Below are 143,106 nucleotides of genomic sequence, written 5' to 3'. Positions count from 1 at the left end.
CTGCTGCTCGGACATGATACATTTAAAGGCATGTTGTACTCTGTATGTGACCAATAAAGCTAGTTTCTTCTTATTCTCTGGGAATCACGCTTTCATTCCTCACTTCTTCTCACTTATCAGTTTTTCAGGTAGATTTTCTCTGACAACAGACTTCACTTCATGCCTGTCACTGTGTGTGTGAAGGGCAGAATGGGGTGGATGTACAGTAGGCTAAACAGATTGTCTCCATCAGATTTCAGGTACAGCATCAGAGATCTCTGTACAGAAGAGCACAGTCATAGGAACGGCAATAGAAGATATTGCAGAGAACCCTCAAGTCAGAAAGAAGACTGTATGATGATTTTAAAGACCTGATTACTGCTGCTGCTCTCATCAGAGATTAGAAAATACCAAAAATATTAATAAATGTTAAAAAAATCAACAGGCGTCTAACATGAAAGGCTGAGAACTGACTTGTGTGAGTGTGTCTGCAGACAAACTGCATCCAGCTTTAACACCAGCACTTCCTCATTTCTATTTTCCTTAAAAGAAGAGCCCTCTAGTGTAGAATCATTGTACTGCATGAGCCAGTTCACTTAATACAGAACCATTGAATGAATTACTTCATATTTATCATCACAATTATGGGCTTTATTGTTTTAGTTTATCACAGTATCCCAGTTAAACGTGTGATACGACCACATTTTGTTATATTGTCATTAAAAAGCTGTTAGTGCTCACAGTGAGAGGAGAGAGACATGAAGCTGTCAGGGATTATTTTGAGGTTTAAAAAAAACAAAACTTAATATATGTTAAACTTGCCGACATGATGACTTTAAAGCTTTAACTTCTCGGTTAAACAGTCCTAATGTTTTACATTCAAAGCTGCAAATCACACAGAAAGTAACTCAACCCAAAGCATGTCATTTATTTTACACAACACTAACACCACATACAAACACTGGCAGACAGCTGTGGTGTCTCTGCTATGATACTGAAGTTATTTTAGACACAAAACATTTACAGGAGAAGGTCCCTTTAAATAAACATGAAGCTATTTAGTGATGATCATCCTGCTCTGCTCACTGAGCTGAGATCATTTCATGCATGAGATCAGGGTTAATCTGAGGAGATGAGACAGTTGATGCATTTATTTTGAACTTCTTCAAACATTTGGTTCATTAAAATAATGTAAATAACGGTAAATGGACTGATTTTTTATAGCCCTTTTCTACTCACCCTGAGTACTCAAAGCGCTGTATACAACATTCCTCATTCTCCCCTACTCATACAAGCACTTCTAAACTCAAGTGCAAACTAATAAACATTCACACACATTCACACTCCGATGACTGGGGAAGCCAAGGATCGAACCCAGCCCATCGTTCCTTCAGTGGGCTGGTTTCAGTCATTATGCAAATGTACTGTTTATAAGATTTGGGGAAACCTGGAGTCAGCTGAGACTGAAGAAGTCACTTGGATGAGTGACGAAACGTTTCTCACACAAAACGTTACGTCCAGATGAACAGAATCAACTTTTGGAGATACCTAACCATGTAGAAATGTTGCCCAATCAGAAGTCTAGAAGCCTGGGTGGGAAAGAGTAAACAAAGATGGCTCATAGAAGTAGAACTGAGTCCTATGTGTGGAGGGACAGTAACTGTGTGTGTATATGTAAGTATTTAAACACTGCAGAGAGTACAATTAACAGTAACAGTATTTTTTCTAAGTCCGCCATTGTAGAAATTCATTTCACCGAAACAATAACGTGGCGCACAGTGTGATGTCAAAAAAGGCGCACACCTTTGACGCTGCATTTTCTCTGTTTTCCTCATCCACACGTAAATGCAAAAACGGAGTTTTTAAAAATCTCTGTTTTACGTGTGGACGAACGGTGCAAACGCATAGAGAAATCTGCGTTTTCAAAAATACCCGTGTATGTGTGGACGTAGCCTTAGAAACTAGGATCTGTTCTGGTTTTCATAAACTGTTCCAAATCTGAGGCCTTTAAATGAAAGTGAGGATTGACCAAGGAATGTTTTGTATTTTGCTAGTTTGCAGTCTTCATGAGCTGCTCCTCTTCTTAAACTCTGCTGCTGCTGACTTTTGAAATCATTCTCCTCCAAACATTCTCATGTCACACCTCTACTGATCTCACTGCACTGGTTCTATATTACATTTAGGCTTTGTATGGTAAAGCATCTGTGTCAATAGACTTTGCAGCCATATGTCACCAGTAGGACTCTCAGGTCATCTGATCAGGGTTTATTGTCCATTCCTACAAACTAAAGGTGACAGACCCTTTACAGATGTGGCCCCCTCTCTTTGGAATTCACTGTCCCATCAGCCTAAGACCTGTGAGTTGAGTGGATTCACTCAAAAAGCACCTAAAGACTCATCGTTTTAAAGTGCCATTTGGGTAGTTTTTATTTTGTTCTGTTTATTTCTGTTGTGGTCCTTTTTGCAGGCCAAATCAGTCAATGTGAGTGTGTAGTGTGTTTGTTGCAGATGCAGAGTATTGTGGGGGTCTGCTAATCCTGGAAGACGTTCCACACCTGCACACTGTTGAGCTGATTAGGGTCCAACTGTAAGAGGCTGGTGTTTCCATTTATTCAACACCAGATTTTATTCTGCATGTGCTAAACAAGCTTGGCTCCTGCGATGCTGATGTGTATGCTGTCGTTTCTGCTTTACTCACATTTGGCTTCTTTGCTCTTGCACCTCAGAAAACCAACTTATTTGGGAGTCTAGGTCACTTTCTTTCCAAGCTCCTTAAATAAATGTGTACTTCCCATTTGGTTGTGACTCTTTGTGTGTGGTCTGAACCTGCATTTTACATCTTGCTACTATATGCTGGATAGTCTCTGGGGCACCTTTGCACAGTTTAAAGAGCATATGTTCTTGTGCCGCCAGTTCAGAGCCTCTGTGCTGTCCTTTAAGCCGGCCTTTTCTAGCCACTGGTGGGATTTCTTGATGTGAACCAGTTCCTTTATCTATCCATATATCTCATGCAGGGGCTTGGTCATCTATGACTGTTTGTCATCACTATCTGTCTTCAGCTGCCTGAGGCATTCTTTTAGCAGCTTATCTAAGAGGCCGTCTTCCTGAAGTATTCATGGACGCCTCTCAATATAGCCGATATTTACAAAACTAAAAATGGTTGGCATAGTAATGTCCTACAATTCTCAAATTAATTTGTGGGACACAACAGAACATTTTAAACATTTAAAAGTCAGAGAAAACCAACATAAAAACTTAGAGAGAAGTTAGAGAGATCATCTTGAATGACTGTTTATATTAACCTGCATTCTGCTGTGGTGAGCAGAGATGTTTTCATATATGGGATCTGGGTTCATCTGAAGAGAGAAGGCAAATAATATAAGCAATGGGTTATTTAAAATTATAGAATAGACGGTGCTTTACAACAATGTTTTGTTAGTGTGCGTTAAGTGGGAGTGCAGGGTTGACATAAACTATTGAGGTAAGAGATCATCATAATTCTCAGACACATGAGTTGCAAGCAAAGAGTCATTGTGTTGTGCATGAAAGGTTTCCTCTATCAGTCTTTGTGGCAGGAGCAATGTGACAGGTAGATGGAGCATGAAGATTCACACTTTAAATCTCAATTCTGTTCTGTCATTCTCCCTTGCAGACTCTCTTTCATGCAACCATCTTCTTCTTCATCTCCACCTCATCCAAGTCACCTCGAGTTCCATCTAAGCCTCATCTTCATCATCACCAGCATCTAGACTCTGGGTCCTATCTTAAATCCTGTCACCACTGGCTTTTTGTTCTACCGTGATGGGTCATTGGAGACTAATCGCAGAATAGCTTAATTAATTCTCAATAAATTATCTTCAGTTCTTCCAAATGATCGCTCCTTATAGAGGATGAATTTGTGGAGTCTGCTATATCTGCAAGACTGAGCTGAATTCTGCTTTGGTGGCAGTTTTCTCATTTGCAGCTTCATTAAAACAGTAAAACTCTCATTACTCTGTTAGATTATTGATTGTTAATGTGGAATTACACTTGTTAGTTTAAAATGTGCATCTTGGTTTATTACCACCAAATTCTTCAAAAGAACATTTCATTACCAAACACAAACACTATACTATTTCAATATTCTTTTCTAACAGGATGATCATAGTTTTTTTTTTACTTTAATGAAGTTTAAAACTCTTATCACAACAAAAGAATTGAAAATATACTTTACTAACAGTGCATCTCCTATTAGCAACTTATACAGCAATAACACTGAAGTCGTTGCTTATGAGACAACTATTAGGATAATAAGCATACAATGAAAAGCATTTTCAACAACAAATATTCAATATGGCTTAAAATCACATAAGTTAGTGACAGATATATTTATTGTGGGGTTTTTGTATGTTGTTAAAAAAGGACACAGAAGGTGTGTCCTGCGGTAGAAAAAGAAATTAGGAAATTAAACTCAGACTTCAGAGGAAGGATCAAATTTGTGTAGTTCTACTTGGTGGATTCACGCTTATCAAGATCCTTTAAATGTGTTTTTGTAGTTACTTTTATCTCTCTTCTGGCAGTGAGTATAATAAATGTACTTCTACTCTCCTAATAAATGTAGACCAGAGAAATAGCACGATGCACACATCATTCACAGTAACAGCTTTCAACAAGTAAATATTTTTCCTCTGATTAGGTTGGCTGAGTTTCTGGTGACCTCTTCAGGTTGTACTCTGCCATGACATAAGCAGTTATTGACCATGACATCTCTCTCAAACGTTCACAGTAGAGTAAGTCTGTAAGTCTGTGTCTGCTGGAGTGACACCAGATGCTCCATCAGAGCTGAATCTGACAGCAGCATAATGAGAACACTCCGGTTGTCTGGGCTGATGTGACTGTACGGTGGAACAAAGAGGAACCACATGTTTGTTTCTGAAGTGGACTCTGCTGTAGTGGACTTCATCCTCCTGTTTTGGTTGTGTTGAGACGTTTTCATACACAGGACCAGGACTGAGCTGATAAAGACAAACAGCATTACATTATAATGCACTTTAAACTTGACTCCTTTTATTGTATGTTGGCAAAAATGAGTTTTTTTAAACTCTAATCTTTACCTGTTCAATTTGATCAGACCTTTCAGTTGTTGGAGACTGACCAGAAGTTCTCTTTTTCCTGGTTGAAGTTAATAAACTGAAAAATTAGTGACTTCAGAGCAGAGATTGAATCTACTGCTGTGAACCAACACTTACCTAACACACCAGCAGACAGTGAGAAGTATTAAAACCAACAGAGCTGCAGAAACTCCTGCAGCTGCTGGTGTCCATGTTCCTGTGATACTTTGGACAGTGAGAGTCTTTGGAGCAGAGCTGATCTCTTTGTTGGTTTTCACAGCACAGGAGTAGCTTCCTGCATCCTCCCTGCTGACTGGGTCTAGGATCAGATGTTTGTTCTGGTTCTCTCTCGGGGTCAGAGGTCGACTGTTCAAGTTCCAAATGTAGTTTGTGTTGTCAGTTAGAGGACAGCTGGTGCTGCAGGTCAGTGTGACTCTCTGACCCTCTGTCACCACTGCAGAAGGACTCATCTTCACTCTCAGCTCTGAAAGAAGAACATTGGCAGTGTTGTAAAGTATTGTTGGGCAACAATGGTAAAATCCACGGTTTTTACCAAATCAAGGGCCTGTGCAACATCAGCCCAATCCTGACCTTAGAACCAATGATGGGCCGTCTCAACCACAGCCTAAACCTCACTTAATACCAAACGATGGCAGTCGTCCATATAATGACACTGATGAACTGGGTGCGCTGAGATGCCACCTGCAGGAGGCTCAGTGCATGTGCAAAACCAATCTTTACAAAATGACAGCTGCAAACCACAAAGCTGCTGCGGCTAAAACACAGAATAATTGGTGGTGTGTGAATAAGGCACGGCGAGTCCACAGGTCACAGTATTAAGCCATTATTGACTTGCATCACACCACAACACACCCCAACTCATGAGTCCCCGTGGTTTTAACTCGGCGAGCGTGATTAAGGATGCTGTGCAGGTGCGTCTGCCCTCCATGCACGGCACCGCCACCACACCTCACCACAATTGGCTTCGCCTGCAGCTACAGTCCTGCAGAGAAAATGCTGAAAAAAACCATCCTTGAAGAACTGGAACAGGCTTGCAGAAACACAGATCCGAGGACACAACAACACCTGAGCTCCTGTTGAAGACAGCAACACAGCTGCAGAGCTGAGTGTGGACGCTTCAACACGAACTGCTGAAGCTCCACACACAGACTCTACAGACGTGAAAACCGATCGAGAAGCTTAGTTGGAGGTCCAGTGTAAAAAACAGTAAGAAGAGATCGAACAACTCCATGAGCAGCTCCTCAAAACTCAAAAGAATCTTGAAGAGGAAGTTGCAAAGCGCAAAGATCAGGAACAAAGAGCCCGATGTGAGCTCGCTAAGATGAAAGACAAACTCAGCACCAGTGAGGCTCTTCGTGAAAAAAATGATTTGAAGGCGCAAAACTTAAAAGAAGAGCTGAAACCAAAGCTTCCCACCAGAAAATCATGGAGAAGCAAAACCAGGAGAACACAACAATCCGAAACCAACTCAGGCAAACAGAGTAAGAAAAGATCTCATTTCAGGAGTCTTTGCTGTCTCTGCAAGAGACAAGAAAAAAAAAAAGCAAGAAGACCAGTCCAACGTTGCCAATCCTGAAAATTCTCCAGCCCAAGACAAGACACTACATCAGTCAAGATCAGGAAAAGAGGCCAGTTTATCAAACCAGAAAAAGACGCAACACTTCAGGAGAATCAGCCAGAAAAAGAGGAGGCCAGCGCTACTAAACCAGAAAATCCAGAGGCCCGAGATGACCAAGTGCCAAAAGAAAAACCAAAAAAGAAAAAGAAGCGCAACTGGTTTTGGAGACTATTCACTCCATCTAATAAAATATCAGCAATTTACAACTAAATAGTAACAGTTACTTCCAGTGCCTAAACATCCATTTTTAGGCATATTTACTTTAATATTTATCCATCCGCTTCTCTTTTTCAGGGTTGCGGGGAGCGCTGGAGCCTATCCCAGCTGTCATAGGGCAAGAGGCGGGGTACACCCTGGACAAGTCACCAATCGGTTGCAGGGTCAACACACAGAAACAGACAACCATTCGCGTTCACACCTATGGGCAATCTGAATTACTCAATTAACCTATCCCCACAAACTGCATGTCTTTGGACGCTGGGAGGAAGCTGGAGTACCCGGAAGAATCCACGCAAACATGGGGGGAACATGCAAACTCCGCACAGAAAGATGGAATTGAACTCAGGACTTTCTTGCTGTGCGGCAACAGTGATCACCACTGTGCCACCGTGCACATAATATTTGCTTTAATATTGAGTTGTGTATAACTTTGTCATCGGCTCCACCCCCCAACCGGTCGCGGCAGATGGCCGCCCCTCCCTGAGCCTGGTTCTGCCGGAGGTTTCTACCTTTTGAAAGGTAGTTTTTCCTCCCCACTGTCACCAAGTGCTTGCTCGTAGGGGATTATTGGGTTTTTTCTTTAGTTCAGTTCATTTGTATGTAAATACTGTTGGATTGAATTGAACTGAATTAAAGAAGATTTTTATGAGACAGAGTAGTCACTGAGTGAACCAGGGTATTATAACATCTTACGCATAAATAATTACGATCAACCCATTAAATAAATAATTGGATTTACCAAAACATCTGAAGTGTGAACATTTAATTTTGTTTCATTTAAAACATATGAAAATGTCAAATTACATCAATATAACAGCAGAAATAAAAATGTTTACATCCTGGTTGAAAACTTTGTTCTGTGAATGATATCCACTGTGTCTGTGCTGTTGATGCCTTTTAAAAGCATTCCTAATAGCATCTATCAAGTAATATGCCTTGCTCAATGGTTCTTGGAAGTATTAACAGTTTTTGTAATTTGCTTTATAAATTCAAATTCTACAGCCTTATACTAGTAATCGCTTGTGCTACATGCGGGAGGCAGGTAGAGTCAGCTCAGTGTCCAGCCATTATTATGAAAGTTCTCTCTTTGGCATCCACAGACGCAACAGCTCATAACAAAATGGTGCAAACAGAGGTGAATCCACATAAATATACTTTTTATATCTGAAAGTCCTGAAGAGCACAGTGTTATGTAAAAAAGTAGGAAATTAGTTTTTGATTTATAATTTCTTTGTTGTAACAATTCTTTGTGGCAATAAATCTTATATAAAAAAAAAAAAAGCCTGTATTTTTTTTCCCTTTTTTTACCATCAAATAGTGATATGTTTGCAAATAAAATGTTTTATTGATTTAAACAGCAGAGTTGAGTATGTGGGTTAAATGCATAAAAAAAAAAAACTTGCCCACTCTGGAATGCCCTACAGCATGGGTGTCCAAGTCCAGGCCTCAAGGGCCGGTGTCCCTGCAGGTTTTAGATGCATCCCTACTCCAACACAGCTGAGTCAAATGGTTGGATTACCTCTTCGGCATGCCATCAAGTTTGATTCAGGTGTGTCGGAACAAGGATCCATCTAAAAGCTGCAGGACAGTAGCTCTCCAGGACTGGAGTTGGACACCCACGCCCTACAGCTTATTCTGATGTTGTCTCTTGTTTTGGGCTCCTGGTATCCCAGCAGCTGACAATCGTGTGCCTGATTGGGGCCTGATTAGCTGCACCTGTTAGCATGGACGCTGCTACAGCTAACAGTCAGTGTCTGCTCTAAGCATAGCATGTTTGACTGATTCGGAAAGGGCCAGTGCCATAGGGCAACTTCAAGCTGGTGTTAGGGCTAACCCAGCCCAAGAATACGACAACGCAAGAACACAGTTTCCTCGCCTCCTCAGCACATAAGACCGCTATGCTGTCTTTCACAGATTTGCAATAAAGGTTTGCACAATATGAGTCTAGATTCTGCCAATGATAGTTGAATCATAGGTTTAAAGTGTGGCAAAGCTGGCTGACTGGCTGTGGATATCATCCCACAGCAGTGTGTGATCAGTATGAGGAGGAAGTGAAAGGCTGGTTTGATTGTGTCTGGTTCTTCCATATGCTTGTCTTGTTTGTTCTTACTTCATCCAATCCAACAAAAAACATTAAAGGAGAGTCAACAGGAGAATAAACTGTTTGACAACTGCTGTTCATGGGTGTAGCCCACATACGCAACTGTTCTGCTCAACCAACAAATCCATTTTCATTACCAGTGTGGCTAGATTTCAGGAGAAATGAACAAGCTTTCCAACAGTATAAAATGTATTGTTACAGCAAAGAAACAATCAACCAAACACAAATTTCTTTACTTTGTATGTTAAGTTTACATATACATTTTCATGTGCAGAAAAAACTTGGAAGATAATCCCTTTGTCTTTTTGTATATTAGCACTTTAAATTTTGATAGTTGAAGTATGTAGATCTGTAAGGCATAAAAAAACCCTTCTGGATTATGTGGAAAATTGCTACAATCTGAAAACAGGCAGTTTTTCTGAGTTCATTTAAAGTCTAATATTCAGAGATACATGGTTGTGAGAGGATGTCAGCATTTGAAGTGATGATCTTAAAGAATGTGATTTATGTAGATTCAACTAAAACAGTCCACAAGTAGATTTAAAATAAACAACCTGAAACACTGACAGCTGAGAATCGAACACATGACTGTATCACCTGTAAATATAAAACACTGACACAATGAGTACTTCAGATTCTGATAAATAAATTTCTTAAAAGGTCTGAATATTTTGACGTTTTTAAATGCAGGACTCTTACTTGTTATGGCGTTATGGCTGATATTTTCTCGCTATTAAATGATCTGAACAGTTCTTAAACCTCTAAGTAAAGTCTGCTGAGTAAGAAATCAAGATTTACCTGTGACAATCAAAAAGACTCCAGGCAGATCAGACTGTGTCCATCCTTCATGATCTTTGTTGAATCTGAATGTGTATCCTCCTGAGTCATTCTTCTTCAGGTTGTTGATGGTCAGGATGTGTTGGTTCTTCATGTTGTCCTGATACTTCACACGACCTGCAGCCTCAATCAGCTCTTCAACTTCCACTTTATCTTTTCTCCATTTTTTACTCCAATACTTAAACTCTGCCTTCATGTTGTCAGGATGTGAGTATTCACATGTGATGTTGACTGAAGATCCTTCCAGAGCACAGATTCTCCTGCTGACATAATTCCTGATCCGGCATTTTTTATCCTGAACACCTGAAATATAGATGGAAGATTTAGAGTTGTTTGAATGGTCTGTATGCTGAAACTTTTGTCTATAATTAACTGACAGAAAAAAACGAGTTGTGTATTACTCACAGACTTCTGCAGACTCAAGGTACTTGTGGTTTTTTACAGCACAAGAGAACTTGTATGTTGAATTGTTGTGAGTTAAACATTGTTGATTCTTGTAGTTTCTGCTTGTGTTTCTGCAGCTCATGTAGGCAGTTTGAGGGTCAAACAGCTTACAGGTGGTGTTACAGGTCAGTGTGACACTATCTGATGTGTAGGAGGTTTTTTGAACACGAACCTCTGAAAGATGATTAAAAAGTTTTCATAAGACACAATAATGTACAAAATTTTATTTCTGTTTTTAGAATGCCTGCTACTAGATTTATTAACAAAGGTAATATTTAGCCTTATCTTATATAAGGAAAATGACATTAAACTAATATAGAGGTTTGATGGAAGATATTTGCTTATTTGTTGAAGCTTCACCTCTGGGATATGTGATGGAGCACAGCTCATCTACTGATGTCTTCCTGTAAGAACACATTCTCCCTTTAGCATAGGTCACACTGAAGCAGGTCTCTGTGAGGGAATCTGTACAACAAAGAAATAATATTGATTCAAATGATTCACTGTGTGACTCATTGTGTTTGTTTTGTTGCACAATAAACATCATGACTCACCCACAGAGACTTCAGGGGCTCTGAGATGCTCGTAGCCTTTGACAGCACAGGAGTATGTGACTGCTTCCTCACTGCTGAGCAGCTCTTGGTACCAGGGAGACCAGTCCTCATAGAGAAACTCTCTGTTCTTGTACCAGATGTAGGCTGCAGGCTTTTCAGTCAGAGGACAGCTGCTGCTGCACATCAGTGTTACTGTCTGTCCCTCTGTGGCAGGAATCACCTTTACCTGCAGCTCTGAGAGGATGATGGAGAACAACTTATACAATGATGTCATTTGGAAAGTTATTAATGAGTAAAAGTCACTGTACCTGTAACTACTTGAAGAGTAATATTACTGAGTGAACAGTTTCCTGGTCTGTCTGTAGTCTTCATACAGCAGTAAGTGTTTGCATCACTCTCTCTTAGATCATTGATGGTTAAAGTTGACTTTTTCTCTTCAGACATGTTGTACGTTACACGTTGTCCATCCACAGAGAGCTCACTCATTGATCCATTTAAGTGTACAGTGAACCATTTGCTGCTTGAGGTCAGATGTTGATGTGAGCAGTGCAGATCCACTGATGAACCTTTGAGAGCACAGATCCTGGTTTCTCCTCCATTAACACCTTTAACACAAACTTGCATTAGTGAGCAGATCAGCTGTGATTGTTGCTGTTCGCTGACATTTAAAGTTAAGAGTAAATGTAAAAAAACTCAGACATTAGAAAGACAAACTAACCACCTCACCTTGCTGGGTTAACTTCTCTTTATTAAAGCAAAGGATTAAAATGACGACAGAGTGACAGTTTCATATTCAGTTTAACACATTGCACAGTGAAACTTAACTTCCTGTACATGCATCTTCCTCTTCATGTACGTGTATGCTGTGTCTTTAGGCATGAGAAATTACATGCAACCATTTCCCACATTATTTACAACACAAAGTGTATTTTAGTACTTTGTGTTGTCTCTACAGCATGCTGTTGTCTTTAGTCACATGTTCAAGTTCAAGTTTATTTTTTCCTTTTGTGAGAGCAGAAAGCTGCAGAGGTGTTAAAACGGTTTTCTGTTTCTGGTTTATGATGGAAACACGTCTGTGGTGTCAAAGAATCTCCAGACTGATGCTTCGTGAGCATGAACAGCTGTAATGATGTAAACCTTACTCTGGTGTCAAGCTGCAGCTGCTCTTTGTATCAGTGTAAAGGATCATGATATTTCAAAGACAGCAGTACCAAGCACTGTTTCATGGGAATTTGTAGTTCTTGTGTTGTGTTTCAGGGGCTTTAAACTGATTTTAACAGCTGTTTTCTGTTGGTTTCACTCTTTTTAAACCTCCATCTGGGCTGAGAGTGGATTGTTCCATTAATGATGTTCTAATGACAAAATATTCATTCTGTGAGCTGAAAATTTTTTTTTTCTGATTTCTTTATATGTTCATGGCTTTTAAGAGTTCAAGTGTGAAGAGTCCTGCATGGTTGCTGTTCAGTTTCCCTTCAGTGGATTAACACAACATTCATTACAAACATCTGTTTAGATATGTTTCTACTCTGTTCCAGTCATTCAGTGATGATATTATTGTCCTTTTGTGCACTTCAGGAGCTCTTCAAAGCAGAACTTCTGCTGCCTAACAGTGAATCTCATGTTTTCTAACATTCTTTAATAACCTTTGTAAGTTTTTCTAAACATTTTTATAGTCTTCAGTTATCATAAGGAGGAGAAAGAGGCATTCCTACCTGAGAGACACAGAATGAAACCCACCCCAAAAAATCCAGCTTCTGCCAAGATCATGATTGCTGTAGATTTCAGCTTCTAGTCTGAAAGTTGGTTGTTTGAATCTTGAAAAGATCTTTACAGCTGAGTGTGCTCGCAGGAAAGGCTGAAAACAGAACGGACAATTGTGAACATCACTGCACCTAAAGATAAACTCTTTGCAGCTTTAACAGCATTACATCACTTCCTCCTTTTTAGAAAGAGCACACCTCTAGTAAGAAAGTATGGATTACAACAATTTATGCAGGGACAGAGACCACAAATACACACATAGAAGGATAATTAGGGAGACAGGGAAGATATCTGGGGAGAACGAGACACAAGTGAGTGAAATCACTGCAGATTAGCCAAACAAGTAGAACTAAATACAAAGCACAAAAGACAAGAGACTATAAAAAACAGGAAATGACTAACACCGAGACAGAGACTCAAACATACAGACAAGACACAGACACAAGATTGAACGAGAAAACCATAACCAGCTAAATGCTATTAAACAGGCCACAGACTGATAGTCTCTTGTCCTGTATCCATTGTGTCCCCTTTCACTTGCTCTGTTTCATTATTTTTGATTTGTTCCAGCAGTGTGCCCTCCTGTTTCCAATCGCCTTGTTATCATGCAAGTATTTAACTCTTCACCGTTCCCCTGTCTCTCATCGTGTCCTCCAGATTAGCACAGTGTTTAGTGAGGTGTGTATGGTCTCTTGTTTACATCTAGTCATGAGTTCTATAGACAACAGAGTCTTTATTTGTAGTTTATCTTTTTTATGCTTTGTTTGGTGTTTCTTTGTACTTTTCCTAGTTTTTAGTTTGCTTTCTCAACCAATAAAGCTGCCACTTTCAGTTAACTATTCCATCTCTGAGTCCTGGGTTTGGGTCCTACCCCTGCTCACCACACAGCTCACCTTGGCAAAGATTCCTGTTTGGTTGCTGTTTAGTTTTCCCTGAAATGCTTTAACAGAACATTCATTAGGAAATGTGTGCAAATGTATCTTGTTTACACACCTTTCTACTCTGTGCCATCCATTCACTGATGGTAAAATTGCACCAGACTTTGATACATTTCAAGAGTTTAACATCCTCTTACTTAACAGTGAATCACATGTTTTCTTACACCCTTTAATAACTTTCCAGAAATTTTCTACTATTGAAACATTTTTTTTCAGTCTTCAGTCATCATAAGAAGAAGAAATAGTAATTCCTACCTGAGAGGTAAAGAATGAAACCCAAAAAGAAAAATCCAACTTCTGCCAACACCATGACTGACATACAATCAATCACTAATCAAAAAGTTGATTGTATGAGTCTTTACAGCTGAATATTCTCACAGGAAACGCTGAAAACAGAACTAATGTCAGTGGGCCTAAAGATAAACCACATGCAGCTTTAACACAATTAACACTTCCTCATTCATGATGGTTTTTAGAAGGAAACCCCCTAATTAGGACTTTTATAACACAGCAGCGTAAATTCACTTCTGGATAGTTTTAACAACATTCTTATCCATTTTATAATTATTAATAACATGAAGAAACAAAAATATATTTTACATTACTTAAATATAAAGTATATTGTTGATTTTAAGAAACTGAGTGTACTGTACATTACAAACCTATATAGTAGATTACAAATGACACTAAGTATCGATATATGTAAAAGTGGCTCAGCACCTCATACAATATTTAAATCAAAACACTGCAACTACAGCCTAAAAATTAACATAGTACTACAATGTGCTACTGTACTGTAGATGTGTCAGATTACACAAACTGTTACCCACTTCAATATATTTTTAATGGTTCATTTCAAGGTTTATGAGAATTAATCACTTTTTGAAAGAAATAATTACACACTAACATATTTATGATTGTATATTTATGAGAACAATTTTCTTCCTTTTTTCTGTAAAAACAAACAAACAAACGACTGACTGCACCTTTAGAAACGTTTGCACTCGCCTGACGTAGCGGTGATGCAATATCAAGTTCCGCCAGTAGATGGCAGTAACAGATTGGATAAATGAGTGAGTAGCACAGTAATCATAGCAGAAGCAAGAAACCACCGTTGCAGGGGAGAGACGGTCAGGTGTACATGTAAAGGTAAGCTTTTGAGTTTCTTTTTATTAAGTCTGGAAACATGGGGGATCCCAGGTTTCACACTTTGATTAAAAAAAAAAAATCCCTCATCATTTCCATTGGATCACAGCTGATCACAGACTTCAGCTTGGCCAAATTCCCCCTTAAAAAAAATGTAGATTACATACATAAAAACATACATAAAAATAATTAGTATTTCTTAAATATTTTTTTTAGGAACAGTGTTGTTTATTTACTTTGATTTGGCCATCTTTAAGGTGTGTTTCTCTTTAAAGGTGTTTCTATTACACTGTGTGCAGACTGAGTCCCCAGCTGTCTCAGGAGGACCAGTCCTGGTGGACATGTTGTGGGAGACTCAAATGGATGAGAAAAAAGGAGATCCTCTAATCTCTAGCAAAAATACACGGAAACAACTGTGTAGTTTTCTTTCTTTTCTCGTACCACACAAAGGTCAGAGGGTCCGTCAGAAAACACAGGGTCAGGGATCGATCTCTTTGGCAGGAATCCCCTTTACCTGCAGCTCAGTGAAATATAAATAAATAACATTCATATATTGATTATTAAAGTCATTATTTTGTTAGTTGGTAAAACCATTGTACCTGCAACACATAAAATCTGCTTTGCTGACAGTTTTGTGATTTGTCAGCAGTTTCTCTGCAGCAGGAAAAAACTTCACTGCTCTATGTTAGACTGTTAGAGTGACGTTCCTCTCTGCTCCCATGATGCTGTACATTATAGGATCACTTTATTTCTTGCAGTGGCTTGTTGATCTGAGCAGGACAGATTCACTGATGAACCTTTCAAGGCACATATTCTGTTTTGTTTTCCCAGAACACCTTTAACACAACATTTGAATAATAAACATTACTGTTAAGGATTAGAATCTGGTACTTTAATACAGTTGAGAGAACATAGCAGGAAGAGAAACAACAGGTGAAAACAACAGTAAACTTCCTGTTTTCTAAAATAATTTCATAACTTTTGCATTTACATTGAAGATACAGAATTCCAGCAACATCATCAGGAGGAGGAGAAACAAATTATTTTTACCTGAAAGACACAGAATGAAACACAAAAACAAGCCTCCAGCTTTGGTCACCATCATGGCTGCTATATGTTTTTAGTCTAAATGAGAAAGAAGGTTGTATGTTGATTAACATTATTATGATAAATGGCTGATTACTGGTAGTACATATTTCTTAAAACTCATCAGAGATTAGAAAATATCAGAACTATGAATAAATGTCAGAAATCAACTTCTGTCTAACAGGAATGACCAACTTGTGTGAGTGTGGCTGCAGACAAACTGCATTTAGCTTTAACATCATCACTTCCTCATTTATCTTTTTTTTCTCTCGAAGATGAGCCCTCTAGTGAAGAATTGATGTATTGCAGGTGGTTTTTCCACTTCATACTGATTTTACCTCTGAGGTTTTTGTTTTGTACTACTTATCAACATTCTCTGGATTTAAACATGTGATATGACCACATTTCATTACATTTTCATCCCCCCCCCCCAAAAAAAAAGTTCCTGCAGACATGATAGCGTGTTTTCATTTCTGCCAGAAACAGTTAGTTTTACATTTAAAAGTGCAAATCAGCCAAAAGATAGTTAAAAAAAAGCAAGAACACACTTCTTTTTTATAAAGTTGTCCTATTTTTTTGTCTTGAGTTATGTTTCACAGGAATTTTTAACACATGTATTTCATTATCAGACATGTTTGAATGGGAAAGCTCAGACATTTCTGTATTTCTGTTATTCCTTTCTGTATTTTATGTTCCAGTACAGAGAGTACAAACACTGACAGATGAAGCAGCTTTGGTGTCTCTGCTATGATACTGAACTCATTTTAGACACAAAAACCTTAAGGGGAAACGGTCCCTTTAAATCACCATGGTAACAACCTTTTCTTTAGTGAGCAGGCAGTGGCTCGATGGTGGAGTAGAGGTCAGCTGTGTGGTTGTCATTGAAGTGCAGTCTGCTGTAGTGATGATCATTCTGCTCTGCTGACTGAGTTGAGATGTTTCCATACATGAGGTCAGGGTTCATCTGAGGAGACGAGACAGTTATTATAAATTCATATTAAACTGCATTAAACATTTCATTGTTCTATCAGAATATTATAAAATATCTGTTTGTAGGTCTGAGCTGATAAAGGTTGGTTCATTGGCTTATTAAAAAACTATTTAAATCACAGGTTTTCATGCCATTGAATTCAGAGAGAGCTGATGTTTCCCATCAGTTATATCACTACTGTTTAATCCAGTCAGTTACAAAACCGACATATGAGACTGATATGAATCTACTGTGTTGTAAGAACTGTTAATGTAAAGTTTCTATTAAATGTGATACAATGATAAACAGGTTAGTGTAAATGTCTTGTCTTATAGTGATATATCAATGCTTAAAAAACAATCAAATAGTTGTACTTGACAGGAAAAAAAAAATCAAAGGATAAAGTTGCATTGAAGAATCTTTGTTACTGATGCTCATCAGTAATCATGATTCTTAAAGGCACTATGACCACAACCACCTCAGGAGCAGGTTTTGTTCTTGATTAGACATCAGCAGGTATGAAGTCATCACAGGCTAAACAATCATTTGTCAAGAAAATAGCATCACTATTTTAGGACATTTCCTTTGATAGAAGTACGGTCTAAAGTTTTTAAAGAGCCTCTAAAGTCTTTGCATTTCCCTGAGAAGGATCAGTAAGAATACAGATTTTTAGAGGACTCTTTATTTTTTGACTTTTGACTGTTGGCTGCAAAAAAATTTAAGACACTTGCCAGGAATATTGACGCCTGTAATTATTTATATGTGATAATAAAACAGAGCACCTGTTTCTACTTGTAGACCTTATTTCAAATTTGCACATAGACAAAGTATTATCATTGAATTATGTTTATAAGGTAATTATTTTCTTTATATGATAGTTTCTTGATCAATTCTTAACTTTAATTGATAAGCCTGATCAATTTTTACATCTGCTTTTTTTTTTTAACCAACATTTTGTTTTCCTGTCTTCAAATGCTATGCAGCAGTTCTGATCACACTGCTAAATACTGACACATTAATTGATTGGCTTTAATACTAAAATACTGTACAGTGTGATCAATACAGACACACACACACACACACACACACACACACACACACACACACACACACACACACACACACACACACGCAAACATTTTTTTCCTGATGGAGAATAAATGATCATTCAAATAAACAGTAATAGAACAGATGAGGAGTTGTTCTTGTTTGAATCCTGTTAGTACCTGCTGTTCGTTGTGTGAAGTTTCCCTTCTTGGAGGTTGACTGAAAGTCCTCTTTTTCCTGATTCATAAAAATTAATGAAAAAGTCAAGAAACATGACATTAAAAATAACAGGATCATTTTGAAAGAAAACATATGTTTACCTAACACACCAGCAGACAGTGAGAAGTATTAAACCCAGCAGAGCTGCAGAAACTCCTGCAGCTGCTGGTGTCCATGTTCTTGTGATACTTTGGACAGTGAGAGTCTTTGGAGCAGAGCTGATATCTTTGTTGGTTTTCACAGCACAGGAGTAGCTTCCTGCATCCTCCCTGCTGACTGGGTCTAGGATCAGATGTTTGTTCTGGTTCTCTCTCGGGGTCAGAGGTTGACTGTTCAAGTACCAAATGTAGTTTGTGTTGTAAGTCAGAGGACAGCTGGTACTGCAGGTCAGTGTGACTCTCTGACCCTCTGTCACCACTGCAGAAGGACTCATCTTCACTCTCAGCTCTGGAAGAGGAACATTGGTCAAAAACAAAAAATCTCCTGTGTGGCTTAGACATGAAAGATGGTTTCATGACTTTACTACAAAACCTCCTTGGTACAAGAACCAAAAAACCTCTCGGGTTTACACAATCCTTTTCTCCAGTGATGAAAAGTATTTATTTATTAAAGCAGTGTACTTAAGTACAAATTCAAGGTACTTTTGCTTTCAGTTTTGTGTAACTTTATATTCCACTATCTCAAATGATTATACTTTTTACTCTTCAATATTTATCCATCTTGCTATGTCTGGTATTAAAACTATTGTATTAAACCTGAAAAGAGTCAAATTTAATAATGTAAATATATTTAGAAATTAACGGGTGACAGCAAAACTACAAATGATTATTATGATTTAAGGAACTCCAGTTTGAAATACCAAACAATCTGTGCATAAAACTGTCAAAATTAGCTAAGCACAGATGGGGAAAACTTTTATTTATTTAAGTTGATTTCTTGAAAACATGTAAATACTTTCAAGGTGTTACAGTGTGCTGATACTATATTCACAACATTTGAATATTTCTTCCACCTCTGCTCCTGTTCAGACATTAATGAGTAAAGTCTGCTGAGGGAGAAGTTTAGATTTACCTGTGACAATCAAAAAGACTCCAGGCAGATCAGACTGTGTCCATCCTTTATGATCTTTGTTGAATCTGAATGTGTATCCTCCTGAGTCATTCTTCTTCAGGTTGTTGATGGTCAGGATGTGTTGGTTCTTCATGTTGTCCTGATACTTCACACGACCTGCAGCCTCAATCAGCTCTTCAACTTCCACTTTATCTTTTCTCCATTTTTTACTCCAATACTTAAACTCTGCCTTCATGTTATCAGGATGTGAGTATTCACTTGTGATGTTGACTGAAGATCCTTCCAGAGCACAGATTCTCCTGCTGACATAATTCCTGATCCGGCAGTTTTTATCCTGAACACCTGAAATATAGATGGATGATTTAGAGTTGTTTGAATGGTCTGTATGCTGAAACTTTTGTCTATAGTTAACTGACAGAAAAAAACGAGTTGTGTATTACTCACAGACTACTGCAGACTCAAGGTACTTGTGGTTTTTTACAGCACAAGAGAACTTGTATGTTGAATTGTTGTGAGTTAAACATTGTTGATTCTTGTAGTTTCCGCTTGTGTTTCTGCAGCTCATGTAGGCAGTTTGAGGGTCAAACAGCTTACAGGTGGTGTTACAGGTCAGTGTGACACTATCTGATGTGTAGGAGGTTTTTTGAACACGAACCTCTGAAAGATGATTAAAAAGTTTTCATAAGACACAATAATGTACAAAATTTTATTTCTGTTTTTAGAATGCCTGCTACTAGATTTATTAACAAAGGCAATATTTAGCCTTATCTTATATAAGGAAAATGACATTAAACTAATATAGAGGTTTGATGGAAGATATTTGCTTATTTGTTGAAGCTTCACCTCTGGGATATGTGATGGAGCACGGCTCATCTACTGTTGTCTTCCTGTAAGAACACATTCTCCCTTTAGCATAGGTCACACTGAAGCAGGTCTCTGTGAGGGAATCTGTACAACAAAGAAATAATATTGATTCAAATGATTCACTGTGTGACTCATTGTGTTTGTTTTGTTGCACAATAAACATCATGACTCACCCACAGAGACTTGAGGGGCTCTGAGATGCTCGTAGCCTTTGACAGCACAGGAGTATGTGACTGCTTCCTCACTGCTGAGCAGCTCTTGGTACCAGGGAGACCAGTCCTCATAGAGAAACTCTCTGTTCTTGTACCAGATGTAGGCTGCAGGCTTTTCAGTCAGAGGACAGCTGCTGCTGCACATCAGTGTTACTGTCTGTCCCTCTGTGGCAGGAATCACCTTTACCTGCAGCTCTGAGAGGATGATGGAGAACAACTTATACAATGATGTCATTTGGAAAGTTATTAATGAGTAAAAGTCATTGTACCTGCAACAACTTGAAGAGTAATATTACTGAGTGAACAGTTTCCTGGTCTGTCTGTAGTCTTCATACAGCAGTAAGTGTTTGCATCACTCTCTCTTAGATCATTGATGGTTAAAGTTGGGTTTTTCTCTTCAGGCATGTTGTACGTTACACGTTGTCCATCCACAGAGAGCTCACTCATTGATCCATTTAAGTGTACAGTGAACCATTTGCTGCTTGAGGTCAGATGTTGATGTGAGCAGTGCAGATCCACTGATGAACCTTTGAGAGCACAGATCCTGGTTTCTCCTCCATTAACACCTTTAATGAAAACTTTCATTAGTGAACAGATTTATTATTTTTGTTACTCTCTGTTTTTATATCATGAATTTTAAAATAATGTTATAACTGCAGTGTAAGAAATAACTTGAGTATTTTAAGTTATAGACAGCTTATATAATTTATAATATATTTATAATAATATAATCCTTTTTATTCATGTTTAGTGACTCCTAAATAATTACTCATATCTTAGAGGCAAAGCACAAATTGAACACGGTATCAGACACCCATCATTTGTTCTTGTTGTAACTTTTACATGTAACGTTGAGAGAATAAATACAACAGCTTGAATATTAAAAAGACAATCTAAGTGCACCAGCTAACAGGACAGTTTCGTATTTAGTTGTCTAACACATCGAACACACAAAACACGACTTCTTTCTTTCATTTGAGTCTGTTTTGTTCATCATATTATAAATGACGTGTTCTTTGAGGTTGTTTTTGCAAGAGCAGGAAGCTGCAGTGGTGAAAACTGTTGTCTGTCTGGTTTATAATGGTAACACCTCTGCGGTGAAACAGAATCTCCAGGCTGAAGATCAGCGATCAACATGAACAGCTGTGATGATGAACTCTGCTTACTCTGCTGTTTTTAACAGCAGAGTAAGCAGAGGTAATTGGAAGTAATTGGAATCACAAACAGCTTTAACATTCACACAGCATGTGTGTTCTAGAAAACCCCCACAAACAATGACTTGGGATAGGAATTTTATAAGGTGCCCTTCAGAGGTCAGATGCACTGCAACATGGAAAAAAGAAACAAAAAGCTGCAAAAACATGCAAAACACAATGGAAGTGTTGTTGGGGCGACAACAATATGATTTCCTGCATGTTTTTGTGTCTCACAACATCAACGAATACTCATCTTCTCATCAGCATGTCTCAGTGCAATCCTTTTTATCAGCAATCTTTAAGCAGCTGTTCTGTCACACTTTATTTTTATTATTTTATATTATTTATTTTTTATTACACAGGAAGATGTAATAAAAAAATCGCCTACAAATAGAAATGCACGTGTAAAGAAGAAACAGAACAGCTTCAACACAAAATAAAAAATGCACAGGTACATAAATCAACAATATTCTTATGGGGTGTGAATGTGTGTATCTTTGTCACAAAATGTACTTGAAAATGACATGGGATGCCACAATAACGCTCCCATGAGACAGAGGCAAACGGAGATGGATCCGGGAGAACCGGGCCATCTGCAGCCCTGTAGAGCAGCGGTCCCAAAAGTTTTTTGCGCCACCTGTTTAATGTCAGACAATATTTTTACAGACCAGCCTTTAAGGTGTTGCGGATAAATACAACAAAATAAAATGATACAACCAAGACAAAAACTGTGTAATTTTATAAATATAATAATAAATGTGAATTCACCTTGTAATTGTGTAACATTATCAGCAACATCCTCCTGAAATGCACCAAAAACATCCCCCTCTCTGCCCCTTAATGCTCTCTGGTTGCTATGGTAACTCGGAAATATTTCTCTCAAAATAAGACACACAACTACAACACGGGAAAAGACCCAGGTAAGCCAATTTAACAATAAAAATCCTGAAAACCATAAATTTCACACCTGAGCCTCAACTCTCGTGGCATGGTACCAAACGACACATGGACCGGTACTGGTCTTTTGCCCGGGTGTTGGGGACCACTGCCGTAAAGTACTGAAGACCTAAGGCCACACATCTTGGCAATATCTGCACATACATCCCAGCAGGAGAGGAAGGGAGGCCTTAATTGGGCCAAGGTTCATGGCCAAAAGGGTTTGAGTTCCAGCGGACCAGATGATCTGTCATAGGCCGCCCCTGGGCTCCAGGCGCCAAGAACTGCCCAGTTTGCCTGCACACGCATACCTGCTCAAGATCAGGTTATGTGTTCAACAAAGGTTACGCTGGAGATCTGACATTGTACTAAGACAGCCACCTCTGTGATACTGATTGCACTTTAATTTTAACACACCTCATAATAATTATCTCAGTCTGGGGATTGTTGTTCCAGTAATGATGTTATACTTCTTATACTATCAACATATTCATACTGTGAGCTGACAGGAGACCATTTTTGATCTTTTTATATGTTGAAACACAACAGAAGATTCATTATCAAATGTGTGCAGATTTAAGTTTACACGTCTTTCTACTCTGTGCCAGTCATTTAATGATGATATTATTGTAACATAAAAGATTATAATCTTGCACTTTCGGACTCTTCAAGAGCTCATCAAAGCTAAAATGCTAAGACCTGTAAGGAGGAAGGAGGAGAAAGAGTCATTCCTACCTGAGAGACACAGAATGAAACCCAAAAACAAAAATCCAGCTTCTGCCACGATCATGGCTGCTGTAGATTTCAGCTTTAGTCAGAAAGTTGATTGTATGAATCTTTAAAAGATCTTTAGAGCTGAACGTGCTCCCGGGAAAGGCTGAAAACAGAACTGACAGGTATGAACATCACTACGTCTAAAAATAAACTGTGTGAAGGTTTAACACCTTTTAATCACTTCCTCCATCATCATGAGTTTTAAAAGGAATTGCGTAATGCAGTATTTTTGTCTCTGTATGTTTTTCATCACCTTACAACAAAAAAACCCCCAAACATTTTTAATGTTTTTAGTGTGGAAAAAAATGTCATTCTACATTTCTACATTGATATGGACTGGGTAATGTGTTAGGAGTGAAAGGACACCACTACTCTGATCAACCAATGAGCAACCAACAGAGAGCAGAATTCAAACACACTCTGAAAATCAAAGTGGAAATATGATACAAAATTTTGTTTTTGTAAATAAAAATGATTCTTAGTAGTTTGTACTGCCCCCACATGCTTTTATGCATGCCTGACAACATCAGCACATCCTCCTGAAGTCACAACAGATGCTATCCTGGGGGTCAGGCGAGTGTTGGGGTCAGTCAATGCTATTAATTCTTTCATCCTCCAATAACTGCCTGCATACTCTCACCACATGAAGTTAGGCATCGTCGTGCACCAAGAGGAAACCAGGATCCTACACTGCACGAGGTCCGACAGTAGGTTCAAAGATTTCATCCTGGTACCATGTCAGTCAGGGTCCAACACAATCAGAGTGCTTGTGGGCAAGAGTTTGTGTGCAAGTGGGGTTGGGGCAGTCAGTGAAAAGGCGATGGTGGAGGTTCAGAGTTTTGCATGTCTCGGGGGTGGAGGGAGGAGGAAGGAGGAGGAGAATGTAGGTCTGGAGTTCATGTGTGAGAGAGTCGAGAGGTAATGTAATGCAAAGGGCTTTTCCCGTGAGATAGTAAATGTCCTGGAGAGAGGGAAGGGAAGTACCCATGATCTCTCTGCTGCTCTCACTACTCGTTGTAACTTTTTCCGGAAGGACCCAGTGCAGGAGCCATACTACCCAGTGATGGAGCTGGTGAGGATACTCAATGGTGCCTTTGTAAAAGGTGCTCATGATGGGGGTTGAGGCTCTTGCTCTCCTCATCTGCGGGGTGGGGGGTTCAGAAATGAGGGGGTGAAGTTACTGGGAGGTCTCAGCCTACACAACAAAATCTCCAGTGTTAAATTAACACTGGAGAGTGTCTATATGGGTCCACACCTCTGAGTGTTAAATACAACACTGTTGAGTGTTAAATTAACACTTTTGACAGTGTTATATGTTTAAAAGTAACCTAGTCAGTTTTGAAGATTAACAATGGCTAACACTGAGCAGTGCTGATTTTCTAACACTGGAAAATAACTCAAAATGTTAGAAATATTCCAGTATTGTGAGTACAAGAAAACAATTATTACAATATGATGTGTTAAATTTGCTTAGATGAGAGGGTCCAGCAGTAGATCAGAGGAATAGGTCTGTGTGTTTTAGTTTGGCTTAGCTGTAGGCCTGAGAGTGTGTGTAATTGTGTATAGGGAAAGGAATTTATTGACACTGGCGATCTGCCTGTCATAAAAGGAGACAGGAAGCTACAGTTGGGGGGATGCTGATGCTGATGTTTTTACCTGAATTTAATAAAAGCTCATAATTGTCACAAGTTAGAAGTAGGTTTGCAGGAGACTCTCCACTTGCTTATCTGTAAATGTAAGACAACAAGAAGCCAATGGCCCAGTGGATGCAGAGTGGGGGTCTCAGTGCTTGTAATCTGTTAACTCTGTTTTGTATGTTGTGTAGAGGAATTTGGTGTAGCTTGGGAGAGGGGAGATTACTTTTTTGACCGGCAGGAAGTCACACACACACACACACACACACACACACACACACACACACACACACACACACACACACACACACACACACACACACACACAGTGCTTTGATGGTTACGCTCACACACCCACATGCACAGTCACTAACGTGTACTCACATAAACACACGGGTACATGCACACACAGGCACTCACGTGTTTGCACATACATACACAAACACAGAGTTTGCAACACACCATGGGGGTTTTACAATGGGGTTGCTTCTATAAAACTGGTTGTAACAAACAAAGAAGTGAAGATCTGCAGAGGGACACCGGCCTTGCACATCTCCCCTTCTAGAAGATGCATGCGTAACTGGATGAATAAAGGTTTTGTAAAATGACTACTGAGTCCGGTGCCATCTCTGGATGCCCGAGGAATAAAAAAGAACAGGGGCGAAACTGCTTTACTTAACAGTAAACAGTTTGTATTTGCTAATGTTTGTTGAGTTGATAGAAATGTAGAATCGTTATGTTATGCTACTCCCTTTAAGCTGATTCCTGTTCTGTAGTGCTAGCTAGATGCTGGCTACAACTTACAGACACCAGAACTAATTCGGGCCCATTTTAACCCCCTGAGTAACCAGTATAAATGTTATAAATGAAAGATGTTCTTCTGTGTTTATTCTCCTTCCCTACATGTAGGATGGTGGGGGAGGCTATAGCTATAGTGTTTAACTGCAGGCACATTCCATGTAAAGATTCTGGTTTCCTTATTTAGTTAGGAATGATCACTTCCTGCCCTTTATGGGCTCACCTGTACTTAGAGATGGGTACTGGTAATGGCACCGGTTCTGACATAAACGGTAGTAACCAGACCGAAAAGCAGCGCACATTTTGGTGCTTTATTTTGGTGTTTTTTTTTTCCTGAGATGTCATACATTTTGGATTCTAGCCAATCATTTTACCTTTCCGAGGATAGTAGGTGGGCCCAGGTACGTACGTTCTTTTAGAGCAGAGCTACAGAATAAAAAGTCTGGCTGTACTTCACAGCAAAAGATGCAAACTCAGCAGCCTGCAACAAGTGCTTTAAGGTGATGCTGTGCAAAGGAGGTAACTCCTCCAATATGATGAAACACCTGGCGACGTATAGCATTTTGTTAAAAGCCGAGAAATGCACCGTATTTGATAGCTTGCTGCGGGACCTCACACCGTGCACATCTATTGCGGGTGGGTTGCCTGTTATCGGACCCGGAGTTAGCAACATCCCCCAAAAACCCCAAGAGGAGAGTCCTGGCCCCTAGCCCTGCCAGTGTAGCAGAAATGATGACGGATGATGATGGCAGCAGCAGCCGTTCTTCTCTGCGTGAGTAGCTTAATGTTGTTTGTGTGTAATTTACATTGAGTAGGCTAACCATGTTATTACATTAATGCATGTAAGGTGAACTAGCAAACATCATCATAGCTACATGCGGCTGTCTTCTTGTTTGATGACAGATACTCCCTTCACCCTGGCCAAAAAGGCTAAAATGACCAAAGAAAAAGAGGGAAACAGCTAAACATGAGAGGTTTTTGGACAAAGTTTGTTTTTTCCATTGTTTAAGCACTGCTTCCAGCCAAGAGTGATACCATAAATCCCCTATAGCTGCAGAAAAGGCTAACATTGTTATCTTTTTACAAAAAAACAGCTGAACATGAGAGGTTTTTGGACCAATTTTGTGTTCTCCATTCTTTAAGCACCGGTTCGAGCACCGTTTAAGCACCTTTAAGCACCAGCACCATCTCAAAAGTACCGGTTTGGTGCTGGTATCGGATAAAACCTAAACGATACCTATCCCTACCTGTACTTGTATATGGTGGACCATTAAAGGGGTTAAGCCCTATACGGGGTGTGAGGGGAGATGACCCTTCTATGAACAGAGATGTTGTTAAAACGATTGTAACCAGGAAGTCACGTATACAGGCACACACACACACACACACACACACACACACACACACACACACACACACACACACACACACACACACACACACATTCACTCACATACTCGCACGTGCATATACACACATAGCCTTAGCTTCTACGACACACCATATGGGGTTTACAGTGGGGGGTTGTGTTACTGTTTTCATTCAATAAACCTGCGAAGGGAAGCTGGGGCTTTGGAGCAGAACTTGCAACTCTGAGAATCTGACTGGGCTTCCCTTGCACAAGTAAAACCAATTGAGCTCTGATTGTCTTGCTTTGTTCATGGTGAGTCTCTGAGTTAGCGAGGCCTGCGAGTGCAGACCTAACAGAAGGGAGTAAAAGTAAAAAGTTGTCAGAAAAATACTCAAGAAATGCAGAGATACCTGAAAATTGGACTTAAGTACAGCAACTGTCCCAAACACAATCCAAGACAAGAGATTTAAGTTGTGGAGGAAGCTTTATTTGCTGAGATGCAGAACTTAAAATGAAGTATAAAAAACACTAAAAGAAACAATCGAAAGCTAAACTAGAAACTAAGACTCTTTCAACTAGGAACTTACAACTTGGCATAAACAAGGGAACGTGGACCACACACGAACGAGATTCAGGACTTAAATACACACACACAATAACGAGAGGATGGACAGCAGGTGGCAACACAGGGGGAACAAATCCGACATAACTATACAGGGGCAGCAAAACTGAACACAATGAACACAGGATGAAAGACTAATAAAATAAAACAGCAAGTACAAAAAATACAACTCATTAAATCACAAAGAACTGAAGACTGACTGAAACAAACTTAATAGAAGATGTAAAAATAACCATGAACCTAAGAAGCACAGAATATTCCAAAAATAAAAAGCATAATGTCCACAAACTAGAAAACACTGGGTTACAGGCACTGACAACAGCATCATGGAAATGCTCCTGTTTTCAGGGCTGAACCGACTGTAAGGTGGAATAAAGAGGTACCACGTGTTTGTTTGTGAAGTGCACTCTGCTGTAGTGGACTTCATCCTCCTGCTTCAGTTGTGTTGAGATGTTTTCATACACAGGACCAGGGCTGACCTGATGGAGAAAAACAGCATTACATTATATTGCACTTTAAACTTGACTCCTTCTACTATATGATGGCAAAAATGAAATGGCCACTGGAAAGATTAGACAATCTACAACCCTAATCTTTACCTGTTCAATGTGGTCAGAACTTGTTGTTGTTGGAGACTGAGCAGAAGTTCTCTTTTTCCTGGTTGAAGTGAATAAACTGAAAATAAGTGACTTCAGAGCAGAGATTGAATCTACTGCTGTGAACCAACACTTACCTAACACACCAGCAGACAGTGAGAAGTATTAAAACCAGCAGAGCAGCAGAAACTCCTGCAGCTGCTGGTGTCCATGTTCCTGTGATACTTTGGACAGTGAGAGTCTTTAGAGCAGCGCTGATATCTTTGTTGGTTTTCACAGCACAGGAGTAGCTTCCTGCATCCTCCCTGCTGACTGGGTCTAGGATCAGATGTTTGTTCTGGTTCTCTCTCGGGGTCAGAGGTCGACTGTTCAAGTACCAAATGTAGTTTGTGTTGTCAGTCAGAGGACAGCTGGTACTGCAGGTCAGTGTGACTCTCTGACCCTCTGTCACCACTGCAGAAGGACTCATCTTCACTCTCAGCTCTGGAAGAGGAACATTGGTCAAAAACAAAAAATTTCCTGTGCGGCTTAGACATGAAAGATGGTTTCATGACTTTACTACAAAATGATCCTTTAGTCCTGTTCAGCGGTGAAAGGTATTTGCCAAAGAAGTGTGCAAATTCAAGGTATTTGTAACTTCAGATTTGTGTAACTTCAATCTAAATCCTCTTACACAAAAGTATTGTAATTATTATTCCACAACATTTTTTCCATTTTGTAAATTAGTGTTTTCTCCATTTTTTTTTACTATGATTTGGAATCATTTTCCTAATAAAATAAAATACCTACATTTTCATATGATTCATACCTATGATTTATTTCACTGAAGGCACTGAAGGCTGATCTAGCCAACAGTGTACATGTAGAGTTGTTAAGAACTGTGTAAATCTTAAACAAGCACAACTATAAAAATACTTCATATACCTTCATGCATTTTTTACAGAAGGAAAAAAACTTGAAGGATGTGAAGCCTAAAACCCGTCTACATTACATGTAACAGTTATTTTTACAGTCAGAAACAGGCAGGTTGTCTGAGTCCTTTTAAAGTCGACTATTCAGAGATACATTGATCTGACAGAATGACAACATTTGAAATGGTGATCTTACAGATAGAGTTTTATTACTGTAGATTAATCTAATCAACAGTATACATGTAAGGTAGTTAAAATGAACGGATCCTTAAACAGCCACAGCTGCAAATCAAACACATGAATGTATCGATACACTTTTCTTTTTTCATCAGCAAGCCGAAATCAATTTCTTGTAAAGGGGTTTTGTGGGACTACAGATTAACAACCTGTGAATGGCACTGACAGATACAATGAATTTACCTAAGATTTACCTGTAACAATCAAAAAGACTCCAGGCAGATCAGACTGTGTCCATCCTTCATGATCTCTCTTGAATCTGAATGTGTATCCTCCTGAGTCATTCTTCTTCAGGTTGTTGATGGTCAGGATGTGTTGGTTCTTCATGTTGTCCTGATACTCCACACCACCTGCAGCCTGAAGCAGCTCTTCAACTTCCACTTTATCTTTTCTCCATTTTTTACTCCATTTGAACTCTGGCTTCTTATTATCAGGATGTGAGTATTCACATGTGATGTTCACTGAAGATCCTTCCAGAGCACAGATTCTCCTGGTGACATAATTCCTAATTCGGCAGTTTTTACCCTGAACACCTGAAATATAGATGGAAGATTTATAGTTATATGGATGGCCTGTATGCTGACATTTGTATTTATAGTTAACTAGAAGAAAAAAAAAAGACTTCTTTATTACTCACAGACTTCTGCAGAGTGAAGGTACTTGTGGTCTTTCACAGCACAAGAGAACCTGTATGTTGAATTGTTGTGAGTTAAACATTGTTGATTCTTGTAGTTTCCGCTTGTGTTTTTGCAGCTCATGTAGGCAGTTTGAGGGTCAAACAGCTTACAGGTGGTGTTACAGGTCAGTGTGACACTATCTGATGTGTAATTCGTTCTTTGAACATGAACCTCTGAAAGATAATAAATACAGTTTTCATCAGTAACCGTAGCATAATGTTTATAATTCTAATTTTGTTTTTAAGATGCTAACAAAAAAATTATCAGGTCAATTAAGCTAAATATGACCTTTGTTAAAAAAATTAACAAAGGTCATATTTAGCTTAATTTTTTATAAGGAAAATGACAATGAACAAATATATATTAGAGGTTTGATGGAAGATATTTGATAATTTGTTGAAACGTCACCTCTGGGATATGTGATTCTCCCTTTAGCATAGGTCACACTGAAGCAGGTTTCTGTGATGGAATCTGAAACAAAGACATAATACTGATTAAAATGATTCACTGTGTGACTCATTGTGTTTGTTTTGTAGAACAATAAACATCATGACTCACCCACAGAGACTTCAGGGGCTCTGAGATGCTCGTAGCCTTTGACAGCACAGGAGTATGTGACTGCTTCCTCACTGCTGAGCAGCTCTTGGTACCAGGGAGACCAGTCCTCATAGAGAAACTCTCTGTTCTTGTACCAGATGTAGGCTGCAGGCTTTTCAGTCAGAGGACAGCTGCTGCTGCACATCAGTGTTACTGTCTGTCCCTCTGTGGCAGGAATCACCTTTACCTGCAGCTCTGAGAGGATGATGGAGAACAACTTATACAAGGATGTCATTTGGAAAGTAAGTAATAAGTAAAAGTCATTGTACCTGTAACTACTTGAAGAGTAATATTACTGAGTGAACAGTTTCCTGGACTGTCTGTAGTCTTCATACAGCAGTAAGTGTTTGCATCACTCTCTCTTAGATCATTGATGGTTAAAGTTGGGTTTTTCTCTTCAGACATGTTGTACGTTACACGTTGTCCATCCACAGAGAGCTCACTCTGAACATACTTGTAACCATCCCAGTCTATAGTGAACCATTTGCTGCTTGAAGTCAGATGTTGATGTGAGCAGTGCAGATCCACTGATGAACCTTTGAGAGCACAGATCCTGGTTTCTCCTCCATTAACACCTTTAATAGAAACTTTTATTAGTGAACAGATACATTATTTTTGTTACTCTCTGTTTTTATATCATTAATTTTTAAATAATGTTATAACTGCACTGTAAGAAATAACTTGAGTATTTTAAGTTATAGACAGCTTATATAATTTATAATATATTTATAATAATATAATCCTTTTTATTCATGTTTAATGACTCCTAAATAATTACTCATATCTTAGAGGCAAAGCTCAAATTGAACACGGTATCAGACACCCATCATTTGTTCTTGTTGTAACTTTTACATGTAACGTTGAGAGAATAAATACAACAGCTTGAATATTAAAAAGACAATCTAAGTGCACCAGCTAACAGGACAGTTTCGTATTTAGTTGTCTAACACATCGAACACACAAAACACAACTTCTTTCTTTCATTTGAGTCTGTTTTGTTCATCATATTATAAATGACGTGTTCTTTGAGGTTGTTTTTGCAAGAGCAGGAAGCTGCAGTGGTGAAAACTGTTGTCTGTGTCTGGTTTATAATGGTAACACCTCTGCGGTGAAACAGAATCTCCAGGCTGAAGATCAGCGATCAACATGAACAGCTGTGATGATGAACTCTGCTTACTCTGCTGTTTTTAACAGCAGAGTAAGCAGAGGTAATTGGAAGTAATTGGAATCACAAACAGCTTTAACATTCACACAGCATGTGTGTTCTAGAAAACCCCCACAAACAATGACATGGGATAGGAATTTTATAAGGTGGCCCTGAGAGGTCAGATGCACTGCAACATGGAAAAAAGAAACAAAAAGCTGCAAAAACATGCAAAACACAATGGAAGTGTTGTTGGGGCGACAACAATATGATTTCCTGCATGTTTTTGTGTCTCACAACATCAACGAATACTCATCTTCTTATGAGCATGTCTCAGTGCAATCCTTTGTATCAGCAGCTGTTCTGTCACATTTTATTTTTATTATTTTATATTATTTATTTTTTATTACACAGGAAGATGTAATAAAAAAAATCGCCTACAAATAGAAATGCACGTGTAAAGAAGAAACAGAACAGCTTCAACACAAAATAATAAAAAATGCACAGGTACATAAATCAACAATATTCTTATGGGGTGTGAATGTGTGTATCTTTGTCACAAAATGTACTTGAAAATGACATGGGATGCCACAATAACGCTCCCATGAGACAGAGGCAAACGGAGATGGATCCGGGAGAACCGGGCCATCTGCAGCCCTGTAGAGCAGCGGTCCCAAAAGTTTTTTGCGCCACCTGTTTAATGTCAGACAATATTTTTACAGACCAGCCTTTAAGGTGTTGCGGATAAATACAACAAAATAAAATGATACAACCAAGACAAAAACTGTGTAATTTTATAAATATAATAATAAATGTGAATTCACTGTGTAATTGTGTAACATTATCAGCAACATCCTCCTGAAATGCACCAAAAACATCCCCCTCTCTGCCCCTTAATGCTCTCTGGTTGCTATGGTAACTTGGAAATATTTCTCTCAAAATAAGACACACAACTACAACACGGGAAAAGACCCAGGTAAGCCAATTTAACAATAAAAATCCTGAAAACCATAAATTTCACACCTGAGCCTCAACTCTCGTGGCATGGTACCAAACGACTCACGGACCGGACTGGTCTTTTGCCCGGGTGTTGGGGACCACTGCCGTAAAGTACTGAAGACCTGAAGACACATCTTGGCAATATCTGCACGTACATCCCAGCAGGAGAGGAAGGGAGGCCTTAATTGGGCCAAGGTTCATGGCCAAAAGGGTTTGAGTTCCAGCGGACCAGATGATCTGTCATAGGCCGCCCCTGGGCTCCAGGCACCAAGAACTGCCCAGTTTGCCTGCACACGCATACCTGCTCAAGATCAGGTTATGTGTTCAACAAAGGTTACGCTGGAGATCTGACATTGTACTAAGACAGCCACCTCTGTGATACTGACTGCACTTTAATCTTAACACACCTCATAATAATTATCTCAGTCTGGGGATTGTTGTTCCAGTAATGATGTTATACTTCTTATACTATCAACATATTCATACTGTGAGCTGACAGGAGACCATTTTTGATCTTTTTATATGTTGAAACACAACAGAAGATTCATTATCAAATGTGTGCAGATTTAAGTTTACACGTCTTTCTACTCTGTGCCAGTCATTTAATGATGATATCATTGTACCATAAAAGATTATAATCTTGCACTTTCAGACTCTTCAAGAGCTCATCAAAGCTAAAACGCTAAGACCTGTAAGGAGGAAGGAGGAGAAAGAGTCATTCCTACCTGAGAGACACAGAATGAAACCCAAAACCAAAAATCCAGCTTCTGCTACGATCATGGCTGCTGTAGATTTCAGCTTCTGGTCAGAAAGTTGATTGTATGAATCTTTAAAAGATCTTTAGAGCTGAACGTTCTCACAGGAAAGGCTGACAACAGAACTGACAGTTATGAACATCACTACATCTAAAAATAAACTGTATGAAGGTTTAACACCAGTTAATCACTTCCTCCATCATCATGGGTTTTAAAACGAATTGCATAATGCAGCAGTTTTTCTCTGTATGTTTTTCATCACCTTACTTAGTAATATTATAGTTTTTATTTTCTTTTAAACAAGTGCCTGACTTTATTTTTTTCAGCAAAAAAAACCCCAAACCCCAAATTTTTAGTGTGGAAAAGAAAATGTCATTTCTACACTGATGTGGACTGGGTACTGTGTAAGGAATTAAAGGACGCCACTACTCTGGGCCATGTGTGATGGAAATGAGAATGACCAAGCAACAGAGGGCAGAATTCAAACACACCCTAAAAATCAAAGTAGAAATATGATACAGCAGGTGTTTTTGCCAAAATTTTGTTTTTGTAACTCAAAATGATTCTTAGTAGTTTGTACTGCCCCCACATGCTTTTATGCCTGACAACATCAGCACATCCTCCTGAAGTCACGACAAATGCTATCCTGGGGGTCAGGCGAGTGTTCGGGTCAGTCAATGCTATTAATTCTTTCATCCTCTAATAACTGCCTGCATACTCTCACCACATGAGGTTAGGCATCGTTGTGCACCAGGAGGAAACCAGGACCCACTGCACCAGTGTAGGGTCTGACAGTGGGTCCAAAGATTTCATCCTGATACCTAATGGCAGTCAGGGTGCCGTTACCTAGCCTGTAAGGTCTGTGCATCCCTGCTTGGATATAACTCCCCGATGTTACAGACAGCATAACATCCTCCACAGCTTCTCCAGATTCTTTCACATCTGTCTCATGTCAAAGTCAAAGTCAGCTTTTATGACAAAAACCCAATCTACAGGTCATACACAGGAATTTGAAATTGCAATGCTCCCATGACCCTCGTGTACACTAAAACAGTATTAAGATTAAAAAATAAATAAAAGTCTTAAGTACACACAATACAATACAATACAATCTTACATAAATAACAGTGTCCAACACAATCAGAGTGCTTGTGGGCAAGAGTTCATGTGCAAGTGGGGTTGGGGCAGTCAGTGAAAAGGCGATGGTGGAGGTTCAGAGTTTTGCATGTCTCGGGGGGGGGGTTCAGCGGGAAGCGGCAGGAATGCAAGTCTGGAATTGGTGTGTGAGAGAGTCGAGAGGGACAGAGCAGGGAAAGAATTCAGCACAGCCTATCTCTCAGTTCTGGCCTGGAGGCTCTTCAGTCTCCTTCTGGATAGCAGCAAACTGAAGAAACTGTTGGATGGATGAGTGGGTTTACCTGTAAAGCAGAGGGCTTTTCGGGTGAGATAGTAGATGTCCTGGAGAGAGGGAAGGGAAGTACCCACGATCTCTCTGCTGCTCTCACTACTCGTTGTAACTTTTTCCGGGAGGACCCGGTGCAGCAGTCATACCACACAGTGATCCAGGTGGTGATGATGCTCTCAATAGTGCCTGTGTAGAAGGTGCTCATGATGGAGGTTAAAGTTCTTGCTCTCCTCAGTTTGCGGAGGAAGTAGAGTCGCTGTTGGGCTTTGCTATGTTTTTTAACCAGGCGAGATCTTCTGGGATGTGCACACCCAGGAACTTGGTGTTGCCAGCACCATTGATGGTTTGTGGGGGTGTCCAGAGTGTGAGTTCTCCACGATGGACCCTGACAAAGTCCATGGTACCAGGCAGTGAGCATGGAGCAGGGTACTAGAAGATGTCATCAAGCCACCCTCATGAATATCACAATTGTTGTCTATTTGTAAGAACAAATTCTCCCTTTAGCATAGGTCACACTGAAGCAGGCCACTGTGGTGCAAGCTGAAAACAAATGTGTGGCAGTGTGTGGTTTTTGGCTTGGCTGCAGGGAATGGGTGGGGCAGTGTTTGCAGGGTGTTGTGTCTGGGGAGGCCAGTTGTTCACAGCATTATCTAATCATGACTTTCCTGTTTTAGTAGCAGCCGGGGCCAGAGGAGGAAACACTGCAAAGTGTGACATAAGATAAAGAAAAAAGTGCACAAGCAGCCATATCTGAGTCGTGTTGGGTCCTTTCTACAAAATGATATTGATTGAAGCGATTCAATATATGACCCACTGTGTTTTTTCCTGTCATATCTTTAAGACTTCTTCCTCTAAAGCAGTGGTGGGGGAATTTCAGTCCTCAAGGGCCAGTGTCCCGCAGGTTTTCAACACAGCTGATTTAAATGGTTAAATTATCTCTTCAACATGTCTTGTAGTTCTCCAGAGGCCCAGTAATGAACTAATCATTTGGTTCAGGTGTATTGACCCAGGATGATATCTAAAACCTGCAGGACACAGGCCCTTGAGGCCTGGAGTTCCCCACCCCTGCTCTAAAGTGATATGGCAGTAATATTCAGTTTTGTCAGTAGATGGCAGTGTGGCTTAAATAACTGTTGCTAAAACCAGTTGAGATATTCATGCATAAATTTAACAGAAGCTTTTAGCCCCAAATGGGCAGCATGGACACAAAGTTTGTGAATGTGATAACTCAAGAATGAAGCAACATAGGATTTTGGCATTCATGTCGTAGGTGCATCTACCAAAAACATGAGTTTAAATCATTTACTGGCGACCTGTCCAGGGTGTACCCTGCCTCTCGCGCTATGACAGCTGGGATAGGCTCCAGCGCCCCCCGTGACCCTGAAAAGGATAAGCGGAAGCGAATGGATGGATGGATGGTCAAGGTGTGAGTTTTCACCTCAAAAAAAAAAAAAAAAACTAATAAAGATGTTATACAGCTTATTCTTCTGTGATTTGTGAGTACAGAGGAAATGTATACTGACTGTGACAGCGTCATTTGGCTGTTGCATTCCTTCTCTTTTCTTTTTGTCTCGTTCCTCATTCTCACTCCAGCAGTTTCAAAAGGCATCCAAGTCATTGAAATTTTCCCTTAAGCTGCGCAATAAAAAGAACATTTAATACAACCAGACCATCAAGAATATATTAGGTGCAGCTGAGATGATGGTGATGAACTAGTTTTGAGTCCTCTGAGTCTGGGATCAAGATTTTTACCTTTTGTTCCATCCACAATAATGTACAAAGTGATAATACCTAAAATAGAACATTTATTAGAACTGAACACATTTATTTGTGTCCAGTGAAAAGTTCCTGGATTTTAGTACGCCTGATTTCAGACAATTTACTGGTTTGCTTGCCTTTATATGAAGCTAAATCTGACAAAGTTTTGAGGCTTCCTCTTATTTGGTGTGAGAGAGCCTGACAGAGACAGAGTGTCTCAAGTTCAAGAGCTGCTAAGTCTTTAAATATCTTACTTTCAGTTCCTATAAGAAACTGCATCATTTCAGAAGAATTTTGGCCAACCCTTCTTTACAGCATTGCTTCATTTCATGGAGGTTTGCACATCCCTCTTAATGACTCAACACAGTATTTCCATCAGGCTAAGGTCTGGAAAGACTGGACTGGACCATTGCAACACTTTGATTCTTTTCTTTTTAAGCCATTCTGTTGAAGATTTGCTGCTGAGCTTTGGGTTACTGTCCTTTGTATGACTCATTTTAGTCTAGGCTTTAGCTGTCAGACAGATAGCCTTAACTTAATAATTAATAATAACTTACAGTAATAACTTGGCCATGGCCACCTCAGTGACTGGAAGGTTACTGAACCCCGTTACACATATTATGTATATACTTCATTTTGTTTGATCATTGTATTTGAAATAAGCTTGAATCAGGTTGGTACAGTTGTTGGGTTAGGACATCTTAGTTGCACTGCACAGCAGCATGTTATAGTCAGAAGCCAGTTTTGAATGTTTTTCACTTGTCGATAATCTTTCTCACTGTAGAATGATGGACTTCATGTGTGAAGAAAGCACGTTAGTGTTAAGGATACAAATCTGGTACTTTAATACAATTCAGAGGTCATACAGATCAAATCACATTATAAACTTAAATAAATTAATGAATTATGCATAATTTCTACATTCCAGAAACATCATTTTCATTACTCCTACCTGAAAGGCTGAAAAGAGATTTGATTTTTCTGAGTCTTTCTCCAGACAAACTACATTCAAAGCAGCTCAGTTAAACATGTGACATGGCTACATATTATTATATGTTCATCTAAAACCTGACAGTGCTGACAGTGAGAGCAGAGACATGTGACACTGTTAGTGGTTATTTTGTGGTACAGACAAAAACCTAACAGAAGAGAAACCCGCAGACACAATGGCTTTGATGTTTTCATTAATGGCATCAGAAGCACACAAAATAAAGTGCTTAAGATTAGAGCTTTTCAATCTCAATTGGATTTCAATTTCAACTTATTTTTCCTGTAATTTATATTCCAATAAAGTGAGCGTAATCCACTGATGGATCAAGAAGCTGCAGTGTCTTTGCTGTGATGGTAAACGTTTATCATTGGAGAAAAAAATCACCATATTAACAAACGTTTCTTTATTGAGCACACAGTGGCTCGATGGTGGAGTAGAGGTCAGCTGTGTGGTTTTCACTGAAGTGCAGTCTGCTGTAGTGATGATCATCCTGCCCTGCTGACTGAGCTGAGATGTTTTCATAAATGATATCAAGGTTCATCTGATGAGACGAGACAGTGATCATAAATTCATGTTAAAGAGAAGACCCTTGGGCCCCCACCCGAGCAGGCCCTGGACACAGCCAGGGGGACCAGGCCACACCAAGCAGCAGCTGGGGCACCAGCCACCAGCAGGGAGCATGGTAGGGTGAAATAGGCCCCCACACCTGGGGCAGCATGAGATGTTCTGAGAAAGGTGGAGTCTAAGACACAACCTGACATTCATATTGCTGCAATGTCTCTGAAATTCTGTAAAGTTTATGGATTGGAAGTCCTGTTGCACAAAAACAAATAAAGTTTAAACATGACTGGTCTTAGAGATAACACAATAATGTTCACCTAATACACAAGAAGACAGTGATAGGGAGAAGTATTAAACCCAGCAGAGCTGCAGAAACTCCTGCAGCTGCTCGTATCCGTGTTCCTGTAGTACTTTGGACAGTGAGAGTCTTTGGAGCAGAGCTGATATCTTTGTTGGTTTTCACAGCACAGGAGTAGCTTCCTGCATCCTCCCTGCTGACTGGGTCTAGGATCAGATGTTTGATCTGGTTCTCTCTCGGGGTCAGAGGTCGACTGTTCAAGTACCAAATGTAGTTTGTGTTGTCAGTCAGAGGACAGCTGGTACTGCAGGTCAGTGTGACTCTCTGACCCTCTGTCACCACTGCAGAAGGACTCATCTTCACTCTCAGCTCTGAAAAACACTCAGACTGGTCAGTAACTGTAACGGTTTCTCATTAAAGAGACAACAGGATTTGGTGCTTTGGATTTTCACTAACTTCTGAAGAGTGCAAGAAGCATTAAAAACTCTTTGTAGCTTTTTGACTAAATAAAACATCATCATCACCTGAGGAAAATTCCTGCATCTTTTTCTTGTCAATTCAGTTGAAAGCATTGCAGAGGATATTGTGTTGACAGTTGTTTTTACATATATAATGACAAACCATGATTACCTGTGACAATCAGAGTAACTCCAGGAAAATCAGACTCTATCACTTCTTCATTTTCTGTTGTGATGGTGAACCTGTATTCTGCTGAGTCGTCTTTCTTCAACTTCTTTAATCTGAGGATGTGTTGGTTCTTCATGATGTCATCATACTCCACATGATCTGCATCCTCAGTCAGCTGTTCAGCTTCCTCCTCAGCATTTCCCTTAAATTTATACCAACATTTAGACTGTATCTGCTGGTAGTCAGGATGTGAGTATTTACTGGAGATGTTGACTGAAGATCCTTCCAGAGCACAGATTCTGCTGTGGACATAAGTCAAACTCCAGCAGGAATCACTGAAACCTGAAATATGGATGAAACAGAAATATAACATACATACATAAACAGAAATAATTTACAAATCATTTCTGTTTATGTATGCTCTTGTATCACATATGTAAATGATTTCCCTTGATCATAAAATTTTAATCAATTGCTATGCAAATATTTTATCAGGACATATAAGATATACAGCAAATTATTGATTCAAAAAAACTGTTTTCAGAAAAAAAACCTCAGTGAATTATTACAAAATCATTACAAACAATATAAAAATATTGCAAAATAACCACTGACAATTGCCAATAGCTATAACAGAGACTCACGCCTCATACAATAATGAGTCAAAACCCTGCAACTGTAGCCTAAAAATGCAAAAGAACAACATCTGTGACTGTTCTAACAAAATAAAACGTTATCAGATCTTAAAAATTGTATTTAACAAATTATTATTGTAGCATTAAAATTTACAGTGTTTCTGTTTTTGTGGTCAGATATTCTAACAACAACACAGAACAATCAACTGTACCATACCATAACTGTTCTATTTTGTAAGTTTACAGACAATAAGTAATAAGTTTACTCACAGACGTCAGCAGAGCGCACATCCTCAAGACCTTTTACAGCACAGGACAAACTGTCTGGCTGAGAGATGTGAACTAGAATCTTTTTTCCCTCCTGCACTGTAGGCTTTCTGTTCTCATACCACACAAAGGAAATCAGAGGCTCAGTCAGAAAACAGCTGCTGTTACAGGTCAGTCTGATGTGACCTCTGTGTTCAGCAGGAGTCCTCTGGACATGAATTTCTGTTGGGAGATGATAAACACATTTTCCACCAGTTCATCTCTGTCGTGTTAAATAAATTAACAAATAAAAATGAAGTTTCAAAGTGCAGTTTGTCCAGAACTTCACCTCTGGGATATGTGATGGAGCAGGACTCGTCCACGGATGTCTGCTGAGAAGAACACATTCTCCCTTTAGCATAGGTCACACTGAAGCAGGTCTCTGTGATGGAACCTGAGAAAAACCAACAACTTTCAGTAAATTCATTAGAGTCTGAAGAGTAAAGTGTTTGTGTTTAACATCTCATAACATGATGAGGAGGTGTCCATCATGACTCACCCACAGAAACTTCAGGGGCTCTGAGATGCTCGTAGCCTTTGACAGCACAGGAGTATGTGACTGCTTCCTCACTGCTGAGCAGCTCTTGGTACCAGGGAGACCAGTCCTCATAGAGAAACTCTCTGTTCTTGTACCAGATGTAGGCTGCAGGCTTTTCAGTCAGAGGACAGCTGCTGCTGCACATCAGTGTTACTGTCTGTCCCTCTGTGGCAGGAATCACCTTTACCTGCAGCTCTGAGAGGTCACATGACCAACATGAATACACTGATCATTCATAAACTCATTCATTCATGATGCATTTGTAAAAAGAACTGTACCTGTAACTTGGAAATTAATTCCACTTTGTTGGCACGTTGATCTGTCAGCAGTTTTAATGCAGCAGTAAAAATCTGCATCTCTCTCTGTCAGATTATTGATTGTTAGAGTGAAATTACTCTCTGCTGACATGCTGTACTTTACATGTGTTTCATCTGTAGTGAACAATATCTTGGAGATACTCAAGTATCCAGTGTACCAGCTATTTCTTGCAGTGGGATGTTGATCTGAGCAGGGCAGATTCACTGATGAATCTTTCAAGGCACAGATGCTGTTTGGTTTTCCCTGAACACCTTTAACACAACATGTGATTAGAAAACATGGTGAACATTTATGCTAACTTTCTTTTCTGTGCTAATCTGTGATGACAGCATGTTACTGTGAAGGATCACAATCTGGTGCTTTGATATACTTGACAGTTCAGAACAGCAGAACAAGTAACTGAGACTTTCTCATTTCTTAAATAAACTTGTAACTCTCTGCGTCTTTTTTCTACATTCCTGACACATATTCCTTACAGTTATCATGAAGAGAAACAAATTATTCTTACCTGAGAGGCACAGAATGAAACCCAGAAACAAACATCCAGCTTCTGCCAATAACATGGCTGTTATTAATTTTAACTTCTAATGAGAAAAAGTTGGGTGTATGAATATTTTAAAGGCCTCGTTACTGCCGCTGTTCATATTAAACTTGAAAAAATATCAGAAACCAGAATCAATCAAAAGCCATCTAAGAGGATAGACTGAATGCAGAGCTGGTTTAAGTGTTTCTCCAAGCTGCATTCAGTTTTAATACCGTCGCTTCCTTGTTTATCAATCATTTCTTTTACTACAAAGAGACCTCTAGTGTAGAACTGATATACTGCAGCAGAAATTAAAAATCATATTGGATTCATGTTAATGTAATTCTCATCAACGTGACAGGTAAGACCTGAGTCTGGGAACCACCTCTGGTAGGCGGGGCTGTTTTTCCTCTTTATAATCACAGGAATCTGGGGCTGTGTGAATGCCTGGTCTAAGCAGTGCTATTTGGCCTTCTAAACCTTCTAAGACAGCTTGATTGACAGTGTTGGGGAGTAACAGAATACATGTACTGCTGTTACATATTTAAAATACAAAATATATGTGTGTTTTATTTTTAATTAACAATACTTTTATGATGTATAAGCAAAGTCCAACATCCTAAACTCTCACAGGAGCCATTTTATAGTGACTTCATTTCTGTTTAAATTGTTGAAATCATCACATCACACTGGCTTTAATACTAATCTTCATATCTACTTGTTATCCAGTTATTTAACAATGGATGCTCAACATCTTTAACAGCACAAGAGAAGCTTTCTGAAGAGTCTGAACAGTAAAGTATTAGTGTTTAGCATCTCATAATATGATGAGAACTTGAACTAAGCTTTTCAAAAGCTAAATGTGGCCTTGGAGAGGTACCTATTTCAATAGGAATTATCCTTAGTGGCAATGGACTCAGTAAACTTGGAGAACACATCAGTAAGAATCAATACATTTATATGACCATCAACAGAGGGTTCAAGGCATTAGAAATTAATTGCTAGAATCTGATTAGGCCTCCCAGCCATGAGGTGACCCATGGTTGTTTTAGGTCTGGAATAAACTGCCTTAGTCTGAACACAGTGTTGCTGACAATGATCTTCAACCTCTAAACACACCTGGACTATAACATCTCTTCTGTATCAAGTTTTCAATTCTGTCTATCCCCTGGTGACTATGCCCATTATGTAAGTCATGCAAAACCTCATTCCTGAAGCTCTGAATGAGCTAGGGAGGCAAAACTTGGGACAAAGCGGTGATAATAGCTAGCAAACCCTAAGAATGATCTTAACACAGCAACAGAGCAACATTCAAGGACTCCTCAATTCAAGGCAGGTGAAAAGCATCCTGCCTAGTCCTTGAATTCAACAGACGGTAATCCACACAAAGCCTCAGTTGCCATGGTAACACATTTTTACTGGTTGATCTGTGAGAAACAAAGTTTAAAATAGCACAGGGTGGGCCATTTATATGGATACAATGTAATAACATGGGAATGGTTGGTGATATTAAAGCCCTGTTTGTGGCACATTAGTATATGTGAGGGGGAAAACTCCTCAAGATGGGTGGTGACCATGGTGGCCATTTGGAAGTCGGCCATCTTGGATACAACTTTTGTTTTTTCAATAGGAAGAGGGTCATGTGACACATCAAACTTATTGGTAATGTCACAAGAAAAACAATGGTGTGCTTGGTTTCAATGTAACTTTATTCTTTCATGAGTTATTAAGTTTCTCTTTGTTCACAGCCGTTGACATGTCGAACAGGTTAACACGTGAGCAGCGGATCGAAATTGTGTTGATATCTGGTGAACGCAGTAACCGGGTCATTGCAGCAGATTTCAATGCAAGACACCCTACGAGACCACCCATCTCCCATGCTACAGTTAGCAAACTGCTTGCTAAGTTTCGTGAAACTGGTTCAGTGTTGGATTTTCCAAAATGTGGACGCAAGAAAACTGTCACTAATGAAGAAACATCAGTGGCTGTCCTAGCTTCATTCAGCAAGAGCCCACAGCGTAGCACTCGCCGCATGTCACTGGAGAGTGGCATCAGTCGAACATTCCTTGACTGAGTGACATCCTATTTTAGATCTTTAGCCAAAGCAACCCAACTTTATTTATAAAGCACTTTAAAAACAGCAACCACTGACCAAAGTGAATGATATGGAAATAAAAATAAAATTTTAATAAATTTAAATAAATAAAAACAAATAAAGGGCAGCACGGTGGCACGGTGGTTAGCACTGTTGCTGCACAGCAAGAAGGTCCTGAGTTCAATTCCAACATCAGGCCGGGATCTTTCTGTGTGGAGTTTGCATGTTCTCCCCGTGTTTGCGTGGGTTCCCTCCGGGTACTCCAGCTTCCTCCCACCGTCCAAAGACATGCAGCTTGTGGGGATAGGTTAATTGGATAATCCAAATTGTCACTAGGTATGAATGTGAGTGCGAATGGTTGTCTGTCCCTGTGTGTTGGCCCTGCGATAGACTGGCGACCTGTCCAGGGTGTACCCTGCCTCTCGCCCTATGACAGCTGGGATAGGCTCCAGCGCCCCCTGCGACCCTGAAAAGGATAAGCAGAAGCGGATGGATGGATGGATGGAAAACAAATAAATATAAAAGAAACAAAATTAAAATTAGAACACAAAATAAGAGCCTCAATACAATATACAATTAAACATGAGCATTTTTAAAAAAAAACTTTTAACAAATAAAGTTACTTTATAACCTTAGAAAGGTTTTATATATGTTGACAATACCCACTACACTTGTAAGGTTCATAGTTTGTTTAAGTTATACTTTTCTATGCTTTTTGTCAATTTTCAACAAATGACTCATTAAGTTAATTCAGGTTTTTGAGCTATCGTGTTTACAGGCAGAATGACACTCAATCAAAAACAAACCTGATGTGATATTCAGTTTCATGATGAGGTGAAACTGAATATCAAAAGATAACTACAGCAGCTTGAGTGGTGTGGAGGGAAGAACTCACCGCTGCAGGGTCAAGGAAAGATGTTTGTGTGAACATTTTTCAATTTTAAAATAAGCTTTTCAGCTTCTACAAACATCTGGGAACCCAAATGCTGCAGTCTCACATGCATGATGCAGAATTTCAAAACACACAAAATATTTTTACAGCATCACAGTTCTAGAGACTTCAGCTGGCTCAGTTTAACTGTCACACTCCTAATACAAGTACATGATACATGATTTGGAATTGTCTTTTAGCCAAAGTCTGAATGTCAACAAACGTTTGCTGCTGTCTTGTGACAAAAGGGTTAACTGCAGGTAGCTCTGCATGTTGGATTTGGCATTTTTAAACCAGATGCAAGCTCGATGGGGATTTGTGTCTCTAGCTGGAAGTGAACCAGCAAACTTTCACTTTTCTCTCTTTAAAGAACTGTCTGTTTCCATTATCTAGTAATCACTGTGTGCAGATTGAGTCCCCAGCTGTCTCAGGGGGTGCTGCTGGAAGAGGTGAGCGATGCAGTGTAGTGTATGAAAAGAGGGAGGTCCTCCAGTATGTGGAAAAATATTAGTGGAGAACTGAAAGCACAAGAAAATCACAACTGAATGAGTCAGTTTAACCAAAGTTCCTTTCACTATTACTCTGAAATTGAGTGCAAAGCAGTATATATGGAAAACTAACACAGGAAACACCTGACGTGTTAAAGCCTCTTTAAAGATGTTTTACAGCATCTGGTCACCTTATCCTGCTGCTCAAGTTTACTTTTAACACATTAACCAGTGAAAAGGTTGTACAGCTTATCCTTTTGTGGACTGAGTAAAGAGGAAATGTATACTGTCTAAGACAGTGTCAAGTGACCATCGAGAAAAGAGTTGCATTCCTTCTCTTTTCTTTTTCTCTTGTTCCTCATTCTCACTCCAGCACTTACAGGAACACTCCTATGACTGATTTGTTTTTTTGCAGAAGAAGTAGGCAAGGAATTACTTAGCATTCTTTTATTCATCTGTTTTACCTGACTTAATCCTGTAATACAATGGTATGTTAATAAAATGTATGAATAACATTTGAAATTGGTCTTGTTTTAAATAATCCCAGTCAGGCTACACTCCTATATTTTATTAAGAAGTGTGGCCATCAAAAAAACATTGGAGCACAGGTTTAATTTAACTCAACTTTTATAAAGACAGAAGTAGACACAAAAGTGAAAAACCATGGACATTAATTGTAATGATAATGTGCATGTCAAATTACCTATATTTTCAAAAGTAGTCATATTACAAACCAAAAAAATCACATAATGCACATGATTATGGCAAATACTGAAAACACATGAGAACCTTTGGATATTATAAAACATATTATGTGTAACTATAAAAGTAGACAAGAAATCATAGGGACCCCGGCTTATTAAAACATAAAATTCATAACTGTAGCCTAAATAAAAGCAAAAGTTGAAAAAAGAATTACTTACTAATACTATATTTTATTAAAATATCCAATTAACTGGGTATATGTCATCTGACGGCAGATGTTTCATGTTGGTTGAGAATTTATTTTCGTTATCTTGCTCCAGAATGCTTCCAGCAAGTCTTGAAACTTGACAGAATTACATCTGGGAACTGGGGAAGTCATTTATGAATCTCTAAATCCTGTGTGTCCAACTCCAGTCCTCGAGAGCTACTCTCCTGTAGCTTTTAGATGCATCCCTATTCCAATACAGTTGAATCAAATGATTGGATTACCTCTTCAGCATGCCATCAAGTTTGGTAAAGGCCTGGTAACAAGCCATTCATTTGATTCAGGTGTGTCAGAACAAGGACGCGTCTAAAAGCTGCAGGACAGTAGCTCTAGAGGACTGGAGTTGGACTTTCCCCCACCTGGAAGTTGTGTTTCTATGACCTCTTATCCTGTTGTCAACTCTGCAGTCTTGGAGTAACCAGTCTCTTTCTTCTGTAGTGTCTCTGCAATGCCTAAAAGTCTACAAGAGTAACTTGCTTGCATAACATAACCATAACCTGGCAAAACATCTCTGACTTGCAAACCTGCTAGTCAACAGTTTTGATTAAAACAGTAGATGATAGTTAAAAAGGTTAAATAAGACTCCCAGTTTGATACTAAAAAGTAATAACTCCTAAAATGGCACATTTTTGGGAAACAGTTCATTATATATTCAGTGGAAAATTCCAAGACTTAACTGAGATTTTGTAATGTGTGAAAGACTAGTGCTTTTAATTACACACTATACAAAAAGCACAGGTTTTGAGGCTTCCTCTTATTTGGTGTGAGGCAGAGCCTGAGAGCGAGCGTCTCAAGATCAAGAGCTGCTCAGCCTCCCTAGTCACTTAGTTTCAATTCCTATAAGTGTATCCATTAATGCTGTCAAGAGCACCCACAACACGTAAATACTCATCAAAAAAAAGGCCAACATCTCAACAAATTCACTCAAGTCCTGTACAGCCAGATGTGTTGTTATATTTTATCTTCTTTAGGTTGATGTGTTGTAAAGTTTCTAGGTGTCCAGAGCCTGTTCATTGAGCCTGAAAGTAAGAAAACTAGTGCATTAATTAAAATAATTCAATTAAAGTGTGATTTATATCCACAGAACATACTCACTCAGGAGCAGTCTTGTTTCTCAAGTCCACAACATCATAGGGGTGATGGTCCTGCTTTTGTGGTTGAAATGGCTGAATAGTGGAGTAGAGAGTCTCTGTTTTATTCTTGGACAAGCAGATTTCACTGTAGTCAGGTTCCTCCTCTGTCAGCGGAGGTGAGAAGCTTTCATACTTGAAATCAAAGTGTAAGTGATGCAAAACAGAACAAACATTTCAAATTAAGTGGTGAAAAAGAGGAGTGGTAGGATTAAATGTGGAAAAGACTGTCCCTATACAGAAGCAAGATTATTAAATGTATTTTCTTTACCGTGAAGTTCTCCATTGTTTCATTTCCTGACCTCTGTTTTCTGGTCAGTGAAACAGATGAATATAGAAACAGGTTAGTGTGTGAACTTGAGATTGAATCTGGTTGATGTGAGAGACAAAACATTGATGTTCACCTGATCCACCAGCAGACAGTGAGAAGTACTAAAACCAGCAGAGCAGCAGAAACTCCTGCAGCTGCTGGTGTCCATGTTCCTGTGATACTTTGGACAGTGAGAGTCTTTGGAGCAGAGCTGATATCTTTGTTGGTTTTCACAGCACACGAGTAGCTTCCTGCATCCTCCCTGCTGACTGGGTCTAGGATCAGATATTTGTTCTGGTTCTCTCTCGGGGTCAGAGGTCGACTGTTCAAGTACCAAATGTAGTTTGTGTTGTCAGTCAGAGGACAGCTGGTGCTGCAGGTCAGTGTGACTCTCTGACCCTCTGTCACCACTGCAGAAGGACTCATCTTCACTCTCAGCTCTGAAAGAGAAACGTTGGTCAAAGAAATCTCTTTTATAGCAAATCTCCTCTGTGGCTTATGCATTAAATGTGAATTGTGAATAAGAACAAAATGGTAAATGAAGTGGTTCTTATATAACACTTTTCTACTCTATTTTGAGCACTCAAAGTGCTTTACACAACTTGTGCATTCACCCATTCACACTTTTTTTCTACCATTTCTCAGTGCTTCATAACTAACATCCACATATATTCATACTCTGATGGATGCATTGGAGAGCAACATGGGTTTAGCATCTTGCCCAAGGATACTTGGCATGCAGACTGGAGCAGACTAGGATTGAACCACCAACCTTCCAGTTAGTTGGTGACCTGTTACAGCCACCCTGTAACATATGATACATTACACTGTATTATTATTTTTTTTAAACTAAAATGAAAACAAAATGCAGAAGCAGTGTGTTAAAAACTAGCAACATTTTATGATTATAGTATAGTAGCAGGTAGTAGCAGTAACATGTATAATAATTGTACAGAAATAAAGCTGACTACTTCATGGATTTCCCCTATCGCGAGTTAGTGCCTGCCTTTTGCTTAGTATTTTTTGGAATAAATAGTGGCCCAGGATACAGGAGGAACAATGCAGTTTTCGTCCTGGTCGCAGAACACTGGACCAGCTCTTTATCCTCTCCAGGATACTTGAGGGTGCATGGGAGTTTGCCCAACCAGTCAACATGTGTTTTGTGGACTTGGAGAAGAATCAGAGAATCTCATCTCTGATTTTTGCAGATGATGTGGTTCTGTTGGCCTCATCGGGTGAGGGCTCCAGCTTGCACTGGAACGGTTCGCAGCCGAGTGTGAAGCAGCGGGAATGAGGATCAGCACCTCCAAATCTGAGGCCATGGTTCTCAGCCGGAAAAGGGTGGAGTGCCCACTCCGGGTCGGGGATGAGTTCCTGCCCCAAGTGGAGGAGTTCAAGTATCTCGGGGTCTTGTTCGCGAGTGATGGGAGAAGGGAGCCGGAGATCGACAGACGGATTGGGGCTGCAGCTGCAGTAATGCAGACGCTGCACCGGTCCGTCGTGGTGAAGAGGGAGCTGAGTGAAAAAGCGAAGCTCTGAATTTACCGGTCGATCTACGTCCCTACCCTCACCTATGGCCACGAGCTGTGGGTAGTGACCGAAAGAACAAGATCGCGGATACAAGCGGCAGAAATGAGCTTCCTCCGAAGGGTGGCTGGCCTCTCCCTTAGAGATAGGGTGAGAAGTTCGGCCATCCGGGAGGGGCTCAGAGTAGAGCAGCTGCTGCTCCACATCGAAAGGAGCCAGCTGAGGTGGTTCGGGCATCTGACAAGGATGCCTCCTGGGCGCCTCCTGGGTGAGGTGTTCCAGGCATGTCCCACCGGGAGGAGGCCCCGGGGCAGACCCAGGACACGCTGGAGAGATTATATGTCTTGGCTGGCCTGGGAACGCCTTGGTATTCCCCCGGATAAGCTGGAGGAGGTGGCTGGGGAGAGGGAGGGAGGTCTGGGCCTCTTTGCTTAGGCTGCTACCCCCGCGACCCGGCCCCGGATAAAGCGGATGAAGATGGATGGATGGATAGTGGCACAGATATGCCATGTGTTGTTGTTTATCTCAGGTTACATTTGAATGAACATTATGCATAAGTTTCTATGGTCTCACATCTGTCCACTTCTAGGTGCTACCAGCTAAATCTAAGCTTAATCACTCCAACTCTCCCACACTGTCAAACTGTGCCATCACTGGTCTTGTCCAGTCACCTTCTCCAGGCCAATCAGCATTCATGCTTCATACAATAAATTTCATTGCACATCGCCTCTGTCAGTGCGCCCCAGGGCAGCTGTGGCTACAATGTAGCTTGCCATCGCCTGTGTGTGAATGTGTGTGTGAATGGGTGAATGACTGAATGTAGTGTGAAGCGCTTTGGGGTCCTTAGGGACTAGAAAAGCGCTGGCCATGCAGGCCATTTACCATTTACCATTTACCATATCTGTCATTCTCCTTTGCAAATGCCTTTGCATAACCCACCCCCCCTGCATCTCTAACACTCAAGCACCCAAGCTCCATTCGAGCCACCTTCTTCACCTCTACAATCAGAGTCTAGGCTCTGATACAGACTGAGCAGCATTATTCTGAAAATTTTCACAATTTGTACATGCAGTTTTTTGCAGGTTAGTGAACCTCTGCCCATTTTTACATGTAAGAAACTCTACATGTTCTTTTTATTTCTTATTACAGACCTGTTGCCAATGAAACTTAGCTGCAAAACTTCCTCCAATTTGCTTTACTCTTGCCCTGTCCCAACATTTTTGAGAAACATTTCTGGCATCAAATTCATAAGAAAAATATATTCTTATATGCTTGATTTGTTTTCTGTTTTATATTGTGTGATTTTTACAAATCACTGCATTCTGTTTTTATTTTGAATTAATTCAGATTTTATAATAAAGAATAATATAGCAGAAACATTTTTGCCTGGCTAAAATAGTTTCTTCTTTTTCTTTCCTAACTGATCATACTAACATCAGAACATGCATGGGTGAAAAACATGAAGACACTATACAGGTGTCAATAGAGAATTGTATTTGTTCAGTCAGTATAAGCTTTTAATGATATAAGTTTATTTGTGATAGAATGCTGCATGATGATCTTTTCATTGCTCAGAACTGATTGTTCTTTATGAAACGTGTTCTGATATTTGTATCTGAATCTATCCACAGCGATAGTAAGAAGTTGAACAAGCAGTTCTGACCTTGTGCACACACACACACACACACACACACACACACACACACACACACACACACACACACACACACACACACACACACACACACACACAATCACATATGCACATGCTCATGTCACTGAACGAATGTATTAATTCCTGTTGTATAAATAAAGAAAGCAGACGGTGACAGAGTGCAAGTCCGTGAGTGTCTCTTACATGTAGGAGCGCTCTGTCACTTGTCCTCGCAAGTAAAGACAACTGCAGTGTTTGTGTTTTCTAACTCAAGTGTCTCAGCTGAAGAATTGCGGGGTGATTTTAAGAAATCCCCTGTCAACAGGAAATGCAGAGTTTCTACCTCAGGTAGTGTTTAGAAATAAAATTAAGTCAGCATTAACATAGCATAAACATTTTATGAGTGGGTGAGAAGGTGGTTAGCACTGTTGCCTCACACCTGGTTCAAATCCAGGCTTCAGTCTCTCTGCATGCTGGAGCTGTGTCTGTGTGCGCTCTCTCTGAGTACTCTATCTCACAAAGACATGGGTTTGGTCAACTGATGAAATTAAGCATAGGCATTATGTATTATGCCTTAATCAAGATATGTCAGAAGTACAATGTGTCTGTGAAGGTTCTCAGTCATCCAGGTCATCGTAGTCAAAGGAGCTTGCAAAGAAAAGCGTCTGGATATCTTTAAGTTGCTTGAAGACGTTTCACCTCTCATCCGAGAAGCTTCTTCAGTTCTAAGGTCAAATGGTGGAGAGTCCCAGATATAAACCTAGTGGGAGTATCCCCCCACAGAGAGACAAAAGGACCCCCTGATGATCCTCTAATCGCCTGAGCCAAGGTGTGAAACTGGGTGTGGGTCCCAATCAGCCAGAGTTTCGGGTGTGTTCATTGTGAAACCTGGCCCCACCTTATCATGCGAATTCCTGAGGTCAGATGGCCCAGGATGTGAGTGGGCGTTAAGGCGTCTGGGAAGGATCTCAAAACTGGATTATAGATGGCAGAGAGTTGGTGTCGTAAATGCGAGATCCCTTCCCAGACGCCTTTGACTCAGAAGTACAATATTTTCCTTTTTTGCACTTAAAACATCACTGTAGTATGGCTAGTGCATATATAGTGCAAGATTCACAAATACACAACAGTGGCAGTAAAGATTAGATGTTTATAGTTTTACTGCTGTTTACATTCACTGCCACTACCTTGGATGGGACCTTGAAACTTGAAAATGGATATGCAGAAGAAATGAATGGCTCGAGAAATCTGATGATTGCATCATGCATTTGGTTGGATCTGTGCGATGACTTACATTACATATGTAAGACACAGTTGAATGATGGCTCTTCATATTCTTTTGTAACACAACATGTACCTATTAAGAGCTAGTAGGTTTGAAAAATATAATATTTTTACTCTTGCTTACTGACAAACCATAATTACCTGTGACAGTCAGAGTAACTCCAGGAAAATCAAACTGTTTCACTTCTTCATTTTCTGTTGTGATGGTGAACCTGTATTCTGCTGAGTCATCTCTCTTCAGCTTCTTTAATCTGAGGATGTGTTGGTTCTTCATGCTGTCATCATACTCCACATGATCTGCATCCTCAGTCAGGTTCCTCCTGATGTCCTCCTCAGCATTTCTCTTGACTTTATACCAACATTTAGACTGTATCTGCTGGTAGTCAGGATGTGAGTATTTACTGGAGATGTTGACTGAAGATCCTTCCAGAGCACAGATTCTGCTGTGGACATAATTCAAACTCCAGCAGGAATCATCATTAACACCTGAAATATCGATAAGACACAGATATTTTAACTGAATTTGTCAAATCAGTTTATTTATATTATATATTTAAACATAACAGATGTTGTGGGTCGGCTAACAACTGACAACAAAGTACAACGCAACAACTAAAAAGTACTTTAAATTACTGTAATAATTAGTGATAAAAATACAAAATCAACTAAATAATTTATAAGAATAAAATAATAACATTAAAAATATATAAATCAGGAAAAGAAATATATTCAGGAAAATGAGAGACTGAGTTACTCTTGGCTGAGACTGAAAAAGCTGAGCAGAAGTCAGGAGATGAATACTGTTAGTATCATAGATGAGCAGATCTGAAGAGGGAGAGTTTTGGATCTGCAGCTGAGAATTGTGATGTGATCACCAACATTTACAAAATAATTTATCACTCATTAATGATCAAGAAACTGACCTAGTTTCAGTCATTGTGGAAATGTACAGTTTATGAGGTTGGGGAAAACTGCAGTGAGCTGAGACTCAAGAAGTCACTTAGATGAATGACGAAACGTTTCTCCTACTGAAAATGCTATGTCCAGATGAACAGAATGAACCGTTTTGGATTTACTAGTGTGATGACTAATAGACTTAGTATTAATTGCAAGAAGGGGTGATAATATTTTGAGAAACAAAAGCTTTAGTTCTTTGAAAGTTGAGAGACAGTAAGTTTACTCACAGATGTCAGCAGAGCGCACATCCTCAAGACCTTTTACAGCACAAGACAAACTGTCTGGATGAGAGATGGAAAACTGAATCTGTTTTCCCTCCTGCACTGTAGGCTTTCTGGTCTCATACCACACAAAGGAAATCAGAGGGTCAGTGAGAAAACAGCTGCTGTTACAGGTCAGTCTGATGTGACCTCTGTGTTCAGCAGGCCTCTGGACATGAATTTCTGTTGGGAGATGATGAACACATTTTCCACCAGTTCATCTCTGTCATGTCAAATAAATTAAGAAATAAAAATGAAATTTCAAAGTGCAGTTTGTCCAGAACTTCACCTCTGGGATATGTGATGGAGCAGGACTCGTCCACTGATGTCTGCTGAGAAGAACACATTCTCCCTTTAGCATAGGTCACACTGAAGCAGGTCTCTGTGATGGAACCTGAGAAAAACCAACAACTTTCCGTAAATTCATTAGAGTCTGAAGAGTAAAGTGTTTGTGTTTAACATCTCATAACATGATGAGGAGGTGTCCATCATGACTCACCCACAGAGACTTCAGGGGCTCTGAGATCCTCGTAGCCTTTGACAGCACAGGAGTATGTGACTGCTTCCTCCCTGCTGAGCAGCTCTTGGTACCAGGGAGACCAGTCCTCATAGAGAAACTCTCTGTTCTTGTACCAGATGTAGGCTGCAGGCTTTTCAGTCAAAGGACAGCTGCTGCTGCACATCAGTGTTACTGTCTGTCCCTCTGTGGCAGGAATCACCTTTACCTGCAGCTCTGAGAGGTCACATGACCAACATGAATACACTGATCATTCATAAACTCATTCATTTATGATGCATTTGTAAAAAGAACTGTACCTGTAACTTGGAGATGAATTCCACTTTGTTGGCACTTTGATCTGTCAGCAGTTTTAATGCAGCAGTAAAAATTTGCATCTCTCTCTGTCAGATTATTGATTGTTAGAGTGAAATTACTCTCTGCTGACATGCTGTACTTTACATGTGTTTCATCTACTGAGAACATTATCTTGGAGACAGTATCGTGTCCAGTGTACCAGCCATTTCTTGCAGTGAGATGTTGATGTGAGCAGGGCAGATTCACTGATGAACCTTTCAAGGCACAGATGCTGTTTGCTTTTCCCTGAACACCTTTAACACAACATGTGATTAGAAAACATGGTGAACATTTATGCTAACTTTCTTTTCTGTGCTAATCTGTGATGACAGCATGTTACTGTAAAGGATCACAATCTGGTGCTTTGATACACTTGACAGTTCAGAACTTCAAAACAAGAAAAAATCATGTTAACAGTAAATCTCTTAAGTGAGGTTTTTTTTAGGAAATTCACTTTAATTTAACTTCTGAGAAAAACTTGTAACTTTCTGCATCTTTTTCTAGATTCCAGAAACATCATCACAGTCATCATGAGGAGGAGAAACAAATTATTCCTACCTGACAGACACAGAATGAAACCCAGAAACAAACATCCAGCTTCTGCCAACAACATGGCTGCTGTAGATTTTCTCTTCTAATCAAAAAGTTGATTATGTGAATATAATTTAGTCCTTGCTATGACTTCTGTTAATATCAAAATTTATAAAATATCAGAAATGTGAATAAATGTTCAAATTCATGAGCTGTCTAAGAGGAAAACCTGAATACAGAGCTGATTTCAGCGTGTCTGCAGGACAAACACGTTTTAACACGACCAAAGTCACTTCCTCCTTTATGATAATTTTTTTTTCACAACAGAGCCCTCTAGTGAAGAATGCATGTTTGCAGCAGCTATTGGACTCTTACTTTTGAATTTATAGTGGGGTTTTTTGTGTATTGTCACACTTCTTGTCTTTGTTATTTTTAAAATTTACAAAGCATCCCAATTAAATATGCTACATGACCACATTTCATTACATTTTCATCAAAAAACCCAAAGTTGTTACTATTGGCAGAGTAACAACAATGGTGCGGCATTAATGGTTATTGTGGTGCAGAAAAAGAAACTTACCAGAACCACTAACAGGCGTGATATTTTTATTTTTCAAAATATCATTTCATTTCATTCATCTGTAAATATACTTCAGTAAATGAGCAGTAAAGGTAGTCTATTGCTATATATAATAAATACATGTGTGTTTTTATATATTACTAGTATACTCACCTTTGTAAAGTCTAAATTAAAAAAAATCAGACCAAGCAGATTTACTGATAAAGATGCAGTGACTGGCCTATATTAGTATACAGAAATAGAAAAAAGAAGAAAAACGATTACATTTTTTTTTATAACACATCAAATGTCTTCACTGGGTCTATACTTCATCCATGTTTGGACGAGAGAGAGAGAGAGAGAGGGGGGGGGGGGGGGGGGTATTATATGAATGGTAGCAGTGTGAGCCTCTAAAAGCTGTGTGTACTGTTCAGTAATATTTGTACCCTCTTTTACTCTGTTTTATTCATATTTTGTGGGAACCAAAATTTTCATTCATTTTATCTCAAATATCTTTAGCGTTTCTCTGAATTTCAATTTTCTATCACTGCTAAGATGGAGCTGTTTTCAGGTCGTGATTAGGCAGGAATCACCTTTACCTTCAGCTCTGAGAGGATATGCATTCATCGGTGTGATAATCATAAAATAATCACTGTTTGCAAGCATCATACTGAAACAATGAGTTTAACTCTCCTGTCCCAGCAGTGTTCTTGGTTGTTTCTATACTTGTTGCAGTAGTAAATGTTTGCATCACTTTCTCTCACATCCTTGATCACCTGTGTGGGGAAGCCATCAGACACGCCCACGACCCTGGTTTCGTCTGTAGAGAACATACTTGTTGCCCTGCTTGTGCATAGTGTACCATTTCCAGTTGGACTTTGCTTTATCTGACCTTTTAATCCATAGATGTTTTAGATGTTTTTTGTGTGTCCAGTCATCCCTTTACCAGAAACTTTCATTAGCAGACATCAAAGTTTTTAAATGAAACAAAGAAGTGAACCTTAAAGAACATGTATGCTTTCCTGCTTACATGTTCTAAAAGCATGGCTCTCCTCAACCTTCTCCTCATCCTTCAACTTTATTCAGAAACATTGATGGTACAGCTGTTTTTGTATGCCTAATCACTGTCATGACAACAAGGTAGGTTGTTGTTTTGTAGGTGATGACAGATGGCGTTAAGTTATTATATAAAAATGTCCTTCCTTCTTTAGAAGGAATTCATCTTAGTAAAAGAAGAAGAGGACATAGCGTGACAAGAAAGGAACCTTGGTACTGTATGAGGAGGACAGCAGTGGGACAGAGAGGGTGAGGCTGCTGGAGGACATGTATCAGAACAGTAAAACAGAGGTGAGGTGTGTGGTTGGGGTGAGAGATGGATTCAAACACAGACACACACACTGTAAGACTTGGCCCTAATGTCTCCTCAAATCGCACACTGAGCACTGGCTCCCCACCGGGCTGTGTGCTGAGCCCCCTCCTGTATTTTCTCTACACCCACCACTGCAGTTCGACCCACAACAACAAACTCATCATCAAGTTTGCTGATGACACCACAGTAGTCAGACTCATCTCAAAGGCAGAGGAGGCAGACTACAGAGAGGAAGTCCTGAAGCTGGCAGCATGGTGTTCAGAGAACAACATGCCAGTGAACACTAAGAAAACCAAAGAGGTCATTGTTGACTTCAGGAGGCACAGCACTGACATACCTCCCCCCCCCCCCTTTACATCCACGGGGACTGTGTGGAGAGGGTCCACTCCTTCTGGTTCCTTGGTGTCCTCATCTCTGCTGACATCTCCTGGACAGATAACATCTCAGTGGTCATCAAGAAGGCCCAACGTTCGTCGGGGGGTTCCCCAGGAGCATCTTCCTTGGGTGGCTCAACCCGGGGTAGCGGTCATGGCCTATTAGGGGCTCTGTTGGCTCTTAGGTGACGGTTTCCTCGTGGCTGCGTGCAGCATGGCTAGGGGAGGGTCTGTGCTGACGGACGTGGGTTACTGACCTGGTAGCCTGGCTGCCCCTGGGTGGGTCTGGGACGGGCGTGAGGTTCTGGGGGCGCTCCGTCTCTGGGCTGGGGCCCTGGCTGGGCCTCGGGGGCTTGGGTCCTGGTTGGTATGTTGCTGGGGTTGTGGGCGGGTGGGTGTATGGGGGCCCGGCCCTGGCGCAGGGTGCTGCCAGTGCATCGAGCCACCTGGGGGGCTCTTCAACTGGTGGGGGGGTGTTACACCTTGCAGGAGCTCTCCTCTCTTCAGGAACTCACTCTGCAGGAGGGGGAGATATAGGAGAGGTGGAGGAAGATCTCAGCCTGGGCGTCTATTGTCTTGTGTAGTCTGGAAGATGAGTGGATGATGGGGTGGGTGCAGTTTTCTCTGTGGTGGGGTCAGGTGGGCTGTCCCGGGCTCTGTGGGGCTGGGCGGCGCTGCTGTTCTGGGCCCCGGTCCGGATGGGCCTGGGTCCCCTTTCCCTGGCGGGTTGCGGAGTATGGAGGTGCCTACTGGGTTCAGCGGGGGAGCTGGCCCCAGGGAGGGGTCACTTGCCCCTCCCTTCCTTCCCTCCCCATCTCCAGCTGCCTCCCTCTTCCCGTTCCACCACAACCACCCACACATGCAGGTCCTTGGGGTAAAGGTGTGTCACCAGGGTGCAGGGGAGGCATCCCCCCCTCTGTCCCCTTCTGGCTTCTTGTGCCTTAATTTTATCTCACAACTTAGACATTCACATTATTCACACTCTCATAACACATACATATAGGATCTTGGGGGTGGGCACGCTACACGGACTCCAAAAGACCATCAGGGTGTACACCTCACCCCTGGCGTCGTTGCCCACCTCTCAATTTTAAATACAGACACTGAGGGCTATCAGGAGGGACTACCTGCTGCTCTCTGGCAGGTAGCTCCATGCCCTCCTGGGTTTTAAATGCACCTTAGAACACACATGCATCAACACTACATATGAGTGGGCGGAGGGAGGTTTTGGAGTCTTCTCTCACCCCCATTCTCTGCGACCTGCTGGAGCGGGGGGCCGGGAGGAGGAGTTGGCCATCCGACTGGGGTCTGGAATGTGGGGCCTCCCTGCTGCTGCGGAGTCGGGACGGTCTGCTTCTCGCCACCACAGGGAAAAAGGGTAACACCACCTGGGTCTGGGTGCAGTTCCCCCCTCCAGCGGCAAAGGTACCTAGACCAGGTTCTTAGAGTACGCTTGGGGAGTGTGATCGTGTGTACAGCGTCTCTTTATGTCTGTCTCCACGTTGGTTGAGTGTGGAGTAAGTGCATATGAGAGCATGAGGGTGGGAATGGATGTTTGTATCTGTGTGTGCCTGTTTGTCTGTGTCCATATGTCAGGTCGGGTATCAGACGCCACCTCTCTGGGGACATCTCAGGCCCTCTAAGGTATGGAGGCCTATCACCCACCACCACTTCCCCTGCCAGTGGCAGACGCCCTCAGACATCAGCGCGTTGGTGGTTCTTTGTGTCCGGGGGTGGGCGCCCAGGTACACACCGGCTCACTCCTTGGTGGCTGCTTATCAGGGCCTGGAGCCTGGGGCTCGCTCGGGCCACTTCGGGGGTGGGGTGCCCTCGGCCTCTCGGCCTGGGGTTCAGTCACTCTGGCGCAGCTGGCTGCCGGCGGAGCTCACGGGCACATCACTGCAACCCCCCCTGGCTTCTGCTCCGCAGCTGCTGAGTGAGCCCTCATCTGGGACTCTCCTCAGCTCTTTCTGGGACAGTGGCGCGGCTGCCCCTCTGTTGGCCTTCCTTGGTCTCTTGTGTTCTGGGGGCCTCTGGATGTCTGGAGTCTTGATCTCCTCCATACCTGCTTCATGCCCTGGAGGACGGGGCTGTGGCCCCCCCACACCCTCTAGCAGATCATTACATGAAGGAACCTTTTAAAAACAAACGTGTTCATGCTCACAGGTGTACACACGGGTGCTCACACACACAAACGACACCCTTTTTGGCTCCTACCTCAAAGCACACTGTGCGCTGTCGATCTTACGTGCTGCACAATAATGTTTAATATTTAATATTTACTGTTATATTCCCATATATCATCGTGATGTTGTTTATTGTATTGCTCTCGTTTTCTTCTGCTTGTTTTCTTTTTTCTTTCTCAACAGGCGATCCAGGTGATTGATATATGCATTTTTTTTTGTGTGTCTGCTTATTTAGTTGGTTTTTGGGTTTTTTTTGCCCTTTATCCCCGTCCCTCTTCTCCGCAGTTTTTTCCCCCTCTTCCTTTCTCCCTTTTCTTTTCCTCATTAAAGTCTGTCCCGTAACTAGCAAGTGAAAATTAAAAAAAAAATAAAATAAACAATAAAAGGTGAATCAAATAGACCATTACGGCAAGGCTGGGATGGTCAACTTGGTAAAGTAAATCCGTTGGGCATCTTTCCTCGCCTTTAGACAATAATTCTGATGGCAAAAGAACCAAACAGGACAGGCAAAAAAAAAACAAAAACAAAAAAAAAAGGCCCAACGTTGCCTGCACTTCCTGAGGGCCCTCAGGAAGTACAAGCTGAACTCCAACCTGCTGCTGACCCTCTACCACTCGTGCATTGAGAGCCTGCTAACTTACAGCATCACGGTATGGTACGGCAGCTGCACTGAGTTGGATAGACCGAGGCTTCAGAGTGTAGTCATGACAGCACAAAAGATCATCGGCTGCCCTCTCCCCTCCCTGATGGACATTTATTCCTCCCGCTGCCTCAACAGAGCAGCAAACGTCATCAACGACGGCTTCCACCCTGGTTTCAACATGTTCAGCCTGCTTCCCTAAAGGAAGTGCTACAGGTGCATCAGCAAATGTTTGCCAGGGGGCCAGAATTTTCTTTCTAATTGTCATGTCTAGCTTTTCATAAATAATTATCTGAATCCTACAACCAAAGTTTTCATCTGATGTAAAATGTATAAAAATTCATTATTTGATATAGGAACTATTAAGTCAAATTTATAACCTAGCAAGCTGTAGTACCTTTTCCTTTGGGAAGATACCATCTGTGCAGTCTGCAATTTTGTTGAAGAAAGATGTTGAATCTATTTAATTATTGTAGAAAAATTATTGATTTCTGTACATTTTCTTACGCGTGCATTAAATTAAAGTTGACTACGTCAATTAAGCATTATGAGGTGGAAGGTGGGGGGTGGTTCCCTATTTTTTTTTTTTGCTGGGAGTAGACTTGTAGTCAAGACCGCCTAATCCAAGACCAAGACAAGACCAAGACCAGAGGGTATCGAGACCAAGACAAGACCAAGACCAGAGGGTATCGAGACCAAGACCGAGACCAAGACCAAGTTGAGACGAGACCAAGACCGGGACAAAAAAAAGACTAACTTTTGTGTGCTTTTGAGGGCTGACATGATGGTACTGACTGGCCCCAAAGTCATCTGACAAAACAGCGATCACCTCCAACAACTAAAATATGAAATATGTAACTGGTTTCAGTTATACTTTATATATAGATAAAATTGTAACATCAAACTGAAGATTATAAACTTGAAATTGCATCATGTCCTATTGTAGTAGTACTAGCCAAATTACACTGTATGATACCAACTTCCCTAAAATGGATAAGGCCTGTCAACACAAAGTGATATGCAGATGTTATTTAAAAGTCAATGGTCACATTTATTTAGTCAAACAACACCATTTTAAGTAAAATTCTGTAATCAAACAATATAAAGACATGTGCACACCTCACATGAATCAGATGCAAACTACAAATATTACATACCAATACAAATTGTGCATTAATAAGAATAAGAACAAGTGCTTAAAAGATTCTGGCATCTTGATGTCTTCAGTGGCATGAGATTACAACACACTGCCAATGAATTCAAGCCTGTTGTTCAGTAGGGCAGGAACAATAGAACACAGACATTATGAACAAATAACAAATATCTTATGAACAAATATATAATGAACAAACAGCATATTTTCAGAGAGGAGTGAGAGAAAACAGTTCACATTTTAAAACAGTGATTGATTGCACTTCAAGAAAACTAAAGATTGCAACATCTTATAGCCTAGCCGTGCGCGGTGGGGTCTCATTAGAATGCCTCCTCTACTAAAAACCCTCTCAACTGGGGCAGAAGAGGCAGGGACAGAGAGGACCTTCAAGGCAACACTGTGTAGACTGGGGAAACACTCTTTGTTTTTTGACCAAAAGGTGAGTGCATCACAGTCAGAGTCATTTATGCCGTCTAGGTACTTGCTTATTTGTGCATCAGTGCTCGAGTCCTGGCTTGTGCTGCGTTGCAACCTAAATGCCTTGTAGCGTGAAAGAAGACGTTGTTTTGGGGGTGGCGCTGAGTCACTATCTGATAATTCTGTGTCTTCTTCTGTTGGTGCTGTAGGTCCGTCTCTGTCTACCTCTGTGATCAAAAGGTCTGGAAAAGGGTGCACACACACACATACAAAGACAGGATTAGACAGGATGCTTCTAATGATGCTATAAAACCAAAGACAGTGATATTAAGTGGAACAACAAAAACAACAATAACAATAAATTATTATTATTATACAGTAACCTATTAATGACTTTTTAATGTCATCTCTGAACCTCTTCAGTGCTGGTCCGGTTTCACCATTTTGCACATCTAAATCTACCCAGGTCAGTCCAAACTGGGGGTCGAGCATGGTGGCAAGGAAGTAGATCCGATGGCTAAACGGCTCTTCTGGATCCTTTTCGTCCATGCAAATCTGCCTGAAAATTCCAGAGAACCGTTTCTCTAAAGATCTTTTCAGTGCCCTGACTATAGTTACGGCCTGGGGCATTTGTACTTCCATCTTTATAAGATGATTCTTCAAGTCCAGAACAGTGGGGACCACCATGCTAATAGTCACCTGATGATCACCTTCTGTAAGGTCTGTTGCATCAGAAAAAGGCTCAAGCAAAGCACAAAGGTCTTTCAGCTGAGCCCACTCTCGGGTTGAAAACACTAAATTCTCTGTATTGCTGCACATTTCAGTGATGGCCCCGTGGTCAAGTGTGATCAGAGCCTTTAACTGTCTGTAGGTGCTATTCCAGCGGGTGTTGTTTCCTGCTGGGATGGACTTATTGGAGCCAAAGTGTGCCTCAAACAAGTCTTTGTGGTTACTACTGCTGTGCAGCAGGTTTGTAAACTTGCTGGCTTTGGCAATGGCTCTAGCTATTGCCTTTACCTCTTTCATCCCATCACTGATTACAAGTTGCAGCGAGTGGGCGAAGCAAGAAAGACGTTCACCCGTTGACCATGGATCAGAACCTTCTGCATCCTCCCACATTGTTTCATCATCGAGGTCATCACTGCTGTCACCTTCAGGGTGCTCTACTTCTGGCATCTTGACTTTAAAGGCCCGCTTCATATTGGATGCATTATCCGTCAGAATGTAGCTTATTTTATGGCCAATGCCATACTCCTCAACTATTCTGTCAAATGCTGAGGCGATTCGTTCGCCGCAGTGCTTCCCTGTGAAACGCCTACAGTCAAGCAAAAATGATTGTAAACTGTAAGAGTCCTTGTTCTTGCAGGCAGCATGAGCAGTAACTCCCAGGAAAGTACGAAGCCTCCGGTCAGACCAGAGGTCTGTTGTTATTGCTACATTTGGCTGGACTTCCAGGGCTTTGATTATGTCACCCTTCAATTTAGTGACAAGGTGAGGTATCAGCTTCTCTGTCAAGGTGGTTCTAGACACAGGAGTGTATTTGCTATCCAAGACATTCAGGAAGTGTCTAAAATGTGGATTCTCAACGATAGACAAGGGGAGAGAGCATCCAACTATAAGGTCCTGGAGGATGGACTGGGTGATGGCCTGTTGCCTGGGTGAATTTGGGGAAAATAAGTGGATGCTTGGAGCAAACAATGATAATTGAGGCTATGATACTCTATGATACTAGCAGAGAAAGGGGACTTTGTGTCCTCTTCAACAACACATTCTGCGTTTACATAAAGAAGATGCACATTCATCAAACATGACTGACGCCCTGAATGTTTTAAGACAGATCCAGCAGGCCCAAAATCAGGACTATGTAAGTGATACAAGTGACTGGTTTTCTTGGCTTTACACTGGCTCCTGGTTACAGGTGCTAAAAAGACTACTCATCGGAGTTGGGATATTTTTACTTTTATTTTGTGTCTTTGTAACGTGTATATTGCCATGTATAAAACTCATGATTAACCGCATAATATTTTCTACTGTTGCTGCATAAATAGCCATGACAAGTGATGATGATGATAATGACCCCGACCTGTTGGAACACGAAGACTTTGTGTGATTAATGACGATGTGACAGAAAATGTACAACAAGATGTTACAAACTGGTATCTCACTTTAAGTTTTACTGACAACAGGAGGGAATGTCAATGGAAAATTGTATTTAGTAGTCAGTATAATCTTTTAGTGATATAAGTTTGCATATGGTAGAATACTGCATGTAGTTATTTGTATTAGGAAATATTAAACCATGTATACTTAGAGGCATATAATTAATTGTGTGTGATCACTAACAGGCTGCAGGCTTGGGGTGCACCCCAGGAATGCACCCCCATGTCCTGGGAGCACGAGAGAGCTTGTACCTGGTTTTATTGTTTTATGGCAGGATTAACGTAGTTACGTTTGTTTTAGTCTAAGTGCTCTTTGTTTAGATGAACTGCAGGACTTCCTCACCGTGTTATCTAGGGTGAACCATCTAGGGTGAGGGGGAGGCTACCCTCTTCCTGACCAAGGATGTTTGACCCTTTGATCAGCAGTAACACACACACACACACACACACACACACACACACACACACACACACACACACACACACACACACACTGAAGTATAAATAAAGACCGGGGCAGTTTCTTAGTGCGAGTCTCTCAGTAGGGAGCTGCCCTTGCTAGCAAGAACTCCGTGTGTTTCTCTTCTCTGAGTCTTTACTGAAGAAGTGTTTTAGAATATTTTCCCTAACAGCTGACATAAGCAAGTGTCGTGTCCTGTAATGACTATACCATATTGCACCACTAGAGGGTGGTGTCATGAAATAAGAGTAAAGTGCAGTCGGGAAAATTTAGAGTTAGAATAAAGTTAAGATGCTAACTGATAACTCAATGTGCATGTTTTTTTCTGCTTAGTTTTTTTGTCATCATGGCTGCAAACGCCTCTCCACTGCTTTGCCTTGCCCTGGAGATCCTGCTTTGGCCTTTAACATGTGGATGCGTATGTTCAACAATTATTTGCACGAAGAAGAGCTACTTTACTTCACTGCTTAGGAACAGAGGGACAAAGGATTTTCTGCTCAATGCCAAATACAGGTGATACTTCCGCCTCTGCTGTTACTGCCCTAGAACAACACTTTTCACCCAAGGTAAATGTTGTTGTGGAAAAACATGCTTTCAGAAAGCGAACACAAGCTTCACATGAGACTGTTATCCAGTATGTGGCGAGCTTGCGTGACCTTGCTTCTAAATGTTTGTTTGATGACAGGACAGAAGAAATGATCCGTGAACAGCTAGTTGAACATGTGTCTAGCCCCAGCATAAGAGAAAGAAATTTGCTTGAACACGATTTGACTCTAGATAAAGCTGTTACACTGGGAACACAAATGGAATCTGCAGTTCAACAAGCTAAATCCATAGCTGCAGACAGCAGTACTCCAGTCCAAGCTGTGCAGTCTCACTCACACTCCATGCAGGAGCGTGAGTGAGAAACACAAATCCAATGCTCAACCTGCAAAGCCATCTCATGCAACCACACCCACTAAGAACTGTTTTAGATGTGGTTCAAACAGTCATTTAGCCAACTTTCGTCAGTGTCCTGCTGCCAAAGCTACATGTAAAATGTGTCATAAAATTGGACATTTTGCTCGTGTCTGCTGCTCATCCAAGAAAAAAGATGTATGGGAAGTCCATTTACCACAACTCAGAGTCCTCTACTTAACAGATCCTTCGCATGCATCAAAAGGATTGCAATGCAGCATAAATGTGAGCACACCTATCTCATCAGCTAAGGACATTGAACTGATTGTGTACACAGGTTCTGCAGTTTCTATCTTGCCTAACCACATCTACAAAGAGCACTTCAGTGATACGCCACTACAACCACCTGACCTTCAACTGGTTACATACACAAAGAAAACAATTCCTGTTAGGTTGCCTGCAAGTCACAGTGAGCAGAGGAAATGCATCTGCCTCAGCTGTGTTCTTTGTTGTAAAAAAAAGGAACTCCTCTTCTTGGAAGAAATCTGATGGAAGCACTGAATGTCAGCATTGCAGGCAATACTGCTCTACCTCCATGTACTGATCGTACTGCTTTTGTGATGTTTACAAACCAATCACCTGCTCCTTGCATCCCTGCTGCCCCAGATATTGGCTGTGTGCGTGCCTTTGTGTATAAAGTGAAAGTTGACCCAACAGTCAAACCTGCCCGTCAGAAGCTGCGACGTCTCCCGTTTGCTGTGAGGGCTTCAGTTTCAGCAGAACTGAATCGTTTACTCAAAGCTGGTGTCATTGAACGGATTGATGCATCACCATGGGTATCCACAATTGTTGTGACAGGATGGAAAACTGGTGGAATAAGGCTGTGTGCAGACCTCCGTGAACCAAACAAAGCTGTGATCACTGATTGCTTCCCCTTACTACATGTAGATGAATTGTTTGCCAGCTTACAGCGTGCAAAGAGGTTTTCTACAATTGATCTTGCAAATGCATACTACCAGCTGCCCCTGCATGAAGATAGCAGAGATTTGACAGCATTCATTACACATGATGGACTCTTCAGATTCTGCAGAGTACCTTATGGACTGGCCTCTGCCCCCTCAGCTTTTCAGAAAAGTGATGGCTGAAATCCTTAAAAAAGACCTCCCAGGTCTCCAAAATTACCTGGATGACCTTACTGTCTACAGTAAAAGTGCAGCTGAGCATGACCAAAACCTTAACACTATCCTGCAGAAGCTCAAAGATGCTGGACTTGTGCTTAACGAAAACAAATGCCATTTTAGGAAGACATTACTATGCTTCCTAGGTCATGTTGTCACTGCTGATGGCATTCTTCCTGATGAGGAGCATATTGATTTTGTTTTAAGAGCCCCTCCCCCATCTGATGCTGTTGCTTTGAGATCCTTCTTGGGCTTGATGTCATGGTACTCCAAGTTCTTGCCAAACTTTGCAACTGTTGTAGCCCCTATGCATGCCTGTGCTAGCGACAAGAACACCTTCACACGGACTTTAGATGCACAAGCGAGCTTTGAAGAAGTTAAAAAACTCCTGGTGAATAGTCCTGCACTGCTACTGTTTGACCCTGCCTTGCGTGTAGTGATCTCTACTGATGCAAGTGACTATGGGCTTGGTGCTGTATTTGCTCAAGTGCAATCTGATGGCACAGAAAAACCTGTGGCGTTTGCTCCCCGCACACTGTCTGCAACACAACAAAAGTACTCAACTATTGAAAAAGAAGCTTATGCTTGTGTGTGGGCTGCAGAGAAATGGAGAACATATTTGTGACGCCGACGTTTTACTCTGCAGACAGACCACCAAGCTCTGACAACACTGCTGAGCACCAAAGGGATTAATCGGGCTGGCATGTGCATCGCCCGCTGGTCTGCCTAGGTTCTCCAAACTATACAGCTGACTGTCTCTCTCGCCTGCCCCTGTCTGTTTCTTCCCATCCCACATCAGATGCAGATCATGAAATGATAGCTCAAGTTGCTGCTGCCATGTCCTCACTTCCAGTTGCTGACTCTGACTCTGCCTGTTCAACTTGCCCTGAACTGGTTGCTTTGCGTTCACAAATATAAAGTGGCTGGCCTGCCTCAATCAAAGCACTTGATGTCACACTTGCACCTTACTACAAAATCTGTAATGCACTCTCAACCCTAAGTGATTATGTTCTCAGAGGCTCAAGGCTCATTGCACCACTTTCAGTGAGACCTAAACTGATTGCACTGGCACATGGAAGTCACCAAGGGATTGTGCTCACAAAACGCCTTTGCCCGTTCAATGACAAAACTGCACATACTAATCCTGCTCCCAGAACATTGTAACTGACAATGGTACACAGTTTACCTCTGTAATAGAGGCATCTCCCACAGCAGAACATCTGTCTACTACCCAGCTGCAAATGGAGCAATCGAAAGGTTTCATCGTGCCCTCCGCACCTCTATCCAGACAGCAATCCAGCAGTCAAAACCATGGAAGGAGACTGTGCTGGATTGGCTTCAAGTTTACCGTGCAACACCGCATGTAACTACTTCCCTCTCTCCCTATGAACTCCTGTATGGCAGAAAGATGGTTACTAAACTGGATGTACTCCCTTTGCCTTCTGCTGTGTCTCCACTGGATAACATTGCACGTCACTCAGTTCAGAAATATCAGTTGAAAATGCAACGTTACACTGATTGTAGGCATCACGCACAGAAACCTTCGTTTCTACCAAGAGAGAGTGTGAGGATGAGGAAACCCCACCATGTTCCCAAAGGACATCCCAGATTTACCCCTCCTATAACAGTAACAAAAGCCAAAGGCTCAAAACTTTTTTTGTATGTCTTGTTTTTTTTTCTTGAATAAATTTCATCTAGGTCATAATGGATGGAAAAACAGAAGGACTAACATGACTGTTTTATGTTCAGCAGGCATAGAAAGCACTGGATGTCTGGGTCTCTTCCATTCCTGCTTCATGTCCTGGGGGCATATGGCTCCCTACACCTACTATTAGACATTTAGATGCAGAAATCTTATGAACACAAGAGCTCTTACACACAGAGGTGTACAAACAGGTAATCACAGATGCACAGTATCTTGGTCGGCTGCTGCCTCTAAACACATAATGCATTATTAGTACTCTATGCTGCTCAGTAACATTTAATATTTATTATTTACTGTTACTTTTGCGTATGTTGGTTGTTGCTGTGGTTTCCCTGCTGTTGTTTTTTTTTTTGCTCATTTTTTTTCAGCAGATTTTCAGTGTCTTTTCTCTCTCTATCTCTCCTCTCCTTCTGTTAACTGTCTTCCAAACGTCTCTTTCCTTTTTCTTTCTCTTTCCTCTCCCCGTCCTATCTGTTCTGATTGTAATAACTCATAATAAAAAATCCTCTATTTTATCTATCTATCTATAAAAACTATTACTATCAAGTGGACCAGGACAGCAAAAGCGGAACTTGGTCAACTTGAGAACATAAATCTGCTGGGCTTTTTCTTGGGCTTCAAATTCAAATTCAAATTCAAATTTTATTTGTCACGTACACAGTCATACACAGTACGATATGTAGTGAAATGCTTGGACAACTGCTCGTGACCTAAAGAGAACAAAAAAGGAAAAGGCTATGAATAAGATAGGAAATAAATATGAAAAATTAAAAAGGGTAAATTTAACTAGGAAGGAATAAAATATAAATTAAGGTTAAAAATGAAATAACTGTACAACACAAATTAGAATGAAGGGTAAATTTAACTGGGAAGAATAAGATAAAGATAAATATATAAATTAAAGTTGAAAATAAAATAACTGTGTAACAAAATACACAATACACAATATAGAACTATATAAGAATGTATGAAGAAATCTAAATATAAATAAATATATACACAATAACAGCAGCTGTACAAGTATTAACCGGAAATGAAGAATATAGTGACCAGTGTTGTGCAAAACCAAAGTCCAGAAAGTCCAGTGTGTGTGTAAGAACCATATGTGTGGGTCAGTACTGTGTGGTACTGATTGCCGGGCAGGACAGGCAAGGACAAAAAGAAAAGAGAGTAAACATGAATGTCCTCTGTGGTTCTTTTGCTGTCTGCAGGAAGAACAATGGGGCTTAGTTGTCTTGTGCTGAATATTTTAGATGTTCAGGTAACTTTCAGTCTCAATGACTGTTCTAAGTATTGATATTATTCCTCTACATTTATGTATATATATGTATGCTGTATGTATTCATTACTTTTTCTAAAACTCTCCTGCTCAAACCTGATGGAGTGCAATAAAAAATGGCACAAGAGTTAAAATGCTTAAAATACAAACATTTTTACAAGGCATGTTTACAGCCTGTTAAAATAATAATAATAACAATAATATTAATAATAATAGTGACCATTTGGAAAACATCACCATTATTAAGCACCAGTCTAGCTTGTTCTGCTCTTTAGCAGTTTGTGGTCTGTCCACCGTAGGCTGCCATTATCACAGCTCATGATCTCAGCAGCAGTCTCTGCAGATGGGTATTTGGTTGGCGCTTGCAGGTTATGTTTTCAGTAATATTTTCCACTGAACCCTGTTATTATCTTTGAGTTAGCACGCAAAAAGACTCTCTGCTAGAAACTGATTGCAATCGCAGCAATGCACATGCAAGTGTGGGGGCTGGGTGAGGAGTTTACAGATGAAAAGCCTTTTATCTCTGCTTGTTGCCACAAATAAAATAATTTCTAAATCAGGTTATTTGTCTTTATACTGTGACACTGATATCTGTATTTGTAATTGTCATACTTTGTAAATCCAAATTTTCAACAAGGTTTACATATATACACAAAAACACATCATATGTTTATACATATATAAAAGTGACAAAGGGCAGCGCTAAGTGGCAAAATTCACCAGTGATATAATGATATAAGAACAAACCGTCAATGAAATAAAAATTACTAACAGCAATGAAATGGTTAAATGTACAGTTCTGAAAAAGACATAACAAGGTTTCCAGTTGTTACGAAATAAATAAGAGTAACAACTTGGACTTAAATATTCTGCACTGTGACAAAATCAAGGCTATAATGCAGTGACATTCCCGCATTTCAGTGTCTTCTGCTATAATAGCACATGCACACAAGGGTCATCCCCACAGCAAACACTACAGTTGTTGTATCCCTTTGTTCTTGGATTATAGTGAACAACCTTTCTTTGTGTGTAATTGCTCTCACGGTTAGAAAAGGGAGACAAAAGGCACGTGACCTGCTAAAATAGAATAAAAATAAAAATACATGAGCATAATATTTACATGATCATGAATTATTCCATTCATATGAGTAAAATGTGAAGCCCATCGAACTGCCTAATCTAATTTTGTCGAACACAGCAAAAAGGTAAAATGAAGATTCAAGTGTGATGCACAAAATTTTAAATGACAGTTGCAGAGATGTGTTAAAAGGCTTGTTCAACACCATGTGGGGTCTGTTTCTGTTGAAAGGACAACAGATTCTTCATCAGAGCTCGTGTTATTTCTATACTTCACCACAGTGTAATCAGCATGCTGCTCTTCTCTTGGCTGAAGTGGCTCTATGGTAGACAAAAGAGGATCTGTGTGGTTTTTAAAGAAGTAGACTTTGCTGTAGAGGACTTCATCCTCCACCTGTGGCTCACCTAAGACGTCTTCACACACAGGATCAGGATTTAGCTGAGAACAAAAAGCGATACATCATAATTCACTTAAAGATTTGACTCCTTTGACTCTGTAAGAAAGATCATTCAGTATGAAAATGTGTTTTCCAACTCTACAGTAATCTTTACCTCCACTATGTTGTTTGATGTTTCGTTTGTGGAAGACTGACTCGTAGTCCTCTTTTTTCTGATTATTGAAAGTAATAAACAGAAAAAATAAGTGAGTTCATGCCAGAGATAAAATGTTGTCACTTTGAATCAAACACCGTGTTGCGTACCTAATCAAAAAGAAGAAAAGGAGAAGTATTGAAACCAGAACTATTACAGAAACTCCAATTGTCCATGTTCCTGTGATACTTTGGACAGTGAGAGTCTTTGGAGCAGAGCTGATATCTTTGTTGGTTTTCACAGCACAGGAGTAGCTTCCTGCATCCTCCCTGCTGACTGGGTCTAGGATCAGATGTTTGTTCTGGTTCTCGCTCGCGGTCAGAGGTCGACTGTTCAAGTACCAAATGTAGTTTGTGTTGTCAGTCAGAGGACATCTGGTGCTGCAGGTCAGTGTGACTCTCTGACCCTCTGTCACCACTGCAGAAGGACTCATCTTCACTCTCAGCTCTGAAAGACGAACATTTAACAACAACAATAATAATAATAGTAATAATAATAGTATTAAGGCAAGACATGAAACTCTTCCAAATCGCAACATGAATTACTCACAAAACATGAGTTTTAATTGAGGCCTGACTGCAGGCAGACCCTCCAGTCCTCATATTCAGTTAAATAATAAAACATTTATTTGACTTTGAGTAGTTTTCAGTTTAAATATTATATTTTCTTAGGTTAGGGTGTCATTCTAAATGTGTGTTTAAGATTTCGTTGTTAGTTATTCTCAGGTTTTTCCTGTCCTCCTATGTCTGTGTTTCTGTTGTTGCCCATATTTACTCAGTTTTATCTTTGTGTTTACTTTGGCCTGTTAAATTTGTGTTTCAGTCTCAGTGTTATGTTCCTGTTTTATTTTGGTAGTCTCTTGTGTTGTGTTCAGTTTTGCTTCCCTTGTCATTAGTCTGACTTATTTCACATGTGCCTTGTTTTTCCCAGCTTCCCAGTGTTCCTTGTCACGTTGCTGGTTCCTCATGTTGAGTGTGCGTCTCTGTTAGTGAGTATTTGTGTCTCTGCCTGCCATGCAACTGTGGTGGATCATAAATTTGATTAGTTTTGAAGTTGTACATCTCTGTTCCTTACATTTCATGTCATGCCCTTATTAATGTTTTATTTGTTGCTTTGACTGTTTTCGAATAGAATATGCAGTGGGAATATAGAGGGAGATAAGTAGTGAAAGTTTTGCCTGGGTTGATTGTGCATCGATCCATTGTTAATGCCTCAGGGCTCCAGTAGGTGGGTTCGCGCGCTTCCTCCTTCACTCAATACAGACGAGTGAGAGTGAGAGCTGCGTGTCTGTGCCTTTCTTTCACCTCTCCTCACTATTTCCCCTGTTTAAGGTAACTGTCATGCACAAATCTATATAAATGTGTGTTACTGTTGATTATTACATTGTTATCATTGTTCATTGTAGCGGAAGATGTGAATTGCGGACTATTTTGCTGAGAAGTTCCAGTTAATCTCTGTTGCTGCGTATGCTAGTTTTCGCTATTACTCCGCCATATTGTGTGAAGATTTTTCTGTTACGATCTGTATAAGTTAACTACTGAAAGACATGCAGTACTTAAAGTATTATTTCATTGCTGTGGAAAGTTAGTGACTGTGTCAGCTAACATGTGCGAGTTAAAAATATGTTTTTGTCTAATGCTACAGTTCATGTTATCTAAAGTATTCTCATCAGCTAATGCAGCGAACAATAGTGACTTAGTTTGGATACAGTTGTCCTGAGACTGAGTGCATCCATAAGAATATTGTTTTGGTTGTATTGCTTCTGAAACTCAATACAGACGAGTGAGAGTGAGAGCTGCGTGTCTGTGCCGTTCTTTCACCTCTCCTCACTATTTCCCCTGTTTAAGGGCACAACACAACCAGCCCATGATACCTTATCCAGTGGGACTGTGAAACACTATTGCATTTGAGGCATTTGGCCATCATTCTGGTACAAATGAATCTTGATTCATTTGTCCAAATATTTCATTTTTCCAGAACATTTTAGTAAATAAACATGAAATACTTGAAATAAACTCCGGATCTTTCTTTGCTTAATGTATCTTGCTATCAGATATCCAGTTCCCTTTTGAGCCTCTGAAAATGGGGGACCGTATAAATATGATTGTATTTCCTGAACCGTTTAAGTAATTCTTTTATTAAAATGCCTCAATTGAAGATGAAAGTTGTTACAAAAATTATTTCTTTGTCGAAAAACTCATTTGTATATAATTTTAAAACTATTATATTAAATCAAGCAAAATGCCAGTTTTTACTTTTGATATTTTAACTATAGTTATTTTTCATAGCATTTACATGCTTTTAATTAAGAACAAACTTTTCATTGTAAGGGAATATTTTAACATTGTTATATAACCGAGAAAGATCTGAATAGTTCTAGCGCTACTGCTCATATTGAAATATTAATGAGTAAAGTCTGCTGACTGAGGAGTTTAGATTTACCTGTGACAATCAAAAAGACTCCAGGCAAATCAGACTGTGTCCATCCTTCATGATCTTTGTTGAATCTGAATGTGTATCCTCCTGAGTCATTCTTCTTCAGGTTGTTGATGGTCAGGATGTGTTGGTTCTTCATGTTGTCCTGATACTCCACACCACCTGCAGCCTCAATCAGCTCTTCAACTTCCACTTTATCTTTTCTCCATTTTTTACTCCAACATTTAAACTCTGGCTTCATGTTATCAGGATGTGAGTATTCACTTGTGATGTTGACTGAAGATCCTTCCAGAGCACAGATTCTCCTGCTGACATAATTCACTCTCCAGCAGTTTTTATCCTGAACACCTGACATATAGATGGAAGATTTAATGTTGTTTGATTGGTCTGTGTTTCATTATTAGTTGAAAAGAAAAACAGATTTGACACTTACAAACTTTTTTAGATTGAAGATGTGTGTGACCTTTAACTCCACAAGAGAATGTGTCTGTTGAAGAGTTATGAGTTGAAAAATGTTGATTCTCATGATAGTTTATTTTGTTGTGATACCACATGTAGACAGCTTGATGGTCAGTCAGATTACAGCTGTTGTTACAGGTCAGTGTGACAAATCCCAAGGTGGAAGAAGCTCTTTGAACATAAACCTCTGTCGATCGAAGATAAATACACTTCTCGTCACTATTTAGATATAATCATGCGGCTCATTTAAGTCACATAATTGTGCAGTTTAAACAAATATGATATAAAGGTTTGGAGAAGTGTTTATACAATTTGTTTGTGGAAACTTCACCTCTAGGGTATGTGATGGAGCACGGCTCATCCACTGATGTCTGATTATAAGAACACATGTTTCCATAAGCATAAGTGACACTGAAGCATGTCTGTGTGATGGAATCTGGACAAAAAGAAATGAGATTTAATATTTTTACTGAGGTTATTTTTACAGTTTTTTGCTGAAGGGTTTGTAGGGACTATAAACATCATGACTCACCCACAGAGACTTGAGGGGCTCTGAGATGCTCGTAGCCTTTGACAGCACAGGAGTATGTGACTGCTTCCTCACTGCTGAGCAGCTCTTGGTACCAGGGAGACCAGTCCTCATAGAGAAACTCTCTGTTCTTGTACCAGATGTAGGCTGCAGGCTTTTCAGTCAGAGGACAGCTGCTGCTGCACATCAGTGTTACTGTCTGTCCCTCTGTGGCAGGAATCACCTTTACCTGCAGCTCTGAGAGGATGATGGAGAACAACTTATACAATGATGTCATTTGGAAAGTAAGTAATAAGTAAAAGTCACTGTACCTGTAACTACTTGGAGAGTAATTCTGTTTAGCCAACAGTTTCCTGCACTGTCTGCAGTCTTCATACAGCAGTAAGCATTTGCATCACTCTCTCTTAGATCATTGATGGTTAAAGTTGGGATTTTCTCTTCAGACATGTTGTATGTTACACGTTGTCCATCCACAGAGAGCTCACTCTGAACAAACTTGTAACCATCCCAGTCTATAGTGAACCATTTTCTGTTTGAAGTCAGATGTTGATGTGAGCAGTGCAGATCCACTGATGAACCTTTGAAAGCACAGATCCTGGTTTCTCCTCCATTAACATCTTTAACAGAAGGGAGTTAATAAATGTTTTTATCTTATTAATATGTCTTTGTTATTAATTACTTAATAATTTTCAGTACTTTACATTAGAAACTAATCTAAACTAAAATTCCTCATCTGTAAATATTACAAGATCTTTTTCTTAAGTTAATATTAACTAACGATTTTTACATAAGAACTCATAAATAATCTCTGATACCTGAAATGTAAAAGATGAGACCCACAAGCAGACGACCAGCATCTCTCAACTCCATTGTTGTTTTAGTCCAGACTTTGAGCGTAAAGCTGACAGTAAAAGCTCAAACCAAAAGATACAAAGTGAGTCATCAGACAAACTAAGCAGTACTCTTTATCAGAGCGAGGGGTGGGCTGCTAGTTCATATTCTTTGGTTTCACATATCTTGCATCTTTGAAACTAAAAGTAAACTTGCTTCCTCTTCCTTTGAATCGTTTGCATCCTTAAATGCTTTGTTGTAGCATGAATATTATTTTAATCTACATCAGTTCAATTCCTCAATAATAATGCTTTTAATGTATTTACTTGCTGCATGCAGTTGTGTTTTGAATGCATTAAATATTCAGTTTATTAAATATAAGTTGTTGAACAGAAAGGTGTGGAGGTGATAAACTGCTGAGCATATCTCAGTATGACAATTTGTAATAAACACAGCTGGAGCGATTCAGACTTTAATCTACTGTGACTATATTTTGTTTTAAAAAATATGAAACAATGAGCTATGGGGAACAATTGATTAAAAATATCTGAAATGTGTTTGAACTCTCAGACTGAATTGTATTTTCCATTTCTATAAACATTTATTTATGAAGCACTTTTAACAGAAACTCATTTTCACTTTCCTATCGTTAATCACACAATAATATTCTGTAACTAATTGGACCTGAAAGTCGTGATCTATGAATCATACAGTATTAACTCATCCTGTCGTTCATAAGTAAAGTTACTCCTGTTCTTATATCAGGATTCATGTATATTATATATAAAAACACCCAGCACGCCCCTGCGGGCGAGGAACCATCATGGAAGGACAGGCCCCTGCACGGTATGTACCACCGGCAGATAGAGGAGGTGGCTGATATCCAGAAATCCTACCAGTGGCTGGACAAAGCTGGACTGAAAGACAGCACAGAGGCACTAATCATGGCAGCACAAGAACAAGCTCTGAGCACAAGATCCATAGAGGCTGGGGTCTATCACACCAGGCAAGACCCCAGGTGCAGGCTGTGTAAAGATGCCCCAGAGACAATCCAGCACATAACAGCAGGGTGCAAGATGCTAGCAGGCAAGGCATACATGGAACGCCATAACCAAGTGGCCGGCATAGTGTACAGGAACATCTGTGCCGAGTATAACCTGGAAGTCCCGAGGTCAAAATGGGAGATGCCCCCAAGGGTGGTGGAGAATGACCGAGCTAAGATCCTGTGGGACTTCCAGATACAGACGGACAAAATGGTGGTGGCTAACCAACCGGACATAGTGGTGGTAGACAAACAGAAGAAGATGGCCGTAGTGATCGATGTAGCGGTTCCGAATGACAGCAATATCAGGAAGAAGGAACACGAGAAGCTGGAGAAATACCAAGGGCTCAGAGAAGAGCTCGAGAGGATGTGGAGGGTGAAGGTAACGGTGGTCCCCGTGGTAATCGGAGCACTAGGTGCGGTGACTCCCAAGCTAGGCGAGTGGCTCCAGCAGATCCCGGGAACAACATCGGAGATCTCTGTCCAGAAGAGCGCAGTCCTGGGAACAGCTAAGATACTGCGCAGGACCCTCAAGCTCCCAGGCCTCTGGTAGAGGACCCGAGCTTGAAGGATAAACCGCCCGCAGGGGCGTGCTGGGTGTTTTATATATATATATATATATATACATATATATATATATATACATATATATGATTATGTAGCCTGTCTCTAGTTACTTTCTTTAAGGGTAACCATATGCAACCAGTGTTTGAGTTGTCTGATTGAATTGTATTCTGGCTTTGAAGAGGTGATATTAATGTTATTGTTGCAGCCCTGTAGTGGTTTAACTTGTCACTTGTCCTGTCGTATTCTTGTTCGTTTAATGTCACTGCTAAGTGTGGCTCCACAGTCAAAACGTCTGCCAGTCTTTAGCCTTTTTTAGCCGCACCCAGAAGGAAAAATAGGATTTGAACCATAGAGGTAAACACTGGTGACAAGAATTTTGTTTTAAATTCACTCTGTTTTTGTTTTTGTTTTTTGGTCTTACTGTGCTGCATGAAACACTATCATATATAAATAATTAACATATAAAAGTCATATATATCATGTATTACTTTTATAAAATAAGTACTTTACTTGTTGCTGTGTCAACTTTAAGATAAATCCAGACAATTTTGGGTGACTTCTTGAAGTTGGTTAGCAGTTCAGGCCATGTCCACCAGAGGACACCATTATAACTCTTCATCTCAGCAACATTTTCTATTGTTCTCTGCCTACTTCTTTTCAAGTTCACAGACAAGATAAGTTAGGTATAAATATCTGTAGTTATTTCATTATCTTATGTTGCAGATTTTAAAAAAAATGGTTGATCTTTATTTTTGTTTAAATAATTGGGCCCCACAACGTAAAAGGACCCAATTTTACTTGCATTTGTTTTCTGTCATTTGCATACAGTTACAGTGGTGGATGCCCAAAGTTTGGAAAAATAAATTTAACATATATACAAATGATCCCTGTAAGCCAAACGCTCAGGCTTCAGACTTTATTGCCTTTGTTTTTCTTTTCTTTATTAAGGTTATCAGTTTCACTTCTCGAACAAATCGTAACAATTTGAATTTTTACAGGTAATTTTTAACAAATCATGGTCTACTTTCAAGTAGTCAGAGCCTTCAGTGAATTTTACAGTAAAACATAAATAACAGCTTCAATACTTCATATGTATTGTGTATGTATATTGTTCTATGCAGTATCTTCCATTACTGCTCCTAGAACTGCACGCTTCTGTACAGAGACCCTTGATGTTCTGCCTGGAATCTGCTGAAGCCACTCATCCTGATTTGGGGTGGCAGCTCCTCATGCTTCTATTACTACTAAGACAATTTGGACTTTACCTCCAGTTGGTCCTTAAGCCCCTGGTACTCCTTGATTTCATTGTGTTTCTGATTTCTGATCTTGCTGTTAGCTAGAATTGACACATTTATCCAACTATGGTCCTCTCGTCCTTGCAAACCACAAATTGGTCTGGTTAGTTATATATTATATATATCATATTATTATATTATGTTATATATATTCTGTATAATTTTGTCTTTATATGACCCTACACCCTCCTGAGAACTAGCTGTGGCGAGAATAAGGCACGGCGGGACCACGGAGTATCATTCGGATATGTACATCTCAACACAACACACCCAAACCCCTGAATCCCCGTGTTTTAACTAGGCGGGCGTGATTAAGGATGCCGTGCAGGTGCATCCGCCCTCCCTTCACGGCACCGCAGACCACGCCCCACCACACCAGCCTATTCATTTATGGCCTCTGTAATGGACATTTGTTTTTGGTCACATTCACAATATATGGAAACACAAGTCCATTTTATTTATAAAAAAATGTGTGAAAACAGAATGACAAGTTGCTAATACAATGACATGAGTGACATGTGTGATCACTCCAGCTTTACATGTTCTCTCCTCTGCCTGTTCCTGTAAAAATAGCAAAAATTAAAAACAAAAAAAAAAAAACCCTGACCCTAAGAGCAATCATGTGTCCCGTTGGTGCCATTCTAGATTGCTGGTCAGAAAGATTTCTGGTGCCAGTAAGCAAAGAGACAATGCCCCGAGATAGATTCATTTTAATTATGCAACACCTTCAATTTGATGACAAGGACACGCGGGCAGAACGGGTGAAAACAGATACATTTGAGGCAATCTCTGACATCTGGACACGCTTCAATGAGAACTGTGCTAAGAGTTTCATTCCAGGAGAACACATGACCATAGATGAACAGCTTTTCCCTACCAAGGTTCGGTGTCCATTCACACAGTATATCGCAACCAAGCCAGACAAATTTGGGATCAAGTTCTGGATGGCCACGGATCTGGAGACCAAATATGTCTGCAGTGCATCTACTTGGGAAAGGACCCCAGTCGTCAGAAGGAAGAGAGGCTGGCAGAGAACGTGGTCATGAAACTAGTGGAGCTGTTTTTGGATGATGGGAGAAACGTCACAACGGACAATTCCTTCACTTCACTGTCGCTGTCGCACAGACTACTGCAGCGCAAAACAACGTTACTTGTGCCAAGTAACGTTGTTTTGTGGACTTCATTCACCGTGCCGGTGAATAAAGTCCGCCGTGAACTTCCTCAAATTGCAAAAGACACTGCACAGCGAGAGGAATTCTCCACTTCAGTGCTTAGAAGTGGCGGTGTCTCCTTCACAATTTATGGACCTAAAAAAACCAAGACTGTGTGTGTTCTTAGTTCCATGCACTAAGATGTGACGATCAGTGACGGCAGAAAGAGGAAACCCAAAGCAATAAGAAACTATAACCACATGAAGGTATGCGAATGTGTGTATAATTTTACATCAGTGCTACAATGTTTTCTGATGTGTGCTATACAGGCCTATAGAAAAAACATATACTCATGACTCTCTCTCTCTTCTTTTACAGTGTGGTGTAGACGTGTTGGACCAAATGGCACGCATGTATTCTGTAAGAGCAGCAACACGCAGGTGACCAGTAGCGGTTTTCTACAATATGCTGAACCTGGCGGTGGTGAATGCCTACATTTTGTATAAGGCATGCACAGGGCGGACAGGCAAAAGAAGATTGTTTCTGAGTCTTCTAGCTAAGGAACTTTGTTGCCGATTCAAGCAGCACAAGAAAATATTAGCACAGAGTGTGTGTGTGTGTGTGTGTGTGTGTGTGTGTGTGTGTGTGTGTGTGTGTGTGTGTGTATATACACCGTGTATACAGAAGGTACTCAAGGCCTTTTACAGCACAGGAGAACTTGTCTGTTGAATAGCTTTGAAATGAAAATTGTTGATTCTTGTAATTTCTGCTTTCTGAGATGATAAATATAGTTTTAATGAGTCACTTTGACATAATGTATGTAATTTTATTTTTGGTGTTTGGTGTTAAGAAAAAGGAGTAATTAAATATGGCTTGCTAATACATGTATTAATAAAGGTAATATGTGAGCTTTATATTTTTTGAAGAAAAATGAGATCAAACTAATATATTAGAGGTTTGGTGGAAGATGTTTGCTTATTTGTGAAAACTTCACCTCTGGGATATGTGATGGAGCACGGCTCATCTACTGATGTCTGCCTGTAAGAACATATTTTCCCTTTAGCATAGGTCACACTAAAGCAGGTTGCTGTGATGGAACCTAGAAACAAAGAAGTGATCCTGATTGTAATGATTTGCTGTATGACCCATTCTGTTTGTTTTGTAGCAACCATAAACATCATGACTCACCCACAGAGACTTCAGAGGCTCTGAGATCTTTGTAGCCTTTGACAGCACAGGAGTATGTGACTGCTTCCTCACTGCTGAGCAGCTCTTGGTAAAAGTGTGTTTGCATCACTCTCTCTCAGGTCATTGATGGTTAAAGTTGGGTTTTTCTCTTCAGACATGTTGTACGTTACACCAGGGCCGGCCCGTGGCATAGGCCGTATAGGCAAATGCTAAGGGCGCCGTCCATCAGGGGGCGCCACGCCAGTGCCACAAATGTTGAAAAAAAAAAAAGTTGGTACTATTATTTCTAAATACAAAAAATAATCCCACGTTAATTAAAATGCAAAGTAAAGCTTATTTAATAGAAATATTATTTGTTACAACATTACACTACACTGCTGATGTAGGGGGGCGCCACCTAAAATCTTGCCTAGGGCGCCAGATTGGTTAGGGCCGTTTCTGCGTTACACGTACAGAGAGCTCACTCTGAACTTACTTGTAACCATCCGAGTGTACAGTGAACCATTTTCTGCTTGAACTCAGATGTTGATGTGATCAGTGCAGATCCACTGATGGACCTCTGAGACCACAGTAATAGTAATTAATTAGTTAATTAATTAATTAATTAATCCAGCATAAATTCAGATTATTAATTTACTAAATATGTAATGAGTAAGTAACGTAAACCTTACTTAATAATCACTTATAGCTAAGATGTACAAGATGAAACCCAGAAAAGTTTAATGAGCATCTTTCAAAAGATTCATCTTCATCTTCATCTTCGAAGCATAAAGTTCACAAAATCAAAGAAAGGGGAAAGAAAAGACATAAGAGTCAAAGAAGAAATCTCAGCCTTTTACTGGTGGGAATTTTAAATGTTGATTATCACCTTAGTAAATATACATTACTTTTTAAAAATTTGTGTTATGATTTTAACGGTTCTTCCTCTCAACTGATGTGGTAGTGATAGTCAGTTTTGCCAGGAGATGGCAGCGTAGCTTAAGTAAGTGTTGCTAAAACCAGTCGAGATATTCATGAATAAATTTAAGTGAAGCTTTGAGCTCCTTTTACCACTTAGCTGCAGGTGCATCTACGAAAAACATGAGTTTGAATTCTTTACTGGTAACTGGTCAAGGTGTGAGCTTTACCTCAAAGTCAAGGTCACCAGGAAGTTTAAAAAATAAATTAATACAGATTTTATACAGCTTATTCTTCTGTGATTTGTGAGTACAGAGGAAATGTATACTGACTGTGACAGCGTCATTTGGCTGTTGCATTCCTTCTCTTTTCTTTTTGTCTCGTTCCTCATTCTCACTCCAGCAGTTTCAAAAGGCATCCAAGTCACTGAAATTTTCCCTTAAGCTGTGCAATAAAAAGAACCTTTAATACAACCAGACCATCAAGAATATATTAGGTGCAGCTGAGATGATGGTGATGATGAACCAGTTCTGAGTCCTCTGAGTCTGGGATCAAGATTTTTACCTTCTGTTCCATCCACAATAATGTACAAAGTGATAATACCTAAAATAGAACATTTATTAGAACTGAACACATTTATTTGTGTCCAGTGAAAAGTTCCTGGATTTTAGTACGCCTGATTTCAGACAATTTACTGGTTTGCTTGCCTTTATATGAAGCTAAATCTGACAAAGTTTTGAGGCTTCCTCTTATTTGGTGTGAGAGAGCCTGACAGAGACAGAGTGTCTCAAGTTCAAGAGCTGCTAAGTCTTTAAATATCTTAGTTTCAGTTCCTATAAGGAACTGCATCATCGCAGAGGAATTTTGGCCAACCCTTCTTTACAGCATTGCTTCAGTTTGCAGACATGTTTTTATGCACATCCCTCTTAATGACTCAACACAGTTTTTCCATCAGGCTAAGGTAAATGGCCTGCATTTGTATAGCGCTTTTCTAGTCCATAGGACCCCAAAGCGCTTTACACTACATTCAGTCATTCACACACACATTCACACACTGGCGATAGCAAGCTACATTGTAGCCACAGCTGCCCTGGGGCGCACTGACAGAGGCGAGGCTGCTGGACACAGGCGCCACCGGGCCCTCTGACCACCACCAGTAGGTAAACACGGGGTTAGTATCTTGCCCAAGGACATTTGGCATGCAGCCAGGATGCAGCCTGGGATCGAACCACCGACCTTCTGATTAGTGGCTGACCTGCTCTGCCACCTGAGCTACAGCCACCCCTAAGGTCTGGAAAGACTGAACTGGACCATTGCAACACTTTGATTCTTTTCTTTTTAAGCCATTCTGTTGAAGATTTGCTGATGAGCTTGGGTTCACTGTCCTTTGTATGACTCATTTTACTCTAGGCTTTAGCTGTCAGACAGAGGACTTTAAAATATTTTAGAGTCAAATGTGAGGGCCATGGCCACCTCAGTGACTGGAAGGTCACTGAGCTCCGATACACATATTATGAATATACTTCATTTTGTTTGATTATTTATTTGAATCAAGTTTAAATCACGTTGTCGTTGGTTTAGGACGCCTTAGCTGCACAGCAGCTTGTGACAATCAGAAGCCACACCTTAGCTATTAAGAGTGGCTCATGGTCAAAGTTCCCATTCATTTTACCTGAATCCCTGAATATCTCACTTCATAATCATTTATTTTCTTAATACATTAATTTCAACTTCCTGTGTCTCTTCCTCACTTTTTTATTGGGATTGTTGTCCCTACAAAAGCACCCCACTGTGACTGTGAGGGCTTGTTAGTAGTTGTTACTGATTGTACTGCTGACAGTGCAGTGACAGCAGCCCCAACAGCTAACATACCGATTCTTTTGATTTTACTATTTTTTCTTTTTGTTTTTTGTTTTCTCTTAACTTGTCAACTCTTATCCTTTCTCATTTCTTCAAAATTAAATTCTGTTCTTCAAGGTGCGTATCGCAGATACGTGAGGGCCCGGGTGCCTTAAGATATATGGCGTAGCAGCAGTTCAGCTGCCCAGTTCAGCCCTGGTGTCCTGGTTCTGTGTAGGCAAAACTGCCCATATCATCAGCCCTCGTTCAGTGTATATGACTTGTGTGCTTAATTAGTTTGAGATGCTCTCCAAATGTGGTGCTGTTCATTATTTGTATTGACCATATTTGTTCAGTCTTTTTCTAATTGCACTTAGATGAATATTAATATTTAACATGCTAACTGAGGCCTTTGGAGTCTTGTAGTTCCTGGGGGGATTTGCAGTTTCTCTGAGCCTTATGTGGTTTGACTGGGGTGAATTGTCTGGGACGTCTACCCCTATGAAGATTGGCAACTGTTTTGAATGTTTTTCACTTGTCATCTTTGTTTCATCTTTCTCATTGTATAATGATGGACTTCAAATTGTGTGAAGAAAACACTTTAGTGTTAAAGAGTCCAAATCTGGTACTTAAATACAATTGAGAGGTCATACAGAACAAATCATGTCAAACAGTGAATCTGCTCTTTACTTAAATAGTTCATTCCTACCTGAAAGACTGAAAAAAGATTTTAATTTTGTGAGTCTTTCTCCAGACAAACTGCATTCAAAGCAGCTCAGTTAAACATGTGACATGGCTACATATTATTATATGTTCATCAAAAACCTGACAGTGCTGACAATGAAAGCAGAGACAGGGGACAGTGTTAGTGGTTATTTTGTGGTACAGACAAAAACCTAACAGAAGACAAACCTGCGGACACAATGGCTTTGATGTTTTTATTAGTGACACCCAAAGCACACAAAGTAATACAATGTCTAACAAAGTTATCAAAAATAGCACCCTTTAAGTGGGTGATCAGTAAATGCACACTCGTGGGCTTTTGGACATAGCAGAATTTTTAAACGGTTGCGTCATTTTTTGCAGGTTTTTGTGACAGACGTACATCATTACCAAATATGTTTTAATTCAAAAGCTTGAGAATTTCTACTTGAGCTTTTCAATTTCAATTGATTTCAATTTCTACTTATTTCTACCTTTATTTTATATTCCAGTGAAGAAAGTGTAACCCACAGACAGATCCAGATGCTGCAGTTTCTCTGCTGTGATGGTAAAGTAATATCACTGGAGTTGAAATCATCATGGTAACAAACGTTTCTTTATTGAGCATACAGTGGCTCGATGGTGGAGTAGAGGTCAGCTGTGTGGTTCTCACTGAAGTGCAGTCTGCTGTAGTGATGATCATCCAGCTCTGCTGACTGAGCTGAGATGTTTTCATACATGGAGTCAACGTTCATCTGAGGAGACGAGACAGTTCTTATAAATTTATATCAAACTGCATCAATAACTCATAGCTGGTTGTTTGTTGTTTGTTACATTGTCACTGTACTGCACTGTCACTGAGATTCTCAAATAGAACCTGTCTGACAAACTGAAACAAGTTAAGAGACCTAACCCCCCCCAAAAAACAACCTCTAAAGAACTTCAGGTCTCAATTGTGTCAATTAAGGTCAGAGGTCATGATATAACAATGAGAAACAGACGGGACAAAAATGGCAATGAACTCAAAAATTATTTTTCCTGTCAGTGGTAAACATCACGACTGTTCAATGTCCAATCAATTACAAATCTAGTTGAAGATGATATTAATGTAATGTGTGGTAAGGATTGCTGATGTATATCTGACTTATTTGATACAATGATGAACATGAACATCGGGTGTAGGTAGGGACACTGAAAAGAATGCTACAGTTGGTTACTCAGAAAAAGGCAGACATATAATAAGTTTAAGCTTTTTTCCAGAATAAATGATCGTGTGAGGAAAAAAGGAAAGATGAGGGGATGTTTTTCTAACACAGCAGAATTATTTGAATCTTATTTCGTACCTGCTGCACTGATTCTGACATTTCTCCTCTTGGAGACTGACTGGAAGTCTTCTTTTTTCGGTTGCATAAAAGAAACAAATCAGTGAATGGGTAAAACATTTCACATCACACTTTAAACATAACTGGTCTTAGAGATAACACAGTAACGTTCACCTGATCCACCAGCAGACAGTGAGAAGTATTAAAACCAGCAGAGCTGCAGAAACTCCTGCAGCTGCTGGTGTCCATGTTCCTGTGATACTTTGGACAGTGAGAGTCTTTGGAGCAGAGCTGATATCTTTGTTGGTTTTCACAGCACAGGAGTAGCTTCCTGCATCCTCCCTGCTGACTGGGTCTAGGATCAGATGTTTGTTCTGGGCTTCTGTCAGGTTCAGAGGTCGACTGTTCAAGTACCAAATGTAGTTTGTGTTGTCAGTCAGAGGACAGCTGGTACTGCAGGTCAGTGTGACTCTCTGACCCTCTGTCACCACTGCAGAAGGACTCATCTTCACTCTCAGCTCTGAAAAACACTCAGACTAGTCAGTAAATGTAACACAAAGTAGTTCTCATTAAAGATAAAACAAGATTTGGTGCTTTTGGTTTTCACTAACTTCTGAAGAGTGCAAGAAGCAATAAAAGGCAAATATCTGTAGCCTTTTGACTAAATAAAATATTTCTTATCGCATCATCAGCTGAGGAAAATTCATGCATTTTCATCTTGTTAATTCAGCTGAAAGCATTGCAGAGGATTTTGTGTTGACTGTTATTTTTATTTATTTTTATACGAAGAAAGACAAACCATAATTACCTGTGACAATCAGAGTAACTCCAGGAAAATCAAACTGTTTCACTTCTTCATTTCCTGTTGTGATGGTGAACCTGTATTCTGCTGAGTCATCTCTCTTCAGCTGCTTTAATCTGAGGATGTGTTGGTTCTTCATGCTGTCATCATACTCCACATGATCTGCATCCTCAGTCAGGTTCCTCCTGACGTCCTCCTCAGCATTTCTCTTGACTTTATTTAGACTGTATCTGCTCGTAGTCAGGATATGAGTATTTACTGGAGATGTTGACTGAAGATACTTCCAGAGCACAGATTCTGCTGTGGACATAATTCAAACTCCAGCAGGAATCATCACTAACACCTGAAATATCGATGAAGTAGACAGAAAGAGTTAATAACTGTCTGGCAAAACAGCTCAACTTTATCACAGACATAAATGATTTCCCTTGATTAGGAATTTTCAATCAATTTCTGTGCAAATATTTTATCAGGACCTATAAGATATACAGTATATTACTGATTCAAAAGAGCTGTCTTTAGGGAAAAAAAAGATCAGTGAATTGATTATTACAAAACCCATCTGAATAAGCACTGACAATTGCCAAACGTAACAGAGATTCACATCTCATACAATAATGAATCAAAACCCTGCAACGGCAGCCGAAAAATGCAAAAGAACAACATCTGTGACTGTTTCAAAAAAATCAAAACATTATCAGAAATTAAAAATGATGTTTAATGTGTCATCATTGTAGCATTAAAATTTACAGTGTTTCTGTTATTGTGGTCAGATATTCTAACAACAACACAGAATTAGAACAATACCAAGTACCAAGTGGAGAGACAATAAGTTTACTCACAGACGTCAGCAGAGCGCACATCCTCAAGACCTTTTACAGCACAAGACAAACTGTCTGGATGAGAGATGGAAACTAGAATCTGTTTTCCCTCCTGCACTGTAGGCTTTCTGGTCTCATACCACACAAAGGAAATCAGAGGCTCAGTCAGAAAACAGCTGCTGTTACAGGTCAGTCTGATGTAACCTCTGTGTTCAGCAGGAGTCCTCTGGACATGAATTTCTGTTGGGAGATGATGAACACATTTTCCACCAGTTCATCTCTGTCATGTCAAATAAATTAAGAAATAAAAATGAAGTTTCAAAGTGCAGTTTGTCCAGAACTTCACCTCTGGGATATGTGATGGAGCAGGACTCGTCCACTGATGTCTGCTGAGAAGAACACATTCTCCCTTTAGCATAGGTCACACTGAAGCAGGTCTCTGTGATGGAACCTGAGAAAAACCAACAACTTCCAGTAAATTCATTAGAGTCTGAAGAGTAAAGTGTTTGTGTTTAACATCTCATAACATGATGAGGAGGTGTCCATCATGACTCACCCACAGAGACTTCAGGGGCTCTGAGATGCTCGTAGCCTTTGACAGCACAGGAGTATGTGATCGCTTCCTCACTGCTGAGCAGCTCTTGGTACCAGGGAGACCAGTCCTCATAGAGAAACTCTCTGTTCTTGTACCAGATGTAGGCTGCAGGCTTTTCAGTCAGAGGACAGCTGCTGCTGCACATCAGTGTTACTGTCTGTCCCTCTGTGGCAGGAATCACCTTTACCTGCAGCTCTGAGAGGTCACATGACCAACATGAATACACTGATCATTCATAAACTCATTCATTTATGATGCATTTGTAAAAAGAACTGTACCTGTAACTTGGAGATGAATTCCACTTTGTTGGCACTTTGATCTGTCAGCAGTTTTAATGCAGCAGTAAAAATTTCCATCTCTCTCTGTCAGATTATTGATTGTTAGAGTGAAATTACTCTCTGCTGACATGCTGTACTTTACATGTGTTTCCTCTACTGAGAACATTATCTTGGAGACAGTATCGTGTCCAGTGTACCAGCCATTTCTTGCAGTGGGATGTTGATGTGAGCAGGGCAGATTCACTGATGAACCTTTCAAGGCACAGATGCTGTTTTGTTTTCCCTGAACACCTTTAACACAACATGTGATTAGAAAACATGGTGAACATTTATGCTAACTTTCTTTTCTGTGCTAATCTGTGATGACAGCATGTTACACTGAAAAAAAGGGGATTGGTCATCTCTTGGATTTATGTAAGCATCTTGCGTGTATTTAACACAATTGCCTTATGCTTTAAAGTTAAGTGTAACTATATAGTGTAGAAACTACATGACATGTAGAGAGGGTAGATTAAATTGTTCATATCATGTTCGAGTGAACTAAGTCAGTAATATAGCGATGTTGAATCTTGCGACACCGCAAGGGATTTCAGTCTTGTGCGCTTTGGATCGTGGTTTCAGGAAGGCATCCATCTCAGTCAAGTCGAGCAGCCACCTCTACTTTTTTGGTATACCGAAAAAAGTAAATTGGGTGGTTGTTACATTAAAAAAGTCTAACTTGTAATTTGAACACAAAAATTTCATGTTTCTATCTTGAACGTAACTAAATCATGAAGAATCTGTACGAAATTCAACAACTTGTTCAGATGACGTGACACAATCTAGTAAGAGTGGTTAGTTGCTGGACTCATGAAATTCACAAGATTGCAAAAGATTTCAAACTGCAGGAAAATCACTGGAGTTATAAGAGGCAGATACACACACACACCACGTGTATGCTATCGCTATTTATTCTATTTATTGTGGTTTAACCTGTCAAGGACAAAAACATACGAAAAATTCTGCATCAAGCCTTGAAATCATAGCTTTCCTACTTTTGTTAAGCCTGGCTTTGTAGCATGGGGGTTAGTGCTGTTGCCTCACAGTAAAAAGGTCCTGGGTTTAAATCCCCAATCTGACTTGCAGTGGTTTCTCTCTAGGTATTCTAGTTTCCTCCCACAGTTAAAAGTCAAAAGAGTTAGGTTAGGTTAATTGGTGAATCTAAATTACCCATGAATGTAAGTGAAAATTGTTGTTTGTCTCTATGTGATAGACTGGTGAGCTGTCCAGGGTGTACCCTGCCTCCTGTAACCTATCACTTCAGGGTTATGCCCCAGCCCCTCTGCAACCATGGATAAAGATAGGAGGAAGTTGTAGATCCATTTCATTTTTATGCTAACCAGACTCTAGACTTTGTTGAACATTATGTAATATGAAGACAGCATGTAGTATTTAAGTGACCAAGTAGTATTGGGGTAAAAGTTATTGAATAGTGTTGAAATAAAATGACAACATTGCGAAGGATTAAAATATTCCAAAAGCTCACCTTACTTCATCTAAACATGTTTCAATCACGTTTTATCAACACAAAATGCACAGGTTTATTGAATATGAGTAAGTTGTGTTGATTTAACTCGGTTGTTTAAGTTTCTGCCTAAGCAAAACAGTTGTGTGCAACCAATGTCCACTATTGAATCAAGTAAACCCAATGTGGCCTTTTTTTCAGTGAGAAGGATCACAATCTGGTGCTTTTATACGCTGGAGAATTCAGAACACTAGAACAAGTAAAAATCCTGTTAACTGGGAATCTCCTGTTTTCTGAAATGAACTTTTTACATCTTTCATCTACATTCCTGACACATCATTACTTACTTGTCATGAAGAGAAACAAATTATTCCTGAGAGACACAGAATGAAACCCATAAACAAACATCCAGTTTCTGGCAACAACATGGCTGCTGCAGATTTTTACTTCTAATCAGAAAAAGTTGGCTATATGAATATTTTCAAGGCCTGATTACTACCACTGCTCATATCTAACTTGATAAAATATCAGAAGCATTAATCAATCAACATCCATCTAAGAGGAAATGTTAAATTCAGAGTATTTCTGCAGACAAACTGCGTTCAGCTTTAACACAATCACTTCCTCATTTATCTATCATTTCTTCAGATACAAAGAGACATAGTGTAGAACTGATGTATTGCTGCAGGTATTCAACATCACACTGGATATATATTAATGCAATTCTTATAAATGTTTTACTCTATAGGACACATTGACTTTAATTATTTAAACTAAACTAAGTCTATAAAGCTGCAAATTTTGTAGAAATGATCCTGCTCTGCTGATTGAGCCGAGTTGTTTTTATACATAAGATGAGAAATCATCTGAGTAGACAAGACAGTTTTTATAAATTTATATTAAACCTGCTATCATCATACTCCACATGATCTGCAAACTCAGTCAGCTGTTCAGCTTCCCCCACAGCATTTCTCTTGACTTTAAAAGTGGAATTCTGATTCTTTGTACCAACATTTAGACTTTATCTGATTGTAGTCAGATAAGCTTTATTCTTCTACCTTATTCTAGTTGCTCCGACCATTGCTGGTTAACTACTCCCTCATTTTTCAGCAGATTTTCACCATTCAAATTTTCAACTGTTCTGCTCTTTCTGCTAAAATGGCCTGTATTTATATGTGTATAGCGCTTTACTAGTCCCTAAGGACCCCAAAGCGCTTTACACAACCAGTCATCCACCCATTCACACACACGTTCACACACTGGTGATGGCAAGCTACATTGTAGCCACAGCTACACCTCTTTTCAGCAGAATTTTTACTTCTTTTCAGTACAAATCTCAATCTCTTCCGCTCTTTTCAGCTCAATTTTCTGTTTCTTCTGCTCTTTTCAGCAGAATTTTGAGCTTTTTCACCTTTTATCAGTGATAATTGTTTTTGTCATTATATCTTTGGTTGGCATCAGAACTGGTTTGGCTCAGTGGGATAAGCAGCCGCCTTGAGACCCGGGGGCGAAAGTTCGAATCCCACACGTGTTCGCCCGCTTGCATGTGCTCAGCTTTCTCGATAATCTTCACTGTACCCTTTCAAATGCAAGCAGTTTAGCTTTTACAACTCTTTTCAGCAGAAAGTTCTGCTTCCTCTGTTGTTTTCAGCAGTTTCCACTACAAACTAAACACAGTTGAACAGCAGCAAAATCACTTCCTTCTTTATTTCTTATGGTTCCTGTTGTTTGACTCTTTGTTGCAGTCTTGAATTCTTACTTCACATTTTAAAGTTTAAGTTGCTGTTTAGACTCTTTGCTTTCTCTTTATCTCTGTTTTAGAAATGAGCTCTCTGTAATGTAGGGCATGTGGGTTTCAGTATGAGTAGCTTTAGTCATCTCCCCCCACCTGTGTTTCCATCTGTTGCCTCCCCCTGTCTTGCTCTATGTTTGTGCACTGGACACTTTTGCTTCCTTGTCTCGTACATTTTGTCACGTGGTTCTCTTATTTGCTAATCATAACATGACTAGTTTTGTAAAGATTAGATTTTTAGTGAAGAGTGTCTGTCAGTATTCAGAGGACAGTGTTTCTCAGTCAGAACACATATGAAACCACAAGGACAAATTCAAACAGTAACCACATTTATTGCCGTAAATGTCATTACAATTTCTTTGGAAAGCTATGAGGGATGTAAAAGTGACTTCACGTGGTTTTGGGATATGGTGCATAAAAGAAATGTTGAGAAAATGTCACTCAGCTGTTCTCAAACACAAATTGTTGTGATCGTCATCTTTCAGTTGTGACATATGTTTCAATAGCATACATTTTATAACGGAAAAGTTCAAGAACAATTTCTGTTGTAATTTATGTTCCAGAGTATGAAAACCACTGGCAGATCCACCAAATGTGGTGTCGCTGCTGTGTTGTGGAAGCTATCAGAGAAAAGGGCCCTTTAAATCACTATGGTAACAAAGTTACTTTAGTGAGCAGGCAGTGGGTCAATATTGCAGTAGAGATCAGTTGTGTGGGTCATAGGTAGGTGCACTCTGCAATAATGAGTTGGGATGTTTTCATATATTGGATCAGGGTTCACCTGAGGAGGAAGACAAACAACATACTGTGTTATAGGTCATTTTTCTCCTCATTTAAATATTTTTACTTTATTTGCAGGTGATACTCTGACCAGCAGGTTTGTGAGGTGACAAAATATAAAGTATAAAATCTGTGAAATTCCTTTGCTATAACAATTATAAGTAAGTAAAGTAGAACAAACAAATAGATAAGTAGATTGTGTCGCTCATTAAAATGCAATAAGAAAAAAGAAATACATTGATAAAATGAATATGAAATTAAAATGATTGAATTCAGATAAATAAAGTGTACATTTAAGCTGTGTTTATATATATTCATAACGGGGATGAACTTCACAGTAAAGTTAGGCTCTTGATGACTGCTTTCAACTGCTGTTTTTTCCAGGGTTGACTAGTTGTAGAGCATCCATTTTTAAAAATGAAAAAAATAAATAAAAAATAAAAACAATCAAACAAAAGTGTCAGAAGCCAATTCTAAACAACTGCAGATAGCAAGACCATCATTTCAAACAGCTGTATATAAGTGTAAGTATATTTTTTTCATGTGTGACCACTTTGCCTAGGCCTCGAAGAAGACCTAAACTGTCACCCTCAGATGAGAGGAAATTAGTTAGGATGTTCAGGAATAACCCAGAAACCACCAAAAATCAAGCCAGCCATAACCTGGAAACTGCTGGAACACTGTCCACAGTGAAAACATGTTTTACACTGTAATGGACTCAGAGGATACTGACAAGAAAGAGCTCCTGCCTCAAAATTAACCCCTTTAAGCTTAACCGAAAATTGTAGCTTCCCATATCTAAACGCCATTTTTTTTTTCTGGAGAACAATTTTGTCATCAAATGAGACAAAAATTGAGCTATAAATAAAGCAGCCTTACATTAAGCTTTATAGCCTTTTCAAAGCCCCAGCCTCAACCCTATTGGAAATTTGTGGAGTATGCTTAAAAGCCAGGAACACGACAGGAATCCAACAAATGAAGATGAATTCCACTTATATAAAGATAAGTAGTCAAATATACAACCAGAAATATGCCAGACTGTTGTTGATCTTTACTAAAAATGTCTGGCTAAGCTGCAACCCGCTAAAGGACATTTGAACAAATATTATTGGGAGATATGTATCTATTTGAAGCTGTTTGTAAAATCTAAAGTCTAAAATAAATGCACTTAGGTGTTTTATAAACTTAATTAAAACACTTTATTCCTGCAATAATACCACGCTTGAAAAACAACAGTTGAAATCAATCATTAAAAACCCCAAATTGCTTTGACATTCATGCCCACAATAAATGTATATATACTTAAAATACCTGATTAAATGATAATTATTGCTAATTATGATAATGATTATAAATAAAAAAGTAAAATAGAATAGAGTTATGTGAACAAAAAATAAGGTTGACAATGGGGATTTTTCTTTCCAATTTCAGCAGCATTGTTTGTGTCTTGTTTTGTACCTGCTGTTTGTTGCCCAGTGTTGCACTTCTTGAAGGCTGGTTTGAAATCCTCTTTTTTCTGATTTGTAAAAAAAAGAGCAAATATATATATGTATATATATACATACACACACACACACACACACACACATACACACACACACACACACACACACACACACACACACACACACACACATGTGTATATATACACAACTAAAACAATATCAGATGAATACTATTGATCTGAATGAGATCACACTTTTGCTCACCTAACACACCAGCAGACAATGAAAGGTATTAAAACCAGCAGAGCAGCAGAAACTCCTGCAGCTGCTGGTGTCCATGTTCCTGTGATACTTTGGACAGTGAGAGTCTTTGGAGCAGAGCTGATCTCTTTGTTGGTTTTCACAGCACAGGAGTAGCTTCCTGCATCCTCCCTGCTGACTGGGTCTAGGATCAGATGTTTGTTCTGGTTCTCTCTCGGGGTCAGAGGTCGACTGTTCAAGTACCAAATGTAGTTTGTGTTGTCAGTCAGAGGACAGCTGGTACTGCAGGTCAGTGTAACTCTCTGACCCTCTGTCACCACTGCAGAAGGACTCATCTTCACTCTCAGCTCTAAAAGCAAAAATTTAGGGTGAGTGTTATTTTTTTTCTGTGCAAACTTATATTTGTATTCCACTACTGTTTTTTTATGTGACTTTAAATGTTTTTCTATTAAACTAAAATATGAAAATATTTTGAAATGAGACCTTTATGTTGACAAAAAATAAATAAATTAAAAAAGCATGTTCAATTATCCAGACAATGTGTTGTTCCAAGTGTTTCCCTTCTGTTTCCACAGTCAGTCATGTCCCCATTACTATTTCCCTCTGGTCCCCATGTCAAGCCTGTGTTTATCATAATTCCTGTTTCATTTTGACAGCCCCTCATCCTGTGTTCATTGTGTTCAGTTTTGCTTCCCCCATCATAGGGGTCAGGAACCTTTAACACCCAAAGAGCCATTTGGACATGATTTCCACGCAAACAAAAACACTGGGAGCTGCAAATACTTTTTGACGTCTAAAATGAAGATAACACTGAATATATTGTTATTTTACCTGTATGCTTTGTGTAAACAACTAAGCTGTGTTGCTTAAATCTATGAAGTGCTACAGAGAAAATTACTTTTTTATTTATGTAATTAACACATTTTGAACTCTTAAGGAAATATAACAAAAGGAAAGACACCCAACTGAACTAAAATGATCCAGTAAACAAAAACTGTTGTCAGCCGCCACCCTTATATCTCCTTTGGGCTTTTGGAGCCTTGACCTGACTTTTAAAAAAATAATTTGAAAAAAAGCACTATGCTGCTAAAAGATGAAAAATAGATATTTACAAAATTCAGCCTAAATATGTATTTTACCTGGTTAATGTGTGTGGCGGGGCGTGGTCTGCAGCGCCGCTGCAGGGGAGGCGGTCGCACCTGAGCGGCACCCGCGAGTGTGACGCTTATTTTGAGCAATCAAAAAATAATAGAATATAATTTTATATTTATATTTCAATATCACAATAATCTTCCAATTTAGAACTACAAGTTAAAAAAAAGAACTAACATTAATGAAATACACTTCAGCTAATTACTTAAAAAAATAATTTATTTTCCCAAACCACGCAGAGCCGCACTAAAAGGACTAAAGAACCGCATGCGGCTCCGGAGCCGCAGGTTGCCGACCCCTTCCCAATCCTGTTAGTCAGTATTAGATCGAGTCGTATTCAGCAAATAAAGTTTGCTTCCTTTGGTTTATTCCCCTATATTGTTTCTGAGTCCTGTGTTTGGGTCCTGCCTTGGCTGCTGCACAGCTGTACATGACAGCTGTAGATCAAACAAAATAACAGTATCCAGGTTGATCAAACCTGAACCATAAACACCCAAAGTGAAAATTGCAACAGGCATGTGAATACATCTTATAGAAAGTAAAAGGCATTTCTCCTGCATAATAAGTACTATTTTCTACAATATTAAATGCAATTTTTCTGAAAACGTATGAATTCAGTTTTAAATACAGGCCTTTTCCTTGTAATGATGATTTGTAGTGTGATGTTGCCAATTTCACCCAAACTGAATATTTCTTCCACCTCTGCTCCTGTTCAGACATTAATGAGTAAAGTCTGCTGACTGAGGAGTTTAAATTTACCTGTGACAATCAAAAAGACTCCAGGCAGATCAGACTGTGTCCATCCTTCATGATCTTTGTTGAATCTGAATGTGTATCCTCCTGAATCATTCTTCTTCAGGTTGTTGATGGTCAGGATGTGTTGGTTCTTCATGTTGTCCTGATACTCCACATGACCTGCAGCCTCAATCAGCTCTTCAACTTCCACTTTATCTTTTCTCCATTTTTTACTCCAACATTTGAACTCTGGCTTCATGTTATCAGGATGTGAGTATTCACTTGTGATGTTGACTGAAGATCCTTCCAGAGCACAGATTCTCCTGCTGACATAATTCACTCTCCAGCAGTTTTTATCCTGAACACCTGAAATATAAATGGAAGATTTAAAGTTGTTTGATTTTTTTGTATTTCATTATTAGTTGGCAAAATATATTTAACACTTACAAGCTTCCTTAGATTGAAGACGTTTGTGGTCTTTAACTGCACAAGAGAATGTGTCTGTTGAAGAGTTATGAGTTGAAAAATGTTGATTCTCATGATAGTTTCTTTTGTTGTGATACCACATGTAGACAGCTTGATGGTCAGTCAGATTACAGCTGGTGCTGCAGGTCAGTGTGACAAACTCTGAAGTGGAAGAAATTCTTTGAACATAAACCTCTGTTGAGAAAGGATAAACAAACTTCTTGTCACTATATTTGATATAATCACACAACTTATTTAATCATATATTATTTAGTTAAATGAATATGACATAAACTTCACCTCTGGGGTATGTGATGGAGCACGGCTCATCCACTGATGTCTGTTTATAAGAACACATGTTTCCATAAGCATAAGTGAGACTGAAGCATGTCTGTGTGATGGAATCTGAACAAAAATGTTAAATATGTTAAATATTTGTACTGAGGTCATTTTCACAGGGTTTAGCTGGAGAGTCTGTAGCAACAACAGTCATGACTCACCCACAGAGACTTGAGGGGCTCTGAGATGCTCGTAGCCTTTGACAGCACAGGAGTATGTGACTTCCTCACTGCTGAGCAGCTCTTGGTACCAGGGAGACCAGTCCTCATAGAGAAACTCTCTGTTCTTGTACCAGATGTAGGCTGCAGGCTTTTCAGTCAGAGGACAGCTGCTGCTGCACATCAGTGTTACTGTCTGTCCCTCTGTGGCAGGAATCACCTTTACCTGCAGCTCTGAGAGGATGATGGAGAACAACTTATACAATGATGTCATTTGGAAAGTAAGTAATAAGTAAAAGTCACTGTACCTGCAACAACTTGGAGAGTAATTCTGTTGAACCAACAGCGTCCTGGATTCTCTGCAGTCTTCATACAGCAGTAAGCGTTTGCATCACTCTCTCTTAGATCATTGATGGTTAAAGTTGGGTTTTTCTCTTCAGACATGTTGTATGTTACACGTTGTCCATCCACAGAGAGCTCACTCTGAACATACTTGTAACCATCCCAGTGTATAGTGAACCATTTTCTGTTTGAAGTCAGATGTTGATGTGAGCAGTGCAGATCCACTGATGAACCTTTGAAAGCACAGATCCTGGTTTCTCCTCCATTAACACCTTTAACACAAACTTTTATTAGCAAACGGATTTATTGTCTTATCACCTGTCGTTTTTTTCTATCCTTAGAATGTAAATAAGTAAATTATTTTTAGGTATCTTTTTACAAGGATGTATAAATAATTACTCATACCTGAAATGTAGAAGATGAAACAGAGGAACACATATCGAAAACCTGTCAGCAACATGTTGGTTGGAGACCAGCGTGGAAGCATAACGTTGACAATAAATATAAAAGTAGACGCGATTTACTCACATCTCAAAATCGCTTGAAAAACAGAAGGGCTCGCATGACTGTTTTATGTTCAGTGGTTTGGCACACAAAGCACCTTTGAAACTAGACATGAACGTCCTTCCTCTGTGGTTCTTTTGTTCTCTGCAGGAAGTGCAATGTGGTTTAGTTGTCTTACCCTTGAATATTTTAGATGTTCAGGTAACTTTCAGTTCTCAATAAAGTGTTAATATTATTCCCCTATATATATATTTATATATTTATGTGCTGTGTGGCTCCCACCTAATGGAGTGATGTGATATAATGAAACATTCAGTCCTAACTCATGTCAAAATGTTTATACAAACATTATTACAAGGCATGTTAAAATAAGAATAATAATAATGATGATGATATTATAAATCATAATAATAACAATAATAACAATGGTGGCCATTTTGAAAACATCAGCATTATTAAGGATCCATCTAGCTTGTTCTACTCTTTAGCAGTTTGTGGTCTGCCCAGCGTAGGTTGCTATTATCACAGCACATGATCTCAGCAGCAGTTTGTGCTGCTGAGATCATGGACATTTGGTTAGTGCAGGTTATGTTTCCCATAATATTCTGCACTGTTTCTTTATATTCTCTTTAAGTTAGCATGCAAAAAGACCAGTTTTGTTTTCTAGAAAGTGATTGTGATCACATGTTCTGTTTTGGCTACATTGTTACAGGTTAGTTGGCTGTGTACTGTCATACTGACATCTGTATTTGCAATTGTCATACTTTGTAAATCCAAAATTTCAATACAGTTTACATACACACATAAACACATAATGAATATGGACAAAATGTGTATGGTCTCAGCTGTCATGTGCAGGTATCCACATTCAAATTGGATAAAGGGTTTAGGAGTTTCAGCTCCCTAACATGTGACACCTTCTTATTAAATGGACCAAAGGTATTTGAACATATGACTCAAAGTGTTTTTACATGTTGAGGTTTGTTGATTTTATTATGACATATATATTCCTGTATACACTAGACATGTAATCATAGTTACTTTCATAAATTGTGTGTAATCACACACACATTTGCATTAGTTTTCCTTACTGGTAAACCTTAATCAAAATCTCAATCACCATTCTTTTCTCCTGACAGACAACCACCACATTCCTTGATGAGGAGCAGCTGTGCAGGATGTGAAACAAGGCTACCAACTGATTTTAAAATTCCCAATAAATAGTCAATAAATATTTAAACTTCTTGTGTGCAAATCCATGCTTAAAGTTCAGTGCTAAATAAAGTGCTTGATAAGGTGCTTTTAATAAAGTGAAAGGTGTGCTCTAAAGTGCTATACAGATAATATAATATAATTAAAGCTGCAAGCAGCGTTATGAGGGCCCTCGCACCCTGGCGTGTCGAGCCACGCCCAAAACCTAATACCAGCATGTCCGATCTGATGTGACATTGATGGATTTCATGCATTTAACCACCAGCTAACATTTCATCTTATTCAACCAGGATTATAGTCATCCCACTAGGTGGCGCTCTAACCATTATGTACAAATGGCATAACAAACATATCCGAGCTCGAGTCTAATCATGCCTACGACCTTTGGGAGAGATTGGACATTGTGTTTTCGAGTGACAGCAGATTACTGCTTTTTGGCGAGTGATTGAAACTCCACATGCCGCCATGACCACCCCGTTTCCCTGAACGTAAAAAGCTTCGCAATTTAACATCACAAAGGTCTTTAGATTCCACACACAGGAAATTGCATCAATCTGATGAAATCCCTTGGAGGAGTTCGTCAAAGAACGGTGCCTGAAAAGAGGGGAAAATGTCGCCAAAATTACACATTCATTTTAAAATGGCTGACTTCCTGTTGGATTTGGGATTTTGCTCCAAGAGACTTTTTTTGTACATCTTGATCCCTCCTATAACCTTCCCAGATTTCAGACTCATACATAAAACACAGAGCAGGGGCTGATGATTTGAAAGTTTGTAGGGGGCGCTGTGGAGCCATTTTGCGCTATTCAAGGAAGGTGATCACATAACAACAAAGCCTTCGTCCCATTGGAGGTGTGTGCCAAATTTCAAGACTTTTTAAACTTTCCAAGCCCCTCAAACGCCACTTCATTGTTCACGGTGAACCGCGTTGCCACCAGGGTGCGCCGTTCAGTTTAAAGTCACAATTTTCACACTGAAGCATCATGAGCAACTGATGGTGATATTCACCGCTTTTGAGGTGGCCACGATGAACCTGTGAAAATCAGTACGACAAAATGAAAGACATGACATTTCCTGTTGCCACTAGGTGGCGTTCTGCGTATTCCTGACAATGAGCACATCAATCTATTCAGGGCGGGTCTGACACCATGCCTGTAAAGTCTGGTACTGATCAGACTGGATTTCATTGAGTTATACTAATTTGTTTCTTCATGGCAAGACATCAAAGTTCGCCATGCTGCAGGGGTCACACCCTTTCGCGAAAAGTCACAGTTTTCACTGTAACCCAAGACCAACTCCATAAGGCTTTCCTGGAGAAATTTGAGGCTGCAGATGTCACCCATCACAATACTGTACCCCAAAGTGTAAGTGTAGTAGGAACTAGGTGGCGCTGTCCTTGATGTCAAATATGGCAGTTGAAATATGTTCAGGGGTGGAGCCTTATCATATGTGTGCTCTTTGGTCCAGATCGGACAATGTATGAGGGAATGAGAGGCAATAAGATTTTCATGGCGAGTCATCGAAATTCGCCGTGGCGCCACCGCCACACCGTATCACGAAAACTCAAAAGCTCCGCAATTTAACATGGCCCAGGTATGTAGTTGACACTGACCAAACATGAAGCTTATACGACCAAATTCCAAGGAGGAGTTCGAAAAAGTTCGAGGCATGGAAATGGCAAAATTAGAGCAAAAATGTCACCTTCACTTCTAAATTGCGGACTTCCTGTTGGGTTTGCATCAATGGGCATGATACACATGTGTGCCAAATTTCATACATGTACCTCAAACGATGTGGTTGTAGGGCTGCATTTAACAAAGCATAGGTGGCGCTCTAGAGCCATTTCCCAGTGCTCATATGTAAAACCATTAAAATACAAAATTTTTCACGAGACCTGGCATGTGTGCAAAATTTCATGAGTTTTTGAGCATGTTTAGGCCCTCAAAAAGGCCCTTGTTTTGCCTGAATAATAATAAGAAGAAACGGAGCAGATACAATAGGGCCTTCGCACTCTCGGTGCTCGGGCCCTAAATATAGTAAGGGAGTCCTCTTCCTTACACATATATACTCATATATACTATGCATACTCACAATGAAGTCTTTATATAGTGGAGTCACTGTATTAAGCAGTTAACCTGCATACTCAAATCACAGGACCCATATATTTAGGTTAAATATAGTTTAGTATTATGGCCAACTGTGATTAGTCCAACAAAGGGAAGTGCCAATTTAGCTTGGCACTGCTAAAGTATGTGCATATGTGGCACCCTGAGTATTTTGAGCATTAAGAACAAGTCTCAGATGTGTTCCTTATGTGTTCGTGCCCACCCCCCATCATCTTTGTTGTGACAATAGTTTGCATCATAACACAGAGCGAAAAGCTCATTTGCTCCCACCTGATGTGAAGTTAGGGCGATATTTAGTTTCGCCAGTAGGTGGCAGTGGCGGCTCAGCCAAACGGGTAACTGGCAAAATAATCCTTCACAAAAGTAACGCAGGCCAGTTATTACAATGGAAGCCGCCAGTAACACTGAATTGTTTTGCTGTGTTTCAGGTGAGAGCAATATACGAGAACTACATACATTTATGTAAAGTTGATACTTATTTAACATGTTTGGAGTGTAATTCTTGTTTATATGGTGTTTGATGTGAGCGAATAAGGGAGTTGTTTCACGTTATCTGTGGGTAATGCTAGTAACATTTGTGCGCTAGCTAAGTCATGTTAGCCTCCTGCATTAATCTCTGTAACCGTGTTGTTCCATGAGTAAGGTGAAAGGAAACAGTTAGCTGGTGTCAGTTAAAGTTATAGGAAATAGACCAGCCAGTACATGTTATGTTGTCTATTGTTTACTGGTCATTTTCTCTGTGTGTTAAGGGCTGATTAATACATGGCCATTACACGTAATGACACAAAAGTAACGCAGGCCAGTTATTACAATGGAAGCCGCCAGTAACACTGAATTGTTTTGCTGTGTTTCAGTGCAATAAATCTTCATGTGCACCTGAATGAACCCTGTCGTCCTCCAGTGTGTAACACATAGGACCCTTCTCATTATGCAGCTGCCTTTGACTGTGCAGCAGAAACATGCAGCTGTGCTTAACTGGACTGCTTCACGCTGTATGCAGCCCTTTAACCAGCTGTACAACAGAAGCATGTAGCTGTTTGGATAGCTGTAAAGCAAAGGCCTGCAGCCCTTTCTGGGGCCGTGACACAAATGCATACAGCTCTTTAAATGACGGTAAAGCCGAAGTGTACAGTCCTTTCAATATCCTTATAAGCAAATATACCTGGCCTTTGCAGGGCATGTACCTGGAATTCTGGTTCTTGCCTCAAACACCAGAAGCGAACAAGTAAACCCTCACTCAGCATGGATAGCAGTTTATGTCTGGCATGCGCGCCCAACAAAATTCTTGAATGGATTAACTGATTAACTGCTTTTCTGCAGACTTTCAGACTCACTTTGGCCATGGAACTGTCAAAGTGACCCAGTGCAATGATGGATGAGAGACTGGTTTGCAAGAAGTTATGGTGTAGGGTCGTGTATATCATAAGTGGAAGATGAAAAGAAAAAACAAAGGATGAAAGGTGTAACAGGGTGGCCCTTAGCGGCTGGAAACACAGTGAGATGGACCAAGGCAAGTGTAGTGGAACAAAAAGTATTTATTTGCTATACAGCTCTCCTTAACTCATCGAGCTTCTTCACAGCACAAATCCCCCCTCTCCAATGACAACTGGCAGCCTTAAATATGTTCAGCTGTCAGACTAACCCAGGGGTGGGCAATCTCAGGCTACGTCCACACGTACCCGGGTATTTTGGAAAATGCAGATTTTTCTATGCGTTTGCACCTTTCGTCCACACGTAAACGGCGTTTTCGGTCACTGAAAACGTAGATTCTAAAAACGCCTGCCAGGGTGGATATTTTCGAAAACTCAGTTTTTGCATTTACGTGTGGACGAGAAAAACTGAGAAAACGCAGCGTCAAAGGTGTGCGCTTTTTTTGACGTCACACTGTGCGCCACGTTATTGTTTTGATCAAATTAATTTCTACAGTACTGTTACTTATACTCTCTGCAGTGTTTAAATGCTTACATATGCATAAACAGTTACTGTCCCTCCACACATACAACTCGGTTCTGCTTCTATGCCCCATCTTTGTTTACTATTTCCCACCGAGGCTTCTAGACTTCTGATTGCCCAACATTTCTACACGGTTAGGAATATATCGCCACCTGTTGCTTTGGCATGTTCCTAGCAGCGTTTTCCTTCATTTCTGCGTTTACGTGTGGACGGGATTATTTTTTAAAATGAAAACGGAAAATCTCAGTTTTCAAAAATACCCATGTACGTGTGGACGTAGAGTTAGTCCACGAGGGCCGGTGTCCCTGCAGTAGTGATGGCCCGCTTGAAGCTGGCGCTCCGGAGCGTGTGTCGAAAAAAACAACACACTGGTTCAGAAGCACTGTGTTGAGGCTTGCTTCGTTTGGCAAAAGTCACGTGACCAGTGACGTCCGAAGCTTCATTACGCACGTAACTGCTTCGGTACCTGATTCAAACGGATATAAGGAAGTGAATCATCCACAGGATTCGTGGAGTGTGTTGATGGTGACAGAGAGCGAAGAGGTGACCATTCCACTGACAGATATGGAACCAGCAAGGAAGAGAGGACGTTCTGGCGTGTGGGAATATTTTGAGTTGATTTCGGTCAATCGGGTAGGTTTGCCAGCTTTGTGTTCTTGTTTGCCTCTGTTTTGCATTTGTTTATTTTGACTGAAAAGTTCACAAACCTTGTCTTTACACACACACACACACACACACACATACACACACACACACACACACACACACACATATATATATATATATATATATATATATATATATATATATATATATATATATATATATATATATATAGCCTGGGCTTGAGGAGATCAGAGGTAAGGCACGTAAATTGGTAAGCTATTTCCGATCTAGCACAACAGCAAAGGAGAAGCTCTGCCAAATGCAGCAGCAGATGGGCAGATCACATCTAAAGCTCCTTCAGGAGGTTGATACCAGGTGGAACAGCACATACACCATGCTGCAGCGTCTGTATGAGGAGAGAGAGCCAGTTAGTGCTGCCCTTGTCTCAATGAGAACAGATCTCACACCTGTCACTGCTGAGGAGTACCACTCAGTTAAAGAGTGCCTGGAGGTGCTTTCTCCTTTTTACACAGCCACTACTGAACTTTCTGGAGAGCAGAGAGTATCTGGGTCCAAAGTCATTCCACTTGTCTGCATGCTGCGGTATGTAATTGCTAAAAAACAACCTCAAGTTCTGGATGACAAAGCCCGCCAGCTGTGCATGAACCTCACAAGAATGCTGGGTGAATGTTCGTCTCACTTGGAAACAATGAGTGTCATGACCATTGCTACCCTGCTTGATCCAAGATTCAAGGCTGTGGGGTTTTGCAGTCAGACCAATGCTCAAGCTGCAGTGAGACGTCTGACTGCAGAATGTGCCACCATCATTGAAAATGAAAAAGACCAGATCATGCCCGTCCCTCCTATCCCATCTACCTCGTCACAGCCAGAGCCAGCAACCAGTTCTGCAACTCAGTCAGGTATGGTTTTTGTTGACCTGAAGTCCATAACACAATGACAGGGTTCCAGCATATTCTAAAAATGTCTCAATAGTAAGAATATGCTTTAATATCCCAAAGTTTCAATTCCGTTATTGGAAATATGTGACTATTAGACGTTTCTTAACAAAACGACAATCTGCTTGTCGAAATATAAATTTCATTAGATATCTTTAGTAACACTTACAGTTGAATATTCACATGTGATGTCATTTTAAAATACATCTGGAAATGTCAGTCTACAGAATGTGCAGCTATTTAATTCCGTTAGTCTTTCAGGTGGTGGGCTGTGGGATTTGCTGGACAGCCATATGGTGGAGAGGCAGGTGAGGAATGCCACAGCAGATGCCACAGTGGAAGTACACAGGTACATGGCAGATCCTTTGATTCCCCGGACAGAGGATCCGCTCCACTTCTGGGCAACCAGGAAGAATGTATACCCCCATCTTCATAAACTTGCTTTGCAGTTTATGTGCACCCCAGCATCATCCGTTCCATGTGAGAGGATCTTCTCTAAGGCAGGGGAAATCATATCCAAGAAAAGGAACAGACTCAGTCCTCGCACAGTGGAACAAATTCTTTTCTTGAATAGAAGCCACACAGGATAACCTTAAATACATCATGTTATATGATTATTTGTATGTGACAAATAAAATTTGAATTTGAATTTGAATCTGAATTTTTGTATTTCACATGTTCGCAAGGATTCCCCCCACCCAGTTCACAATCAGTTCTTTCCCCAGTTTCAAAATATATCAGAGATGTAGCAAATATCATATGATCTATGAACAGATTTGTCCAGGTGTCCAGTGGTTAATTGCTAAGTACCTGGAGGCAGGACCTCACAGCAGAGGCATGCGCCATACTGTGTTGTATGTTATTATATGTATTTTGCATGTATTTTATTTACCAACATAAAGAAGTGACAGGCAAAGAAATACCACACCATAATGCATGTTTACATAAGAACGGTTTATTGATTACATCTACCCATTAGACTAATGATGGCCCGCTTGAAGCTGGCGCTCCGGTGTGTACCCAAAAAACAACACACTGCAGAAGCACTGTGTCGTTTGGCCAGAGTCACGTGATCGGTGACGTCCGAAGCTTCATTCCGAACACAAGTGTTTCAGTGGTTTACAGGCAGGTGAATCATTCGCGGGATTTTGAGTTGATTTTGCTCAATTCATTTTATCTGCCGAAGTGAAAAACCTGACATGTCCAAAATCATGTTTTCATAATGGAAATGCCATTACAGCATATGACTTTAGGAACACTTCTATGTGAATTAAAGCTGATGAAGACTACAACAATGTATTTGACACTATACGTACATTACATTGCTACAGTTTAGACAATCATTTTGTTTATTGTTTTTAGGTGATAGTCTGCAGGACCCAGGGATACCTGCATATCTACCAACTTGCAGTGTAGTTCCTGCACTCCACAGCCTCTTCTGTTCCATGCAAGTGGATTTTCTCCAGGGCAGGAGAAACTATTTCTAAGAAAAGGAACAGACTCAGCCAGCGCACAGTAACACTAATCCTCTTTTTAAATGTAACTAACAAAAGGGCTACCTGACATAGATCATGTTTTTACTTTGCAAGTTCTTGATTAGGGGTGGGCTTTGATTATCGCCTTTCTGATTACAATCCATGCTAAATTGAATAAAGTGATATTGATTCATTACAATCCTGTGTCGATTTGTGAATTAACGTTATTATGCCTGAAACGCCAGCATCTCAGCTTAAACCTCACAACATGTCGTCAAACACCATACAGCTAAAACAGTAACTGGGAGCAGGTTTACGGATTCTGCATACAAACGTGAACACAGAGCGCGGACCCGACGCGTCAGAATCAGATTTTGGTGTGTCGTCGGGTCCGCGCTGTGTTTGCCTCTTTTTTTTCCGTTGGCTTCTGCAGCTGCAGGTTTCATAACTCTCTGTTTACATCTCTAATGAAGTCTCACATGTGTCAGCTTTCTTTTAATAGATACAAAATTATGGATATATACTGATACATGACCAGAATTGTAATATTTCTGACTGGGGCAAAACTTTCCAGATTCCAATCATATTGAATCGGATCCTGTATCGAATCAAAATGATTCTACAAATCAGTAACGATGCAGCCGTACTCAGCCCCCTAAGCATTTTCCCTTTCCAGTTCACAATCAATCCTACCCCTAGGTCAAAAATATGTATAGGACAATTGGCCTCATCTAATATTTTGTATGAACCTGTCCAGCTGTCCAGTGATTGAATGACAAGTAGATGGTGGAAGGACTCCACAGCAGGGGCATACTCCATAATGTGCTGTGCGTTATCATATGTATAATGTATATATTGCTCACTTATTGTATTTACCAACATCAAGGAGTTATGAGCAAAGAAAGGCCACACCATAGTGCATGTTTAAATAAGGATAGTTTATTGATCAAAATGTATTACGCAAATACGCATTACATTTTTTCAGCCCCCCAATCGAGACAACAAAACCAATTACATGTTCAAAGCAACGGAACGGTGGCCCAATATCAGAGAGAACTCCACTCTTGAGTGAGCAGTGATGATTGAGCAGTCCGTTTTATTTTGCAGATTCAAGCTGCTCTTCAAAATATTCGCCACCAGATGTCACCGGAGAGGACTGTGTTGAAAAGCTTCGAGTAATGAACCATTTTTCGATACAAGCTTCAGTGCTTCGGAAAGCTTCATTTGGCCATCACTACCCTGCAGGTTTTAGATGTGTCCTCAAACCAACACAGCTGATTTAAATGGCTAAATTAGCTCCTCAACATGTCCTGAGGCCTGGTGACAAACTAATCATGTGATTCAGGTGTGTTGACCCAAGGTGAGATCTAAAACCTTTCGGGGGCACCGGCCCTCATGGCCTGAGATTGCCTACCCCTGGACTAACCCATTCTTCCACTCTCAGGTAAATTCTTAAATCCCAACCTTCCACCACAGTTTACAATATATAAATTAGAATAAATAAATACATAAGTACATTTCACATTTTCATATTAATAAATATTCCACACTTTAATTTTACACCAAACCCAATATTATAAAAACCCAGAAACCCCAAGCACAAAAAGATTCATCACACTCTCTTTAACAATGGTCTCTCCCGGAACCTTTAAATGGTGTCTGAACCCCCGGGGAAACATTTGTCCAAACACCTTGAAGAGGACACAGGCAAGAAAGGTGACAATAATAATAATGTTTTGGATTTATATAGCGCTTTTCAAGGCACCCAAAGCGCTTTACAATGCCACTATTCATTCTCTCTCGCGTTCACACACTGGTGGAGGCAAGCTACGGTTGTAGCCACAGCTGCCCTGGGGCAGATTGACAGAAGCGAGGCTGCCATATGGCGCCATCGGCCCCTCTGGCCAACACCAGTAGGCGGTAGGGTAAAAGACTTGTGTCCTTGGGTAAAGCGACTTGCCCAAGGACACAACGACCAGGACAGAGAGTACGGGGATCGAACCGGCGACCTTCCGGTTACAGATGTGCTTCCCAACCCCCTGAGCCACGGTCACCCACGTGATGAGTAATCATTATCTTACAAACACTTATTTGCACCACTTTTATTCCTAGATTTCACACACACTTGCATTAGTTTTCCTTACTGCTTAATCACAATCTCAATCACCATTCTTCTCTCCTGACAGACAACCACCACATTCCTTGATGAGGAGCAGATGAGCAGGATCTGAAATAAGGCTACCAACTGATTTTAAAATTCCCAATAAATAGTCAATAAATATTTAAATTTAAACTTCTTGTGTGCAAATCCATGCTTAAAGTGCAATGCTAAATAAAGTGCTTGATAAGGTGCTTTTAATAAAGTGAAAGGTGTGCTCTAAAGTGCTATACAGATAATATAATATAAATGAATGTAGTAAGGGAGTCCTCTTTCTTACAAAAGGATATCCAACGACGGAAGGGGAGGATCACTGTCCCTATATAAGGTACATCCAATCTGCATTGGGTCTCTCTCTCTCTCTCTCTCTTCTGCTTCTGCTGCTTTGTTCCTGTCAGTCTTTGTCTGTATTTTCTGTTCGTGCTTTAAGGCTCTGCACCGCGCGGTTGCCTCACTTTTTTGTTTGCTTGCTTTCTATGTGTTCCAGTGTTCCAGAGAATCATTATGAGTGATTTGAATTTAATTGGATCTGAATTTTTGAATTTATCGGCTTCAAAACACAAGGATCTGAGGAGTTCTGCAGGTTTTTTTTATTTTATTTTTTTAGCAAAATCGGTTTTTATTTTGCTCTCTTCTGGCTACTGAGTCCTGTCTCAATATGCGTACTTGTGCATCCTTGCGTTCTCGTGTACTCGTGATACGTCATCAGTCGGAGACCAAGTACTGTTCCAATTCAAAGTATGCATCAAGCCGAGAACGCGAAAAAGTCCCGGATGTTTTCTCGCTCCGCCTGTTTTATCGAGCATGCATCGGTGGTGACTTGTGTGGACTTGGTACAGCTAAATATCCCAGAATGCATTTCATCCAAAACTCAAACGCGGCAATGGCAGACGAGCAGGGCTGAAAACTTTTAAATATTTCTCTTGCTGGGTCACAAAATAAACTTTTAAGTTATTTTCAAGCAAGAATGTAGCTGTGTAAGCTTCAAATATCTGCTCGATTTATCAAGATATCATATATTTCCAAACGTGCTCTGACGTTTTCAGAGACGTCTGTGACCCGCCAGCTCCATAGCAGACAGTGAGGTCGAGGATCACTAGAGCCGGCGAGAACAGCGGACTCCTGGCACATAATTTTCAACCCCTACGCAGTCTTTTCGCTAGTCAGGTTAAACAAACCCCAGCAGCTGTCTATTGTACTAAAATAAAAATAAAGGCGTTCTAACATCTCACCTGCTTGTTTTTATTAAGACATACATGCACACTATTTTTATTAATAGAGATTTCGCTACTGAGGTTAAACATGATATATAAGTAACTTAGATCACTTCTAAATGTTAATGTTTGGTTTATTTCAGTGTTCAGTGGCAAGTCTGGTCTCGCTGAGAACGCGAGTACATACTTGCCAGTACAGTACAGTACCAGTGGCAAAAAGCAGTGCTAGGTGGTAATACGCTGTCTAACAGCTTGGATAGACTCCAGCCCCTCCTCAAAACTAAAATGGACGGATGGAGTATGCCGTCTGGAATAATATTATAAAATTGTCTAGGAACGAACTCAAACATCTAAAATCGTAAAAATGCTTCACATCAAAACTAGACTATCTAAAATCAACAAATGTAAAACTATACAAATGTGTTTAATATATAGCTCTGAATGAATTCTGCAATTTTGCATTGTGACAATATCACGGGCTATAATGCAGGGAGATTCGCAAACATGTCAGTGTCCTCTGCTATAACAGCACATCTATACACACGAGGGGCATCCCCACAGCAAACATTACAGCTGTTGTATCCCTTCTTTCTTGGAGCTATATTGTTTTTACACCCTCTCATTGTGTGTAATTGCTCTCAATGTCAGAAGAGGGAGACAAAAGGCAGATTAACTTTTACTATGATTGTTTTTTTTTTTTTACATGACCATGAATTATTACATTAACACGAGTAACATACGAAGCCAATCAAACTGGCTAATCTAGTTGTGTTGAATACAGAAAAAAAATGTATAAATAATGTGAAATATAGATTCAAGTACAACGCACAAAAATTTAAATGAGAGGTGCAGAGGTTTGTTAAAAGGCTTGTTCGCCGCAGTGTACGTCTGCAGGTCTTTAAGTGTCATCTGTTTCTGTTGAAATGACAACAGATTCTCCATCAGAGCTCGTTTCATGTCTAAACTTCACAGCAGCATAATCAGCATGCTGCTCTTCTCTTGGCTGAAGTGTCTCTATGGTGGAAAAAAGAGGATCTGTGTGGTTTTTGAAGAAGTGAACTTTGCTGTAGAGGACTTCATCTTCCACCTGTGGCTGAGCTAAGACGTCTTCACACGCAGGATCAGGATTTAGCTAAGAACAAAAAGCGATACATCATAATTCACTTAAAGATTTGACTCCTTTGACTCTGTAAGAAAGATCATTCAGTATGAAAATGTGTTTTCCAACTCCACAGTAATCTTTACCTCCACTATGTTGTTTGATGTTTCGTTTGTGGAAGACTGACTCGTAGTCCTCTTTTTTCTGGTTATTGAAAGTAATAAACAGAAAAAATAAGTGAGTTCATGCCAGAGATAAAATGTTGTCACTTTGAATCAAACACACTGTTGCTTACCTAATCAAAAAGAAGAAAAAGAGAACTATTGAAACCAGAACTATTACAGAAACTCCTCGTGTCCTTCCTGTGATACTTTGGACAGTGAGAGTCTTTGGAGCAGAGCTGATATCTTTGTTGGTTTTCACAGCACAGGAGTAGCTTCCTGCATCCTCCCTGCTGACTGGGTCTAGGATCAGATGCTTGATCTGGTTCTCTCTCGGGGTCAGAGGTCGACTGTTCAAGTACCAAATGTAGTTTGTGTTGTCAGTCAGAGGACAGCTGGTGCTGCAGGTCAGTGTGACTCTCTGACCCTCTGTCACCACTGCAGAAGGACTCATCTTCACTCTCAGCTCTGAAACAGGAACATTAATAATGACAGATGTTATATGTTAAGATGAAACATTACACAATTGCAACATGTGCTAGAGACTGAATCTGAGTGAGTTAAGCCAAAAAGCAGACTCTTTAATCCCCCATGCACTGATAAAATCTAACATTGACTTAAGTTCTGTACTTTTATGACATTTACGAGGGAATAGTTGGTTTTTTAAACTCCACTCCATGTACAATGTATGACAGCCTGAGTTAATATTTACTTTAAGGTTTATCCTACCGTTGCATCCTGCCTGTCCAGTTGCTTCTTTTTTTGTGGGTCTCCGCCTTGACTTTTGTCTTCAGTAACTGAAACTTGCATTGTGCTTTGGGTCTTTATGTCATGATCTTTGGTTTTATACTCAGTGTTTTCTGTTTTGGACTCAGTAAATTTTCTGTCTGACTTCGTTCTAGTTTTAATTTAAACATTACATTTGCTTATGTTCAGTCGTCAATCTTGTGTTGTATTCAAGATTTCTTTGTTAGATATTCTCAAGTTTTTCCTGCCCTCCTATGTTCTCTTTGCCTCGTCTGTGTTTCTTTTATGTTTCCTATGTTTCCCATGTTTAGTCAGTTTTAACTTTGTGTTTAATTTGCCCTGTCTAGTTTGTGTTTCAGTCAGTGTTAGTCTCCTGATTTATTTTGATAGTTTTTTGTCCTGTGTGTAGTGTTCAGTTTTGCTTCCATTGTCATTGGGCTGACTTATTTGACCTGTGCATTGTTTTGCCCAGTTGTGTATTTCCTGTCAGCTAGTCAGTGTCTGTGTTTCAGTTAGTTTACTCAAGCTGTGCTCTGCTTCTAATTTTATTTCAATCTGAGACCCATCTCCACAGTGACATCTGCTGGCCAAATTGACTATCGCCACAAATTGATAATGCTGTTTTGTGAAACAAGGATGCAGACAAGCACAATTCTAAACAAAAATACTTATTAAACCAGACTGTCAATGATGGTGAATAACACATGTTTTGGAGAAATCCCCACACAAACATTGCAAATTGAGACTGTTAGAGACAGCTGCTGGCTTTGATCGTAATAAACAATAATTCGCTTTATAAAGTAAAACATATAGAGAAAAAGTTGCTGTATTTAATCTAATAATCACAAGTTTTCAGCTGTTTTTGTCTCAGTCAGCTTTGTTTTTTACTCACAGGACTCAAACTCTGGATGTGTTATCACCTTTTTAATTTTGTAGGAGGCTCCTAGCCGCCACCTGGCTCTGAGGGTATTGTTAACGAGTGACAGGAGAAGAGAGCAGGAGATCAACAGACAGATTGGTGCTGTGGCTGCAGTGATGCAGACCCTGCGCCAGTCTGTTGTGGTAAAGAGAGAGCAGAGGTGTTTTTTTTTATATTTAACAGCAATCGAGAGCAAAAATATTGATGAAATAATATGAGTATTATTGATGAGTATTATTTTCTTTTATAAACAGAACCTGTAGTATCAAAACAGTAATTCAATAAATAGAAATAGCTCTGAAGCAGCAGGTATGCCACCTGTTGAAACTGTGGTGAAGGGCAGTTTGTCTGAACACCTTTGGACCCGACTGTATATAATATTAAAACTATTATGATTATCTACAATAGAAGCCAACTTTTACTTTTGATATTTTAACTAAAGTTATGTTTCATAAAATGCACATGATTTTAATTAAAAGCAAACTTTTTCATTGTAAGGGAATATTTTAACATTATTAAAGAACAAAGAAGGGTTTACTCCAACATTTAAACTCTGGCTTCATGTTGTCAGGATGTGAGTATTCACTTGTGATGTTCACTGAAGATCCTTCCAGAGCACAGATTCTCCTGCTGACATAATTCACTCTCCAGCAGTTTTTATCCTGAACACCTGAAATATAGATGGAAGATTTAAAGTTGTTTGATTGGTCTGTGTTTCAGCGCTTGAGTTCATTATTATATATAAAATAAAATATGTTTAACACTTACAAACTTCCTTAGATTGGAGATGTTTGTGAGCTTTAACTGCACAAGAGAATGTGCCTGTTGAAGATTTTTGAGTTGAATAATCTTGATTCTCATGATGGTTTTGTTTGTTGTGATACCACATGAAAACAGTTTGATCATCAGTCAGGTTACAGCTGGTGTTACAGGTCAGTGTGACAAACTCTGAGATGGAAGAAGCTCTTTGAACATGAACCTCTGTTGAAAAAGGATAAACACACTGCTTGTCACTATATTTGATATAATCATACATCTTATTTAAGACATATACATGTATTGTTGCAACAAATATGATATAAACTTCACCTCTGGGGTAGGTGATGGAGCACGGCTTATCCACTAATGTCTGTTTATAAGAACAAATGTTTCCATAAGCATAAGAGAGACTGAAGCATGTCTGTGTGATGGAATCTGAACAAAAAGACATGATGTTAAATATTTGTACTGAGGTCATTTTCACAGGGTTTAGCTGGAGAGTCTGTAGCAACAACAGTCATGACTCACCCACAGAAACTTCAGGGGCTCTGAGATGCTCGTAGCCTTTGACAGCACAGGAGTATGTGGCTGCTTCCTCACTGCTGAGCAGCTCTTGGTACCAGGGAGACCAGTCCTCATAGAGAAACTCTCTGTTCTTGTACCAGATGTAGGCTGCAGGCTTTTCAGTCAGAGGACAGCTGCTGCTGCACATCAGTGTTACTGTCTGTCCCTCTGTGGCAGGAATCACCTTTACCTGCAGCTCTGAGAGGATGATGGAGAACAACTTATACAATGATGTCATTTGGAAAGTTATTAATGAGTAAAAGTCACTGTACCTGCAACAACTTGAAGAGTAATTCTGTTGAGCCAACAGAGTTGTGGTCTGTCTGTAGTATTCATACAGCAGTAAGCGTTTGCATCACTCTCTCTTAGATCATTGATGGTTAAAGTTGGGTTTTTCTCTTCAGACATGTTGTACGTTACACGTTGTCCATCCACAGAGAGCTCACTCATTGATCCATTTAAGTGTACAGTGAACCATTTGCTGCTTGAAGTCAGATGTTGATGTGAGCAGTGCAGATCCACTGATGAACCTTTGAAAGCACAGGTCCTGGTTTCTCTTCCATTAACACCTTTAACAAAAGGGAGTTAATAAATGTTTTTATCTTATTAATATGTCTTTGTTAGTAATCACTTAATAATTTTCAGTACTTTAAATTAGGAACTAATCTAATCTAAAATTTCTCATCTGTTAAAAAATTTCTCAACTTTTTTTAAACTTTTGACTTAAGTTAATATTAAGTAATGATTTTTACATAAGAACTCATAAATAATTTCAGATACCTGAAATGTAAAAGATGAGACCCACAAGCAGACGACCAGCATCTCTCAACTCCATTGTTTTAGTCCAGACTTTGAGCATAAAGCTGACAGTAAAAGCTTGAACCATGAAGACAAAGTAAGTCATCGGTCAAACTAAACAGCACTCTTTGTCTGAGCGAAGGGTGAGGAGGGGGGAAGGGGGGGTGGCTGCTGTCTGCTACTCATGTTCTTTGGTTTCACATGTCGTGCATCTTTGAAACTAAAAGTAAACTTGCTTCCTCTTTCTTTAAATCTTTTGCATTCATTTTATGCTTTGTTAGCATGAGTGATATTTTAATTTGCATCAATTGATTTCCTATATAATGATTCTTTTGTTTTATTTACTTGATGCATGCAGTTGTGATTTGAATGTGTTAAATCTTCCGTTTATTAAATATATTGAAGTTGTTCAACAGGAAGTTGTGGAGGTGTTAAACTGCTGAGCATGTTTGAGTATAACAGTTTAAAATGTAAACACACAGCTGGAGTGATGTAGACATAATTCTATTGCCATTTTTATCTTTTCTTTTTCAAAATATTAAACAATGTGATATGGGAAACACGTTATTTAAAATATCCTTAACGAGTGTTTGAGCTCTCAGATTGAATTGTATTTTCCATTTCCATGAACGTTTCCTTTTACAGTACAGATCCTGGTTTTTGTGTAAAGCTGACAGTAAAACTTTCAACCAAAAGACAAAAAGAAATGCATTAGTCAAACTAAACACTCTTTCTCTGCAGACTGATGGGTGAGGGTGACAAACACCTTTTTTTTCTTTTCTTGTAAGAAGGAACTGGTTTCACACTTTGTACAGCTTTGACACTAAAACTGACTTTCTTCCTCTTTGTCTCTTGCCTTCTTGTATGCTTGTATGCATATCCATATGCAACCAGTGTTTGAGTTGTCTGATTGAATTGTATTCTGGCTTTGAAGAGTTAACCTTAATTTATTATTGTTGCTTCACTGTAGTGGTTGAACTTGTCACTTACTGCAGACTTGGTTATTCCTGTTTCTTTAATGTCACTGCTGAGTGTGGCTCAACAGTCAAAACTTGTGGAAGGCTTTAATCTTTTTTAGCCGCACCCAGAAAGGATAAATGGAATTCAACAAAATGAAATGAAACACTATCATACATAGTGGATCCAGTTGAGGTGGTTTGGGCATCTGACAAGGATGCCACCTGGGCGCCTCCTGGGTGATGTGTTCTGGGCATCTCCCACCGGGAGGAGGCCCCGGGGACATGCCAGGACAAACTGGAGAGATTATATCTCTTGGGTTGCCTGAGAACACCTTGGTGTTTCCCCGGACAAGCTGGAGGAGGTGGCTGGGGAGAGGGAGGTCTGGGCTTGTCTGCTTAGGCTGCTGTCCCCCGGGGACCTGGCCTCGGATAAGCAGAACAAGATGGACGGATGGACTATCATATATTCTTTAATGAAAAATAAGTACTGTACTTGTTCCTGCGTCACCTTCAAGATGAAACTAGATAATTTTGGGGGACTTCTTGAAGTTGCTTAGCAGTTTAGGACATGTCCACCAGAGGACACCATTAGCTCTTCATCTCAGCAACATTTTGAATTGTTCTCTGCTACTTCTTGTCAAGTTCACAGTACAAGATAAGTGAGGTGCAAATATCTGCAGTTATTTCATTATCTTATGTTGCAAGTTTTCAGTAGCTTTTTTCTTCTTTTTTTTACATTTTAAATGAGTATGTAAAAAATATTGGATCAGTAGTTATAGTGTAAATAATCAAGCTTAAAAGGAACCAATTTTACTTGTATTTATTTTCTATCATTTGTATACTGTTACAGTGGTGGATGCCCAAGATTTAAATAATAAATTCAACATGTATACAAATAATCCCTATAAGTCAAAAGCTCAGGTTTCGGCCTTTTTGTCTTGATTTTGGATAGTTTTTCTTGTCTCTAATCAGATTATCAGCTCCACTTCTTGAACAAATGCTAATAATTAGAATTTTTACAGGTAATATTTAACAAATCATGCTGTATTTTCAAGAAGTCAGTTCCTTCAGTGTGTTTTACAGTAAAATAGAAATAACAACTTTAATACTTCATGTATATTGCATATGTATATGGTTCTATGCAGTGTTTCCATTGCTGTTCCTAGGACTGCACTCTTCTGTACAGAAACCTCTGATGCTGTGCCTGGAATCTGCTGAAGCCACTCTTCCCAGTTTGGGGTGGCAGCTCCTCATGCTCCTATTACCATTGAGACCACTTTGGACTTTACCTTCGTAATCTCCTCCAGTTGGTCCTTCAGCCCCTGGTACTCCACGATTTCACTGTGTTTCTGCTTTCTTACTGTTAGCTGTGATTGACACAATTATCACAACTGTGGTCTTCTGGTCCTTGTAAAACAGATCTTGGCTAACAGTGCTTCATTCCCATGGCAATTGTAGATGTTTTTAAATGTTTTACTGTTACTATGTAACGGTTATCGTATATAGTAGTAAAGTAATTAATATTTAAACAATGCCAGGACTGAAATACTATCTTCTGTCATGACTTAAGTTGCTAGTTGATCAAGTTACCAGTAAAATGATTCATCGCAGCCACAGATTCACAGTAAATACCCCAACAAGCTTTAATGCATCTATAATAAATTATTTGCTGATTTCTGTGCGTCACTTAAACTGTATCACTAGTACTGACCCATGCTCAGTGTAAAATTAAATCCTACCTGTCTGAGCAAAGTCTGGCTCCTTTAATCCTGGATGAGAAACTGTGTGTCTGTGCTGAACCATTAATAAAATCAGGTTTGAGTCAGGCCGCTTTCAGTGGACTCTTTCTCTGTTGAAAAAAAAGGTTGGTCTTAATTTCAGATGGTAATAATTTGAGTTTTTACAGGTAGTATTTAACAAATCAACTAGTGTGTACAGCATCTTTTACAAAAGAACCCCCCATAAATAACAACTTATGAATAAAATTACATAATTTTAAGACATGATACCAAGCTCATAATACAGTCCATTACACAGTATGAGGTGTATTATAGAGTTGATTAACAATATATTACTTTGTAATTATGCACTATTCTTGCTTTAATAGTACGTCTGAAACTGACTATTATATTGGCTGTTATAAATGAGGTTTTGATTTGAACTTTGCAACAACGGAAATTCTGATTCGGTAATTCAACATATTTTCCTTTTTTCTTCATTTTTAAAATGAGGCAGAACAAGCATTCACAAACATGTTGATGCCCTCAACTCCACTACGCAATTCTATCTGCTTGCTGTTGGGACAAAGAAGAGCACCATCCACATTTTTTTTATTGACCTGGACAAGCAGGTCATACCATGCAAGTCAGTCCCGTCTGCCGTTGGGACATTGACTTCCTGACAGACAGGAAGCAACATATGAGACTAGGGAAGAATGTCTCTGACTCACAGACAATCAGCACTGGCTCCCCTCAGGGTGGTGTTCTTTTTCCTCTGCTCTTCTCCCTATACACCAACTGCTGTACCTCCAACCACCACTCTGTCAAGGTAATTAAGTTTGCAGATGACCGTTATTGGACTCATCTCGGACGGGGTGAGTCTGCTTACAGGATGGAGGCTGAATGTCTGGTGTCATGGTGCAGGCATAACAACCTGGTGTACTTCCTGAGTCAGCTAAAGAAATTCAACCTGCCAACATGGACGATGACGCAATTCTACACTGCAATCATCGAGTCCATCCTCACCTCCTCCATTGTGGTGTGGTATGCTGGAGCCACCACCAGGGAAAAACAGAAACTGCAGCATGTTGTGCACTCTGCTGACAAGGTGATTTGCTGCAGACTCCCATCTCTGCAGGACCTCTACACCTCCAGGACACTGGGGCGCACAACTGACCGGACAAGGTCTGTTTGACCTGCTTCCCTCAGGCAGCAAGCTTCGGTCCATTTGGACCAAAACCTCTCGCCATAAGAACAGTTTCTTCCCCTCTGCTGTTGGACTCATGAACAATAACCATAAGACTGTTCCCACCACTTGCTCTAATTCAAACACATGACCCCTGTATTGTGTTCTCTACACCTGTTGCAACTTTGCACTGATCATCACCTGTGTTCATCTATATATCAATCTGCTTAGCACTTTTTTTTTTTTATTTAAGTGTTTGTCTTAATGTATGTCTCACACAAAGTACCGCAGCAATTTCCTAATTTTGTAAATCTGCTCAATGTACTCTCTAGAAGTTTTCCATGATATTTATCTGTAGTGAGCTCAGGTTTAGAGACAAACCACATACCAGTACTTGTTTGAAATAGAATACATATGAACCCACACGGCTTAATTTGAACAGTCACAACATTTATTATGTTCTATGTTAAGAAAACGTCACTCAAACACAAGTAGTTGTTTTCTGCCATCTTTCAGTTGTGACATATGTTTCAATAACATGTATTTTATAACTAAAAAGTTCAAGATTAATTTATTCTGTAATTTGTGTTGCAGAGTATGAAAACCACTGGCAGATCCACCAAATGTGGTGTCCCTGCTGTGATACTGAAGTTAGTTCAGTCACTAAACCTATCAGAGAAAAAGGCCCTTTAAATCAATATGGTAACAAAGTTACTTTAGTAAGCAGGAAGTGTGTCAATATTGGAGCAGAGATCAGTTGTGTGGGTCATAGGTAGGTGCAATCTGCTATAACGGGCTGAGATGTTTTCATAAATGGGACCAGGGTTCACCTGAGGAGGAAGACAAACAACATACTGGGTTATAGGTCATTTTTCTCCTCTCCTACAAATTCCAAAGCACATACAAACTCCAAAGCACGTACAAACTTGAAGGATATAAAAAAAACAACAGCAATAGAATAATATTAAACACAAAGTGAACCCGTCTTCCTTCATTAAATAGGTTCTTTTAGATGTTAAGGAGGAATTGACTTAACCAGGCTGGCGGAGAATGAAGACAACCGGACACCTGCAGCAGATGGGGGAATCAGTGAACTTTTATTGAGACAGAGACAACCTCTCAAACAGCTCACATCAGGAGATTCCCAATATTTGCTGTGAGGATGGGTATATATTCTCTAAAACTTACAGGAGGGGGTTGTGAGGACAGTGCTGCATTAGCAGAAAAACAACTCCATAAAAGGAAAGCGGCCTTGGGTGTTCTAGTCTCTTCGCTTGCAGATATCTTGCACCTGCAGAATGAGGCGATCGCTTCTTATCGCTCTCAAGGCCAAAGTCGTGAGCACATATTTTTATTACACAGTTGCACAGTAACTTTAAAGCTGAACAATATTTAAAGCTGAATAATGTTTGATCAAATTATATTTTCTTCAAATCCCCCTTTTGACCCATCTTAAATGGGTCAACACACAAACATAAGTAACATTCAAAGGAACACAGAGACGTGTCGAAGCCTGGCTCGAAAAACTCCTCGGGTCTTATCATTTGTCTTTATCTGTCATTGCAGATGAGGAGAAAAGAGTCCAGGCACCACCCTGCCCAGGGGTCGGCTGCAAGCAGTCTCGGTTCCCGATGAAAGCAGTAACAGCTGTCCTGCACACACGGATACAACGAGTTAGTGCAACCAGGGTAGTGACACAAAATTAACAGTTCCTGTAACTCAGCAACCAAAAAGCATAAGTAATGATAAAAATGTGGAGAGTACAGAGTATACTATAATAATGAGAGATATAAACGTGAAAATGTGAAAGAATAAATCAACCGTAAAATAAACTCAGAACGGTAACTGCTAAGGACATTCAAAAGTGAATATGGTAAAACGTGAGGAAGGGGTGTGGAATAAAACAATTTATATCCAGTGGTGGGAGTACACATTCGCTCAGGCTTAAGTCCGGAGACCCTGAGAACATCGCTTAACCCTCACAACCCGACCAGACACAGTTCAACCAGATATATCCTTCAAGAGGAAGTGGGTGAGGGAAACAATTAATAACAAACCTAATACAAAACACCACAGAGAAACAACCATTCTAGAAGAATTTAAACAAGAGAAAGACGATAATGTTCGTCACCCTCACGATCAGAGTTTTCATCATCCGTTGGCGAGGAGGTAACCGTGTCTCGTTTCTTTCTAAATGGATCGGGCGTGGGCAAAACTGGAGAGGAAGTGGTGGGCAAGACCCTAGGGGCTACATTTGTCAGATTGGGACTGTCAGAAGGGGGCGAAGCTTTTGAACTTGAAGGTGTCAGAAGTGTCGGGGGCCCTTCACAGATCAGGATTATGCCAATGGGAATGAGACCCAGGGCCAGGAAGCAAACAAAGACGCAACATCTTTGCCTGCCTGTCATTTCAGGGGGAAAGGGCCAAGACATGTTTACTTAGCTTGGATGTCGTCTAATAGAGGATGATGGGGCACAGAAAGGTGGTCCAGTTCCCCCCACCTCGCCAAGGGCGTGTTCTAGGAGTTAAAGAGCAACAACCTGAGAGAGAGAGAGAGAGAGAGAGAGAGAGAGAGAGAGAGAGAGAGAGAGAGAGAGAGAGAGAGAGAGAGAGAGAGAGCCCCTAATGGCCAGTTAGTGGGCTCTAGGTCAAACTGTCCCCAAATTTGTTATTTGTTATTATTACTTGTTTTCATGTCACTTGTCTGTTTTCTACTGCACCCCTCTCACCAAAGCAAAGCAAACATTAGCAGCACATTGACCGTAGTCAGGCATCCTCATTCCATAGGTGCTATAAAACATTTCCTGTAAATACAGTGTAATAGCATCCCCAACTCCTAACCCATAAACACCGTTTCTTCACACATCCGCCCAGAAATCCTGTAATAGAAAAACATTAAAACTGTAACCCTGTAGGGAAGAAAATGTAAATGGTAACGCTGCGCAGTTACCTCTGTAAGCAACACAAGACACAAAAATGGCATTTACAGGTTCACTCATCCTCGAATATTTTGTCATCCTTCTACTCCTGTAAAAGAAACCCACATAAATTCATCCACCCTTTTATCCTATCTAGGTGGAGGTGGTTAACCTTGAGTCATGGTCAAGTCTTGTCATCTTTTACCAGTCAGTCCGTTTGTTTTTATTCCCAGTCTTTCATCCATTCATCCGTTCTTTGCTGATAGTGAAACCTGTCGTCGCATCTAGTTTCCACACTCAGCAAAATGACGTCATCTCAAAAAGAAACAAGAACTTGAGTTTGGATTACCTCGCTGAATCCTTTTTTAAACAGGGACTCTCGTTTCTAATTGTCCCCACAAGTGTTTCCTCCAGAACCCATTTCAATGCGGAGAAACTCACTTACAACAATTTTCTCGCCGACGTGTAATGCTTGTAATTTCCGATGTGCAGATCTGCTTAAAGAAAAGATTCACAAACAAAAATCAGTAAATATAAAACAAAATAAAATGAAAAATAACAAAAACAAAATGCAGACGCCCGGGTCTTAGGACTTGTCACTGAATATTCTTCCCATCAATAAAAATACCAACCTAAACCTACACAGAGTCAAATCAACACCACCTCAACCTTTTCATATTCATAAACCTATATGTTTTGCGTTCGTGAAACAAAATTGAACCATTAAGTAAGTTGAGCTCTTGAAATGTTTTAATTCTCTTAATTCTGCCAGTTTATTTCAACACTTATTCAATGACTTTTATTCAACTGCTACTTGGTCACTCGACTTTTACCTGTTCAAATTGCCTAGGGTTCAACAAAGTCTAGATCCCCGTTATCATGAAACTTGAACGGTGTACGATGATTTACTTACAGTAATTTAGAATCATCACTCAACCTAGCTCTACTACTGGCACTGCGTGACTTTTCTCACACTGGAAACCAGAATTTAGTACAGAACTTTAATGCCTCAGGCAATCGCGTTCAAGGGCTGCCCCCCCTTCTCTTCTTCTTTGTCCGTGTGTTCCTCCTTTATTAAATCTCCATCACAATGACGTGGCGCTCTGAAATAAAACTCACACTGTTAATTCCTCGTTTTCACTCTGCACCACTGCTCAGAGTGTTTTCTTTTTCTTTTTAGTGTAGAGTAAACAATTAAGTCGAGGCCTTAAGCCCCAGATATCTCGCACGGGCATCATTTTCATAACCAAACCGCTCCGGACTCTGCTCCCCAGACCACACAAATGCCCTCTGGGCTTATTATTATAGCAAATTCTGTATTTGACTTTGTTGTGTGCAGCATTGAGCCTTTGTCAGTAAAGCATTCTTCATTGCAGCAGCTAGAGCATTGTGTGTCACTTCTTAGTAAATTAAATCAACATTTTGATTTTAGTGCATGGGTATGTATCAGTTTTTACTCCCTCAACAAGTGCATAAGTGTTCATGTGTGTGTTTCCCTTCATTCTAAGTAGGCGCATGCAGAAGTGTGTGTTCGTGTGTTGGTATATGTTTGTGTTCATCACCTTCCTGTTCTGTAGTTTAGGTAAACCAGCGGCCTGACGCATGGCCTAGGGTCCTCCCCTCCTCTTTGGGTCTGTTTTCATCCGTTGTTGCAGCTGCCTGCATCTTCCTTACTTTGCTCCACGGCCTTCTGCAGCTCTGCTGTTCGGCTCTTCTCAGAGGTCAGCATCCTTCTGCTCACCGTCCCTTTTCCTCCGGGCTTAATGCGCGTCTCGTCACAGCTCTGTCAGCTGACGCAGCCTGGGAATTTCCCCCGTGTAGTGAAACGGGCTTTAGGTTTAGTGCTCTCCGTCTCTGCTGCATGAGATCACTCTTTTGCAGCACTGTTGACATCCTCAAGTTGTTGTTGTGAGTCCAGCTGCTGTGGCCTTCAGGGGTCAAAGGGTCAAAGATGGTCGCGGAGAGGGCAACGATGGTAGAGGGGAGGGTAGGAGTCCAGGTCAGCTTCGGCTCTCAGAAAAAACAAAAACAAAACAGGCGAACAGGAAAATGATGTTGTGTTGGCTGTGCTGTGTTGGCTGTGTTATCCCGAGAGGGGAGAAACAACGAGATCTCGTCTCCCCCCTTTTTGTTTTTGTTTTTTTTTTTTTTTTTTTTCTCCATATAATCAACTCATAACCCCTCAAGTTGACAGGACAACACAGGTACGTGTTAAAATTCTTAAGATCCTGTTTAGAAACCTAAAAAGGAATTTCCTATCATTCAGTAGTCATTTGTCTTAAACAATCAACAAAAACATGTCCCAAGTCGACCCTTTTAACCACTAAATTTGTCGTGTCCTCACTTAATCCTCAGACCAGTGTCTTTGTCTTTTGACGTTACGTTGTTGTCCTACAACCCAAAGCGTTTAATTGTCAGTAATGTATGAACTATATCATTTAAAAACAGGTGTATGTTAAGTGTCGCTACTTTAACCTTGCATGTACGTGCACATGTATGTAAGCTGTTTCTTCATTGCATGTATGGGTGCGTCTGTATATGGGTTACTTTAACTTTTTCTCAAACGAGGCATTTCTCTAACACGCACATGTGTCTGTTCCTCACCCTTCTCATATCTTTCTCTGGTTGTGTGTGGTTTTATTTGTTTCAGTGATTTACCAGGAACATCTTTTCCTTTTCTCCATGTCTTCCGCCAGAGGTTAACCCTGGTGAGATTCAGGGACACAGCACCCAGAGCAGGTCAGCGAGAAAAACCTGCCTCAAACTACATTCTCTCTTTTTTGTTTTACCGGGAGGGGTGAGGACAACTCTGGTGTCCAGCCGTGAATTTTAGCCAAAGCTTGGCCTGTCTTCTGCTGCCGTACTCAGGCTTCCAGGTTAAGAAAAAACACCTGTATGAAGACACTAAACATACATTTAGTATTTGTATAAACATAACTGCCTAAATCATTGAACTCTTGAGGAGGGTGTATTTCAGAATCAGAATCAAAATCAAAAACTTTATTGTCATTGTCATGAGACCGACGACATTAAGAATGGTCCCTGATCATTGCATCATCCCTAGTAATATCAAATATAAAAAAACAATAAAATTCAATCAATAAAATAGATAGAATACTTAAAATACTAAGTATTCCCACCGTCATGCTTCAGACCGTGCATAGATTAACACAAGAGTGGCATGGTGGACATTTTTGTAGTATTCAGATGTGTTATTGCAGTTGGATAACAGCTGTGTTTGAGTCTATTAGTCCTTGCTCTGATTGCCCTGTACCGTCTGCCTTAGGGCAACAGTTCGAACAGGGAGTGGCCAGGATGTGAGGTGTCTTTTATGATGTTTTGGGCCTTTTTAAAACAGTGGGCGTTGTTTGACTCTTTACTAACTTTAAAACCCCACCATAACAATTTCTCACTGACAAACTTCTATGCATCCATTTAAACATGCGAAGCCAGCACAAAATCACACACATACCCCTACAGCAAAGCTTTAACATAACCACAATGCAACTCCTCCCTTAAACGGGAGAAATCACCCTGAATCAACCAACTCTATATAAAACGTCAAACAAAGATAAACCACAAACATTTCTACACTTCTGTGTCTTCCACGCAGCACAATAGGCAGAAAAACACCGATTACTCACAGTCTACAACAAAAGAAAAACCTGCTCTTTTCACAACTCTCACAGCTAAAGTCAAAACTCTTACCCAGTGCCTCTGAAATAATAAAAAATCACCAAATACTCGATTACTCTTTTCACTCGCTCCCTCTCACTCCCTTCTTCCTCATACAGCATACACGCTCGCTCCCGCGGACCCGCTCGGCCCCGCGGGCTCACTCGGCCCCCACCTTTTTCCTCTCACAGAGACAGAGAGAGACCCTTTTCCTTTTTTTTTATTTCTCCAGCACACATACACACACAGAATCCCAACTGAGAGAAAGAGGGAGAGAAGAGAAAAGAGTTGTAGAGAGGAAGTTTTTTAGCAGGAGTTTCAGATCTAACAGATTTATACAACTTATTTACACACACCGGTAATTTATGTTCTATTTATTGATTTTAAAGGAGAATTTGGGCCAGCTGGGTTTCTGCCTCTGTTAGGCACTAATCAGCTGGGGCGCTGCTTTAAAGGTGAGTCAGCACTGAAATATCCCTTCAGGTGTTACCAAGCTTCTACCAAACCGGAGTCTGGCGGGTAACCTTGCCTAGAGCTTCCTGATAGGGGTGCTAGTTGGTTGTCACCTTGTTCACACGTCTCATTCACACTTCATACATTACCTGCAGTCACTCATTACCCTCCTTATGTATGTAATAAATGTGTAAAAAAAATTCTATGTGTGGTGTATTATTTTAACCAAAAGAGGAACCTAGTTCCTTTAATTGTGTAATCTGTGAACACGGAGAACCAAACTGTCCTGCCCAGTGTTCCACAGCAAGCATTCAGCGTGTATTTATGTGTGTCCAATATCAAACAGAACATCAAAACATTTAAAACACTAAAATCATCGGGGTTTTAAGAAGAGATCCGTTTTCTCCTATTGATCAAAGGGACCCCTCCTTTGGACTCCAACCAGTACTTCTCCTTTTAAGTTTTAGAGGATCTTTTCTAATAAAGTCCTCTGGGCCTTCCTAACCCTTCTGTAGTTTAGAGAATATTACTAAAAAATATTCTCAAGGCCTTTAACCTTTTAATTTGTTTAGAAAGGCGTTACTAATAAACCCTTTCAAGGTCCCAGACCTGCACTGAGGTATTTATCCGACACCGGAGAGCAACCCGTCGGCTGCAACCGTGGCCAGACCTCAGTTCACTCTTATCTTTATTCACTTATTTCTTATTCACTTATCTCTTATTCACTTGTCTGATTCTCAGCAAGCCTTAAGTAAGCCAGACAATTTTGGTTATGAATTACTAGGAGTTTGGACACTAAGTATTTTTATAATGTTCAATATAGCAGAAATAAAAGGTCTGCTTACCTTGTTTTTGTGTGCACACAGCTTTTGTCCAAACTCCGTTCACTCAGACCACGGCCGATGTCCTCCCACCCGTTCCAGTTTGGCCTGGAGCGGATCCTGTTCCGTGACGCCAATTGAAGGATATAAAAAAAACAACAGCAATAGAATAATATTAAACACAAAGTGAACCCGTCTTCCTTCATTAAATAGGTTCTTTTAGATGTTAAGGAGGAATTGACTTAACCAGGCTGGCGGAGAATGAAGACAACCGGACACCTGCAGCAGATGGGGGAATCAGTGAACTTTTATTGAGACAGAGACAACCTCTCAAACAGCTCACATCAGGAGATTCCCAATATTTGCTGTGAGGATGGGTATATATTCTCTAAAACTTACAGGAGGGGGTTGTGAGGACAGTGCTGCATTAGCAGAAAAACAACTCCATAAAAGGAAAGCGGCCTTGGGTGTTCTAGTCTCTTCGCTTGCAGATATCTTGCACCTGCAGAATGAGGCGATCGCTTCTTATCGCTCTCAAGGCCAAAGTCGTGAGCACATATTTTTATTACACAGTTGCACAGTAACTTTAAAGCTGAACAATATTTAAAGCTGAATAATGTTTGATCAAATTATATTTTCTTCAAAACTCCAAAACACATTTCTAGCGTTAACTGAACTTCCAAAACAGAGCTACCTAGATCACTTATATTACACAATTGAAGGCATATGTGTATTGTTTGTGTATTTATACGCAAACGCTCATATATATTCAAATAATTTAAATAAATGTTCATTTACCTGTTACTACCACACACCAAATCTGGTCGTTGGTACTTCATGGCTTGTGTAGCCACTAGATAACAAAACCTCAACGCTGCGCCAAGCATCCTGGAGCACTTCTGTTGTGTATTGTAGTTTTTACGTGCTTCAGGGTTTGTACGTGCTTCGGAGTTTGTACGTGCTATGGAGTTTTTACGTGTTTTGGAGTTTGTATGTGTTTTGGAGTTTGTACGTGCTTCGGGGTTTGTACATGCTTTGTCTCTAGTGGCCACACCGTAAATATACTTTTATTTATTCACTCCACATAAAATGCAATAAATAAATCATATAATACAAAAAGCAACTATTTTCAAATTTTAACTATTTAAATCTTCAGCTTTTTCCTTTTAAACAAATTCAAAGTGAAACAACACAAAACACTGCAAACCACAACACAATTAAATATAAATTTAAATATGAAAACAAAAAGAAGATGCACATTCTCTGTCATATGGGCCTGCATGGATAAACTTTCTGAATCCTTTATCATCCGCAACTGAAAATAGTTGTGGATGATTACTATACCTTTCTAATGTGACGTTGTTGTCCCCGCTCTGTTCCTGTGCTACTGCCCCTCCCCCTTCTTTCCAGCGCAAAGCACAAGGCTCGTGTGAAGCGGAAAAAAAGTGCGAGAGAGAGGGTGAGAGAAAGAAAAAAAAACAACAACCCATGGCTCCCAATAAGGAGCCGGATCACGTCGTTCACTTCAAAGAGTCGGCTCTAAGAGCCGTTTCGTTCGTGACCGACACATCACTAGTCTGAATGGACCATGTTCACCACCTCCATTGCCAAAGTCGCAAGTTGGTTGGTGCCTGTCGTGGTGGTAACAACTGACAGGCAAAGCAGAACGTGGCAATGGCTAAAGCAAAAACTCGAGTGTGGGAGTAGTTCGTAGAGGCCACGGAAAAAGACTTTCAGTCTGCCTAGAAGAGATTCTGGCAAACTGTCATGGGACTCAGAAGGGGAAAGCGGTGCTCTACCTCCCACGTAGCAAAATTGGTATGGCCCGGATCTGGCCCACACAATGTGCTTAAACACGGCCCACATACCTCAAAGAATGACGGCCCTTTGGTGGCCCAGATCAGATTTGCCAGAGGTGGCCCACTCATGGGCCAGAACAAGGCCAGTTGCAGGCACACTGGTGGTCCTGTGCTGGCCCATGTGTGGATTACTTCTGGCAAACCTGATCTGGGCCATATGTAAGTCGTGTGCAGCCAAAGTTGCAGACACACTGCTGGCCCTGTGCTGGCCCAGAACAGTTTAAACTCTGGCCCCAGATGTCAGCCTAATGTGTACCTTAATCAAGCCATGTAATAACAACATGTCCCGGAACATAATAGTGCAAAAGTAACATGACAAAACTCTGTTCAGACAGTGAATGGACTGATAGCCCTTTTTTCTACTCTCCCGGATTACATGCTGTATTCATCCAATCACACACTTTCTCTAAACTAAGTGCAAACTGGAGGAGCCAGGGATCAAACCACTAACATTCTGATCAGCAGGTGACCTGCTCTACCGCCTGAGCTACAGCTACCCAGTGGTGAATGTGAGTAAACCCTCACTAGGTTTTGGATAAAGTGTACACTCACAAACTTGTCAAACCTGCATTTGAAACGTTGGCTACCATAGCAGTATAGTATTGCAAGATGGCATTTGGGTCTTCTAACTAAAATAGGAAAATAGGAACATAAATAGTGCCATCATTGTCAGACCTGGCCCGCATCTGGTTGACATACATCCTGCCATGACACCAGTCAGTCAGAAGTACCAGCTTGATGCAGAATCCGGGCCAGACCTGTTTTCTATGAACCTGGGCCACAAAAACAAAACCACGATCGGGCCAGATATGGCATGCCATCACATAAACAGTGCATTCATTGCCAGACCTGACCCATATCTGGATGACATACCACTTAGCATGCCAGAAGTCAGCCAGCAGTGCCAGCTTGACACCAGATCCGGGCCAGACCTGTCTGCTATTTGGGCTGTACTGTGTATAGTGCAGATGGAGCACTGCTGACTATGACTGAGAAAATTGTCGGGTGGTGGAAGGAATACTTAGAGGACCTCCTTAATGGAGGAATCTGGGGATAAGGGGAACAATTCGCCTATCTCCGGGGGTCAGGTCACTGAGGCAATTAAACAACTCCTTGGTGCCAGAGCCCCTGGGGTGGATGAGGATTGCACTGAGTTCCTGAAGGCCATGGATGTTCTAGGGCTATCTTGGTTGACATGCCTCTACAATGTCGCGTGGAGATCAGGGGAGATACCTCTAGGTTGGCAGACTGCAGATCGGGATGGTGGTTCCCATCTTTAAGAAGGGGACTGTAGTGTGTTCCAACTATAGGGGGATCACACTCCTCAGCCTCCCTTGGAAAGTCTATGCCAAGGTGCTGAAAAGGAGAGTCTGGCAGATCCTGGCAGAGGGACACTGGACCAGCTCTTTATCCTCTCAAGGATACTTGAGGGTGCGTGGAAGTTTGCCCAACCAGTGTATATGTGCTTCGTGGACTTGGAGAAGGCATTCGACCGTGTCCCTCGGAGTGTTCTATGGGAGGTGTTTCCAGAGTATGGGGTGTCTGGCCCATTGCTACGTGCCATTTGATTCTTATAAAACCATTGCAAGAGCTTGGTCTGCATCGTCGGCAATAAGTCGGACTTGCCCTTCGTCACCAATTCTGTTTATAATTTTTATGGACAGAATTTTTAGGCGTAGCCAAGTGGGGGAAGGCTTTTACTTGGGTGGTCTAAGAATCTCATCTCTGCTTTTTGCAAATGATGTGGTTCTGTTGGCTTCATCGGGTGATGGCCTCCAGCTCGCACCAGAACAATGCAGAGCCAAGTGTGAAGTGGTGGGAATGAAAATCAACACCTCCAAACCTGAGGTTATGGTCCTCAGCCAGAAAAGGGTGGAGTGCCCACTGACTGTAAAAGTGAAGCTCTCAATTTACCGGTCGATCTACGCCCCTACCTTCACCTATGGTCAGAAGCTGTGGGTAGTGACCGAAAGAATAAGATCGCGGGTACAAGCAGCAGAAATGAGTTTCCTCTGAAGGGTGGCTGGCCTCTCTCTTAGAGATAGAATGACAAGTTCAGGCATTTGAGAGGGGTTCAGAGCAGATCTGCTGCTCCTCCACATCGAAAGGAACCAGTAGAGGTGGTTCAGGCATCTGATAAGGATGCCTCCTGGGCCTCTCCTGGGTGAGGTGTAAGATCCCGGATAAGTGGAAGAAGATGGATGGATGGATAAATGGAGACTAATTGATATGAGAGCATGAGGGTGGGAATGGATGTTTGTATCTGTGTGTGCCTGTATGTCTGTGTCTATATGTCAGGTTGGGCATCAGACGCCACCTCTCTGGGGACATCTCAGGCCCTCCAAGGTTTGGAGGCCTATCTCCCCCCACCACTTCCCCTGCCGGTGGCAGACGCCCTCAGACATCGGTGCGTTGGTGGTTCTTTGTGTCCGGGGATGGGCGCCCATGTACACACCGGCTCACTCCTTGGTGGCTGCTTGTCGGGGCCTGGAGCCTGGGGCTCGCTCGGGCCACTTCGGGGGTGGGGTGCCCTCAGCCTCTCGGCCTGGGGCTGGGTCACTCTGGCACAGCTTGCTGCCGGCGGAGCTCATGGGCACGTCACTGCAACCCCCCCCCCCCCCCCCCTGGCTTCTGCTCCGCGGCTGCTGAGTGACCCCTCATCTGGGACTCTCCTCAGCTCTTTCTGGGATAGTGACACGGCTGCCCCTCTGTTGGTCTTCCTTGGTCTCCCACACCCTCTAGCAGATCATTACATGAAGGAACCTTTTAAAAACAAGCGCGTTCATGCTCACAGGTGTACACACGGGTACTCACACACACAAACTACACCCTTTTTGGCTCCTACCTCAAAGCACACTGTGCGCTATCGATATTACGTGCTGCACAATAATGTTTAATATTTAGTATTTACTGTTATATTCCCATATCTCATCGTGATGTTTTTTATTGTATTGCTCTCGTTTTCTTCTGCTTGTTTTCTTTTTTCTTTCTCAACAGGTGATCCAGGTGATTGATATATGTATTTTTTTGTCTGCTTATTTAGTTGGTTTTTGTTTTTTTGCCCTTTATCCCCGTCCATCTTCTCCGCAGTTTTTTTTCTCCCCCTCTTCCTTTCTCCCTTTTCTTTTCCTCATTCAAGTCTGTCCCGTATCTAGCAAGTGAAAATAAAAAATAAATAAAATAAACAATAAAAGGTGAATCAAATAGACCATTACGGCAAGACTGAGATGGTCAATTTGGTAAAGTAAATCCGTTGGGTATCTTTCCTCACCTTTAGACAATAATTCTGATGGCAAAAGAACCAAACGGGACAGGCAAATAAAAGGAGACTAATTGATGATACATGAAGAAAATACCACAGAGGAGGGGATGTTTATATCTGAATTCTGTCCTCTACCTGCTCTTTATTGTCTGATGTTTCACTTCTTGGAAAGTGACTGGAAGTCGTCGTCATTCTAATTAAAAAAAAAAAAGAAGAAAGAAATAATTTCCAAATCAACAAGAGATTTCAAATCATAGTTTGAATATGATGATTATAGCAAAAATAAAATGTGTATTTACTTAGTAGGCGATAACTCAATGATTGAGTAGGGGTCAATTTTGTTTTTCAAACTGCAACGCAGCCCGACATAGTAATGAGTATCCTGCTCTTCCGATTTAGCTGGAACATTTTTACCAATGAAATCAGGATAAATCTGTGGAGACAAGTAACAAATAGCTTCACATTTTATACATTTACATAAAGAGGTTATAATTCAGATGAAAGAGAACAGTGCAGTGGCTAAAATAACATGAGTTTGGGATACGGAGGAATGGATTAATGTGAAGAAAAACAAGGTGTTCAAGGGGCATTAAAAAAAAAAAATTCAGCTGTTATTGCAGCAGAATGTTTTTTGTTTCTCATTTTGTACCTGCTGTTTGTTGCCTAGTGTTGCACTTCTTGAAGGCTGGTTTGAAATCCTCTTTTTTCTGATTTGTAAAAAAAGAGCAAATATATAAATGTATATGTATACACACACACACACACACACACACACACACACACACACATATATATATATATATATATATATATATATATCAGATGAATACTATTGATCTGAGTGAGATAAACGTATTGCTCACCTAACACACCAGCAGACAATGACAGGTATTAAAAGGAGCAGAGCTGCAGAAACTCCTGCAGCTGCTGGTATCCATGTTCCTGTGATACTTTGGACAGTGAGAGTCTTTGGAGCAGAGCTGATATCTTTGTTGGTTTTCACAGCACAGGAGTAGCTTCCTGCATCCTCCCTGCTGACTGGGTCTAGGATCAGATGTTTGTTCTGGTTCTCTCTCGGGGTCAGAGGTCGACTGTTCAAGTACCAAATGTAGTTTGTGTTGTCAGTCAGAGGACAGCTGGTGCTGCAGGTCAGTGTGACTCTCTGACCCTCTGTCACCACTGCAAAAGGACTCATCTTCACTCTCAGCTCTGAAAGCAAGAAATCAGGGTAAGTGTTAATTTTTAGTCCAAACGTTTATTTCTGCACCACTACAGTTTTCCCTGATTTTTAATTGTCAAAATGAAGATATTTTGGAATTGAAATGAGACCTTTATGGTTTGGAAGTGCAGTTCTTGTGAATGCAAATATGCAAATAAAGAAAAGAAAAAAAGGATTCCATTAGCCAGAAATGTTATTATTCCAAATTTAACAACAGTATTTTTGTTTCTTTTTTTCTGACCTTTTTTAAAGTAATGTATGCTCATGGATGTCAAGTGTGGAATGCCAGGACTGCCATAATGAATTAATTAAATACACCATTAAATAATTAATTAAATGTGGCAATAATTAATTAAAATTGGAATTAATTAATTAAATAAATAGTTATGACACATGTAATTAATTAATTATTGACACATTTAATTAATTATGTATGTATTTCACATTTTAATTAATTATTGACACATTCAATTAATTATTGACACATTTAATTAATTATTTAATGATATATTTATTTATTTCATTTTGGCAGTCCTGGCGCCTGGCTCTCTTCTTGAAATAATTTTATCTGTCAGCCTCACCCATCAAACCCAGGGGGTTTGACGCTGATCGAGTCAAAACCATTGCTTTGGCCTGGTGGCCATTGTTTCTAGCACACAACAACCGGCATGTGGAAGCTAACAGAACTGAACTTTGAAAAACCCTGTTTGTGTGTCACCAAATACCGTTTTAATATTTTTTTAGCAGAGAATGTAGTGGTTTAATCTTCATGTGTCTGGTCGGTTTGTCAAGATACAGCCTCTTTGCAAAAGTGCTGCGATGATTTCGGAGATGTCTGCCCAGTCTCACGGCAAAGCGTGGGATAGACCCGCTCGCCTCGCAAGCAATCGAGCTATTATTACCGCCGACAAAGTGCAGGCCCCGGTACACAGCTGTATTAACCCCCGCTGACTTCTTTTACTGAGGTTATATTTATCGATGTTTTATTTCCTGATGTTCTTATATGTCCTACGTGTTTCAGTCGCCAATTCTGAATTATAACTAACATTAAAAACATGTTTAAGGAGGAGAGAGAGCAAATAAATCTGTTTAACATCTGATCTTTGGGTTTTTGTTCAGTAATCAGCGTGACTTGTGTATAAACACATAAAAGAGATAACGTTGGTGTTTCCGTCATGTAGTAACTGCTGGCTTTAACTGTACAAAGGTTGTTCGACACTATGAAACACATACAGACTTCATGATGTTCGGCTAATATTTTTATTGTGAATATTAATCATGCTGACCTCGCTCTGTACACCACGCAGCGAGGTCAGCATATCCACGATATCCTCAGCTCCATGAGTTAACACAGAGTTTCCCAGCTGACTATCTAACTTCCAACTATTCCAAAGACGTGAAAATATACAGCATAAAGAAAAGTGTAAGAGACTCAGCAGCAGATTAGAATAATAGTTATACATTTAATAAATCACCAAATGAATCCAAGAAACGAGCAAACCTGTTCCGACAATTTGAGTTTGTATTCCCTCAGCTGCAGACTCGCTGCTGTTTAAATGTTTGAAAAGGAAGATTAGATACAAACAAACGTCAAACATAGACTCAGTCTGCCTTCACATTTGATATGAGGCCAGCACGTATAGTGGCTGTGTCCTGTTTTAAGATCATACATGTAAAATTGTTGTCTGACCTCCGTCGATCCAGCTGCTCAGAGTCCGTGGTTACCATGGTTACTGCATAAGCAACTATAATGTTAAAAGCGGGCACTGAGGAAACCTACCAGCAGCATGGGTGTTTATGTTTTTCATTGCAAAAGAACTGTCTGAATGGTTAACTGAAGTTAACTTGGATAAATTATAGTTAAAGAGTATCACAGATAACGCCTACGTGAGCTGTGTGACTGTTCACCACTACACTGAAATCAGCAGGCTATTACTGAAATACACGTGCTATATCATAAACTATTATATAAATAGGGAGGTCCTATAAACATGTTTAGTTTTAAAGGACACCTTCCTGCCTTTAGTCTCCCTCATGAGCAGTATTAGTTTTCTTCTAACATCCAGAAGTCTGCACGATGTGTTTCATAGTTTGTAACAAACCTTTGACAGGTAAACATAACATGACCGAAAAAGCAAAAAAAAAAAAAAAAAGAGAGAGAGAGAGAAAAAAATCACATTCTAACAGACAGCTGGTGCTTAGAATACAGTTGAATAACTATTAAAAAACAGATGATATAATATTTCTGTCCAGGTTGCAGACTTCATGATGAACATGCCGTTGCAAACCCTGCTCCTCCCGGTGGAAATGTGCCTTCTCTTTCCTTTTAAAAGTCAGTTTAATCTCAAAATTCACTGTTAAATCCAAAACACACCAGATAAAGAAAAGCGAATAGTTCAGTCTAACACATGTGCCAGTGAACCATTAAACGTCTGTGAAACTATGCAGTTATGAAACGTAACTTTAACCTCAGCCAAACCGATTTGCTCAGTTGTAAATAAAACAGCGAAGTAAACGTGACCCGACAGACAGAAGCTGAGTGAATGAAGTCCAGCGTTTAACCACTGAGAGCTAAAACTCAGCTGAGGTTTCAAAGCTGTGTGCCGGTGATTGGACATCAGCCGCTGATGAAGCTGGTTCGCCTATAAAGTGCTCTGTAAGGAAACAAGCTCCAGCAGCTCTGCGCTCGGGGAAAACACTATATTTACTTATCTTGTGCAGAAAAATGCGCTGACATTGCGTTATATCGAGCACCGGCTGCCCAGTTAAACTGTGACTATCACCAGGTAACGTAGGCGTGTTTCTTGAATTAGCAGCAGGTGTTAAACAGCTGACAGATGAGGAGGAGGATGCATGCAGGTAAACTGAGGGTCTGTTGAGCTGATCGCTGGTTTCGTGAGAAAAATGTCAGCTCGTTCTTTATGTTACAGAAACACAAGACCAGGCGGAAAGAGACGATCGTTCGGTGAAAATGAGAATCTGCGAATGCAACATGTGGAACACGGAGAGTGGAATATGTAAACAAACCGGTTAACGTAACCCCCTGGGTGCACTCTGCATGCTGACTGTTAGCAGAGCTAGTGAAATATCTGAAAACATCTGAGCACAAACATGTTCTATGTTGACAACCTGACCAGACATACGTCGCGACATTCGCGGCTAAAACACTGTTAAAAGTGTAGCTGGTGACAGAAAAACGGGGTATTTTAAAACTACACCACCACCATTGCTGCCTGTGATTTGATCTGCATTCTGGGATACCTGGCTGCCCCAAGTCTACACAAGCAATCGATTTTCTAGGATCGACCTGTTTTGACTTACTTTGCACGGCAACCAATCAAATGTTAGAGAAGCTGCATGGGCAGCGTTAACCCCGCCCCCTGAGTTTGATGGGTGAGGCTGACAGATAAAATTAATTCAAGATGAGAGCCAGGCGCCAGGACTGCCAAAATGAAATAAATAAATATATCATTAAATAATTAATTAAATGTGTCAATAATTAATTAAAATGTGAACTACATAAATAATTAATTAAATGTGTCAATAATTAATTAATTGCATGTGTCATAACTATTAATAAAATTAATAAATTCCAATTTTAATTAATTATTGCCACATTTAATTAATTATTTAATGGTGTATTTAATTAATTCATTATGGCAGTCCTGGCGTTCCATAGATCAAAATGTCATATGATGAAATGTGAGTCCTTGATGTAGCTTGAACAAAATAACAGAATCTAGGTTGTTCAAATAAAATCCATGAACACCAAAGCAAAAAATAAAATAGACACATGAATGCATCTTATAAAATAGTAAAACACATTTTTTTCTGCAAAATAAGTACTAATTAATACAATACTCTTCAAATTTGCAAAAAACTTAAGTGAATTCAGTTTCAATAGATAAATCCTAATTTTCTTGTAATGAGGTTTTGATTTGTAGCATCTTCACTTAAATCTGAATATTTCTTCCACCTCTGCTCCTGTTCAGACATTAATGAGTAAAGTCTGTTGAATAAGGAGTTTAGATTTACCTGTGACAATCAAGAAGACTCCAGGCAAATCAGACTGTGTCCATCTTTTATGATCTTTGTTGAATCTGAATGTGTATCCTCCTGAGTCATTCTTCTTCAGGTTGTTGATGGTCAGGATGTGTTGGTTCTTCATGGTGTCCTGATACTCCACACGACCTGCAGCCTCAATCAGCTCTTCAACTTCCACTTTATCTTTTCTCCATTTTTTACTCCAACATTTAAACTCTGGCTTCATGTTGTCAGGATGTGAGTATTCACTTGTGATGTTGACTGAAGATCCTTCCAGAGCACAGATTCTCCTGCTGACATAATTCACTCTCCAGCAGTTTTTATCCTGAACACCTGAAATATAGATGGAAGATTTAAAGTTGTTTGATTGGTCTGTGTTTCAGCGCTTGATAGTTTGACACTTACAAACTTCCTTAGATTGAAGATATTTGTGGTCTTTAACTGCACAAGACAATGTGCCTGTTGAAGAGTTATGAGTGGAATAATCTTGATTCTCATAATAGTTTCTTTTGTTGTGGTAACACATGTTGGCAGTTTGATGGTCAGTCAGGTTACAGCTGGTGTTACAGGTCAGTGTGACAAACCCTGATGTGGAAGAAGCTCTTTGAACATGAACCTCTGTTGAAAAGAATAAAAACACTTCTTGTTACTATGCATAGTTATATTTAAAGAGCTCATATAATTCATATAAAAGATAGTTATAAGAAATCTGAATTTAGAGGTTTGGTGGAGATGTGTTTAATAAACAGTGTGGATTTTTTTCTTTTTTTTTTACCTCTCGGATATGTGATGGAGCATGACTCATTCACTAATGTCTGATTGTGGGAAGACATGTTTCCATAAGCATAAGTCACACTGAAGCATGTTTGTGTGATGGACTCTGAACACAGAGAAATAATATTTAATATTTGTACTGAGAGAATTATTACAGGGCTTTGCATAATGTTTTGTAACAGAATGAGCATCATGACTCACCCACAGAGACTTCAGGGGCTCTGAGATGCTCGTAGCCTTTGACAGCACAGGAGTATGTGACTGCTTCCTCACTGCTGAGCAGCTCTTGGTACCAGGGAGACCAGTCCTCATAGAGAAACTCTCTGTTCTTGTACCAGATGTAGGCTGCAGGCTTTTCAGTCAGAGGACAGCTGCTGCTGCACATCAGTGTTACTGTCTGTCCCTCTGTGGCAGGAATCACCTTTACCTGCAGCTCTGAGAGGATGATGGAGAACAACTTATACAATGATGTCATTTGGAAAGTTATTAATGAGTAAAAGTCACTGTACCTGCAACAACTTGAAGAGTAATTCTGTTGAGCCAACAGTGTCCTGGACTGTCTGTAGTCTTCATACAGCAGTAAGCGTTTGCATCACTCTCTCTTAGATCATTGATGGTTAAAGTTGGGTTTTTCTTATCAGAGATGTTGTACGTTACACGTTGTCCATCCACAGAGAGCTCACTCTGAACATAATTTCCCTTCCATTGGATAGTGAACCATTTTCTGCTTGAAGTCAGATGTTGATGTGAGCAGTGCAGATCCACTGATGAACCTTTGAGAGCACAGATCCTGGTTTCTCCTCCATTAACACCTTTAACAGAAACTTTTACTAGCAAATGTACTTATTGTCTTATCACAATTAACTGTGTTTTTTGTTCTTCCTACAAACCCAAATACCAAAAAGTTGGGACAGTATGGAAAACTGAGAAAAAATTAAAAGAAAATACTGATTTATAAATTTACTTTGATCTTTATTTCACTGCAGACGATATGAACACAAAATATTTCATGTTTTGTCCGGTCAACTTCCCTTCATTTGTAAATATACATTCTTTCCTGTCATTTGGACCTGCAACACATATCAAAAAAGGTTGAGGCAGGAGCAATTTTTGGCTCGTAATCAGGAAAATTGGTTAAATAATGATGTTATTTGAAAAAAGTGATGTCAACAGGTAATTGTAATTATGATTTGGTACAAAAACAGCATCCAAGAAAGGTCTAGTCCTTTAAGAGCAAAGATGTGCCAAGGACCGCCAGTTTGCCAACAAACAGTCTTGGACAAGTTACTTGAAAAACGTAATTAGTAACTAATTACTGAATACTTCTTTTTTGAAATGTGTTGCAAGAACCAAAATTGGAATGTGATTTTATTTTGACAAAAATGATCAAATTAATGAGTAACACATTAAATAATGCTCTGTTGTATTGTTTTCAGTATAATACACAGCAAAGACAATTTAACAAAGTACTGTTTTCAGTTTGATTTTAATTAACATACTGTCCCAACTTTTTCTTATTTGAATTATTTTAGAATGTAAATTTAGTTTTTTCTATGTTTTTTATAAGGATGTATAAATGATTACTCATACCTGAAATGTAGAAGATGAAACAGACAAACACATTTTGAAAATCTGTCAGCAGCATGGTGGTCGGAGTCCAGCTTGCAAGCATAAAGCTGACAGTAGCAGACAATGAAAAGTAGACACAATTATCTCACAGGCTGTAACTGACGGAAAAATAGGAGGACTGACATGAATGTTTTATGTTCAGCGGTTTGGCACACAAAGCCCCTCTGTGCTAAACATGAATGCCCTTCCTCTTTGGTTCTTCTTTTGTCTGCAGGAAAAACAATATGGTTTAGCTGTCTTGCCCTGAACATTTTAGATGTTCAGGTAACTTTCAGTTAGTGTTTCTATTATTCCTCTACATTTATGTATATATGCTGTATATATTTATTATTTTTTCTAAAACTCTCCTGCTCAAACCTGATGGAGTGTAATAAAAATCATTTCACATTTGCCAAAAGTTAAATGATTCTCCTGTCAAAATGTTTATGCAAACATTATTACAAGGCACATTTACAGCCTGTTAAATAATAATGATAATAATAATAATAATAATGATGATAATACTGACCATTTTGAAAACATCACCATTATAAGACACCCGTATAGCTTGTTCTGCTCTTCAGCAGTTTGTGGTCTGCCCACCGCAGGCTGCCATTATCACAGCTCATGATCTCAGCAGCAGTCTGTGCTGCTGAGATCATGGACATTTGGTTAGCGCTTGCAGGTTATGTTTTCAGTAATATTTTCCACTGAACCCTATTATTCTCTTAAAGTTAGCTATGACTAGAGTTCTCTCTGCTAGAAACTGATTGCAATCACATCAGTGCACATGAAAATGTGTGTGTGTGTGTGTTGCAGATGAAGTGCCATGCCAACATTACATTTAATGTTCTGTTTCATGTACATTACACTCATTCTGTTTTTCAGTGGTCTGAACCTTATTCGAGAAGCTGGGTGAGGAGTTTACAAGTGAAAAGCTTTTGTCTCTGCTTGTCACCACAACTAAATTCATTTGTAAATCAGGTTAGTTGTCTGTATACTGTAATCTGTATTTGTAATTGCCATATTTTGTAAATCCAAATTTTCAACACAGTTTATACACACACACATCATATGTTTAAATATATACCAGTGGCAAAGGGAAGCGCTAAGTGGCAAAACTTACTAGTGACAATGTCCCAATAATACAGGAATAAACTATAAAATGAGGATACAATGAAAATGAAATGAATAATGAAATAAAAATCACTAACAGCAATCAAACATACCTAGAGTGCTTCTGTGGTCACAACGGCCTGCCATGTTGTGGTTATTTGTTGATACTTGAGTGCAGAGCTTTTCCATATTATTCAGTTGGGTCAACTGAAACATTTTTTTATGCTGGTAATACCAGCGCATTCTGTTAAATTCAGAATTTAATTCAAAATCCTGCTCCTCACATACAAGGTCTTAAATAATCAGGCCCCGTCTTATCTTAACAACCTTGTATCACCCCATTAGAGCACTTCGCTCTCACACTGCAGGCTTACTTGTTGTTCCTAGAGTATTTAAAAGTAGAATGGGAGGCAGAGCCTTCAGTTTTCAGGCCCCTCTTCTGTGGAACCAGCTTGGATTCGGGAGACAGACACTATCTCTACTTTCAAGATTAGGCTTAAAACTTTCCTTTTTGCTAAAGCATATAGTTAGGGCTGGACCAGGTGACCCTGAATCCTCCCTTAGTTATGCTGCGATAGACATAGGCTGCTTGGGGGATTCCCATGATGCATTGAGTTTTTCCTTTCCAGTCACCTTTCTCACTCACTATGTATTAATAGACCTCTCTGCATTGAATCATATCTGTTATTAATCTCTGTCTCTCTTCCACAGCATGTCTTTATCCCGTCTTCCTTCTCTCACCCCAACCGGTCGCAGCAGATGGCCCCGCCCCTCCCTGAGCCTGGTTTTTCCCTTCCACTGTCGCCAAAGTGCTTGCTTGATTGTTGGGTTTTTCTCTGTATGTATTATTGTAGGGTCTACCTTACAATGCAAAGCGCCTTGAGGCGACTGTTGTTGTGTTTTGGCGCTATATGAATAAAATTGAATTGAATTGAATACGCTGTCTGACAGCTTGGATAGGCTCCAGCCCCTCGTCGACCCTGAAATAGATACGCGGAAAAGAATGGCTGGATGGAATATGCTGTTTGCTATAAAATAGTCTACGAAAAAACTAAGACATTTAAAATAGTAGAAACGCTTCACATTAAAAATAGAAGATCTAAAGCAAACAAAAGTAAAACTGTACAAACGTGTTTGGAATACAGTTAGGAATAAAAGCAAAGGAAGCAAACAAAGTGAACCTAAATATTCTGCATTGTGACAAAATCAAGTCTATAATGCAGTGAGATTCCCAAACACTGTTTAACTTTCAAATAGTTATTCCGAAATTTTCAGTGTCCTGTGCGAAAACAGCACATATACACCCACGAGGAGCATCCCCATAGCAAAAATTACAGCTGTTGTATCCCTTCTTTCTTCAAGTTATATTGTTGAAGACCTTTGTATTGTGTGTAATTGCTCTCACCTGCTAAAAATGATTAAAATTAAAAATACATGGCAATAATATTTACATGACCATGAATTGTTCCATTCACCTGAGTATCATGTGAAGCTCATCAAATGCTTAAACTCACTGCATCAAATACAGAAAGAAGGTATAAATAATGTGAAATCAAGATTCAGTGCAGTGCACAAGATTTTAAATGTAGGCAGAGGGTTGTCATCAGGCTTGTTCACCGCAGTGTACGTCTGCAGGTCTTTAAGTGGGGTCTGTTTCTGTTGAAATGACAACAGATTCTTCATCAGAGCTCGTGTTATGTCTACACTTTACCACAGTGTAATCAGCATGCTGCTCTTCTCTTGGCTGAAGTGTCTCTATGGTGGAAAAAAGAGGATCTGTGTGGTTTTTAAAGAAGTGGACTTTGCTGTAGAGGACTTCATCCTCCACCTGTGGCTGAGCTAAGACGTCTTCACACACAGGATCAGGATTTAGCTGAGAACAAAGAGCGATACATCATAATTCACTTAAAGATTTGACTCCTTTGACTCTGTAAGAAAGATCATTCAGTATGAAAATGTGTTTTCCAACTCTACAGTAATCTTTACCTCCACTATGTTGTTTGATGTTTCGTTTGTGGAAGACTGACTCATAGTCCTCTTTTTTCTGGTTATTGAAAGTAATAAACAGAAAAAATAAGTGAGTTCATGCTAGAGATAAAAATGTTGTCACTTTGAATCAAACACACTGTTGCGTACCTAATCAAAAATAAGAAAAAGAGAACTATTGAAACCAGAACTATTACAGAAACTCCTCGTGTCCTTCCTGTGATACTTTGGACAGTGAGAGTCTTTGGAGCAGAGCTGATATCTTTGTTGGTTTTCACAGCACAGGAGTAGCTTCCTGCATCCTCCCTGCTGACTGGGTCTAGGATCAGATGTTTGTTCTGGTTCTCTCTCGGGGTCAGAGGTCGACTGTTCAAGTACCAAATGTAGTTTGTGTTGTCAGTCAGAGGACAGCTGGTACTGCAGGTCAGTGTGACTCTCTGACCCTCTGTCACCACTGCAAAAGGACTCATCTTCACTCTCAGCTCTGAAAGAGGAACATTTTTTTATTAAAAAACATAATATGTCAAGATATGAAACATTACACAATTGTAACATGGGGTAAAGAATAAACATGAGTGAGTGAAACCTAAAAGCAGACTCTTTTGTAATGAGTAAAGTCTGCTGAGTGAAGAGTTTAGATTTACCTGTGACAATCAAAAAGACTCCAGGCAGATCAGACTGTGTCCATCCTTCATGATCTTTGTTGAATCTGAATGTGTATCCTCCTGAGTCATTCTTCTTCAGGTTGTTGATGCTCAGGATGTGTTGGTTCTTCATGTTGTCCTGATATTCCACACGACCTGCAGCCTCAATCAGCTCTTCAACTTCCACTTTATCTTTTCTCCATTTTTTACTCCAACATTTGAACTCTGGCTTCATGTTATCAGGATGTGAGTATTCACTTGTGATGTTGACTGAAGATCCTTCCAGAGCACAGATTCTCCTGCTGACATAATTCACTCTCCAGCAGTTTTTATCCTGAACACCTGAAATATAGATGGAAGATTTAAAGTTGTTTGATTGGTCTGTGTTTCAGCGCTTGAGTTCATTATTAGATTGTTGACACTTACAAACTTCCTTGGATTGAAGACGTTTGTGAGCTTTAACTGCACAAGAGAATGTGTCTCTTGAAGAGTTAGCAACTGAATAATGTTGATTCTCATAATAGTTTTGTTTGTTGTGATACCACATGTAGACAGTTTGATCATCAGTCAGGTTACAGCTGGTGATGCAGGTAAGTGTGACAAACCCTGAGATGGAAGAAGCTCTGTGAACATGAACCCCTGCTGAAAAAGGATAAATACATTTCTTGACACTATATTTGATATAATCATACAGCTCAATAAATTCATATAAGTGTTGGTTTGACATAATATGACAAGATAGAGGTTAAGTGAAGATGTGTTTGTATGGTTTGGTTATGGAAATTTCACCTCTGGGATATGTGATAGAGCACGGCTCATTCACTAATGTCTGATTGTGCGAAGACATGTTTCCATAAGCATAAGTCACTCTGAAACATGTCTGTGTTATTGAATCTGGACAAAAAGACATGAGATTAAATATTTGTACTGAGACTATTTTTACAGGGGTTTGCTGAAGGGTTTGTAGGGACTATAAACATCATGACTCACCCACAGAGACTTCAGGGGCTCTGAGATGCTCGTAGCCTTTGACAGCACAGGAGTATGTGACTGCTTCCTCACTGCTGAGCAGCTCTTGGTACCAGGGAGACCAGTCCTCATAGAGAAACTCTCTGTTCTTGTACCAGATGTAGGCTGCAGGCTTTTCAGTCAGAGGACAGCTGCTGCTGCACATCAGTGTTACTGTCTGTCCCTCTGTGGCAGGAATCACCTTTACCTGCAGCTCTGAGAGGATGATGGAGAACAACTTATACAATGATGTCATTTGGAAAGTTATTAATGAGTAAAAGTCACTGTACCTGCAACAACCTGAAGAGTAATTCTTTTGTACCAACAGCGTCCTGGACTGTCTGTAGTCTTCATACAGCAGTAAGCGTTTGCATCACTCTCTCTTAAATCATTGATGGTTAAAGTTGGGTTTTTCTCTTCAGAAATGTTGTACGTTACACGTTGTCCATCCACAGAGAGCTCACTCTGAATGTACTTATA

General features: G+C 40.1%; 8 protein-coding genes and 5 long non-coding RNA genes across 16 annotated transcripts; all 13 read right to left on the bottom strand.

Moving 5' to 3' along the window:
• Positions 1-4,450: 4,450 nt before the first annotated feature.
• On the bottom strand, positions 4,451-20,412 carry LOC145429334 (uncharacterized). Its single transcript, XM_080302598.1, has 7 exons — positions 20,139-20,412; positions 19,945-20,049; positions 19,546-19,758; positions 9,827-10,168; positions 5,208-5,553; positions 5,073-5,130; positions 4,451-4,973 (listed from the first exon to the last, which is right to left on the bottom strand). The coding sequence occupies exons 1-7, from the start codon at positions 20,410-20,412 to the stop codon at positions 4,731-4,733; spliced, it is 1,581 nt and encodes a 526-aa protein (XP_080158724.1). The 3' UTR covers positions 4,451-4,730.
• Positions 10,853-13,087, bottom strand: LOC145429151 (uncharacterized). Its single transcript, XM_080302193.1, has 3 exons — positions 12,576-13,087; positions 11,172-11,468; positions 10,853-11,097 (listed from the first exon to the last, which is right to left on the bottom strand). The coding sequence occupies exons 1-3, from the start codon at positions 12,628-12,630 to the stop codon at positions 10,853-10,855; spliced, it is 597 nt and encodes a 198-aa protein (XP_080158319.1). The 5' UTR covers positions 12,631-13,087.
• On the bottom strand, positions 15,579-19,336 carry LOC145429150 (B-cell receptor CD22-like). The gene is made up of 4 exons (XM_080302192.1): positions 19,102-19,336; positions 18,132-18,477; positions 17,991-18,048; positions 15,579-16,758 (listed from the first exon to the last, which is right to left on the bottom strand). Exons 1-4 carry the CDS (start codon positions 19,334-19,336, stop codon positions 16,621-16,623), a joined length of 777 nt encoding a protein of 258 aa, XP_080158318.1. The 3' UTR covers positions 15,579-16,620.
• A 6,922-nt stretch (positions 20,413-27,334) lies between the features above and the next one.
• Positions 27,335-28,824, bottom strand: LOC145429317 (uncharacterized). Its single transcript, XM_080302584.1, has 3 exons — positions 28,222-28,824; positions 28,088-28,145; positions 27,335-27,967 (listed from the first exon to the last, which is right to left on the bottom strand). The coding sequence occupies exons 1-3, from the start codon at positions 28,551-28,553 to the stop codon at positions 27,833-27,835; spliced, it is 525 nt and encodes a 174-aa protein (XP_080158710.1). The 5' UTR covers positions 28,554-28,824; the 3' UTR covers positions 27,335-27,832.
• A 26-nt stretch (positions 28,825-28,850) lies between these two features.
• On the bottom strand, positions 28,851-31,077 carry LOC145429318 (uncharacterized). Its single transcript, XR_013909553.1, has 4 exons — positions 30,776-31,077; positions 30,318-30,701; positions 29,870-30,082; positions 28,851-29,765 (listed from the first exon to the last, which is right to left on the bottom strand). It is a non-coding gene; the product is annotated as an uncharacterized LOC145429318 (long non-coding RNA).
• Positions 31,078-37,388: 6,311 nt separating this feature from the next.
• On the bottom strand, positions 37,389-40,366 carry LOC145429532 (uncharacterized). Its single transcript, XM_080303171.1, has 4 exons — positions 40,275-40,366; positions 39,950-40,168; positions 39,048-39,386; positions 37,389-38,788 (listed from the first exon to the last, which is right to left on the bottom strand). Exons 1-4 carry the CDS (start codon positions 40,330-40,332, stop codon positions 38,433-38,435), a joined length of 972 nt encoding a protein of 323 aa, XP_080159297.1. The 5' UTR covers positions 40,333-40,366; the 3' UTR covers positions 37,389-38,432.
• Positions 40,367-40,490: 124 nt separating this feature from the next.
• Positions 40,491-41,573, bottom strand: LOC145429539 (uncharacterized). The gene is made up of 3 exons (XR_013909782.1): positions 41,350-41,573; positions 40,802-41,092; positions 40,491-40,718 (listed from the first exon to the last, which is right to left on the bottom strand). It is a non-coding gene; the product is annotated as an uncharacterized LOC145429539 (long non-coding RNA).
• Positions 41,574-43,581: 2,008 nt separating this feature from the next.
• On the bottom strand, positions 43,582-137,065 carry LOC113018274 (B-cell receptor CD22-like). Of its 3 annotated transcripts, XM_080303175.1 has the most exons (10): positions 54,382-54,637; positions 53,787-54,077; positions 53,470-53,703; positions 53,260-53,364; positions 52,938-53,153; positions 51,895-52,239; positions 47,383-47,728; positions 47,250-47,289; positions 46,944-47,113; positions 43,582-46,867 (listed from the first exon to the last, which is right to left on the bottom strand). In XM_080303175.1, exons 1-10 carry the CDS (start codon positions 54,434-54,436, stop codon positions 46,840-46,842), a joined length of 1,830 nt encoding a protein of 609 aa, XP_080159301.1. In that variant the 5' UTR covers positions 54,437-54,637; the 3' UTR covers positions 43,582-46,839. The 3 variants fall into 3 exon arrangements, with proteins under 3 accessions (XP_080159301.1, XP_080159303.1, XP_080159302.1); XM_080303177.1 differs by lacking the exons at positions 52,938-53,153; positions 53,260-53,364; positions 53,470-53,703; positions 53,787-54,077; positions 54,382-54,637 and adding exons at positions 86,301-86,519; positions 86,626-86,730; positions 136,466-136,699; positions 136,774-137,065; XM_080303176.1 differs by lacking the exons at positions 52,938-53,153; positions 53,260-53,364; positions 53,470-53,703; positions 53,787-54,077; positions 54,382-54,637 and adding exons at positions 86,301-86,519; positions 86,626-86,730; positions 86,836-87,069; positions 87,153-87,439.
• Positions 69,889-76,226, bottom strand: LOC145429535 (uncharacterized). The gene is made up of 9 exons (XM_080303174.1): positions 74,638-76,226; positions 74,134-74,439; positions 73,826-74,059; positions 73,625-73,729; positions 73,268-73,480; positions 72,841-73,182; positions 70,509-70,845; positions 70,360-70,417; positions 69,889-70,246 (listed from the first exon to the last, which is right to left on the bottom strand). Exons 1-9 carry the CDS (start codon positions 74,690-74,692, stop codon positions 70,007-70,009), a joined length of 1,890 nt encoding a protein of 629 aa, XP_080159300.1. The 5' UTR covers positions 74,693-76,226; the 3' UTR covers positions 69,889-70,006.
• On the bottom strand, positions 83,557-85,768 carry LOC145429149 (sialoadhesin-like). The gene is made up of 4 exons (XM_080302191.1): positions 85,465-85,768; positions 84,831-85,176; positions 84,678-84,728; positions 83,557-84,089 (listed from the first exon to the last, which is right to left on the bottom strand). The coding sequence occupies exons 1-4, from the start codon at positions 85,766-85,768 to the stop codon at positions 84,086-84,088; spliced, it is 705 nt and encodes a 234-aa protein (XP_080158317.1). The 3' UTR covers positions 83,557-84,085.
• On the bottom strand, positions 108,993-109,846 carry LOC145429531 (uncharacterized). The gene is made up of 3 exons (XR_013909775.1): positions 109,724-109,846; positions 109,575-109,632; positions 108,993-109,461 (listed from the first exon to the last, which is right to left on the bottom strand). It is a non-coding gene; the product is annotated as an uncharacterized LOC145429531 (long non-coding RNA).
• On the bottom strand, positions 118,313-127,366 carry LOC145429536 (uncharacterized). 2 transcript variants are annotated; one of them, XR_013909777.1, is made up of 3 exons: positions 125,354-125,767; positions 125,131-125,226; positions 118,313-119,779 (listed from the first exon to the last, which is right to left on the bottom strand). It is a non-coding gene; the product is annotated as an uncharacterized LOC145429536 (long non-coding RNA). The 2 variants fall into 2 exon arrangements; XR_013909776.1 differs by having other exon boundaries at positions 125,131-127,366.
• LOC145429538 (uncharacterized) lies at positions 129,937-131,541 on the bottom strand. Its single transcript, XR_013909780.1, has 3 exons — positions 131,091-131,541; positions 130,877-130,934; positions 129,937-130,660 (listed from the first exon to the last, which is right to left on the bottom strand). It is a non-coding gene; the product is annotated as an uncharacterized LOC145429538 (long non-coding RNA).
• Positions 137,066-143,106: the final 6,041 nt, after the last annotated feature.

This window comes from Astatotilapia calliptera, chromosome 6 (assembly GCF_964374335.1).
Source record: "Astatotilapia calliptera chromosome 6, fAstCal68.1, whole genome shotgun sequence".
Taxonomy (NCBI): Eukaryota; Metazoa; Chordata; class Actinopteri; order Cichliformes; family Cichlidae; genus Astatotilapia; species Astatotilapia calliptera.
The sequence above is the reverse complement of the archived record's forward strand: the minus strand, read 5'-3'. Positions and strand labels throughout refer to the sequence as shown.

Excerpts from the sequence above, each read along its gene's own strand:
- LOC145429151 (XM_080302193.1), bottom strand. The coding sequence starts at position 12,630 with ATGATCTTGGCAGAAGCTGGATTTTTTGGGGTGGGTTTCATTCTGTGT. Across the intron at positions 11,469-12,575 it reads TTTCATTCTGTGTCTCTCAG|GTGTTAATGGAGGAGAAACC; the intron begins GTAGGAATGCCT and ends TTTGTGTTAAAG. Across the intron at positions 11,098-11,171 it reads TACTCTTCAAGTAGTTACAG|AGCTGCAGGTAAAGGTGATT; the intron begins GTACAGTGACTT and ends TCATCCTCTCAG.
- LOC145429532 (XM_080303171.1), bottom strand. The coding sequence starts at position 40,332 with ATGTGTTCTTCTCAGCAGACATCCGTGGACGAGTCCTGCTCCATCACA. Across the intron at positions 40,169-40,274 it reads CTCCATCACATATCCCAGAG|AAATTCATGTCCAGAGGACT; the intron begins GTGAAGTTCTGG and ends ATCTCCCAACAG. Across the intron at positions 39,387-39,949 it reads TGTGCGCTCTGCTGACGTCT|GTTTCAGTGATTCCTGCTGG; the intron begins GTGAGTAAACTT and ends TCCATATTTCAG.
- LOC113018274 (XM_080303175.1), bottom strand. The coding sequence starts at position 54,436 with ATGTTGTTGGCAGAAGCTGGATGTTTGTTTCTGGGTTTCATTCTGTGT. Across the intron at positions 53,704-53,786 it reads AATTCATCTCCAAGTTACAG|AGCTGCAGGTAAAGGTGATT; the intron begins GTACAGTTCTTT and ends GTGACCTCTCAG. Across the intron at positions 53,365-53,469 it reads AGCCCCTGAAGTCTCTGTGG|GTTCCATCACAGAGACCTGC; the intron begins GTGAGTCATGAT and ends GGTTTTTCTCAG.
- LOC145429317 (XM_080302584.1), bottom strand. The coding sequence starts at position 28,553 with ATGAGTCCTTCTGCAGTGGTGACAGAGGGTCAGAGAGTCACACTGACC. Across the intron at positions 28,146-28,221 it reads ACTGTCTGCTGGTGTGTTAG|GAAAAAGAGAACTTCTGCTC; the intron begins GTAAGTGTTGGT and ends CACTTCAACCAG. Across the intron at positions 27,968-28,087 it reads GTTCTGACCACATTGAACAG|GTCAGCCCTGGTCCTGTGTA; the intron begins GTAAAGATTAGG and ends TTTCTCCATCAG.
- LOC145429150 (XM_080302192.1), bottom strand. The coding sequence starts at position 19,336 with ATGAAGGCAGAGTTTAAGTATTGGAGTAAAAAATGGAGAAAAGATAAA. Across the intron at positions 18,049-18,131 it reads ACTGTCTGCTGGTGTGTTAG|GAAAAAGAGGACTTTCAGTC; the intron begins GTAAACATATGT and ends TTTATGAATCAG. Across the intron at positions 16,759-17,990 it reads CTTCACACAACGAACAGCAG|ATGAACCCTGACCTCATGTA; the intron begins GTACTAACAGGA and ends TCGTCTCCTCAG.
- LOC145429535 (XM_080303174.1), bottom strand. The coding sequence starts at position 74,692 with ATGGAGTTGAGAGATGCTGGTCGTCTGCTTGTGGGTCTCATCTTTTAC. Across the intron at positions 73,730-73,825 it reads AGCCCCTCAAGTCTCTGTGG|ATTCCATCACACAGACATGC; the intron begins GTGAGTCATGAT and ends CTTTTTGTCCAG. Across the intron at positions 70,846-72,840 it reads AGTCTTTTTGATTGTCACAG|AGCTGAGAGTGAAGATGAGT; the intron begins GTAAATCTAAAC and ends TTCGTCTTTCAG.
- LOC145429334 (XM_080302598.1), bottom strand. The coding sequence starts at position 20,412 with ATGACATCATTGTATAAGTTGTTCTCCATCATCCTCTCAGAGCTGCAG. Across the intron at positions 19,759-19,944 it reads CTCCATCACATATCCCAGAG|AGGTTCGTGTTCAAAAAACC; the intron begins GTGAAGCTTCAA and ends ATCATCTTTCAG. Across the intron at positions 5,554-9,826 it reads AGTCTTTTTGATTGTCACAG|AGCTGAGAGTGAAGATGAGT; the intron begins GTAAATCTTGAT and ends TTCTTCTTTCAG.
- LOC145429149 (XM_080302191.1), bottom strand. The coding sequence starts at position 85,768 with ATGTCCACAGCAGAATCTGTGCTCTGGAAGTATCTTCAGTCAACATCT. Across the intron at positions 85,177-85,464 it reads AGTTACTCTGATTGTCACAG|AGCTGAGAGTGAAGATGAGT; the intron begins GTAATTATGGTT and ends AGTGTTTTTCAG. Across the intron at positions 84,729-84,830 it reads ACTGTCTGCTGGTGGATCAG|AAGACTTCCAGTCAGTCTCC; the intron begins GTGAACGTTACT and ends AACCGAAAAAAG.